Raw genomic sequence first — 133049 nt, forward strand, 5'->3', positions numbered from 1 at the left:
AAAGATCTGGACTGCTCCAATTAGATAATATTGCCATTCTGCTAGAGCCAGCATGATAGTCAGGGGCTCTTTGTTATAGATCTCATAGTTCCACTCTATGATGATTAGGGCCTTTGAGAGAAAGGTTACTGGTCTCCATCTTTCTTTCTGCTTTTGTGAGAGTACTGCACTGATCACTCCTTCATTGGAGTCAGCTTCCACCCTAAACTTCCCACTCTGTGTCAGTATTACAAGGACAACATCCTTAGTAAGCTATTGTTTAAGATTGTCAAATGCAGTTTGTTGTGCATGTCTCCAGTTCTAGAGAGCATTGCCAGTCAATTGCATTATTGGTCAGATGATCTTGCTATAGTCCCATATGAACCACCAGTAGAAGTTGATAAATCTCAAAAAGGATTATAGCTCCTTCTTCTTCATTGGTGTTAGCCATTCCATTACTCCTGCCACTTTTATCAGATCCATGCAAATACTTTCTTCACTGATAATGACCCTTAGATACTCTGTTTCCAAGACCTCAAATTCACACTTCTCTACTTTGAGAAACAGCTTGTGTTTCCTCATAAGTGCAAGTACCTGTCAGACTAATCAGTGGTGTTCCTCATGATCCTTGGACATAATAAGGATATTATCCAAATAGATGGTGACTTTTTCAGTGGTGATGAGATCCTTAAAGATATTGTTCATCATCCACTGAAAGATTGCTGATGAATTGGTTAGTCTGAAGAATATTACTATAGGCTTGAACAGCTCTCAGTTTGTTTGAAAAGCAGCCTTCTATTCATCACCCTCTTTGATCTGGACATTGTTATATTCTCATCTGACATCCAGTTTAGTATAGTATCTGGCCTCATGCAGCTTGTCCATGAGTTCTGAAATGAGAGGAAGGAGATAACAGTTTTTAATTGTTATCTCATTCAACCTTCAATAATCCTGTATTGGCTAAAGTTTTCCATTCTTCTTTTTAATAAAGAAGAAGAGAGAGGCCATGGGAGATTTGAAAGGTCTGATCCTTCTACTGGAGAGGTTTTCATCAAAGAACTGGTCTAGTTCCTGTTGTTCATAGTTGCTGAGAGAGTATATCTTGCAGTCCAGGTTCACATTTGCATTTGATATTAGTTCAATAGCATGGTTCCATAGTTTCAGTTTCAGTAGCTCATCAAAACTTTTTTTATTGAATAGATTCTGATAATCTCAGGCCCATTCTGGAACTATTTTCTCAAATATTTTTTCTTTCTTCTCTGTGTTGGCTTTCATGGCCAAGTCATTAGTATGGCATATTGCTTGAATGTGTAATGCCTGTTGGAGGTCTATGGTGAAAATAGTCTCTCTGTCCTCTATCTCCTCATCCTATCAATCCTCAGGATCTTCATCAGGTAATTCAAAGGAGATTTTTCAGCACTGGCAGCAAGCAAAAGTGATTCAGCCAGTCTTTCAATTGATGAATGGGTTGTATTAGATTAGTCAGTCATGATCAAGAAATATTTCTTTGATTCTTAGCTTGATTACTGCCAGGTCAATCCACTCTGAATGGTCACTGATAGTCAAGCATAATTTGATGAATTCAGTGATTGAACTAGTCTGATTCTTAGTTCCATCCACATTATAGACTGGTATGAGAGCTGCTGTTGCTCTGGTGAGAAGTCTATGCTTGTCAATGAAAGCTCAGTTGATTGAACTCTCTGTGCAGCCACTGTCAATCAGAGCTGTTACTGCATGTGTAGATCAAGACATAAGAGTCTTGATCTATGCTTCAGTGATTAGGTCTTGTCCTGGAGTCTTTTGTTATCAGATATATTTTTAAGGGTCTTTGAGTTCATCAAGCCATTCCAATGCCCAACATCATTCAGCCCATCTCATTCCTTCAACCATCCCATTGATTACTTCCTCTATTTGGGTCTTATGTATCCAATTCTTGAGTACCACCTTTGCTTCTTCTTCATTTCTCACATCTTTGATAGTATGCCAAGTCTATTTAGTATCAAATGGTTTGAGCTATCTGGTGGAAGTCTCTCCCTCTGTTTGGCCCATAGGCAGTTAAGTGTTAGGTTTTTGCAATTCTTTAAGCATATGTGTGATAGTCAGAGATTGGGATACATTCAAATGCATATATAAGTTAGGCATAGTTGTACCTACAGAGATACTATTAGTCTGTCCTGCAGCTATGTTTAACACACTGTCAAGTCCTTCAGCTGATCCAGTAGAATCACTCACTGGTTGGCTCTGTCTTTTACCTTCTCCACCTTTGTGTCCTTGCTGAGTTCTTCTTCTTTCTGTAGCTTGGCAATCTGCACCCATGTCTTCTCTAGTTCACTTCTTCTTTAGACAATCTCATGATAAATGCCTCTTCTGTCTACAATTGAAGCATTTGCCTTTCTTCTTGAGCCAATCTATATTCATTGGTTTGTCTGCCCTGGTGTATGTGGTTTCTGTTTCTGTCTTCTGTGTTCCATACATAGAGGCATTTGAGGATGAAGTAGTGTTTTTAGCAGTGCTAGTTTGCTGGAGAGATTTTGTGTTAGGGAGTTGGTATAGTTTGCAGCTATTCTGGAGATTGGTCTGCTCAGCCTTCTGTCACTGCCACTCCTTATACATCTTGATGATCCAATCCTTCCATGCATTATATTCTCTCAGAAAATTCATCCTGATATCTGAGATCATTTTGATATAAGATGATGAGGCTCCCTGCTTAAGTGCTTTGACCATTTGTCTATCATTGATGACATCTTCCCATATTCTCATAAGCTTTGCAAGCTGTTCTAGCTCATTGAAGTATTCTGTCACCAGTTTATCATCCATCTTGTACTCTTTCATCTTGCTCTTGTGTACTTCTTGTATGACAGAGTCAATAAACTTATCATTGAGCATTTGTTTAAATATGGACCAGAATGGCAGTCAGTGGTGCTACCTGGTTGTAGAGTAGAAGTTGGGTGAAATGAGGATCCATCAGGTCTTTGCTTTGTTCTCAAGATATGACAAGGCAAAGGTGATCTTGTTCATATCCATCCCAAGATAGGTAATATAAACCTTGAAATATTATTCACAGTTGATTAAGAATTGATCAATGTTGTCTGATGCACTCTTGAAAGGGTAGGATTTTCAGAGGAGATCAGGCCTACACTGGAGTACAGCAGCATTCTCCAGTAACATCTCTATTGAGTTTGAATACTGATCAAAGAGTGGCTAACACTATTCAGTTGGCAGTCCAGAGAATAAGTGCAAAGAGTTGTCATCAACAACAGGGCTCTTTATAGAGGCTGTTTCTTTTCATACAATTACTCTGTTTTATATGGTGAATCCCAGTCTGAGAGCTTTGGGATCATCCTTCACAGATTCTTTATTACTTCCTTCAGCTTCATCAGATGGTGGCTGTTCTCTAAGAAGCCAACTTTCTTGACTAGTTCAGAGTTTTCAAAATTCAGTGTTCTAAGTGGTCAGTCATAGTCAGCTGTGAGTAAGCTGAGTTGCTGTTGTTCAAACTAATAGCATAGAATATATATTTCAAATGCTGATAGTTCAGATAGATGATACTATATAGATGGCACACTTCAGCATGACCAAGAGGGTTCACAGCATTGGTTTAATTTTATACTTGGACTTGTATGCCAGAAGTGGTCCCAGTTAATCCATGGAGTTATACCTGTTGTAAATAAAAATAGCTCATTCAGTTATAGTGTACTATAAAATATCTCATTTTTCAGTGTCATTCACAATGGTATATTCCTTTTCTAGAGACAATATTAGCCAGCTAATATCTTTCCATAGAACTACTGTTCCTTTTTGATACAGCCTTAAATATTCTTTCTCCTGTTCTCATTGTATTTTGTCAAATAATACTTCTTCATCTGTTTCTTCTGCAGTATATTCTCAGTCTCTCCATTTAAGAGGAATGTTCTCCTCCTCATTCTTGTCCTTATCCTCATCACCTGCCTTGTCCTCACTGTTCTCAATGAGGAAGCTGTTGGGCTGGTCATAGATGAGCAGAGGCTGAGGCTTGATTGTTGCTGGAGAGCTGGTTGTCATTCCTGTTACTGGGTCTGGCATTGTTAGAGGTGGTCTCAGGAGAAGGCTGCTCATTAGGTTGGCCAGTGCCAATCTCAACATCTTCTTAGTAGTCTCTGTATGCTCTTTGCTTCTCCAGTTCTTGGCAATACTGGCAGAAGTTTCTATAGAACCGTGAGTTGAGAAAGAGTGCTGCAACTCTTCCCCCAAGAAATCTTCAGAGGCCATGGTTGGGAATGTGAGCATTGAGAGGGACTTGAAGCCTATAAGCATTGAGTATAGACTCAGAGTGGAAAGGAATGATGTCAGTTTCTGCAATGCTGTCTATTCCAGAGGCAGGGGGATAAGTACTCCTCTTAGCAGCTTTGCTGAGAGTGATGGCCTCTGCAGATCCTGCTCATGGATCAATTTCTGCAGGAGTGCTGGGCTCTCAGAAGAGAGAGTCTGAGATTCCTGTTTAGAGACTATACTGACTTGAGGAACCAGATCCCCAAGTGGCTGCCTCAAGCTCATGCTGGTGGTGTCAGAACTGGCAGTTGTATCTGGCCTCCTCATACTTGTTCTGAGCCTGGGCCACTGTGTACTTAGCAACATCCTGAGCTCTTTCTTCTGCATCTTGCTGCTCCAACTCTGCTCAATTGGCTGCAGAATAATCTTCTCTTGCAATGTGCTCAATGTTCCTTCAGGCATTGATTTCAAAGCTGAATAAAAAGAAATCACTGAGAGTTAATGGGAGAGAGCTGAGGGTCTGGGGGATTGGACTGTCATATGAGGTTGCATAAAGTGAGTTGTGTCCAGAGTTTGGAGATGTGTGCCAGAAGCCTGGAGCTACTCAAGTGGCATCAAGAAAGTCTCTGGCACAGTCTCCAATTCTGTGCTCAGATGGAGCAATAGAAGAGTTAGAGGATGGCTCATTATCAAAGAAGTCCTCAGGAAGATTCTCATTCTCATGGTACAGGACTGAAGGGAAGTGCACCAGAATCCATGGGTTTCTGAATTCAGCAAGCTGATTATTGCCATTTCTGTTGTTTCACTGATGTCAAGGAGAGTATTGATGTTCTTTTTCAGCACTCTATGTATTCAAGCCACTAGACCTGGCTTTGAGTATGGGTCTGAACATAGGCTGGAAGGAAGCTCAAGCAGAGGCAGGAATATCATAGAAGAGAAGATTGGGCATGACATTTCAAAGAATTTGTTGTCCTTGCTGGAAGGCTTGATAGTGCCTGATTATCCAAGCTGTTACTGATTGTTGTCCTCAACAAAGTTGGATGATCATGAGTAAGCTGAGAAGCATTTTAATGATGGAAGCTAAAAGCTTAAAGTAGTCATCAGTAAGGTCAGGAGTTGTAGATGCTGATGGTGGCATTCAGTTTTTTTCATGCTTATTATGTATAAGGAAAGAGAAGCAGAAGCTTTGAGCTAATTGTTAAGCTTAAACAACATATGACCTAAACATATGATAAACAGATGCTGTATCACCTTTATACAGTCATGCCTGAGTTCACTATATGTGTCTATATGGTGTTATATTTCAAGGCCTTTGCAAGTGGCTCAAGATAAAATAGTGAAGTGTAAACTTTAGCTCAAAGCTGAGGATATACAGCAAGAGCTAGCCTACTTATATACTGCTCATCCATCAAGATAAATATACTACTACTAATTGTGTCTGTCCAAGTCCTTATGCTCTTTGTCCTTAAGCATCACTACTATCTACAAAAGAGTTGTTATGCACCATTGAGGGATGTTGTTGCATTGGAAGACAATGATGAACTTGGCTTATTGTGATGACTAAGCCTGTTCCATGGTCTCAAGCACTGGTCTAAGTTTTCTGACTAAGCATAAATAGGGGTTAATCAAATAAAGATGAGAAAAAAGGAGAAATCATAACATAGAAAAGCAGAGGCTCATGCATCATTTTATGATGTTGCAGGAAGCTGGATTCATATGGGACAAGTCACAGAGGAGGAAATTCAGAGAAGATTTTCTCCTCCTGATGACTATCTCCACTATAGAACACATCTCTTGGGTTCACAAAAACATTTCCATTCTCCCAGATCTGTATCATAAAGTCATAGACATAGTCAAAGACAAGATTGCTTCAGGAATATATGAGCCTTTTAGTTCTTTATATCACTCTAAGTGGTTCACAGTATTCAAGAAAGACAGGCATTCACTACAGATCATTCATAATCTACAGTCTCTCAATGCAGTTACCATCCACAACTCAGAGGTACCTCCACTCATCAAACAGCTAGCTGAAATCTTTAGCAGATGAGTGTGTTATGGAGTTTTCAGCCTTTTTATTACCTTTGATCAGCATTTGCTTTCAGTAGATAGCAGAGATCTGATAACCTTCCAAATCTCTTTAGAGACTTTTCAGCTAACCATGCTCCCAATAGGATAAACAAATTTGATGCAGATGCTCTAAGGGAATATAACCTACATCTGCAGAATAAAATATCTGATGTTACAATTCTATTCATTAATGACACAGATGTGAAAGAGCCCATCAGCCACTATAAAACTACAGACAACAGCTACAAGATGATACCTGATAACACATAGATCTGCTGTTTCATATGAGAGTATTTCTAAAACCTCAATTGAATTGTACAGCAGATGAAATATGCTGGCTGCATCTGATCAGAAAAGAAGGATTATCTCTGCATGCTGGAAGCTGTAATAGTCAGACACAAGTGTATATATGAAGACTGAGTGCCAGAGAATGAAAAAGTTAACAAGATCAAGAACTGAGACCCATGCCAGAACTTGACTGATGTCTGCTCATTTTTGGGCACTGCTGGAATCCTAAGGATATATGTCTGCAATTACAGCCTGATTGCAAGACTACTGGTGAATCTCACTCAAAAAGAGATCAAGTTTTTCTGAGAGCCAGATCAGAAAGCAGCCTAAGAGACACTCAAACAGAAAATCATCAACTCTCCCACTCTCTGTCTGACAGACTATAAGTTGGAAGCTCCTGTCATATTAGCCATTGATATCAGCTCATAAGCAGTCAGGTATGCCATATTCCAAGAGGACCCAGCCAACTCAAAGAGAAGATATCTCTTCCATTTTGGTTTGATTTCTCTGAATGCAATAGAGGCAAAATATAGCCAGCCAAAACTCAAACTATATAGTCTGTACAGGGCACTGAAAGAAGCTGCCATATGGATCATTGGAGTAAAGAATCTTGTAGTAGAGGTCAATGCCACCACTATCAAGAGGATAATCAACAATCTGGATATGAATCCAAGCAGTCATCAATCACTGGATGGCAGGCATTCTTCTGCTCAACTTCAAGATAGTACATGTTTCTGAAGTTAGACATAGTGTGGATAGACTGTCCAAAAGGCACCCATGATCTAAGGATGAACCTGCTCAGAGAGATAATTTAGACTAGATCAACAAGATATATAGCTTTATGCATATAATCAATCTACTCATCAGAAAGTGAGCATCTGGCAGGAGGATACTATTCCTGATGTGGATGCTTATCTAGAGCCAGATCCACTCACTGGCAATAGATCTGCTTACTTCTAATAAGAAAGTCAAGATCTCTTGGAGTGCAAAGGCAAAAGCTAATGACATTAGGTTGCAGCTGGTTATAGACTATCTGATGGATTTCAAAATATCCATCTCTTTGAATGAAGATCAGAAAAAGACATTCATCAATTATGCTTCAAATTTCTTCTTTCTTAACAGCTGTCTTTGAAAACATAACACTAGTGGAGAACATAAGCTGATTGTTAGGCCCAAGCATTATGTGAACCAATACACATGATAAACAGGTGTCTCTTCGCACTTCAAGAGATCACCTGAGTTCACTGAGTATGTACTTGTTCAGTGTATCACAAGGTCAGTTGTTGACTTGAGGTAGAATGGTGGTTGCAAACTTTAGCTCGAAGCTGGGTTGTCTCAGTGAGAGCTGTGAGTCTTAAATACAGTGTGGTCTGTGCTAATAATACTGCTACTAATTGTATCATTCTGTGTCCATAGTGCCCATTGTCTTTGAGCATCATTGTTGTACATAAAAGGCTGATTGTGCATCATTGAGCATCATTGTGGATGTTTGAAGAATAAGTCAGTTGTGATGACCAATCTCTTCTCATGATCCCCATTTGGTGCTCTGACTAAGCATAAATAGGGGTAAAAGTCAAAGAAAAGAGAAAAAATCATAACATTACCCCCTCCTTAAGACCATCATTCTGATGGCCTAATTTAGGAATAATTCATATTCATGTATGGCATTATCAGCATTCATATATTTTTTGTTTATCCACTGATTGGATTTTGAGCTATATCTCTTCCAACTGACCAAATAGTCAACTGTAGTTGTAGAACCACTGCCTTTTGTGTTAACTTTTTCCAGTTTATGATTTAAAACCTGGTCGATTTTGTAGTGTTTCTTATCGTCGATCAGGTCTGGGGGCAGTGGCAGAGGTCATTCTTGGTTTGGAAATGCTGGTGCAATGTATGGGGATAGTAGTGTTTCATTGAACATATCATGGATTTTCCAGAACATGGGCAACTTTAGTTTATACACAGCAGATCCCACTTTTGATAGTATGGGGAATAGTTCGGTGTGCTTGTCGGCCAATTTCCATTTAGGTCATGGCAGATGGAGGTTTATCATGTCTAGCCAGACCTTGTCTTTAATATTATATATATGCACCAGACATCGGTGTTTATCATATTGGTGTTTCATGGTTGCCATAGTTTTCTCTAACATGGACTTAGTTTCTTCATGAATTTTGGTCATGGTTGTTGCAAAGGCAGAGGAGGCAGGGGTTGAGACATAGTGTCATATTGTTTGGGTGACATGTGGATGACACCCATGGTTTACAAAGAATGGAGTTTTTCCTGTGGCTGAATGTATTCAGTTATTATATTGGAATGCTGCAAGTGCCAACCATTCAATCCAGTCATTCTGTCAATAGTTAATAAAGAGGCAGAGGTATTTTTCAATTTCCTGATTTGCACATTCTGTCTATCCATCAGTTTGCAGATGGTATACAGTGGATGCATTCCATTTGATGTTGAGGAGGTGGTATAAGTCATCAAGAAATTTGGAGACAAATTGCAGTCCTCTATCTGAGATGACAACTTGAGGCATTCCATACTTTGCATATACCTCATTCCATAAGATTTTAGCCCACTCTTCTGAAGATAATTTGGTGAAGCAGATGATCAGGATGATTGTCTTTAAGAAGCAATCGACAACAACAAGGATGACATTATACTCTTGACAATCCAGCAGTCTGGTGATCATATTGACAGAGATGTGAGTTCACAGTGAAGTTAGGACCTCATTTGGGTATAGGGAGGCTGCATGAGCCTGAGTTGATGACTTTTCTCATTGACAGACCTCACAGACCTTGACATAAGCAGTGATGTCATTACCCATTTTAGGCCACCAGTACTCGCATAAGATGAGTTCTTTGGTTTTGGTGATGCCTGAATGATCAGCAGTAACATGGTCATAGCAGGTGGCGATGATTTCACCACAGAGTCTCTGATCTCAGGGAATATAAATCCATCTATCATAGTGAATCATCCCTCCTTCCTTTGTTAGCCCCCACTTGTGATTCAGAGATGGAGCGACTCTTTGATCTTATTTGTGAGTGTTGTAGATAGCACTTTTGATGTACTCATGAATTTCCTCTTTGGTCAGTATGATCATGGTATAGAAGTGTTCAGGTCGGAGTAGGATCACTCCATCATTGTCAGTTGTGTCTTGGTCATGATCTGCCCTTCGGCTAAGTAGATCAGCCTTCCTGTTGGCCATCTCAGGTTTGTGATGCAAGGTATACTGGTACTGGCTTAACTCTGTTATCCATCATGCTTGTCAACAGTTGAGTTTTTGTGGCTGTCAGAAATATCGAAGATTTTGATGGTCCATCCAAATCTTGAAGACTTCTATTGCCCCAATCAAGTAATGCCACCATTCCTCAAGGGTGAGCATTATTGCAAGCAGTTCTTTGTCATATATTTCATAATTTCGCTCAGTGATGGTCAGTGCCTTAGAAAGGAAGGCCATCGGCTGCCACTTCCCATCCTGCTCCTGGGATAGTACTGCTCTGACTGCCCCTTCACTTGAATCTGCCTCAACTCAGAATCTCCCTTCATGAGACAGAATAGCGAGGATGACATCTTCAGCCAGTCACCTTTTGAGATCCAAGGTGTTCTGTTGGGAGAGGCTCCATGTCCAGGGGGCATTACCAGTTAGCTGTGTCATGGGGCAGACTATTTTGCTATAGTCCCAGATAAACTGTTGGTAAAAGTTTGTGAATCTGAGAAAGGATTGAAGTTTCTTCTTTTTTACCGGTTCAGGCCATTCAGCTACTTCCGCCATCTTGACTGGATCTATTTGGATGTTTTCTTCAGAGATAATTACTCCTAGGTACTCTGTCTCCAGAACTTCAAATTTGCACTTCTCTACTTTGAGGAAAAGTTTATGTTTCCTCATGAGGCTCAGTACTTCCCATACTAGTGTTTGGTGCTCTTTCTTGGTTTTTGATATGATAAAGATGTCATCGAGATAGATAGTGACCTTCCCTGTGGTGATGAGGTCCTTGAAGATGTCATTCATCATCTATTGAAAGGTTGCAGGGGAGTTGGTGAGTCCGAAGAATATCACTGTTGGCTTGAATAGTCTCCTATTGGTTCTGAATGCAGCCTTCCATTTGTCCCTCTCTTTGATGCAAACATTATTGTATCTCCATCAGACATCAAGCTTGGTATAGTATTGAGTGCCTCAGAGTTTATCCATTAGCTCTGAGATTAAAGGCAGGGGGTAGTGATTTTTTATGGTCATCTCGTTAAGTTTTCAATAGTCCTGGACCAGGCAAAGCTTGCCATCCTTTTTTTTGACAAAGAAAAATGGTGATGCCATAGGGGATTTGGAGGGTCTTATCTGCCCACTGGACAGGTTCTCATCAAGGAACTTGTCCAGTTCATGTTGCTCATTATTACTGAGTGGATAAGTTTTACAGTCCAAGTTGGCATTTGCATTTGGGATCAGTTCAATTGCATGGTCTCAGGGTTTCAGCTCTAGGAGTTCATTGAAATTTTCCTTCATGAAGAGGTCCCTGAAATCTCATGCCCATTCAAGTACTATTTCTTCAAACGTTTTCTCTTCCCTTTGCTTGTTGGCTTGAGCAGCCAAATCGTTAGTATGGTGTATCACACAAATGTGCAATTTCTGCTGCAGATCAACCATGAGGATTGTTTCCCCATCCTCCATTTTCTCATCCCATCATTCCTCTGGATCCCTATCCGAGAGCTCAAATAGAATCTTTTGACACCGGCATCTGGCAAATGTGATTCATCAGGTCTTCCAGTTAATCAACAGGTTGTGTCAGATTAACCAGTCATGACCAAGGAAGATTTCCTTGGTTCCAAGATCTGTGACAGCTAAATTGATCCATTCTGCATGATCTCCAATAGTCAACCTGACTTTGATGAATTCAGTGATTGATCCCGCTTGGTTTTTTATTCTGTTGGCATTATATACCAGTATTGGGGCCACTGTGGCTCAGGTCGGGATACCGTGCTTGTTGATGAAAGCATGGTTGATGGAGCTCCCAGTGCATCTACTGTCGATTAGTGCAGATACCTCATACAGGTTTCAGGCTGTTAGGGTTTCAATTTGAGCCTTGGTGATTAGATCTCATCCAGTCGTCTTTGCTCATCAGATGAACCTTCTGGACCTGTGGAGTTCATTGAGCCACTCTAGGGCTTGGCAATGTTCCACCTTCCGCATTCCTTCCACTATTTCATCTATGACTTCTTCGGCTCAGGTTTGATGTACCCAGTTTTTGAGTATGGCTTTGGCCGCAGCCTTGTCTCTGGCATTCCTAATTGCTCTCCAGGTCTATTCAGTATTGAATAGTTTGAGCCATCCAGTGGGGCTCTCTGCCTCTGTTCAGCTCTGGGGCATTTGAGCTTCTTTCTTTTGTAATTCTTCAGTGTGCATGGTGACTTTGGGTATATTTGAATGCATGGGATATGTATGCATAGAAGTAACTACAGAAGTACTATCAGTCTGTCTAGTGGCTGGAATTGGCACACCGTGAAAGTTCTTGGCTGACTCAGTGGAATCGCTCACTGATCAGCCTTGTCTTTTACTTCCTCCATCTTGGTTTCCATGCCAAGTTCTTCCTCTTCTTTTTGTAAGTCAGCAATCTGTGCATGGATGTCCTCTCTTGTTCACTTCTTCTTTAGACAATCTTTAGCTATGTGTCCCTTCAGGCTGCAATTGAAGCATTTCTCTTCTTTCTTCATGCAGTCAATGTCCATCGGCTTCTCTGATCCAGTATATGTAGTCTCAGTTCCCATTTTCTGAGTTTCATAAGAGGTCAAGGCCATTGAGGTTCCCTGTGGTTTCCTGGCAGTTATCCTTGATTTAGTTGGAGTTGGTGGCATTGACTTTTTGGGTCCATCCTGGAATGTTAGGAACTCCACTTTCTGCCTTTGCTATTCCTTATACATCTTGATGATCTATTCCTTTCATTTGTTATATCCAACTGGCATCAAGCCTTTGATGCTAATTGTGGAGATCATCATGATGTATAAAGGTGGTACTCCTCACTTGAAAGCCTTGACCATCCTTCCAGTGTTCCTGGTATCTTCCTGGATTCTGGCAAGCTTGGCTAATCTTTTCAGCTCATCGAAGTAATCTGTTGCCACTTAATCCACCATCTTATACTCCTTTATCTTTTGCTTGTGTACCTCTTACATTGCTGGGTCAATAAACTTATTGTTTAGCATTTGTTTAAAGACCAGCCAAGACAGGTACCGGTAGTGATCATGGGTGGTGGATCAGAAGCTCAGAGATATGAGGATCCACTATATCTTGGCTTTCTCCTTAAGATAAAAGGTGGCAAATACGACTTTGTTCATGTTCATGCCGAGATATCCAGTATATACTTTGAAGTACTGTTTACAGTTGACAAGGAAATAGTCAATGTCATTGGAGGCCCCTTTGAATAAGTGAGGCTTCTGTAGCAAGTCTGAGCGGCACTGTAGGACTGCTGTATCTATGGGCAGTGCCTCCATCAGGTTCAGGTATTCTGCAAAAGGAGGGTGATGCCATTCATCTGGCAGCCCTGGAAAGGAGTGTAGGAAGTGGTCATCAGCAACTGGACTCTCTGGAGGTGGGTCTTCCTTTCTGATGATTACACTATCCTGAATTGTGAAGCCTAGTTGGACTGCCTCTGAGTCATCCTACACCGGCTCTTTCTCTTTTCCACTGGACCCTGCTTCATCAGGTGAGGGCTGTCCACTGAGAAGCCATGATCCCTGGTTAGTCCAGGGATTTCAATATCCAGCTGGCTTTTCTTTTGGCCAAGGTCAGCTTCTTGCTAGCCAAGTCACTGTGATTCTGGTCAACGTGTCAGAGTATGAAAAGTTACTGTGGATAGAGGAGGCAGTATACATGGCTTGCTTTGGGGATATAGGGGGTGTTCTTGGTATGGGGCATATTGGTGTTGGCACTAAATAGGCCAGTGGTGGCTGTACCTGGTCTTTGGGGTGCTGTTCATTGTATTGGATAACAGCATAGTCGGTTGCCACATGCTTTAGGATCTCTGTTCATTCATCAGTATTAGAGTGCAAATATAATTGTCCTAATTGCGATGCTACCCAAGTAGCATCGCACTATAGAAAGTTTACTCCTTGCAGATAGTACTCCTGATACTCCTGCACCCTTGCCCTTATCATTTCTCATTTCAATTCTTTTTTATCTGTTGTTTCTTCTAGTCCATACTCAAAGACCCTGCCCAGACATGGTGAGTCACTACTTTCAGTTTCTTCAGCCTCCTTATCATCCTCTTTCTCCTTGAGGAGAGAATCAGCAGATGGGTCATAGAGTCCCTTGCCCTCTCTCAGTTGTATAGTCATCACGCTGCCTTGACTGGAAGCTTGGTCCAGCGGTTGCAGGATCTGATGTATCAACATAAGTAGTGAGAGGTCAGCTGCCGATCTTGGAGTTGTACCAGTTGCTGCCTGTTGCTCTTGCTGCCTCCACTCACTTGTGATAGAGGTAGACATTTTATCGGTAGTTATCGTTGATAAGCTGACCAATGATCTGACTTCTGAGAAATCCTCAGAGAGTACGAGCAGAGATGTGGGTGTTCTCAGAGACTTGAAGCCCATAGTGTCTGAGGATGAACTCATCACTCCTGATGGCTGAGTCAGCACTGGGAGTTCTTCGGGAAGGGGGATATTCTGGAGTTGGGGGGCATGGATTTCAGTCGGGAGTCCTGCTCCTGGATGAGCTGGGCTCTCTGAAGACTGAGGTTGAGAGAGAGCCATCTGCTTGTACTGGAGTGAGGATGCTGCAGATCTTAGGTCAAAGTCTGTACTAATTGGTGATATTGGCTCTGATGAGCTAGTCCCTTTCCACCTCTCACTGGCAGTCTTGGTTCTGCTCATCATACTGGGTGGCCACTCTCCTTTGGAGCTTCTTCTCCTCATGGCAGTCCTCATGCTCTCTACATACTGGCTGCAGCTTATCTTGCTACCTACACTCTTCTTGTTGGATGGTGTCATCATAGTTAAAGAGGATGGTGAGGTCTCAAGTAGGGAAATACCAGTAGACGGTTTCTTTCTATACTCGCCATCGTTGTTCTTTATTGTTCTGAGGGTTCCTCCCTATCTGCAAGCTGGCTCGAGTGGCAGAGGTGGAGCTGTGAGGCTGGCTGTGAGGAGTCAGAGGTCAGAATCATCGAGCTAACCGAGCAGCATCAAGAGAGTCTCAGACATAGTTGGCAATTCTATGAGTTTAGGAGGCTGAAAAGGGGTCAGGAGAGGAGGACTGTCTAAAGAAGTCCTCCAAGAGATCCTGGTCCTCATCATGGAGGATTGCATCTGATACAAGGATCTCACATCCTCCTGGAATGTGAGGATGCTGGTTTCTGGGTCAGAGAAGGTGTTGTCTTCCTGCTTTTTCTTGATCATCCCTCTGATGCAAGCCACTAGACCTGGCTTCTGGAGGCTGATAGGTTGTTTGTCAGGAGTTGGGAATGTCATGTAGGAGAAGATCCAGGGTTACATTGCATAGGATTTTTTAAATATGTAGAAACTCATTGTAATGTCTAAGGGCTCAGACAGTGATTGAATGGTGTCCTCTGCACAGCTGGATAATCACCAATAATCCTATCAATATTCCAATGATGGATGAGAGGAGCTCAAAGAACTCATGGTCGAAATTTGGGTCAGTAGAGGTTGTAGGAGACATTCAGTTTCTCAGCACAATTGGGCTTGAGAAAGGAAAGTAGAAGCTTCAAGCTAATTGTTAGGCCTAAGCATCATGTGAACCAATACACATGATAAACAGGTGTCTCTCTGTACTTCAAGAGATCACCTGAGTTCACTGAGTATGTACTTGCTCAGTATATTACAAGGTCAGTTGTTGACTTAAGGTAGAATGATGGTTGCAAACTTTAGCTCGAAGCTGGGTTGTCTCAGTGAGAGCTGTGAGTCTTAAATACAGTGTGGTCTGTGCTAATAATACTACTACTAATTGTATCGTTCTGTGTCCATAGTGTCCATTGTTCTTGAGCATCGTTGTTGTACATAAAAGGCTGATTGTGCATCATCGAGTGTTGTTGTGGACGTTCAAAGAATAAGTCAGTTGTGATGACCAATCTCTTCTCACAATCCCTGTTTGGTGCCCTGATTAAGCATAAATAGGGGTAAAAGTCAAAGAAAAGAGGAAAAATCATAACACTGATTATACTATCAGATAGATGGTACAAGCTCTTGCAGATTGCATATAATGAGCTGGGCTATAAGAGGGTCTTTTCTGTCTGAGCCCACCTTCTAAAGAGATACTGGTAGCTTCAGCTGTTGGATGATGTCAAATAGTTCATGAAAATATACCATATGTATCAGATCTGCCAAATGGATAAGTGGCATATTCCATCAGTCATCATATACTCTGCTTCACTCTTCATCAAGGTTTATATAGATATCTTTCATCTTCTGAAGTCAAATAGGTTCAAGCACATTATTCATGCAAGATATTCAATGAGTGCATATCTGGGATTCAAAATGCTTAGGCATGAAAATACAGATAAGGTGGCATGTTTCATCTATAAAGACATCATCTGTAGATGGGGATGTCTCTATGAGATTGTCACAGACAATAGACCAGCCTTTATAGCAGCTCTCAAGATGCTATCTGATCAATATGACATTCACCACATACATATTTCATCTTACAACTCACAAGCACAGAGAGTTATTGAGTGCTGCCATCTTAGTTTTTGAGAATTACTGTTCAAAGCCTGTGGTGATATCCAGAATAAATGGTGCTAAATAGCACATGCTGTGATCTGAGTGGAATGAGTTACACCCTTATAGACAATAGAGAAGAGCTCTTTTGAAGTAGCAACAGATGTGAAGCTCATTCTCTCTTTGAATATAATAGAGGCTTTCTACTTGGTGAAACTACTGACCATGGCAATTTCAACAGCTGAGCTGATAGCAAGATAGGCTATTGCTTTACAAAAGTGACCCACTGACTTAGAACAGTGACACACCCTCTCCATGTTCAGGCATATAAATTGCAAAATTTGAGAATACATGGACTATATTCCAGTCCATTAAGCATATAACAGAAAAATAGGACTAGAGTGCAAAGAAACATAGTTATTATAAGGCTAAACTGAAGTAACAATGAGCAGAGTGCATGGCCTAGTGATAGACTAATACTAGAGGGGTTAGACTGCATGTGAGGTCTCAGTACTTGGCCCTAAATATACCAATATCATCACAATAAGACATGCTAAAAATAAAAAGAATATGATCAAAATATGATCAGCAATCCTGATCACATTGATCAAGAATGCATATTATTGATGCACTGATGGGACATGCCTTAGAACAGAGAACTGAGACCTAAAGAAAGGTATCTGAATAACTGGATGTTGAACAGAGAAATGAAATGATGACAACAAAGTAATAAATAGAGAAATACCACTAAAGAGTGAATAGTACACATAATGCTCAGAGACTTATGCATGTAGTTACAATGCTTTAGTGCACTTAGCACTGTGAAGGACTACACATTATACTAAGATATGACACATACCCATTAGATGGATTAATTGATGTGTGTCAGACTAGAAGTGGCACATATAGTGAGTCAGATGGAATGTCTGAATACTGAGAAAGAGAATATAGTCATTGTGGCTGACTCTAGATATGAGAGATAACCCCAGGGATCTGGAACAGTTCTTTGGTGTCAGAATTCTTCACCAGAGAAATAAGAAAGCAAGCAGACCTGGCTAGGCCAGCTAGCTGATGTCAGCTAGTAAGAGAAGAGCAGGCAGTCCTGATCCAGAATAGAATAAACATTATAACTGCAATATGCACATAAATAATACCCATAGAATTCAGCATGGAGTCTCATGCTTTGAAGATACTATAGTAGGATTATATTAGTAAGTACCATAGTAGAGTATTTAAGTATCACATTGTAAGAGTAGTAGACAAGTTTCTGACCCCCTACAGTTGCAGTGTATTGAGCATGAAGATCTTGTACTCCAGCTCTGGATTTGTGTTTGTAACTTCAGATGAGAGAATAGACCTATTATTGATATCATTGAGAGAGATTTGAGAATTGCATAAGACACAGAAGCTTGCAAGAGACTTGAATTTGATTTGATAAGAGGTTTTGGATTGTGCTTTAGCCTGAGAATAAGAGAGTGGTGTCTGAAGGGCACTATCTTGAATTTTTAAGGCATTTGCAATGTGTGGCACTATAGGTGGCAAAGGTTCAGACCCTTTGGCTTGATTAGTGTGTGCTTTTGGGCATTTCTGCAGATCAGCAGAGGTTCAAGCTCTTTGGATCTGTCAGATGGAGTTTTTCAGTTTATTTCCACAGGTTAGCAGAGATTCAAACTCTTTAGTCTGTCAGATGGTGTTTACTGTGTTTTGTGTCTCTGGATCACATAAGTTTGAAACCTGTGGATCTACAATCAGTTTGGAAACTTGTGTACAGAGATCTGAGCTTTTTGACATTTGTGGACATGTTGGTGATTGGTTTCTGCTTAGAGCACAAAGCTTTAAGTCATGTATTGTGTGTGTTAGAGATTTGAAATTGATCTGAGCTGTGCTTGGAATCTTTTTGAGAGTTGTGAGATTGTTTCAACATATTGTATTGAGCTACAGTACTTTTGCCTTGAGATCTAGCAACATATGTTACTATCTCTTGTTTTGAGTGAAAAGCTTTGAGACTTAGAGAGATCTCAGACTGTTGTACACATGCTATTGCTATTTGCATGCAGTGGATTCATTAGAGAAGACAATTATATTTGCTGTTACTACTTTTATTGCTTTATAATTCCCCCATAAACTAAGAGTATCATGTGTGTATTGATGTGGGTGTGATCAGTGGATAGCACTCTGCTGTATTCATTTTCACCTTGTGCACACACAAGACCTCTTCAACAGATCTGCTCAAAAGTCTATGAATCTAGGGTCAAGACAATCTGATGGTGGGAACAGGACTATGCTAATTGGTGAAGAGGATCTATGAGCATGCAAGATGAAAATAGATACAGCAGAGTGCTATCCACTGATCACACCCACATCAATACACACATGATACTCTTAGTTTATGGGGGAATTATAAAGCAATAAAAGTAGTAACAGCAAATATAATTGTCTTCTCTAATGAATCCACTGCATGCAAATAGCAATAGCATGTGTACAACAGTCTGAGATCTCTCTAAGTCTCAAAGCTTTTCACTCAAAACAAGAGATAGTAACATATGTTGCTAGATCTCAAGGCAAAAGTACTGTAGCTCAATACAATATGTTGAAACAATCTCACAACTCTCAAAAAGATTCCAAGCACAGCTCAGATCAATTTCAAATCTCTAACACACACAATACATGACTTAAAGCTTTGTGCTCTAAGCAGAAACCAATCACCAACATGTCCACAAATGTCAAAAAGCTCAGATCTCTGTACACAAGTTTCCAAACTGATTGTAGATCCACAGGTTTCAAACTTATGTGATCCAGAGACACAAAACACAGTAAACACCATCTGACAGACTAAAGAGTTTGAATCTCTGCTAACCTGTGGAAATAAACTGAAAAACTCCATCTGACAGATCCAAAGAGCTTGAACCTCTGCTGATCTGCAGAAATGCCCAAAAGCACACACTAATCAAGCCAAAGGGTCTGAACCTTTGCCACCTATAGTGCCACACATTGCAAATGCCTTAAAAATTCAAGATAGTGCCCTTCAGACACCACTCTCTTATTCTCAGGCTAAAGCACAATCCAAAACCTCTTATCAAATCAAATTCAAGTCTCTTGCAAGCTTCTGTGTCTTATGCAATTCTCAAATCTCTCTCAATGATATCAATAATAGGTCTATTCTCTCATCTGAAGTTACAAACACAAATCCAGAGCTGGAGTACAAGATCTTCATGCTCAATACACTGCAACTGTAGGGGGTCAGAAACTTGTCTACTACTCTTACAATGTGATACTTAAATACTCTACTATGGTACTTACTAATATAATCCTACTATAGTATCTTCAAAGCATGAGACTCCATGCTGAATTCTATGGGTATTATTTATGTGCATATTGCAGTTATAATGTTTATTCTATTCTGGACCAGGACTGCCTTTTGTTTCTATGCAACCTGACACTGGTTATCTTTATTAGTGGCCTGGCCACTTGTCTCTTTGCTTTCTTATCTCTCCAGAGCAATTAATCCATGCACAGGAGTCATTCTAGACTCCTGAGATCATTTCTAGTCATTTCTTTCACCAAATCTTCTCATTTCTTGGCCAATCTCTTCAATATTTGGGTTTATCTCATTGTGTACCAATGCTCTGTTCTAGAACATGTCCCTTAGCAAATTAATACCTATGCATCATTGATCAATGTGATGCAAAGTTGTGTGCAAAGCCCTGATCATATTTTGATCATGTGCTCTCTATTTTTAGTGGGTCTTTCTGCACTTGTATTAGTGCAATTAGTGTCAAGTGCTGGGACCTCATGCACAGTATGACCCCCTCTAGTATCATCCTACTGCTAGGCCATGCTCTCCACCCATCATCACTCAAGCCAGCTGCTATACAAGTCCCATTTCACTGCACTCTAGCCATGTTCTTTATTGTGTGCATAGTAGACTGTGATACAGTCAATGTATTGTCATAATTCACAAAATTACATGCCTGGACATGCAGCAGGCATGTCAACATGATCTATTTAGGGCAGGCTCAAATGTTTATAACATTTATCTGATTTGTCCTATATTTGTTGTCCCAACAAGCACACCCAAGTTGGATTATCTGGTGAAGAGGATTCCAATTTGTTAAAAAATAGGAGAAAATATGCTGATGATGCAGTGCATCTCTTAATACCTCTGGCATGTATATAGTTCTCCCTCCATCTCATGAATAATTCTTGATCCCTGTCTCTGGACTAGGCATGACCGACCATCCAATAGGCATTTGGAAACGGCATGGCACGTAGCGCTATCGAAGTTATGACTCGTGTCGTGGAATGAAGCTCAAGATGCTAGCTAGTCGATTGGAAAACGTAACACGATTAGTGGATATTGTCCGACTAACTACTGCGATAGAAGCAGCTCTGATAGAAGACGTACTGAAGGATTTCAGTCCGCTACGACTTCCGAAAGACCAGCTTGGTTCCTTCGCTCTGACTAGAAGTGTTATCCGTATCGATTACATCTCGAAGTGACGCGATCGAAGTACGCCGTGGCATTGAACCTGGTCCAATGACATAGGAAGCAGATAGTACCGAGAAATTGAAGGCATATGACCCAGTTATCGAATCCCTCGATCCCATAGTCAATTTTATGTACCAATCGTACATGAGATCGTGACCCATGTCCCAGGTCACTGGTTAGCGATTCTACCGGAGATTTCTTCAGGTGTAGGACCCTTATATATTAAGGAAGCCAATGGGATCTTAGGCGCCGTTACCTACATAATTGTCTGGATGGTACCTGCTCGGACTCAAAAGGTGCGTCAACAAAGTACACTCATCAGAAGGTTGCGTGAGTATCAGGGTTCCTGCTATTGGTGAAGTAGACTAGAACCACCGCACCTTTAAATAAAAAGTGTATAAATATATTTAATCTTCCAATAGCTCAGCTATGTACACCTTTCGAAGCGTTGTCGGTATCGATTATATTTTGAGATGACTATCGAAGTCCAACGTAACTGATATTCCGACAACGAGTCGTAGTCTTTCTGCAGCGGTCGTAGTCTTTCTGCCGCTGCAGAAATACTAGCTCTTGAGTCCAGCCAAGATCTACGAGTCTGTTGTGGACACTTGTTGTCCAATAATTAGCATCGAGGAGGGGGCTTAAAGACACAGAACTCACGTCTGGCCTATCATTTGGTTCTGCTGGTCAATGGTGTAACATTTAGTTCAAACAAAACATTCTCTGCACGCTAGTTTATAACACGATGAACACAACGTTCGCTATCCTTGAACAAATTGGAATACACCTTACTTGTTCTATGTCTCTTGCCATCGCCGACTGTCGCGATTTGAATAATTCTTTCTCTTGCGGATGGTCGATAAACTTGAACTGATTAGCAAGGTCATGAAAATCCTGCTGAAGAATATGTTTGCATCTGATGGCTCTAGTGCAAGACAGCCTAAGTTTCGTGGGGACTATCGGGAGCTTACTTTTGTCGATCTGCACCGGAAGCATACCGGCCAGCATGACGCTCACCAGCATATTCTTCCATTTGTGTGAAGGTGCATCTACATCCATGATTCAACGCGAGATAGTTATGACACTGCGTGGTGGTCAGAAGTTGAGCATCACTACGACCCATTTACGTACTGTTTGTGCGAACATCTGTTACACAAACGCTTTCGAAAGCACCACTCGACAATATAGACTACTCGTGAAAAAAACTGACAGTGAATTAAGCGTTCGAATCATGGAGCAAACGGGGAAGATATACGTGGCATTGTGGATTAAAACCTAGGTTCACCCAAGCCGGTTCGGTCATGCCAGGAAACGGATCCGGCAAATCGAGAACATTGGCGAGGGATGCTCTGCAACAAGAGAGCGATGAAGGGTGCATAAGGAATCTTCTGAAATTCCGGGTTAATCGCGCCAGGCGGAGAATGTCATGGGGAAGAAAATGTCCGAATATCTGGAGAACAGGTTAGCATAAGGGTCCGAATCGAAAAAAGCTCAGTGGCACACCTCCAGTAATTATCTAGTGACATATCCAATCAAGACTTTTAGTGCTCCTTTTTTCCCTCCTCAAACGACCTTCTGGGCGAGCACCGTGGCCGCCGCCCTGGTCTCGCGTCGTTTATACGGGGCAGAACGCGTCGACATCGTAATTAATTCTTACAAGATGCATGTAATCTTTACGAATGGCTTGTGTAGGATGCCAACGTACCACAAGTGAAGACGCACCTCGCGCGTTGAACGTGATGGTAGAGAATAATTTCCGATTACGGCAGGACCCGACACGAAAGCCGACGGACGGCCGAGTAGTAAGTACCGTAAATCACAATAAAACAAAAATAAATCATTCATTTTTCAATATTTGCTCTAAATTGCACCTGGAAGGCCCATGCATGCTGTATATCCTCTAAGTCTGCCTTAAATAAATCTACCTGTAGCTTTATTAACGAAAGACCAAAGGAACTGGAAGGGTTCATGAGATATATTTCGTCCTCAGAAACAGTTAGCAGTCATGATTGCCAACTAGCTCGCATTTGGTAGGAGTCACGAAGAGATGGCAGTGACACAAAAGATGTTTGGAGTAGCTATAAACCGTGCCGATGTTGATCCCGTCGAGACGACGTGTAGATGTCTGGTAAACCAGTAATTCTGCAGAGTTGTGTCAACGACTGAGAACAAGGGATGCAAAAGACTCACTGTGGCAAATACACATTTCCCGGCATATTTCAGCCGTTCTCCCGTGCGCAGAAGGCTCCTTTGCGTTGGAGCGATGATTTCTCCTTCCGCCGTCGACAGAAGGTTAAGCTAAGTCCACGAAATCTCGTCTCAAGAAATCATTGACAAGTTGTCGTTCTTTGACGCTATCAACCAGAATCTGAACGATATACGTGGCATTCTTGTACGAGCTAGGGTTGGCAGCAAGATTAAGACCGTAACTTGAGGATCCACCCTCCTTGCTGGCCTCCCAATTTTTGGTCTGAACGGCACCAATTGTAGTCATGTCAAAATCAGACATGGTACCAGAGCCTGACAACCCGGGTTCTCAACACCAAGAATAGACATACTTAATACATATACTTACCGTTATTGATTGCGACCTGCCGACCTTATGCGAACGCGTTTTTATAAAATTCGGCAATGAATTCAAGGGACCCGTTTAGACCTCTGATGTCACACCACTACACCATACAGTCATTTAGGTAGTGAATAATAGGTACCCCGGTACACATATGATCTCTCCTTCTTGGCGGTGTCAAGAAGTTCGGCAATGAGATATGGTACTGACTGTGACCAGAACAAAGTATTTAGGGTAAAGCCACGAGGTACCGCTATATGACGGTATAATACTTACGGTCCCATTGGATTATTCCCTCTGGGATCAGTCTGGAGGAACCAGCTGGTTTATCTTCCAGCGATGGTAAGGGTTGTAGAGGAACTTGGCTTACCCGTATGATTCTGCATAATTAGATAGTAATTAGATAGAGTAGCCTAACGTTTCAAATTAACATAAACACCGCCACTCCTTGAATGTACTCCTACCAAAGCAGGAGCACTGTGGATATTACAGTGAATGCTACCCACTATTCATTAGCCAATATTTTGAAATGAATGTCGCAGACTCACAAGATAGCATACTTAGCTCAGTTCCACTGCTTTAGGTTCAGTGTCATGTAGCCCTAGATACTCCTCGCCCACGTCGGGGTTTCATGCGTGAACATGTGTATCTGCAGTCCAGTGTTCGACCAACGGTATTGCCGGCCAGCCCGGAGATATACCAATCATACGAGCATGGGAGTCTCTAATGTTAATGTTTCGCGGATCCACCGTCCTGTGCACCCAATATAAAGACGTTCACAGAAACGATCCCTGGGGACCAGTCGATGGACGACACCAGAATAGAGCGTTTTGAGATCAGAACCGCTAACATATATGTAGTGCCTGGCTTTGAGGGATGTCCCTGTGGTCCGCAGAAAAAAAAAGTTGCTCGTCGGATAGATAATGTCAGTTTTACATCCACCACATCAGGAGAAGGAACTACTGATGGAGAGATGGACATAGCGAGCAGATGCAATCTGTATGCTGTGTTAATCGATGGCAGGGTAATACTGATGAGCGTGCTCCGATGAGACCGGGCTTGACCTTTGAAAAAGTGGCTTGAATTTCGGTTCTTTTCTATACCTTTTTGGAAATAATATGGCCTGCCAAAACTGTTTGAGCTCTGGGCCATCGCCAACAATATCGAGCATAGACTGAAGGTTTCAAAAGATACAGCGCGTAAGAATGCATAACATCCGTGCTGTACTTATTGAGTTGTCTGTAAATGTAAGAAAGAAGTTGCGCCCTTGCCCACGAATTCGAGTTCCAGGGAAATATCGCGGGATTGATCAAGGAACTAAGATGATGAGTATTCACCACCCGCGTAAACAAAATGCAGTTCTTATGTGAAAGTCGGTTCTGAAAGATTGATCACTTGATTGTCCGTGATGAGACTGTCATTACTTGAGCCCCAGGAGCCTGGCAGATCATACGAGAAGAGAATGAGTCTCTAGACGTCAGTCGGGGCTCAAAGACCTACAATTTCGCCGTACTGGCCTGGGGGAGGGAGGGGGATTGGTTATCAAAACACGAGCCCCTGCCATCAAACACCGCCAAGGTATCAGAAGAAACGATTTTATTGTTGAACAGCAAACGAAGCTCAACGGGTAGCTCGGAAGAGTCAAAACTTTAGAAAACACAGTACCGAAGAGAAGTAACATCGCGAAGAAGACATAGCATGATGCCAAGCTGGGATAATAGATCCGTTTATAAGGGACAACGCCAGGGAACCTAGCACATTATTCACATCCTTGTGTTTTGAGACGTTCAGGTGAGCTATTGATCATCTTCCTTAGATTCGAAGTCGATGTGACACGGTTCCGTTATGGCTTGGAAGTTGGTGTTGATCCAAGCTAAGTAGAAGGAGAATGGGTATTCATCGTTCCTAGCTGCGAGCCTCAGCTTTTGGATCACTTGCAGCTCCTTGAAGTTCAAATAGCCCATCCAGATATTTTGGGGCGGATAAGAGGAAGCATAAGGAATCGAATCGTCGTTTTCTTGCTGGCATCGTGGGAAAACATTATTCCCCGTGCCCTTCCTTGTTGAGACGCGTTCACGGCCCGAACGTTTGCATCTCTTTCTTTCGACCAGCCTCCAGGACATTGGCAACGAGCAATACGATAACCAAGACCGACGCTAATGCTGTACTTAACCTTAGGCTCCGCTGCGTTTGATGCAACTTTGATTATGTCTCAGCCACGCCCGTATTGCCACACGGACATCGCCTTTCCTAGGTATTGCATTTGGGCAGCATTTGGGTATGAAGACTCCGAAGCACAAAGATGCAAGCGATGTTCTACAAATGTGGAAAACAGATTGGTCCCAAAGATTGAACTGAATGGAAACCAGTGATCATAGAGAGGAACTGAAACATGGGAACGAGGTTAAATGATAAACACCGGGGTTAACCGTAGTCTTGGGACGAACCTGTGCCGTATACAAAACGTATAGTCCAGTGATGAATGCTCCTTTCTTTGCTTTCAAGCTACAGTTGCACTCCATGTGCGTCGTTTCTATCGCATCGTTGGAACATTAATACTTACAGACTAGTTCTTTAAATTCAGAGATTATCAATGCCAACCGTGCGCGTTAGCCCCCGGGAAACTGCAAAATTGGATCTGTCGCTTCCACATGCGACGGGGGTTGCCCTCGTGTGCGGCATACTCGGAGGGGCTGCTGGCCTCTTCTTCCTTGCCTTGACTATTTGCTGTATCATGAAGCGTCGGCGAACACAGAAGCATCGGTACAAACATAAACCGCGTTCCGTTGTACCCTTCCCTTATCAAACTACACCATTCGATATCCCGGAAGCGAATGGCCTCGCGCCCCTTCTTCGCACCGAATCTCATCCTTACTCGCATGACTCTCTTAACTCGATTGTCCACGACTACAGTCGCCCGCCCGTTACACAACAAGCGTGGGACTCACGTCAGTACACCTACATAACTCCAGAAGACCACCTTCCCAAAGTCCCGCCACCCGTACCCTATTCCACTCAGCCTCTGTTCAAGTCCGACCCATTCCTTCCATCTCTCCATACCGCGTCCGACAGCGACTGCTCGCTGCTAGGGCTGCTTCCATCGCCTGGTTATCACCACGACCCCGTCAAGTCGCTACAGTTAAGCCCGAAGCATCTTCCGCGACTCGTGATCCCCAATGCAGCATCCCGGCCGAGATCTTCTCGTGCCATCGAGAATTCAAAATATGATCAAAGGATTCCTTCGGAGCTATCATCTGGGTCCGAATATTCTCAGCCGTCCGCTTCCTCGTCATTTATACAACAATCCTTTCACAGCCAAGACCTTGCTCCCCCGCCTGCCCCACCACGGCCCGACTATATCGTCATGCAAGGGCGGTTTCAAGATGAGCCGGTTGGCCTGGGGAGGACAAACACGATTGAAATAGCTAGCCTGCTGAAGGATTGCACCAAGGGCGATGGAAATCTACTGCGTGCTACGAGTAACATTTCACACATTGAGCGCTGGGATTCCCCAGCTGTTCTCCCTTCACCGGTTGACTGAACATCGAAATCCCTGTCTGTGTCTAAATATTAATTCAGAAGCTTCGTATATCCTGCAGTTCGCAACTCAGAGGATCCTTCCAAGTCAATATTACACACTTGTCTCTGTTGTCCGCATATTGGGTAGTCATCATATTCAGGAACATGTCGTTATCGCTATCGCTCTATCATTATTTGTTACACCCTCGGATAAAAAGATTCTCCAATCACAGATCAATAAGAAGACGGATGCTTCAAGAGCGTCTAGAAAGACTTCTGATCAGCCAGCACCATAGTCATAGGGCGCGAGCCACTTACACCACCATCGATCAATACAGTTTCTCCAGTGACATACCAATTCGCCAGCAAGAAGAGCGCGAGTGATCCAACGTCGCGCGGTTTACCCCATCCTTGTTCGACGGGAACCTCAAAGTTTATTTTAGCATCCGGCGGAACAACCGCGACTCCGGACTCGTCAATTGGAGCTCCGGGAAGAGACATCTAAAGACAATCAGTGGAAGTCCAGCATTCATCGTGAAGTAATAAATCCGTACCGCACTAGGGAAAAGGCCTGGGGAACAGATTTAATATTACAGAACGGGCGATGGGACACAGAGAAACTTGCCTGGTGCAATTCCATTGACTCTGATACCCAGCGGCAGCAGTTCATGAGCGAGAGAGGAAGTAGCGTGCCCAATGGCACTTTTTGAGAACATATATGGATATGAGAGTCCAGCGGTTGACGAGTCCTGTGTATCAAACGATGAGGATGGAATCGGTAGCTGAAACAAAGGAACAACCTTCGTCCATCCATTCATACTACTAGTCATGATGATTTGCGGTCCGAACTTCTTGGTTGCCGGATCATCCGAGAATTTCCATTTTTCAAGCAACGGCAAGAAGGCGAACGTCAGCCAGTATGGTCCGACAGCGTTCGTATTGAGGGTATCATTGAAAGATTCTTGAGTGATATCATCGAAGAAACTCGAGACATACGCAGATGCCGTGGAAGCTGTTGGACGCTTAAAGCTGCCTTTAAGGATGCCAGCATTGTTGAAGAGGGCTGTAACATGGCGTTCTCGCTTCCCAACTTCACTAGCCAGACGTTTGGCTTCTGACTAAGTCAGAGTCAGCAAACGTTTCAATCAAAACTTGCTTGACACACACACATACCTTTAAACGGATGTCTCCCTCAATTCCATACATTGTGCCGGCACCGGGGATGTTAGCAGCAGCGGCATTGAACTTGTCGCAAGTTCTACAAACATTACTTCGGTGCTGAACCATCTGCACAGAGATGACTTACTGGTTGAGATCGGCCTGTGATGGTCCGACGATATACACAGTGGCACCGTTCGCGATCAACGTTGAGCTAATCATTAGCCCAATTCCCTGCAGCACGACAAAGCATGAGCGGATATACTCCAAGATTAACAGAACGACCCACGGAGCCTCCACCAGTGATGACTACGACTGTACTGCGAAGGTCGAAGAGGTTGACTGCACGAAGATTATCTAGAGAGAGAGTCGACATGGTGGGCAGTGGGAACAGAACACAGTAAGGAATCAATCTTTTATATCCACCGTGGGTGTTGACGTCATTTGGCGGCTAGGCTTGCGGGTCGTCAGCCGGTATTGAGAAGCCTTATCAAATGGATGGTCCCGAAGAACCTTCGAACTGCCTGTGGGTCAGATGTAAGGTGTTACCGAAAGTTCTCGTATCATGGGCGCAAAATTGGAACGAAGAGATCCTAGAATATCACCGATAAGAATCCCCACCTCGTCTGAATCACCCGTACAGTGAACGAGCTCAACGTGGACAACGTTGTGGATTAAGGGCAAGGAGTAGAGATAGACGTGACATTGGGGACAGTGCAGCAACGCGTAAGCCACGAATGAGTAGGCCCGCAGAGTAGGGATAGTTTCGTGCCAGGTAACCAAGAATGTATCTGATGGGCTCTTGGGAGAGGTTGCCGCGTCGTATTATCCATTATCGCGTTGTTCTAGCCAAATTTTAAGGATTTTTCTTGGAATGCTAGCATACATTACGCACCAATTACCCTTCAATGACAATCAAAGGTATCAACACCGTTTGCAATGAGAAAGTGAGGATACCAATGAGGAGATGATGGTTAGAGTGAAAACTTCCTTGCCAACAATCGTTCGTTCTTTGATCCCTCACCATGACCGGCATCTGCAACAATATTGACACTCACTTCTGTAGCCGCCACTATAACTGTCGAAACGGCTGGAACAGGCAAGAACCGCGAATTTTCTTTTATACTGTACTCGCCCACGTATTGGCTGTAAAAGAGAAGCGAAACATCATCGCGGCTTGGAGAGTTATCTCTCCATGTTCACCACATAATTATCGACAGATTTCTTGCCAGAAAGGCGGGACATCCCTCTGGACCATCGTTACTGCCAGTAAGAGACCGAGGAGCAACGAAGAACAAGAGACGTGACTTTTCAATGCACGACCTCTCATTGCTCTCGTTCTGGCAGACTCACTACAATGAGATAATGTGAACAGGGCGTGATATTGTAGATGAGATATACACTCGATGAGTCCTTTGCCTAACACCTTTACATATCTGGCTTATTCATGGAGTCCCGCAGACCTTTTCGTGAACGAACACCTTATTCTGACAAAGAACATGCTTGCTGTAGTAATACACACACGAATAGGCATTTACAAGATAACTCAGTCGAAAATGCTTTGTATACAGTAGTGCTCTGAAAAATAAAACGTGAGAATATGCATCGAAGCAGTCGGAATAACAACTGACGTTTAACGACCTCAACCTCCAAAACACCTCTACCTTTCAGCAAATGCATGCTCTCCTCAACTTGACGCTTCCATTGATCCCAGTCGTCCGTTGGGCGCTCAGAGCCATCACATCCGTGACTGTCGCATCGGCCAGGATGGATACGATTATGCAACCTGACATGAACACTTTGCAGTGCAGGCAACGCCAGTTCATCGAGGTGAGCATCAAACTCAGCCCAGGCATAAACAGAGTGGCGGGAGTTGTGGTCCCACTGGTTAAACACGCACTCTACTGTCAACGCCCGCAATGTAGGACTAAGGCACGTTCCAAGTATGAGAGGGTCCAGGGGAGAGGCCAAGATAACGTAATAAGAGGAAAGGCTGCTGTGTCGGCTCAGATCTAAACTGGCTTGATCTTTGAAAGGAAGTTAGTGAAATGATGAAATGAGGACAGCGACTTACCCGCCCAGGGGTCAACTTCCAGAGTGAATGACTCGAGCGTTTCTTGCATCGCATCAAGCAGTTTCTGAATGATCGGTGATGCGCTCTTCGAATCATAGTATAGTTGGAGATGTCGAATATCGCTGATGTCGTACAGAGACTGGTCAAAGAATAGCCATGAAATATTTTCGCATGTTGCGTCCCCGGCCATATACAAAGATTCCAATGCTGGTAGACCATGCGGTGGAGGGCGAATCGGCGGGGAAACGGTATAACCCCAATCTGCTCCGTCATCACAGATAAGCGACAGATGCTTTAGTGCCGGGTTTGCTGCAGCAATGAGTAGGTCTGCGAAATTTCCATGTGTTTCAAACGCGAAGCCATTTAAGATGAGCGTCTTGAGTGGCACAGAGCGGAGAGCTGCGAGGAAGAGTCTGTATGTTGCGACTGGAAAGTGGTCCGAGACTTCATGGATTCCGCGACAGATGAATTCGATATGGAATAGATTGTGGAGGGAAGGAATGATAGAAAGGAGAGAGGTCTCCATGAATACATTCGTCAATAGCACTGTTCTTGAATGAATTCCGAGTCTTGTGACCAGAGGGGCGACATGAGGTGAATTTTCGAGTAATGCGATAAAGTTCTGGCGGTGGTACAGTTGCCCTCCATATTGTTCTCGAAACAAGTCCAATTCAGAGATGTGCACGATAAACACATTTGAATAAATATGATAGCGACTGCGGTCCAAGAAAGCTCGGGATGCAAGTTCGCAAGTTCGCAAGGCGGGGATGTCATCGTGCAGAAAGTCAAGAATGTAATCAAAGAGCTCTTGTCGCATGCAAAGGGCCACGTCGCTGGGCATATTTTTCTTGAATGGCGTCGCCCTCGGTGGCATGTACCTTTGGCACGGATGAGTGCCTCTCCTGAGAGAAAGAAATACAGTGACGCACGAAATTACTAGAAACTGAAGCCGTACAGATATCCCAAGGAAGGTAAGATGTTGGGTCGGTTGGAGAGAACGAAGAGATATGGTGGTCCGGAAGCAAAATTGAGCGCGTCGTTTCCTCGTGATCGCCACTTAGAGTGTGATGATATTTGCAATTCCTTTACTAGCCACATGAGGCATGTCCCCTATTCTGGTCGTTATAGGGGAAAGCATAGTCCAGAGTCGTTCCTGCGACGCACTGCAATGCTGCAAATCAGGCCTGCTATATGTTGAGAAGGTCGAGACAGATACCGGAATAAAAGAGCGTAGGCTCTGAGTGAGTCCCAGTACACTTTTCCGTCGACCTTTGTCTCTTATATATACGCTGTAGAGACAGATCCAGTTCATCATTGTGAAGCACAACATAATGGACAGCGTCTTGGTCCGGCCTTACACATTGCGAGCGTCCGGGACCGATAGAGACCACTGCGAGGACCGCAAACCGACCATGTACAGCACCAACATACCGCGTACGTCTATGTGCAGCCAGATTCTCACAAATGATTTATTTCTGGCAAATTTTTTCAGAAGAAGCACGAGCTATTAAATACGACATGCTATACCGACATGATTTTCTACCTGCACTACAGTCTTCATGCAGGATGGTTTGGAGAATCATCTAGCGTTTTCCCGCTGCGACTGGAAAGAGGCCGAGACTGAACCCATTGCAGAGGAAACGAATGACACCAACACCCTGGTGGCAGACCATTTGATGGTGAACACCTAGAAGAACCCTGCTCCCATGTCAGCGTCCAGTACATTTTTTGCAGGAGCAGGACTAGGGGCAGGAACTTTTCTTCTGCGGGGAAGCGAGCCAGCTCTGTGTGCACTCCAAGACTTCACCGATGTGGCATAACTGGGGGACAAGGCCTTATTTATCCGCATTCTACTTATAGCATCCGTGTTTCTGCTTGCGTTTCAGCTACGAAAGGCTTTCATCATTAGAGTAAAGGGTGAGTGATTATGCAGAGCCGTCTTCATTTGTGGCTTACGTCTTTATCGTCGTAGCTAGAGAATCCTACATTCGGGTCTAATAGTATTCTCACGTCTTGAAAAGACGCTTTCAGATTGGTTTTCCACGGGAAGGAAATCATCCAAGAGGGTCACAGACAGGTACCCATGCTGTCGTCTAAAAACCCACCGTCGGGCTGATCAGCTTGTGCGTAGTACTACGGATCAGCATTCAAGGTCCCTTACTCGACAAGAGGGTGATCGTCATCAGTGAGAATGACATTCGAGAGTCTTCGCTTGAGCATCTGTCTTTCATGGATGCGAGTTCAGATATGAGCGCTAGGTTCTCTCAGATTATACTTGACATAATTCTTATCATACTGTCTGCAGCTTCTGCAGATCGAGCACACAATGGGCCGCAGCATCGTCGACGACCCTTACCATACAGAGGTCTACGAAGTCTTTTGACGCGTAACATCGGTGCATCTTTTGTAGATGTCCCAGATGAGGTCAGAGCGTCCTTGAGTGACAATATACTGTTGACCGAAGGTGCCAGATTTCATGGTCTTCACCATCTCTCGCTTTTTTTCAATTTACTATAGACTGGATCAAGGTTCCCGCATTCAAGACTGTTCTGCAAATCGTATCGGAGTCAGTTAACCGGATGTTCACTGATCTTCCTTTCTGTCAGTATTAAGTCTCTTACCAATAACTGACATTTGGCTAATTTAATTGGCGTCAAGGTCGTAACCAAGATTATCTCAAAATCAATGTCAATTTCATGACCAGTGTTGTCGCTTGTGCCAAAGTTAACAACCTCTTTCCTCCCTTCTTGAAACCGTAAGTCATCTGAGCTTAGGATAACTGACCAAGATCTCATATTGTGATTAGAATCATTGGATCCATCCTCACACCCCGGTGGCGTGCTATATCCAAGATGGAGAAATCTCTTGGTCAGATCATACGGGATTGGCTGTATGCAGAGAACCTCAATGACAAAGATTGGCGGGGAAAGCCGGTAAGGAATTCACAAGTCGTCGTCGATTATGTCTTATACTGCCGCCATAGAATGCTTGGTTCCTCAATGAAACAACAGGTGTTGGAGAAAGGCGCACGGTACTAGATCTAGTACCCAGATGCTTGTTTTGAATATGGCAGCTATACATGCTACGTCCATGGTACGTCTGATGTAGTGCATATGGATCCGGATCCATATGTTGGCTGTTGTCGTAGGCTTTTACTGCGGCTCTGTACGCATTAGAAAGGAACAAACTGTCAGTGCACAACTTCTACACCATCTCAGACACGGTATGCATCCCACATGTTCTGATTAGTGGCGCAACGTTGGGAGAATGTTTCAGCAATGCGTAAAGATCTGCGCATTGATACAATTTCCGGGCATGTCGTTCACGAAACGAGCCAAGTTCAACATCGTACACGATTAAAACGCTTAAATAGATGCGATGACGGCTCCCGGGCAAGAAACAAAGGGAAACAAGGGGTGTCGTCGTGCGGGAAGTCGAGGATATAATTGACCAGTTCCTGAAGCATAACGAGACACGAATCGCTCGGTCTAGGGACCTTGTACGGCATTGTCATTAGTAGGGCGCTCTCTGTCTGCCTACAGCCTGGGTCAGCGATATTCCTTTTAGCGAGGAAATACGACAACGCATGAAATACTGGCACTATCCTGACATCTGTTCCTCTAGAGAACAGCAACGATGTCAGAGACGGGGCGAGATAGTTATGAGTGAAATAATGTACACAATAAACGGGAATGGGATGGTGTGTTGATACTGGTATCGGTACAAGATGGTGGTAAGGTTGATGGTCGCCGGTCTGCCGAGGTTCGTCTTCTGCCTCCCGGAAATTGTACTCATTTTAAGGTGCAACTCAGGTACTGAGATGTAGCAGCAGCGAGATGGCTTTCCTCTCCGCTGAAAAGCAATTACCATCCTTCATACCCGTCAAAGTTGGTCTAGCGCTGAGTCTAACATCTGCCGCAGAGCTGTGGTAAACAAATTACTTAACATGTTGTCGTGCGTGGCAGAATAGGCGTCATTGAATGCCACGCACGCTTTCTGTGTTGCACGCTACTATTTGCTCCATATTTAGCGACAACTTCGGCCAACATCATAAAATACAAGAATACAAATACTACGAAATTGCAAGCGTGTCCTTCCTGGCGCGCTTTATACAAGACCATGGAAGCACTCGAGCCTGCGACATGAAATATACGCATGATCAACCCTTTTAATCGTATATAACTTGAGCAGGACCCCTGTAAGAAATCATCAGTTATCCTGACGAATCAATCAATAGAAGCACAGCGATACCTCTTCTCTTGGCCCTAAAACAAGGGAAATAAAGATCAATAGCGCGCGTGGAGCCGGAGCCCATGTAACTCACATCTTCCATCCACGCAAGTTGTGCTTTCAGCTCCGTCATCCCGAACAACATCACGACATCATAACTCAATTGGTAGTAGTAGGTCCCGTCCGAACAGCGTCGAGGTTTCAGTGACTTTGCCACGACGGAAGTATCAGCTGTAACACGGCAATATTGTGAATAATCGTCTATACCAGCAATTAAAACGGTGTTGCAAGATTCGGAGACAACGAACCTTTATCAACATCCATCCATTTCGGATGCCCCCTTTTCCCGGTATAACGCCAGATTGATGTTGTGATGGCGCCCAAGTCCGACAACGATCGTGCAAGCCTGCAATATGTCTCACGGAATTCGGTCTCTTCAGAGACCAGGACGTCCTGAGGGATATGCAATGTCAGCGGCCAGCTCGTAGACAAATAGAGGCATTACCTTAGCGAGGATGACACTATATTGCCCTCCCAAAGAGAGCGTTCCGGAAGAGTCTACAAACGTCTCGGAGCGACGAAGAACATGTTCTTCGTCTAGACAATCATAGTCAGTATACATTCGTACACCGTAATTGTACTTGGACATGCGCGCGGTAACAGCATGGTCGAGGTGGAATGACACGGCACCATCAGCAACGGCTTTGTTCCTGAGAACGAATTCCATAAGGGCAATCAGTCAGAGCTCATGAAAGAAAAATACTGACACATGGCTGTCAGGTCGAGCGAGGGTCAGGCCAAGCAGATTTGTGTGTTCTTGTATTTTGAGGAAGAGCCAATCACTTGCAGCAAAGCCGCCGACGAGAAAAACGGTCTTCAAATGACGTGATGAGTACCCGATATGAACCTTTTTACAGCATTACACTCACCGAAACAGTCTTCTTCGATGCGGCTCGTTGAGCATCTATAGCTTTAGTAATAGAAGTTATCGATGGTTCAAAGAAGGTCGCAACGTCCGTCCTGTGGAATATCAGGCGTGTCTCTTTTAGCATATTCGTAATTCCCTCACCCTTTTAGCTTGAGCTGACCCGACCGAATGTCGCATGCAGAGTCCCTATCACGGAGGCCCCCAAACTTGACAAACGACGGCTCTGCGGAGTCCCTGAAACGAAGCTTCGTAGACTTGTCGAAGCATTCCGCGATATGACCGATATCGTCGTGAAATTTAGAGCCTTTCAGCTTTCCTATAAATTCATGAATAAAAAGAGGGCCGAGATACGCCAAACGTTACCGTCAATGAAAGTACGAGCGCGCTGCGTGACAAAAATTGATCCAGAAAAGTCACCTGTGCATGACGGTAAGCGTTGTATGGGAAAAGAAAGTCAAGTATCTTACAAAACGGGGTGGCAATCTCTTGGAACGAATATTTCCCAGCGCCTCTAGTTGAAATACTAGTGTAGCTGCTTATATCGACAGTGCCACCTCCGGCGTCGACGATAATTATTCCTTCTCCCTCCTTTAGGCACCATGTGAGGCCCACTGCATTGGCAAGGAGAACGTGGCGCTAACCTTTACAAGCGACGAAAGACCTCGCTGGATACAGAAATGCAAACTAGCTTCTCCTTCGGTAACAAAGTGTACACGCGTGTTCTTGTCGTCATCGCTGATGAGACCACCCTGTACGACGGCCTTGCGCATTTGATCCTGCTGTCCTCCCTCCCATCCGTTCGGATGGCTCAAGATGAACTCAATCGAATCCTCAATCGAGGACCAAAACGTCACACCGCTGGGATGAGTTTCTTGTATGAAGGTCTTGGCGCACTGGAAGAGGTACGCATAGAAATCAGCAAAGAGCATAAGGACATCCTTGCCGGGAGGGAGCGGCGAAATGGCTTGGTTGATGTTATCTGACTTTGCGTCCTTGCCAGGAGGACGGAGGTGTAGTTTGAACCTGAGTAACAGGACGTTCATTACGATGACAACATATTAATGGAAGGAGAGCCTACTTTTCGCATCGGACCCATCCCTCCTCTTCGATCTTATCATTGATGTTTTCGCTCATCGCTTCGGCGCCGGCCGCCCTCACTTTGCCATTCTGATCGTAGCAGATAACAGTCGGGATTTTCGCATTGCCACCAGTACCTTCCAGGGAAGGATACCTGCACAGTATTAGATTTCTGGTAGTCCAAGATTCCAAAGATTGTACCTGGTCACGGGCTGTATTGTTGGAGGGATGTCCGGGTCGAGTACACTAGGAAACAAACCCTCAGAGAAGTTTTGGACGAGCGCGCAACAAGTTTTACCTGTATGAGATCCCGCTGTAAGTCGTTCCGAGGTCGAAAGCCAAGAGCAGCTTCCTGGAATTACCGACGTAGGCTGACCGTATGTTCATGGCGGCGTCAAGGTGGGGTCGTGGTTACGGCAGAAAGGCCCATACGACGGAATATAAGCACACATTCGTACTCTTATCGTTCACACGTCTGGTGATAAGGTAATAGCAATGTGCACTCCCGGAGAAGAACATGTGGATTACATGCTCCCAATGTGACTTGCTGACCTCTGCAGTCACATCGATAGCTTTCTTTCACCAACAGGACCTCCAAACAGTCGTTCAAACATGCTTGTAAAGGCAGGAGCACTGATAAAGCGAATAGTTCGCCCAAAAGCGACAGGCGGTTCAAGCGCTGGTCAAGGGCGGCAGCACACTCTGGATTCAGATCATAGGCCTGCCTCGCAATCGTCGCACCAAGCATTTACAATGAACGCCATTGATCCCAGCAGTCGGAGAGAGGGAAGTCAAGGGGAATGTGTTGGTTCTGCGGTGAGATCTCCGTTTGAACGAGGCCTCATGGTCATTGACAGAACTTAGAGCAATCAAAAGCCACCTGATACGATGCAGAATGAAGGGGTGAAGGAGCTAAGCTTGACTGAAAGAAGGATTGCTTTGCTGGAACAGGAAATAGTGGCCCGGAATAAGGAGTTGGTCCAAGTGCGGGAGGATTTGAAGCGAGAGCAAACGGTACACAGAGATGAACGGCGTCTCTTGGATATACGCACGCAGGAACTGCAAGATGCGCACACTTATTTAACGATAAACGACACACTATCCGGTAACGAGCTCGTCGCGAAAGTTGAATCTTTGAATGCGGAGATATATCAGGTGTCGGCATACATGGCAGATTCCATGTCGTTCAGGGAGAGAGTTGATCCCGACTCCACTCCGGTGGAGGTGGTGCGCTGGCTTGGAAGCTACATCGTTCATCTGCTGTGTTCCCCAATAAATGACGAGACGCGCATTCAGGTCGTCCAAATCGTCACGCAAGCATCGTTGGTTCAATGCTGCGCAGACTTCATCTCTATGTGGCACATCGAAAGACACACAGACATGAATCTCAGCCGTCTATACGCTAAAATCCAAGCAACGAGTGAGTCAGTTGTACAACATTAGAAATTGAACACTGACAACATACCCCAGATACTCAAGTCGTCGCGGGCCGGTGGAGAGCAATGACTCGATCTGGATCCAAGTATGAAACCCTCTCCAACGTCAAGAAGGAATGGACAAACACGATCATCAGGAAATTGGCGATTGTGTTAATCTTCGCCAGATGGACTGGCGTCGGTACAGATCCGACCTGGGACGCATGTACGACCTTTCTGGTAGGAAAATATGGGGCGAGGATAGAAGAGGTCGTCCGTTTAGCCATAGATCTCGACAGAGGGATGGGCGAAGGCATTGTATCAGAGGATATCATGATATTCTCCGTCGGCAGAGGCAGTACGTTCGTGCCCGATACGATGCAAAGTTGCGATGGAGAATCCCCAGTACGCGACCCGGATCACGTTCTCTGCACCTGCGAGCTAGGACTGAAGATTTCGCAGTCGGTGGAAAAGGATGGTCACTCGGCAGAGCGACTGGCCATTCTTGAGAAGCCAAAGGTGGTCCTCTACTCGACAATGTCAGAGATGATATCCAGAATATGAAGTAAAAAAGCGCACTACTGAGCACTTGTAGCTACCACTTTATTGTACCCATTGGTCGATACTTAGCTCAATAACATTCTCCCTGAAAAGAACTGCAAATGATTTTAGAGGAGCCCTAAAGATGCTGGAGCGATACAAAGCAAACGAGCGACGAGTAGAACGTCGAGCAAGCGCATCCTGCGACGACCGAGTAGAGGACTCGGAAGTGAACAATTTGCGATAGACTGACCTGCCAGCCACGGCAACGATCATAATCCGCACATTAAGTCCGACAAAATGCCGCAACATGCCGTTTACCGGCAGCCTGGCATCCGGCTTGTGTACAATAAAAAAAACTTGAAATTACTGATGACGAAAAGACATTTACTAGGCCAGTGTCTACGCCATAATATCATTCAATCCCGACAGGAGGATCACCTTCGCTTTCTTCAAGATTTTTATTTTGTGGCCCTCTCCTTGGCTCTTAATCGATGCAAGGCCCAGTTCTGTGGTAGAACATATCTGTTTCTCGTTATCTGGCTCCTTCGAATCCTTTCCACCCATGGCGTCCTCCATTGCCTCCGCATTAAACGGGGAGCCTTCTGGGACGTACACTGGTTCCATCTCGCAGGACGTGACCCCCTGCCGAGTGGCAAACCGTAATTCCACCACCTTTCGCGCTACCCCTGAGCTCGCCAGCTTTTCCGTTACTGTCTTGTGGCCGGGATCAATACCAGCCACAATGAGGATGTTCACGAGTATTTCCTCAAGGACAGCGTCTATTTGGGATCGCTCGGCCCCATCATACTTGGACAGAGGAGCTATAGCCTTTTGTGTCAGAACCCGCCATCTTCCGGCAATAGCCTGCTTCTCTGCAGAAGAGCTGAGCTTACGTCACTCCTGAAGGAAATGTCCTACCTGACTGCCGTATGCGGTCATATATTTCATTCCAGCCCTTCTCGTCGCTGGGATCTCCCCCTAAGCACCATGACGTAGCCATCCATCCCGCATGCGCACAAATGGCAGCACTAAAAGCAACTTGAAGTACTTCATACTGCGAATTGGACTTGACGAAGCTCGTCATCGTATCCCCCAGGATTTCAACAACGCGTCCATAGGCGACATCTGTTGCCGGGTTACCCACACCCCTCTCTACCTGGTCGTATACATCAGCGAGCGTTGCAGCCATTCCAGAGATCTCCTCGTTCAGTGCCTCCACAGCTTGGATGATCTCGACGCCAGAGAACTGGTCTGCGGTGCTTAGATACACCTGAGCAACCCGCAATTCCTCCGCTCGCGCCCTCGACAGCTTCTCGCTCTCCTGGAGCTTCATCCCAAGCCCATGCAGTTCTTCCTTTCCCGTCTGAATGTCAAGGATCAATGCACGGTTGTGAGCACGGAATTCGTCTAGTTCTTTGTTCAGGTCCGAAATGCGCCGTTTCAATGCTTGCCCTTCAGTTTCATCCTTCCACGAGGATGATGTAGCTGCCTTCGATGCCTTTGGCGTGATGAATCAGTTTCTATTCCCCTTGTACGTTGAATGCCTCTCACCTGTTGGGTTGTTTCCGAAAGCGCCTTCCGCAACGATAAAACCTCTGCATCTTTCTGCGCTAGCGCCGATCTCAACACCGACAACAACTTGTAATTTTCTTCGAGCTCGGATGTGACATGTCTGTGCCGACGCAGTGCCAGGCATGACAAGAGGATCACTCCGCCGATAGGAGCCAGCACTGGCCACAAGGAATATACCACATTATAGGATAGGTCCTCATAACCGAAGGACATCGCGCCTACTCGTAGTGCAAGTGGGCTTCGTCGACTTGGTGGTATATGAAGAAGATGGTTCATGAGGCGAATGCATGTCAAGGGTGGGCCCGATCTCCAACGTGCATTCGGCGCTTCGTGCCTTCTTCAAGAAAGATCATTACCCGCCCTTCCAAACGGGAAATGAATTTTTCCATTTCTTGTCCCTGATGATAATGGTGGGAATGATATATTGGTAGGTGAAGAATCTCAGTGTAAAATCCGTGCAGTAATTAATATCCTCTCTGACTAGCGTTTTCACATCAATGAAGAACGCAATACCACCTTTGGCTTCAGCAAATATGTATCTTTCTCCAAGCCACCATCGTGAGATACCTCCGTTACCTTCAGCCCAAGATCGGACGTGCACATAACACGATCAGATGGCTGCACCTTCTCACCAAGTCCGTCGGCATTCTCCATGGACTCAAGATCGTACTGGCGGCCGCTAGCCACTATGCAGACGATTATGTCTTTCGAGACAACGCTTTCACCTATGACCTTGTCTAGCCTTGTCATCAGCTTTACGATGTCTCGTATCCTCCTCCCGTATTTTTCCATGATGGTGTCAACACATGCATCCCAGGTCGTCGTTCCATCTGAATTCCATCCAGCCAGGAGTAACACCAGGACCGCCCGCCTGACCATCCAAGGTATATACGGCTTCTCAGCCTCCTCCGGAGTCGAGTACTTCGATTTCGATCGAGTCATTACACGCCATCGCGCCGCGACGGGCGCCAAACCTGGAAAAGAGAGTCGAGATCCATTTCGTCATGTGTATCAGTGGACGTACTAGTTTTCCGTATCTTTGCGTACAGCTGACGGAGTCCCTCATCGATCTGTCGATCGGGATGCCACATCACAATGGTCGCCATACAAGATCGAACGAGCGACGCCTGAAGCGCCACTTGAACGGCTTGAACTCGCGCCTCAGCATCATCGTTCCCTGACCGCAAAATCTCGGCCAAGTCAGCGCCAATCCAAGGGGCTATCTCCTCCGTATTCGCGAGTCTGCACTTGGACCCGAACACCGAGGAATCAGCTATATAGGCGGCGGTCTGGAAGATCTCGGCATTCAACGCCTCTGCCATCGACACGACATCTTCTCCAGACACCAAATCAGCGGTATCCAAATATATCCGGGCGTCCTGTAGCTCCCTCGTCCTGACGTCCAGAAGGTACCGCAAACTCTGCAATTCTACATCCTGCGAATTGAGTTTGGCTTCAAGCTGCTTCTGAATGGTCGACAGCTCATTCCTCAATTCCGAGTTTTCGAGACGTAGACGCTCTTCTTCATCCGGGTGGCAATCCTTACTCAGTGTCTTTGTGCTTTCCGTTTCTTCCTTGGGTTCGCCCTATGACCCAGGGTCAAACAAGGATCAAATCAAGCAAAATATGCGATATCTTACCTCGCCATCATTTGAAACCACCACATATCCTTCATCGCACTCAGCTAGATCTTTGTATCCCTCTAAAAACCCGCATTGAATGTACTGCCTCGATATTGGATCCCACCCATCGATATGAAGTGCTTTTTCCCAGTACAAGGACGCCTCGCCTGACACCGTGTCAACCGCGTTGTTTTTCTCAGCGCTTCCTGGAACATCGGGATTGTGACTAGCGAGTTCCACTCGGCCGTCTGACATAGCGATTCGCAAAGTGGGTATCTTGAATTTGGTGTAGTGAGGAAGCTTTCGAGGTATGGAACTTGGGGGGTTGGTGAAAGGAGGACCGATATCCTAGGGGTCTTCCTATGAAATAGTCAACGTGCATCCCTCATGTTTTTATAGGGCATGTCGCATCCTTTGATCGATATGAATACTGCTTCATTGTGAAAACTCGATCAGTGTGCATGCACAAGAATCTTGCACCTGCAGAAAGTATTCAGTTACACGTGTTGCTGAACCTGACAATTCATTATTTCAGATAAGAAAATGAGTTTTACCCATCCCTGACTTTGTAGCTTCTTTCATCCTAGAAAGCGACCACCAAGCCAGAGGTTGTGCTTGGCCAGCAGAACCTACGTGATTTCTGTCAGCATTTTTCTTATGCCTTTGTAGCAAGTAATTTGTATTCCATACAACAATCTGTGATTGGCTGTGAAGAAGATGATGATCATCCTGATGTTGAATTTGTTAATTGTGGAGAGTCTCATGCATCTGGTGAAACTCACTATAGAACCTGTCATTTTTATATCTGAGACAATCCCTACCTAAAAAATTGTGCCCAGCATGACTTTCCTTTCTTTGTACTACAGCTCTCTGAATTAGCCAAGGAGTGTCCTTTAAAACAGCCAATGCCTCTTGCCTGCAACAAGTCTTTCTAAGATCATGCCTGCTATTTCTTTTGAATACCCCTCCACTTCCAGCAGATGGTATGGGTCCCAGCCAGTCTCTGAACAGCTCTGGACCCATCTTTCCCCATATAAACCTGACCTCACCATCCCCACTCTGACAATCATATTACAAGTCACCACATTTGTGGTGCTCATAATCTTCACTCTCTTCCTTGTACTCCTTATTGTCTGCATAGTCCTATGCTCCAGTTCCACTGTGCTCATAATCAGCCATGCCATCCTTCACTGCATCCACAATCATCTCCTTGAGGGCATCCCTTTGTTATGGTCATTCAAAGTTGGGCTAATTGAGAATGCAATCACATTTGTGGGTGTTAGCCTCATTCTGCTGTTGGCAAATGTGGTCTTGCCTCAGTGAGCTGCTCTGATACTTTGGTATCTCTTCATTTGGGCTTTCACCCCTATTGCAAGTGCCATAGATGCTGTAATCTTAGACCCTACAAAGAATTTGGTGGATGGTGCTGTTGTTGCAGGGTGCTTGGGTAGTGCAGTTGTCATGGCTGCAAGGCTAGCTGTCTCTGCACTTGGAATGTAGTACAGTAGCAATGAATGAATCAACAATGTGTGGAATGCACACTACTAAAACACCAACACCAAATCACAATGCAGTTTGAGGGAGAAATAGTAATACCTAGACTCTAAGTGTGTAGAGAATGTAATATAGATAGGGTGCAATAAGATATAATTCAAAGATATATGTTGCAGTTTGCTTGAACAAAGCTGTCTGTGTCACTGAACACAACAAAACTTATCTCAAACAGTCTGCCTGGTGCAGGTTCTGAACTTGTACTGACTGCCTAGTGCAGTTTCTAGACTGATATGATGCATCTGGTTGCAACTTATACACAATACTGGCTGTTCTGAACTGTCTTGGGTCTGTCTGACTGTCTGATATAAACTTTTGGTTGCTTTTTATGGGTTCTTGTACAAAACAAAGTGACTTGGTCACCACAATACTATTCAGGTTGAGTCTACAACTTTGTTGAGATTTGGACTGTATCTAGAGTACATGCTTGTAAGACCTTTAGTCTTTGGGTTACAAACTCCTGAAGAGTTTCCCATTGACTTCTCATATTTATACTAGACTACTCCTTTCCTAGTAGCTTCTACCTAATTCCTTCAATTTCCTTCAGACTCTTTTCTTACTCAGCATGCTGGAATGCTGGATTGCTTGAATTCTCTTGCAGGTTCCAACAGTATGGCATTAATGCCTCCTCACCATATGGTGGCCTTACTATGTGCTCTGGTTCTTCAAGCTTTAAGCTTTGATTTCTGTACTATGTAAACTCTAATAACAGAAGAATATAAGTAATGATCTCAGTCAGACACAGCATAGGTGAAACAACTGTATTAGATGAGTACTATACCTAATAACAGAAGAATATAAATAATGACCTATGAAGGAGTGTGAGTGATATAGTAAAGAGCACAATAATGGTATACATATCTTAGTCAGGCACAGCATAGGTGAAATGACTGAGGTATATGGGTATTTATGACCAGGCTATATAGGTGATCAAGTAATCACAGAGGGCATGTATATATGGTAAGTAAGAATAGGTGATTGAAAGAGTAATAGTATGGGTATACATACAGATATTCTCCAACAAACTCTGGATCCCATTATATCTTCTGCCATTTTAACACCATGATTCATGTGCATTTATTGCCTGTACATGAGAGTTCCACCACCTTTGCATGGCAAGCCAGCTCTTGAACCCCAACCACCACTGACTTTGACTCCACTTCTAACACTTTTGTAATGACAAAAGATACTTTGTAAAAACTATGAAGGGTAAAAGTAAGCAAGTGGCTAATGGTCAGGATAAGTAGACATACCTCAGTTATATGCAGCAAGAGTAGAATGACTGAGGTATCATGTAAACTATGGTGAGGCTTTTATATGAAAAACTGTAAGGACAGGAGTATGTATATAAAAGGTAAGTAATAAGTAGAAAAAATATGGAATGGCAGGAACTCAACATCAAGGTGTGGATAACCTCCAATACTTCAGCACAACATCTTTGCATGTGGGAAAGACTATGACTGGCATCTCTACAGTCATAATTTGTTGTTACAGTTGCACTTGGTCCTTTCCAGTGTTCCACTGCCTAAGCTGGGTAACTATGCATGAGAAAGGGATTCTTGGCTGTGTTCTTTGTTGTTCCTTGATATGTCTGGCTTCTCTGGTATTTAATATGTTCCATAGTGATACCTGTGAACAGAGGGCCAGAAATACAGCTCTTGGATGCTTGCAAAGGAAGCCTTCTGAGTGCTTATGGTCTTGTCTTCTCCATCAAAGTTATTAACAACCACATCAACAGGGCTGGGAATGTCCTCTATTGTTCGGATTGCAATGGCTCGTGAAAATGGACCTCTTGAATCCTATAAAGGCCTCATGCTTCAGCATCATCCCTTAGGCCTGACTCTCATCACTGCTTTCAGACATAGGTTCTCTGTAGACTATTGGGTCCTACAAGTATCCTAATCTCTTTACAGTGCAGTCCAAAGCATGATGGACTACGGATTCTATGCGCAACAATTTGTCCCACTGAAGAACCTGGATCCCGGAACGCAAGGGATTCCCAACCCCAACACGAGTGTCCCAGCGCCATCGATAGCATCACCCCTCGTCCCAGATTCAACGTTCTTTGACATATTATGGAATTTTCGCTCCCTCATTAAACATACAGCAGTGATGTATTCTTGCTCGCCACATTCAATAAAGTGGATCTACTATGGCACTATGCTCCTCAATATTCTCTCGCTTTGGGTCTTGTGCATGTTCTCAGTCGTGACATTTTCTTTATTTGGATACTTCATCACTTCGCCTGTCCCTTCCCCGATGGATTACTCTGACTTCTTCAGAGCTTGCGTGCTGGGTACCTTCGTTTTGAGTCCTGCCTGGCTCCTGCTCATATGGGTAATTCCGCGCGCGTGACTATTCCTGTTGATACTGTCTCGAGTAGAGCTCGAAAAGCGTGCCATGCACTCGTTTTCCAGCTCTTTTTCTTGGCAGCGGTCGTTGCGGCTATGATCGCTAACGTCGTGGTCGGTGTAGTAGTGAAGGGAAGCAACATGAAGTTGGATGGGATCTATGCTGCTCGGGCTGGGGCAGTGGGGGGCGGATTGATGTGTTCCTTTGGCCTTTTCGCCGTATTGTTGGGTTCTTTCATGTTGTGTGCGGCCAAGTGGTGCACAATGCACTGATGTTATCTAGATATCGTAAATGAAATCGATGAATTTAGCTGGAAAAACTTAGCCGAAAAATTTATGATTCCTTGGCGCGCGAAACTGCTGTTTACCGGAAATTCGCCCGTGTCAGAACGTGGTGAGTCGCATCGCACCACACATCAAACCATAAGCGCTGAGCGGTCCAAAAGTCTGCCCAACATAGCGAGGAGAGCAAAGGTCCTTGGTTGTCGAATGATGATCGATATTAAATTGGGGTCTAGGTCACAAGCTTGAACAATAAGCTCATCCGCATGTGGGCTGCTTCCAAGATAAAGAGGACATATACTGCTGCACATAGTGAATATACTTGGATACCAGCCAACATGAGTACAATCAGTAGACTGGGTAAATTTCTGACAGTTCTCATCCAGAGAATCGGAACAATGACCTTCAACTCTTGAGTCAGATGGAACTCCAGGTTTAGCGGGGGTACCGAGATTTGTGCAAGAAAAAAACAGTAACTATGAAACCTATGGCACTGTATGACACTATATGCCAGAATGTTGAGACCGTGAACGGGAATAATGTCTGTGAGAAGGTAGAACAGGCCGGTATGAACATTGAAGACTGGCAGAACCAGAGGCAAGCTACAATTAGAAGTTAAATGGCATGTAGGTAGAGCAATGAGCACTTGCAGCAGGAGGGACTGGCTTCTTGAAGCTCGAAATGGAGGAAGTACGATAACATAGTTATCAGAGACCATTTCTTTCTCTTTGTTCCTCGGATCTAGAAGAGCAGGAAGAGTGCGGGCCGACGGTGCCGGATTCCGTCGGGGAAAAATAGAGCTATGACGTCCGTCTGACATATTGCAGATTGTTGGCAAATTACCTTTTGCCTTCCGCCATCATGTTGTTGATTCGACGTCTTCCTCCGTGGGACGCCTTCTTCATCCTCTCGCAGATGCCTATGTACAGGCTACTCTGATTGAAGACTCGCTTGGAATTAATCCACTGTTTGAATGCCTAGACGACAGGAATCATGCAGTCAAGGTCTTGGCAGAATTTCATTGAAGGCGGCCATTGGGTTCGCTTGACCATTCAGAGACCTTGGATTGGCCGCAATGGTCTTCGAAACACCACGAAGGGCTTATTATCCCGTTGATGACCTTGGGCTTCGCTACATGTGCGGCGTTCAAGTTCCGCCGAAGTTTCGTTCTGTCACTCACCATGCGCTACAGCTACCATCACCGGCCTTATAATGCTTCACGGTAGTCTTTTTTATTCAGAATTCGAATAGTATGCGTGCCCTCGAACATTCACTGGTCTTTCTGACCTTTTTGACTGGGTTGTACGCGTATACATGGCCTTCGAACATCGATTACCTGGAAGGCGTCATGTATCAGCAGGCAGGATACCGTCGATTTGGCGTCATCGACGGAGTGACGCCGTGCAGTTTTTCCAGCGAAGGAGAAGGAAAGCAAGCCGCAGCGGAATGGGTGCGTCTGCCATCTTCTTTCATACCGAAACTCGTTCTTATCTACGTGTAGGTTCGGACTGCGTTCCACGACATGATAACCCACAATGCGGCTGATGGAACTGGTGGAATGGACGCATCAATCATGTTCGAGATGGACCGGCCAGAAAATCCAGGATCAGCATTCAATTCGACTATGAACTTCATGATCAACTTTTACAACATACAGACCTCCATGGCCGACCTTTTTGCGCTCGCGGTGTATGCTGCTGTCAGAGCCTGCGGCGGCCCTCGCCTCTCTATGAGGGGAGGCCGTGTTGATGCTACCGGCCCTGGAGTTGCAGGAGTTCCTGAACCTACCGACGATTTGGAAACCATCGTTGCTCAGTTCGCGACGGCGGGTTTCAACACAACGGAGATGATACAGATGGTAGCCTGTGGACACTGTGAGTCTCCATTCATTCTTTCCTGAGCAACCCCTTACGTTCATTTAGCTTTGGGTGGTGTACACGGCATCGACTTTCCTGATATCACCGGAGACAATAGCTCTACCAATTTCGTCCATTTCGATAGCACCTTCAGCTCTTTTGATTCTGCCATCGTCACCGACTATCTCGGTGGTGCTACCGGGAACCCTCTAGTTGTTGGACCAGAAGGTTCCAATTCCGACCTGCTCGTATTCACGGCGGATGGTAATGCGACGATGCGTTCAATTTCAGATGCTCTCTCATTTTCAAACACTTGCCAAGCTATACTTCAGCGAATGATTGACGTCGTTCCCTCCTCCGTCACGTTATCCGCGATCATCGACTCAATTCCCATCAAGCCCGTAGCGATTCAGTTGACGTTCGACTCCAGCGGAACCCTTGCGTTCACAGGAGAGATTCGTGTCCTGATATCGGACCGAGACGACACAGAACTGACGGTTCAGCTACATTATGCCGATCATGATGGTGACATCCCCTCTAACAACACAATTTCCACCGCAGAAATTCATTCCACTGGATATGGTTACGATGCAGAGTTTAAGGCATGTCTATGTATATTTGTACTTTCTTCGTGGCTAACAGGGCACTAGTTCTACGCCTTTTCAGCGGCAGTGCCGAATGGCATCTCCTCTTTCAATATATCCGTTGCTCCATCCTCTGGCGGAGAGGAAACGTACGATAACGGAGGCTCCGGGTATCCCATACAAGACAATATCATTTTTCTCAGTTCGCATTCTTGTCTTGTTCAAGAAACGGATGCGAATGGCAACTGGAACCTCACGGCTGTTGCAGCAGTAAGTGCCTTTGCTCTATATCTCAACATTTTTCAGGAATGTCGTTGGTACAGGTCCGGAATGATGAGTCATTGACGAATCCTTCCTTTGATGTTGTGGTGAAGACGCCGCGTATTGGTATACCCGTCCCTTCACTGGCTGTTGAGTCTTCTGCGATGGAGGTCTGGAATACGGATGCGTATAAAGGGTTTACCCTGTACACGGGCCATTTCAGTCTTCCGATTTATTCGTGGTCGACAACGTTTGATGTGACCGTGGGAGAGTATTCGGACTCGTTCAAATTCTCAACCGCTTTGTCTGGTACCTGTGTAAGTGACATTTGTGTGCTATTCGATGTGTGATTTGCTGATCAATAATTCTGCAGTCATAGGAAATATTGGCCTGAAATGTATTCCATTCATTTGTCAGTGGTAGGATAAACCAATATGAGATTTCTGTGCTACATTTTGCCATCGTCTAGGCTCTCAGATTCGTGCAGGATGGTGATGTCAATTTTTGTAGATAGTTTGTCGGAACTAGGGTATGGCTTCTTGTCTTGGCAGAATATATCGTTGAAGGTGGCCCTTACGCTCGCTTTATCTTGAGATTGGTTGAAATGTTTTGAGGACATTGCCGCGAACGGGCTTATTCTCCCGTTCATCGTCTTCATGGGATTCTACCATATGTTAGGGCTATCCTCGTCGACTTTTCCCCCCTTGGTACTGTCATCGTTCACTAGCACAGCTTCATGCGTACCATTGAACATTCGGTGTTTTTCCTAGTCTCGTTGATGTGTACACTTGGCCTTCGAACATCGACTACCTGCATCAAGAAACTGGACTTGCTATCATTGAAGAGGTAGTCCCATACCGCTTCAATAGTGAGATGGGAGAAGGGAGGCAGGCAGTAGCAGAATCTGCAGCTTTTTCCATTCTAAAGTCAGAATATTTTCCATGATATAGCACGATGTACCGGCTTGTTCTACCTTCTCGTAGACACGATAGCCATTCATGTCTCGAATTTCTGGCCAAGGGCGTTAGAGACTATCGAAGGACGATCTGCGGAACATGTCGAGGGGCTAGTCAAGCTCGCTATACAAGTGCGCAATGCCATCGGCTCAGGCATCGTATCTCAGGACCTGCGTCTCTCATGGGTCAACATGATTCACCATTCGACTCAACTACGATGATCGATAATGACCGTCCAGACCAAGGTCATGCCTCGGCTTCAGATAACGTGGTGAGCCTGGTGGCAGCGTGCACGAGTTTTGGGTTGACGGTGGACCGCGTGACGGGGGAAGTGAGAAACAATGGGACACATCAGGAGGATCGGGTATTACTGAAGGCTGGAGTTATTCTGTACTCTGCTTTTTCACTTCCGTAACTTCTTCCAAGGGCGAACGGCTTGACATGGTTTACATTTGATTCAAAAGTCCACTGGGTTTGTATCTTTTCTATCAAAGCATGTGATGAGGCTTGTTCAATGTGTTAACATCGTATCGTACCTTGGGTTTCCTACGCTGATTCTCTTATCACATCGATCTGGCACCATAGATTCCAGCTGGTCAGTTCAGCGCAGACGATCATTGATGTGCCCGGTTCCATACTAGATGTACGGGTGGCTTCTCGAGAGCATCTACGCTGAATTAACGGTCATGAATATATATTGCTGGAGAGAATGTACAGCGGGACCCAGAAAATGAAGTAATGAATGCGAAATATATCAGCGAGCGACACAGGAAGCAGGATGAATCAACGGAAGCCCATACACCGCTTAACTCATCCCTTTGACATCATCATACACAATAACAGCAGGGCACCTTCACATATTGTCAGCAAAACATCGTGAATGCCGCACGAGAGAGTAGCCTACCGTTTCGTTTCGCCCTTCAACAGAGAGCGTCGTCAGATGACAGAAACAAGACTTGTTAGACGCGACTCACATTCTCAACCCACTGGAGCTGAGCCTTGAGCTCCGTCAGCCCAAACAGGAGGACGACGTCAAATCTGATGGTATAGAAGGCTTGGCCCTCTCGTCCCATCTCCAGAGCCAAGCTTCGCGTTATACCAGATGTGTCAGCCTGTACCGTGCAAAGAGTGGAAAACATATCTAGTCGCCAAACGATGAGAGCGTTGATATCAGCAACATGATTAAAGCTCACGAGGATTGAGGTCAATCCAATCAGGAGCAGGGGATGGTCCGCGGTAACACAAGAGGTCGACATAAAGGCTTTCCATTGAACGGATGTGTGAGCCTTCTTGCCAATACTTCTGGTGAAACTCTTTCTCTTCCTGCACATGAGTGCCCTATAAGCAGTAGGTTACTTCGGTTCCTGACCCCGATTGAAATGGCACTACCTTCGTCAGAATCGGACTGAACATATGAGGCACCACAGACCGGCCTGAGGGCATAGGAATCACTGTTGATGCTCGCATGAGGTGCTCGGGTTTGGAACGTTGGAAATCTGTGACACATTCGATCCCGTATGTAAAGTTAGCGACTCGAGCGGAAACAAAGTGGTCGAGATAGAATGACAACGCCCCATCAGCCACAGCCTTGTTTCTATATGATGTCTTTAGACATGATAATAACTATCGATAAAGAAATGCTTACACGTGCCCATCGGGGCGACAGATAGATAATCCACGAGATCCAAGTTGTTGTTGCAGCTGAGAGAACAGCCAGTCGCTAGCTGCGAAACCACCCACGAGAACTATGGTCTGTCAAATAATAAGATGGAAGGTCAAGGGAGAAGTATGAATGCCTACCGAAACGCTCCGAGAAGCCTCCTGCATCTGATCCGTCACGGCTTCGATGATTGATGTGACCGAAGGTTCGAAAAACTTGGCAACGACATCGCTGAGTGCTCAGAGTCAGGATAGAGCAAGCCTGTTGTTATACAATGATACGGACCCAGCGAGTTTCATCTGCCCATTTCTGATGCCTACAGCAAGATCCTTGTCCCGAGCGCTGCCGAAGCGTATGAACTGCGGCTCAGATGCATTGCGGAAACCAAGTTTAGTTGTTTTGTCGAAGACGCTAGTGATTTGATTGATATCTTCTTCACCTTTGAATTTCGATTCCGCCAATGCATCTACCAGCACTGTGAGAACATCGATGCAGAAATACTATCCTCTCACCTTCGAGGTAAGACCTTGCGCGTCGACCCACGAAAACGGACCCTTGTAGCCGGCCTGTGAAGAGTAAGACGGAGATGCTACGTGAGCAGTGAACGAACAGACATTGGGTCGCCGCAATTTCCTCAAAGGTGTTGGAATTCGATGTCTTTCCGTAAGCACTGAGGTCAATTGTACCACCTCCAGCGTCGACGATGATAATACCGTCTCCCTGCTAGTATAACGGGTAAGCATTGACAAGAATGTCAGGACAAGGAAATAAACTGACACGCTCATTGCCCAAGATTCCCTTGTTGATACAAAAGTGCAAACTCGCCTCGCCTTCCGTAACGAATTGTAATCGTGCCTGTCCGTGAGGAGCGTCCGGAATGAGGCCAGCGACAACTGCAGCTCTCCTCATAATAGCTTGCTGCGGCCCTTCCCATCCATTCGGGTGAGTCAATATGAACTCAACGTTATCTTTGACAGACTCCCAGAACGCCGGCCCTGATGGATTTGCCTCGATGATGTACGTGCGGGTACACTCGAACAGGTACCTTAAAAAGTCAGAAAGTACATCAATGCCTTTCTTCCCCCTAGGAAGTGGTGGGATGTCAGCATCGGTAATATGTGATGCGGCTAGGGTCTTAGGTCTCAGGTGGAGCTTGAACCTGTCATAGTTTTATTAAAAATTTACATCTAGCGTACGCACGCAGTACTGACCATTCGACCTTGATAAATTCGTTGTCTTCGGCTTCCTCAAGGAAGCCTTCCTGCGTGGCCTCTGCACCAACAGCACGCACTGCGCCATCCTTGTCATAGTAAATGATACTGGGAATCTTAGAGTCGCCACCGACTTTTTGCTGGGCAGGAAACCTAGCAACATGGATAAGCTATTAGACGTCCGACATCGTGGGACTCGGGCACACCTTGTTACACCGCGTACCTCTGGCACGAGGCCAGGGTCAAGGATAGCGTAAGAGGCGCCAGAAAACGTCGTTCCAACGTCAAAGGCGATGACGACTTTGCGGAAGGTGCCTTGGTATCTATTGCGTGCAGTCATGGTGGGGATTTGCATCTAGGAGGAGGTGAGAACGGTGAGGTCGTCCGTTTTGTAGGTTTTCAATGGTCTCCATTCTTCTCTCACGAGACAGAGAGGGAGGTGGTTGACGCTGTGACATGGTGACGTGTGTGAAGACATTTCCGGATATCACCGCATCACATCATCACCGCTCGACACATGAATCGAAAACACCAGAACAGAATGCACAGTGTTGAACATGAAGCTCGACAATGAAGCGGGTAGGTAAACACGTTCATTAACTCTGAGTCATGAAATCCCACCGGAGAAGGGTGCGGCAGCCCAACACGTTCCTGCCTCATGGCAAGCTAATGTGAGTTTTCTTCTCCTCGCCCAACCACCGTAACTTATGATGACCTCTCATGACCATCGCTCCACAACGTCCGTCGTGCTCTGCGGACTCAGCATTGTTGCCATCTCGGCATCCTGCTTCACCGTTATCAGGCGATGCCGACGAACCAAAGCCGAGCTCGAACGATCGAACCGCGCGCTTACGGCAGAAGGAGAAAGAAAAGACGCTATCATTCGAACCTTGCAGAGATCTTTGTCAGACACGACTGCAGAGTTCAAGACAACCAAAGCCCTCGTTTCTAGCCTCACGCGAGGTTCGGATGTGCTCAAGCAGCGATTGACCGATGCCGAAAATGAGCTGCAACAGGCGCGGAATCAGAACCACATGCTGGATCAGCAGTTGAAAGCGCAGACAGTGGCGGCAAAATTGGCTAGCGATGAGATGGAGAGAGTATCGCTGGCACACGAACAGACGAGGGGACTGTTGAAATCACGGACGGAAGAGTTGAGGGCAGCGCAAGTATATCTTGACAGGGCCGACCAATCCTCTGGTGCTGATGTCATCAACATGATCGACGCCTTGAACGCCGAGATTTTCCAGACAGCAGCTACAGTGGCTGAAGCGTTCAAGTTTGGCGAGAAGAAAGTTGAGGAGTCGAGCGAGGCCGTAACTGCATACGACCATGTCATCGAGATACTGGGACCGCGCATGACAGAGCTGCTGAAGTCGACGCTGCATCATGACGACCAGATCCTCATCCAAACTGCATTTCAAGCCGCAATGTGCGCGTACGTGGATTGGATTGTCACATCGTGGTACTTCGAAGGGAGGGAGGAGGAACAAATGCTGAGTAGTTTGTATGCAATCATCCAAGAATCGGGTACGTCGCGTTGACTACTTCTGATAACCACCATTAACGAAAGATGTATGTTCGACAGAAGAACAAGCCGTTGCGGGGCGCTGGCGCGCTCTGACGCGTAAATACGCGCTTCAAGCCTTCAGGGAGGCCCCCGATAGTCAACGGCAACTGCTGAGCGTTGTGATGGAGACCTTGGTCAACATCCTCATCAGCGCCGGCTTGGAATCCGCGACGTCTGAAGTCAGCGAGACCATGGCTGCCCAGTTCGCAGAACACGCATCTGCCGTGGTCGAGCATGCGATGCGGCTGAACCGCGTCATCGGCCAGGGGATCACTTCGTGTGAAATGATGCCGTTATACCTCGTGCCGGAAACGCCGTTCGATGCGAGTGTGATGGAGGATACCTTTGGGAGTGCTTCGAAGGATAGCACTGAGAATATTCTCTGCACGACGGATCTCGGGTTGATGAGAATGGAGAAGAAGGGAGAACAGTGGGAGAAAAGAGTTCTGGTGAAGCCGAAAATCATTCTGAAGTCGAGTTTGGCTGATACGATCCTGGCGGAAGAGGTTCATTGAGCTGATCATGGACATCATTATGTCCCCCCTCATGGTGATATCGGTATCTAATATGTTGTTATAACGCTCCTAAGATCCGTGCGCTGTTGACGATGAAATTTGAGAGAACACGAGTAGCACAAAAGACGCACAAGAGCGAACAATTTTCCTTCATTTTCATATCCCATCGATGGTACATCATGCTCAAGAAACACCTGATGAGCTACAATTTGCTAACATTCCTTGTTTTCTGATGATGGTCCACGGAACAGCGTGTCATCATCACGCAAAACCTTATAGGAATGGAAGCACGCAACGACTAGCGCCTGGATATTTGAATAGCTATCCAGTTAGGAAAATATATCTGCACCAAAGACACTAAATTTGAGCCGAAGGCACAGATAGCGGCAATTACTCACGCACGATCTTCGTGAAATCCACCGTTAGCTTCAAGAAGCCCTCTACCAATACCTGAGACTAGACGGATGAACAATTTCCTTGTTCAGCAAGACTGAAAATCATGACAAGCATATCTGCTCACGCTGGTTGTGATACGTTCAAGGAAGCATGAACTGTTGGCTATGTGGTCCTACGGCCTAAGGTACAGGAAAAATAGAGAACATATCGAGAAGGTTAGAGTTGCAAGGATGCAACGAAAGGCGGCGATGTAAAAACTCCTGCAGTGGTGATTGATGGTGGTGATAAGAGATAGAAAGACGGAAAGCGGGATCAGGATCATTGTTCCAAATTTGGAAAGTGGCGGTGATAGCCGAACTTCGCACACCAGTTGTGTTTTTATTTTCTTAGCCGTCTCCCGAAGGAGCCTATGCCAGAGATACCTGGATAGTATTTTGGAGGCATGGGTAATTAAATATAATAGAATATACAAATCAACGACTTTACGGTGCCAGGTAAGAGTACTGTACCTATCATCCAACGGCGCGCAAGTTCATTTGTGCTCAAGCGCGCTGAAAAGCACAACCTTGGGTTTCAACAAAACTTGACTCTCCACTTCCGTATTGGACCCTGCCCCCTCTCGATCCTTGATAACCTGCATCAATACCAGTCCAAGGTCGCACGTCGACAAGACATAATCTTCTGCAGAAACGCCTGAGCTTTTACCAAAGGCATTTTCCATGATACTAGGATTGAAGGGTGTTCCCCCAGGAATCCACCCAGCCGCCACGTCCTTGGAAATTAATCCTTCTCCCATGGCCCTATCTAGCCGCACTAACTTCTTCGCTACCTCTCCTAGTCTGGTCCCGAATCTCTGGCCCAAGAAGCCTGTCGCATCCCCCATCTGTATGACTGGCGATGGCCTCCACCCAGCGACGACCAAGACAGGAATCATATCTTCCAGCAGAACGCGTGTCAAATACTCCTCTACCTTCAAATCCGATTCTAGATACTTGCACCTAGCGCGTGTCATGGCTCTCCAGCGACCAGCGACTGCTGGTGTACCTAAAGAGAAATCTATCAATCTCCAGGCATGGGTCAAGAACCAATCTACCTACACGTCCGTCGAATGTTCGCATAAAGACGGGTGAAATGGTTGCTCACGTCCGGAGAAAAAGTCCAGGCACGAATTAAGAAAGAAGAAGACTGAGCGAGCGATGCCTGGATCGCAGCTAGCGTTGCAAGATGTCTTGTCTCCTCCTCCGAATCGTCCCGCGGCGCTCCAGCAGACAACGTACTTACCAGGGGCTTCCCAATGCACCTCACCGCTGCAGCTTGTGCCTGTTCATCTCCCGGAAACGTCCCATCAAAATCCAGCGTATCCACCATAAGGGCCGCAACCTGGTAGATTTCGGTATTTAGCGCCTCCGTCATTCCTTTGACTTCCTCTCCAGATATCGCGTCCTCTGTGGTTAGATACGCCCGAGTATCCTGCAGCTCTCGCATTCGAAGTTCCAATAAAGTGTGTTCCTGCCTTCGCAGAGCCCTCTCCTTCTCTAGCTCTGCGTTAACCCTTTCAACTTCTTGTTTCCGTATATCACTCTGCTTTATCACCGATTGAAGCTGCATCTCGAAATTCCTCTTCCCTTCTGTACTCTCCTGCTGTAGCCGCGTGACTTCCTGTTCGAGCCTCAAAACCGTCTTCTGCCCTGTCTCGTTCTTCTCGTTGGCTTGGATAAGCTCTCGTTCGACGATCGTATACTTCTCCTCAGCGTCTGCGACACGACTCCTCAGCTGACTATTTTCAACGTTCGCCTTGTCCAGCCTCTGAAGATCTGATTCCGGTTTCCGCTCTCGTGTTGTTCGGACATTTCTTTCCTCAACTTTCTTGTCCGTCGCCGGCTTTTTCAGAACATCTGAGTAAAGCGGTCCGCGCTAAAAGTTCATGAGGTCAATGTTTATGATCTTTTCTTTAGGTATAAATTATGACCCACCTGGGCTGGCTTTGCCTCCATGGGTCCGGATTCTTTGACCGGTGTTCTTGGTTTTTGAGTCCGACCTTGACCGTTCGAATAGCTCTTCGTCGAAGATGAAGCTATATTATTTTCAAATTTGGTTTCTGCATCTACCGGTGGCTGAAGGTGAGGTTCCTTGGTATCTGGGGCTTGTACGATATTTCCAGACAAATGCTCGCGAGAAGAGCGCATACGAAGCTGGGGTCGGCCTTTCCCTGACTCGTCCGACGTGTTTTCCCCCAAGGGCTTGGTCACGCCACTGACCATCTTGGTGAACCCACGAATTAAGGATCCTAGTTCCTCTATGAACATAGCAAGCCAAAAGACGGAGACGGTACTGAATGGCAAGAGTGCTTCGTAGTATGCCACTAAAATGTTCATTCCACGTGTATGCAGGACTTGACACGCAGCATACACGCCTTTGAATGTTAGCATGGTATCCTTCTTCGCCGGGACCTCGTCAATAGGTTGAAGTTATGAAGAGATCCTTGTGAGAGTTCTGTGACCGGTATGATGTTCAAAGCGATCCATGATCATTTCTTATTGGAACATTAACCGCCCTTCACTGTCACATGAGCAGAAAAGATCCAAGAGGAATGTATTAGAACCGCGAGATAGACTTATAGGTCAAGACTAAAATATACGATGTCTTTTCTGAAAACAAACTCATCCCGAGTCGTTAGCCATAAATGCAGAGTATAGAGTGACGCCAGTCTTCAACAAAATGTTGTTCCCATCGCAGCCTTTAAGCCCAAGTTCACATGTACACGCCACAGCTTCGCCGTCCTCCTTCTGGTTTCCATATGCGTCGACCATCGTGTCAGAGTCAAAATGATCATCGAAGTGTGCAGCATATACAATTAAGTCTTGAGACGTGATGCCCTCACTCACAGCCCGATCCAGTTTCATCGCCGCCTTCACGATCGCACCAACACGTTTGCCAAAGGTCGGCATGAAGGTGCCCCTTACACCTGCAGGCGACCACCCGGCGATAAGACATTCAACACCACTTCAACGATACGAGAATGGAAATTCTCTTTCAGTTTCTGATACATCGTTGTACTTGCTTTCCTCGCGAATCATCGACCTCCATCTGCCTGCTACGGCAGGGCTGTCCGCGTCTGTATTACTAGATTTCAGTGATAGATGGACTGAGAAGCAGGCAAACACTTACACCCCTTTCGAATATTCACGATACAAATCATGAAGATCGTCATCCGTGGAAGAGTGCTTAGACCATACAGAAATGAATTGTCGGCAAAGTCGAGTAATTACGCCCTGTAGTGTGGCCTGGACAACGATGGCATGCGTATCCGGGTCACCTCGAACCTGTAGCAGTTGCTTTATATGACCATTCTTCGCGAGACGTTGCTCCGTCGGCCTCTGATCTCCATCTACCTCCATGGTATTGTCCTCGAACTACAGTATGTCTACCATGTCAGCAGCCAATTGCAGATCTCAGTATTAAGACACTGGACCATCACCTTCATTTCCGCACAAGAGCACAGATCATCTTTCGTCAAGAAGGTTTCCGTGTCATGAAGCTCCTGTGTCCGCGTCGCGAGCAGTCGTTGATCCATTTGGCGCTGTTCCCACTCGTGAAGAAGTTTCGCACCAACGCTTTGAAGTTCCTGTTCCAGGCCTTTGTTCTGCTTGCACAAACGCTCCATCTCCGTCATGTCTTCTGACAAGGTTGTGAAGTGAAGATACCCCTGATGCTTGATGGTCCAGGATGGCCTGAGAACGTGTCAGTTTTCGTAACGCTTCGTCTCTTTCACTCTCCACCTTCATTCTTGCCCGCGTTTCCTGCTTCAACTCATCCCTAACGACATTTCTTCCTTGTTCATCTTCCCCGAAATGCCCCTGTTCATGCCATGGAGCTGCGAGAATCCATCGCGTACGAATCATCTACATCGTTGACGACCGTTTTTATCCTATCTATGGTGGGGTTCTCACCAGCCTCGATTCGTAATTCGTCGTCGTCATCGTTATGCAGTAGCATACTGCTATGCTGGTCGTCCTGAGCTTCAGCAGCTGAGTCACGCGAGCTGGGGCGTCGGATATAATGAATGTTGGTACGTATTGGTGTTGAAGTTCAACCAAGTCATTGAGGTTAGACTAAGGTGGTACGAATCAAAGTACTCGAGTGCCTTGAGCAAGAGTCACGCCTGAAAGAAAAAGAGCAAGTATCGAAGCCCCCCATGCAGAGAAAGTTAACAACTTGGTGTTAGACTACTTTTGTACGAGAATTTTCCTGCAGCAAGACGTTCTAAATAGAAGCTGCAGACATTCGAATATCCGTGCCGGTACCCCAGTTACCTTTGAAAGCATGGCTGGGCCCCTTTCTTTCTTCTATCCACCATCCAAACGCGTCCTCTCCGTATTTTTCATGACTAAGTCTACATCACATGTATCTTATATCTCATGCTCGGTAATTGCAACATCCATGTCTCCTCTTCAGTTTGAGAATATTATCATTTTCTTCGTGTTATATACCCACTGTCGTGCTAAATTAGAGGTGTTGCGTATAAACAATACGAGCGGGACCCCTGCCATGAAGTTAGAATAGATGAAATGAAGTTGCTGTTCATCTTGCCTTTTTTCTTTTCCCTGCACGATTGGAATGAGAGCGGAAACAAGCATTAATGTTAAAGATACACACCTTGTGCATCCAGGACACATACGCCCGCAGCTCCGTCAAACCGAAAAGCAAGACGACATCATAGTCAAGCTTGTAAAAAGTTCTTCCATCTTGACCACGTTGAGGTTTGAGTGTTTTTATCGCCTGATGAGTATTGGCGGTAATTGTACAAAGCACTTTGTACATAGCTGTTGTATCCACTTCAGCTTAATGTCGACATGTATGTCTACGGGTAGATATCTGACGAACCTTCATCGGTGTCCATCCAGCGCGGATCTTTCTTTGAACCTCGATAACAAACCACATCGTCGGATATGGACATCAGGTCCTGCAGAGTCTCTGAGTAGAGATGATAGGTATGCCGGAACTCCGTTGTCTCTGATACTAAAATACCCTGTCCAATTATTAGCATAGAAAGAGTAGCCATCCAGAGCGCAAACTTACCTTTGGAAGAATGACATCGAATTGATCTCCAAGAGATAACTCACCATTGGCGGCTACATATGCCTTGTCTGAACGCCGCCGATGCTCAAGCATTGACCTTTCGTAGGAAGTAAACTCTTTGCTGCCATAGGTATATCTTGACATCCTGGAATTCACCGCATGGTCAATATAGAAAGACACAGCACCATCAGCGACGGCTTTGTTACTAGAGAAGAAGCATCAGCCATTTACGCAGTCGGTAAAAAAGCGAAGGAGACGAACACATGGCTATCGGGCCGAGAAAGATTAATGCCGACAGATTGTAGGTGTGCCCGTAATTTGTCATAGAGGAAGTTGCTAGCAGCAAATCCGCCGACGAGGAAAACGGCCTGGCAGATAGAAAATTCATGTTCTAAGAGCATCAAAGTTGTAGATGACTACTAACCGATATGTCCTTGGGTGATGTCGAACGCTGATGGTTGACAGCTTGGATGATATCACTTATAGAAGGGCCGAAAAATCCGGCGACAGTGCTCCTATGATCCTATCGTCGAAAGAGTGACACGCTGGATCCAATTACAATCACGTACCCGGGCAATGCAAGCGTCCCTCCACGAACACCTAGAGCAGGGTAATTATCTCGAATGGTTCCAAACTGGATGTATGCAGGCTCCTCGGCATTCTTGAATCGCAACTTTGCCGTCTTGTCGAAGCAATCAGCAATGCTATTGGCCATCTCAGCGTAAACTGTTTCTTTTAATTTGTCTGAATGCACAATGATTAGACGTCTTCGATAGTAACCACACCATGAATCACCTCGAAGATATATCTGAGCTCGTCCAGTAACGAACATGGAGCCCGATAATTGACCTGCACAAAAGATGAGGAACTGCTGGAATTCTAACTTACTAACTCACACTGGGGGATAGCAATTTCTTCGAAACACCGGTTGCCTTCGGACACGCCAGCCCTGGAGTACGTACTAATATCAATGGTCCCGCCTCCAGCATCAACAATGACAACACCGTCTTCGTTCTAGTGAAAAATGAAATGAGAGAAAGTAATAACCATCTACGGACAAGCAGATTCATTACCGAGATATATCGTGAGAGACCTCTGTTTAAACAGAAATGAAGACTAGCTTCTCCTTCGGTGACGAAAGACACACGCGAATGATCTTGTTCATCATCGCTGATAAGTCTAGCACTAATCATAGCATCTCTCATTTTGCTCTGATGCTGTCCTTCCCAACCGTTTGGATGCGCGAGTATAAAGTGAATTCCGCCTTCCATACTGGACCATTCAGAAAGCGAGATGTGATGGGTTTCTTGTACAAATGACTTGGCGCAAGCGTATAAGTAGGCATAGAAATCGGAAAAGAGCGTTATGATCTCTTTATGAGGGGAGAGCGGCTGAAGATAAGCCGACGCTGTTTGAGGCCCCAGATGCAATTTGAATCTGCAAGGTTGGGTCAGAATATTGTCGCATTTTTTTTTATCTTTCGTAGACTCGCCCAGAGTATTTCTTCCACCCTTCTGTTTGGGCGGCTTCTTCTATAACTGGGTGCTGCGTCTCTGCGCCTACAGCTTTGAGTTTCCCAAGAGCATCGTAATACATGATCGTTGGTATCTTGGCATCGCTACCAGCGTCTTGGGAAGGGTATCTTGGGAGACAAATGTCAGCTTAAACAGCAAATCTAGGCATCCCGAACACACCGAGTCACTCCATTTATCTCTGGAACGACTCCAGGCTCAAGTATACTTCAAGTAGGCCATTATTAGTCGCGGAATAACTGGCATGTTACTAGAACAGCACCTGTATGAGATGCCACTGAATGTGGTTCCGAGATCAAAGGATATCACCAACTTTCGATGAACCCCGCTATAAGGTTTTCGTTGAGGAAAGGTGGTCGCCATGAATTACTACACCTGGGCAAGGGATGAGTGGGATCGTATCGAAAACGAGGGGATCCGTCCTGTGGAGATCCTTACATAAATAAAAAGAGTGCCATGGAAACATTGAAAAGTCGCGAAGCTGATGTTCGATCGGTTTGCAAGTGATGGTTGGAAGAAAGAAGCACGCCAGCGTTCGCCGAAGGATATGCCATGTCCAGAATTGGCCAAACGTCGGCCTTCGTTCTTAGATTATTATGATAAAGAAGGAGTATTGCCCAACTCTGATATGTTGTGATTCAAAAGAAGATAGGTCCCGCGTGGACATTTGGGAGCCGAAAACGTCGAAGCAAAGCCGCTTTTATCTGCTGACTCAACACCTTACTCACAAACCAACCACGTCCAAAAGTTATCATACACCTCACGGGGTACAAACTAGTAAGTATTATATACCGAGACGCGTTTCGATTTAATTAATGGAAATTTTTACTGTGCAGTTCAGATTGCAAATGGATCTCAGGCCTGCAACTCGGAGCCAGACAAATCCAGATCGTGGAAAGCCCCAGAATACTATCCTGTGCGCGAAGAAACCAAACATTAACAGCAAGAGGAATCTGAAAGCCAGTAGAGTTGAAAGCTCTGCTGTCTCTTCATTTGGCCATCAGAACACTGACCGTGCCCATTCTACCATGCTTTCTTCTGGGAGCAATCAGGACGCTGGCGAAAATACTACTGCCTCCTCCTTATTATCCGAAGTCCCTGAATCAGACGATCCCTTGAATGCACTGAGATCAACGAAACGGGGGCTATCAATACAGGCGGATAACGCGCTGCAAGATAACTATCGAATCCATGTCAAAGCCGACGTGTACTCTTGCATGGAGATAAAGGATATGCTGGAGTCCTTGAATTGTGATGTGATGCAGCTGGCGGCTTTGATGTCGGACAAGTTACGGTTCAAGCATTTATATGCAAAGACATTGGATGAGTTGAGGAAATTACATGATGCGGCGGAGAATGTGCAACGTATTCTGGGTCGACGCGTTACCGAGCTTCTCATGCGTAATATCACCAATGGCATGCAGAGTATCGTTGTCCAGACAGTTATCCATGCTGTCCTGGCCAAGACATGTCATAGGCTCATTCAGCGCTGGTGTATGTCTAACGAGGAACACAATGTTTTTGCCTTATCTTACAAGAAATTTCGAGCAACAAGTATGTACTTACATGGAGATGTTCATATATCATTGACTTACATTCAAATTCTCTCAGATTCTCTCGAGATGGCAGCTCAGTGGCGAGCCAAGACAAGGGAGATGACCAAATATGGTCCCCAGTCTGATTCTACCCGAAAATTTGCTCTTCGAGAGTTCATAGAAAATCTTCTGGATGTTCTCCACATCGCAGGATGGAAAAATTCTGCACCCAAGGAATGCATCGAGAAGCTGTTTGGTGATCGTATCAGAGAGCTTGTCGAGCTCACCATCCGGGTCGATAGAGCAATTATGGAGGGCGCCATGTCTCAGGATTTACACATCTTCATGCCAGCCCATGACAGCATATACGATCCAATCACGATGGTCGACATCCATAAAGATCCAAATGCCATCATGCCATCTGATAGAAACTCAGACTTAGTGGAGACGTGTATCAGTATCGGGCTGAAACTGCAGGAGAAACACTTGGAAAAAGGTCAAGCTAATGACACGGAGACTGCCGTTTCGAGGATAAAGGTCTTATTGAAGGCGAAAGTGGTTCTCAATATGGTTCTGGGTATTTGATGAGGATGTCGGAAAGAGAAGGCCTGTAGTATTCAGTATACAGGATATCCAAGCAATATCTGCTTGCCATTAAATTCTATTCATTTGAGTACAGCCATGGGAAAATGAAGTCAAATATCGATGACTCGGATGGCGAACGAACAGTAACGGTGCACGTGCATCGTGACAAAGGCGCGGAAGGCGTGACTGCGACAAGCAGTCTAGTCAGCTGTCTCTTCCATCTTGAATCGTCGACATCATTCCTTTGTGCTGCTGTTTCATAGCTGCTTCTTGTACCGCGAAAGATTAATATTGCTCAACATGCGACATTGGGACCAACTTCCTGCCTCTAGCGCCGCCGTTTCGACTGTATGACGGCACCCTCTACTGGAGAACCCAGATATAGAATTGCCGGAAGAAATACCGACGCCGGTGGGCGAGGACTCGTTTATGTATAAAAGGATACGGATCAGTATTCCATCTAGTCACCCTTGACCCCCAATTGAGTTCTCGAGTGATACCCTTCCTCTGGATTCCATACCGCTTCTATTACTCCCGGTATGCCGCTTACATTTTTTTTCACGTTGTGCATCCCTTAAATGCTTGAGCAGCAAGCGCTGTATCTTTCGATATGTTTAAGTTCCTGCGTCGCAAAGCGAAGGGGCGCAAAACAAATACAGGAGTCCAAGGATTCAGAGGGCCTGGCGGCCTCATGCCCAACCTTTTTCCAGTTCGTAAAGCCTCATCCAATGGCCTTGGGCTCGACCCCAGAAGCCTTCAGATAGCAACTCCCGGGGCGCCCTCATCCTCTCTTGACGCATCTCCCCAGACAATTCCCCTAGCAGCATTTCCTTCGCCTCTACCAGATTCCCCTACCAAGATCACGTCCATATCGGACATCGTCTTCGACAATGCTGCTTTCGACGCCCTCCTTGATTCGAGGAATGGGGGCAACTAGTAGGCATTACCGTTGAGAGGATATCGGAACCTCTGCCATAGAGAGAAGGAGATTGATCTGATTTTATGTGTAGTTTATGAGCATCGTCGTTCTCATGTTCACGAAATACTAATTTACGATACCAACCCTGTTAGTTCTTATTTTGGAACGCTTTGCATCGAAAAACCGATTTGACTAAATCGGCGATGTTCGGAGAAAATTGCCGTTGGCACTACTGATATTGACTCGAGCCCGTCCTCCTTCCTTCTCATGACCTTGCTGCCGACTTTTTCATTCTTGTACCACAGATGGCTGATATTTTCTGCTCTTTGGAGGCCCTGCGCCTCGTAATCAAGACCTACTGTCATCCATACGACTACACTGGTTTTGCTCCGTGGTCATGAAGTCAAGGAATTCTCATCCGGACGCTACCTGAAGTAAGATTCATGATCACACAACTTGTAATTGCCCCGTATTTACTCTAATGTTTCAGATGGATACGTATCAAAATCAAAACATTTAGATCATGTGCGCTTTGTTGAATCTATCCACCCAATAGAATATCTTGGGAATGACTGGATCACTGTTGTTGACCAACGTTCTGGAAGAAGAGCTGGCGCTGCTGTCGCCTGTGTTGGTGCGCCGAATCGTGTCACATTGACTATACACGTATTGATTGTTCGGGTATGACCTGCCTTGGTCGTGTTCAGCAGCCTGGATATTTGCGCGCTCGGTGGGGATGGCGGCGTACTGATGCTGGAGAGCAGGCTGGATATGTTCCCACTGAGCCATCCCGAACGTTGTATGGTCGAGGATGATGCTGTTGTTGAACGGATCTGTAAGAACGGGTCGGCCTCCATTCGCATTCTCCGAGTACGACCCCCTGTCCGACGGCCTCTGGTCTACAATCGGTCCGTCGTCGGCAAAGGGGTTGAATCTGACTGAGGGTGGCACCTTGTGGGATCCGCCGACTAAGTGGTGCCCGTAATGGTTTGGAATCGCGACATCCTTGGTCTGCGGAGGGAAAGCGGTGCCTTGTGGATTATGGCCGCTGAAGGGATTGAAAGTAGTTGTTGTGTAACCAAGCGCAGCGTGGTCAATAGGGAGATCGTGGAAGGATGTTTCGCTTGCAGGTGGCTTGTTGTCAACGAAATGGAAGGCCCGCATTGGCCCATAGCTAGGAATGGCAAGGTCTTTGCGGTCACCGCCACTCAATACGGGGCGGTCGCTCGACGCGAAGGCGCCACTATTGGTATCGATGGCATGCGGAAGCTTCAGTGGCGGTTGGCATCCGGAGTCGAGTTGAGGGTATAGGATAATTTCGTCCACGTCGGGGTGGTCTTTGGGGATCGGACACCCGTCGGCGAAGTACTCAATGGGCGGGTGGCGCTGCTGGCGTTCCCGCAGCTTGCGCTTCAACCTCCGAAGCATCCTCTGAAAGAGCCTTTCGATCTCGACGGTTGAGATCTATTTCGAATGAGGAGCTGAGCGCGAATGATGGACAAGCTAGCTTACCAATTCCAATGGCTCAGGAGGCTCCTCATCTGTCTCGAATCGCGTTTGTGCCTCCATCGCGGATGCCGAGGGTATCCGGCCATGGCCCGCGATCGCGCGTGCAACCGCCCAAGAATCAGTGGATCGCGTCTCAATATGTTCCGGAATGCGCGTCTTGAAAACGCTCAGCCGTATCGGTGGGAGTGAAGACAATGTCGCTTACCACTGCGCCACCAAAATCCTTCATGATCTTGATTTCCAGCTTCCGGAGATTTTCGTTGAGCATCTGCGACCCACGGTCAGCGCGGGTGGCGGGGCCAACAAGCGCCTACTCACCATCTCTGACGTCGAGCCTTCGAAAAAAAGGTTCAAATTTGCTACCATTGACATGTATGAGAGGGTGAGGCTCAAGACAGACGTGCAGAGGTGGAAAAGAGTGAAGAGAAGACGAGGTACGATGAGCAGCTTATAAATGCACCTTCAATATGCTGATGGATAAGTATAGCGTTATTTGAGTACATTGTTTGTGCAGACTATTTCCTGGTTTGGCTTTACGACGCCTGCCACAACCCACAACAACACGGCCGGTCACTAAGTAATGTCCAATGTCCATTGTGCATCCGGAGGATTGTTTGGTAACGTATATGTTCTAGTCGCTCGCCGTTCGCTTTCTTAGCTCCAGGACGCGTTGAAGGATGGATAACGGAGCACGAGCTGGGACACGTTGCTCTACTGCAGGCTCATACCCACTGCTCAAGCCTCCACCATGGCTGATAAGTGTGTGCACCTGAGTACGCCTTTTATTTCGATGTCTTTACCCATTTCCTTGTTGTTGTTTTTTTCTTTGAATTATTTCAGGACATGCCACTGGCAGGCCGAAGTTTCTTTTCGCACATCCTGTAGCTCTCATATGTCTTCTTTCGACAAGCATATAGTTGTTCGAACGGATTCGTCTTGATTCCCGGGTTTCGTCACCTACCGCCTCTCAGGTTGCAGGTGCAAGTTTTGAGAAGACAATGGCACAACGAGGGCTTTACGAGTGTTCCTTGGTTCTATCAACATTCCTGAACAAATCGGCGATCACTCAGAGCAGTCGGTCTCAATAGCACTTATGATCTGATGACTGCTTTGCGATTTTGGCGCCAAGATGTTAACCGGTGGATCTATCTGTCCTTGTTGTAGGAGGTATGTCATATCTGAGGTACCTTGGAGGGCTTGAGGACTCTTATCATCAACGACTTTCAGGTTTTTTTTGTATCTGCGTACGCCTTGGTTCTCACCAATGGCTTATATCGATCTCGAGCCATTTATCTACGTCGAAGTAACTGGGTGGCGGCCTTATGAAGAATGCTATGGTGACCTCAAAACAACGATCGAACAGCATATAACGCTATTGTTCTTGAAGACCCTGAGAGCGAGTACCGACGGTTGTTTTAAAAGGTGATGATCTGGTCAATTACATATTGTATGATCAAAGCTCACACCGGCTGAGTAGGTTATTCCAGTGACAAAGCAACATGAGCGCTAATTGTCATAGAGGACTGATGCAAGACCGCGCTTCGTGATTGAGGATGCTGATGATGGATGTGAAACCGATGGGGGAGTAGATGCACAGGCAACCGGCGTAACAAGGACCTACTAATGAGATCTCGGAGAGAAGCGCAAGGAAAACGTACCAGCGCTGAACCAGTCCGATGTGCCGTAACTCGGGTTTCAGTCGGCGGCAATCGAGCCCGAAAATAACGACGATGGGTGCCCCAGCACCGATGCTCCCGTTGGGCGCGGGTGCTTGCACAGTTCGAGACCACTTGTGGAGACCGGTCTCTCTTCTAGTGTAACGAAGCCATCAAGTGCTAGAGCGGCGGTCCAGCGCTACCATAGCTGTGACTCGGGAACCGGAACTCTCAGATGGGATCACCTATATTATGGGAACGGGACGGATATGCATTGTTCGGCTGTGTCTGCATATAAAAGGACTAGTGGGACCTGGGTGAGGGATTCACCCGTATATCCTTCCAATCGAGAGGCCTAAGGCTTGAAGCCCTCCCGTTATACCTTTCGTTCTGTAAATCCCACCTCCCTGTCTTATCCATGTATGTTGTTGACACAGGTCTCTATCCTCCTCATGCTGACATCTCAGCCACAGTATGCCTCTCGAATTCTGTCGCCGCAGGCACACAACGCATCACAACGAAGCAGCGAACGTTGACGCCATGCCGCCACATCCCGTGCTCAGTCCTACGCCTGCTAGCCCAACGATATCTGAACTTGCGCTGGACCCAAAGTCATTCCAAAGGATGATCTCGCCGACTTTTTCGTCAGACTCGGCCCAGTCGTCTGCAAAGTCTTTGACAGATCTCGTCCTCGACAACGATATCTATGATGCCATATTGGCATCGAGCATGAAACATGCTAAGCTTTCCATAGAGTCTAATAATTTAATGCCTCCTCCTTCGAGCGCATTGTTGGCGCCGCCGAATACTCCTGCTGTTGCGGAGGAAAGGAAGAATTGATTATGACTCGGACGGTTTCAGGATAGACGAATTGGCTAGTATCATGATACCGTACAATTGACCAAGACTATAATACATCTTTGTAGCTAATCATCGTTTCGACCTTGTCTGTAGAATACCGTTTTGGAAAATTTCTGTATAAATCGTCATGATGAAAAATCTGACGTGATCGGACAAAATGCTTTCAATTCGTCATAATTGCTGGTTGGTGTGACCTTCCGTGATCTCGTCGTCGTCGTCGCCACGCTCCTTTGCCTCTCCTCTTATTGACGGTCAATGCTCTCAAGAATGCTCGCCCTTAGGCTGCCTCAAAGAGTCAAGAAGAGTCGGCAGCAACTGTAGGCTGACGAGAATTGTTGTTGACGTCGGCTATGCTGGACGGCGCTCATTCAAGTATGTGCCAGTGATTGTTGAAATTTAACTATTTAATGCTCATGATGAATACAGGTGTGATATCTACGCGCATCCTTGTCAAGGCCTTGATGTGGCGTCTGTTGCCTGTCACTGCGGATGGGCAGCGGGCCTCTTCGACCTCGACATATGCGCCTCCAACTTGCTCCGAATTGACTATATGTGAATCAAACGGGGCGATAGTGCTCAACGCCCCCCGCTAGTGAACGCACCGTCCTCCAACGTAGCACGCGGCGGCGGGGATAAACAATGACCTCCTCGTCCGAGGGCTGTCCGTAGCTTGTGGCAGGATCGCGAGCCTTGTATTCCTCTCTGAATTCTTTGAAGAGTTTTTCAATCTCTGAAAACGAGATCTGTGAAGGGGTTAGTCACAGAGTACGGGGTCTGGGTTGTCTTCACCATTTGCGGGGGCCAAGATTCTGCGTTCTGTGGCACAAGTGTCGTGGGTTGTGGGCGTAAAGAAGGGGATTCGATGCTTGTATTCGACTTGTCTGATGTCGTCTTCTTTACGCCGTGTCGAAAACGGTGGGGTCGGACTCGCTTGTGGATCACGGATGTTAACATAAGGACGACGGATACTGAGGCCTTCCACGCTGGATGAGTTCGAGCAAGATAGCGATGAGGTTATGATGCCGCTTTGTTCGCGTCGTTCCTTTCTTCAATAATGACACGCTTGGTGCCACTCCTTGAATAAAGCTCCCCTTTTCCCTTGGCGTAATGCGTCTCTTTCTGTTCTGGTCATCCTGTCTCTCTCGTCTCTGTTCTTCAGACACAGAAGCAACATCCCTAATCTACAAATGTCCTTGAAACCTACGAAAGGGTTGCACCATCGCTATTCCATTCAAACTACTTCATGCGCGCCAGTTCCATTATCTTGTCGCATGCCATGACCTGCCCAGAGTACTTTCGAGTGTCCTCAGCCAGAGATTTTGCCGCGGCTCGGAACCGTGCAGCTTCATCACCTTCGCCGACTATCCTAATAAGAGCGCGTACAAGCTCAGAAGCTTCTACTCCTGGCGCAGATTTCTTATTACCATAAACACCGATTCCGAGCCATTCAACGCGCGCTGCATAATCTTTTCTTTCAATTAGATTCCATTTCGAAGCCGATAGCTCACCATAACAATCGTACCACATTGGCAGAAGTACTTGAGGGATACCGGTGCTAAAACATGGTCAGAAGAGTTAGATTATCGATGAACTAAAGAAGACGTACTGAATTCCCTCATAGACACTGTTCGCCCCGCCATGATTGACAGTGCAGACGACATTGGGATGCCTGAGGATGGCTAATGGTTCAACGTCTAGCCAGTCAACAATTCTCACCCTCGCGCTCCCCTTCTCCGTATAATTCCCTAGAATATCATGCAAGGACGCCTTTACGTCGTCCTGTGCTTTGAGCTTCCAGATAACTTGAACGTGGTGGTCGTAATCGAGCAGGATGCGTAGAGCTGTCGCAAGTTGACAGGCATTGTTCTCATCATAGACGGCGTGTGTTCCTAAGTTGACAAGAATAGTCGGTTTACTGTCAAGCCAACTGGCTAGCTCCGGGTCTCTGTCTTTCACTGGGACTGCTGGAATAAGGATAGGACCGCACAACGTCACATTGTCCGGAATGACACAAGGGAAATCGGTTTTGGGGGTGGCAGGACACAGATAATGTGCATCGGCGATGTATGGTTCGAACATAGGGATGGTGTTATTGAGACCAAGCTTCTGACGGTATTGCACGAGTTCCTGGATTTTCGGGGAAGAGAACATGAAGTAGACCATGGCGCAGGTGAGAAAGGTATTCTTCGGGATGTGGTACCACGACATGGGGTACGGGATACCGGATGACATGACCGGATACTTCCAGAATATCGATCCGTACGGCTGGATACGGCCGATGATGTCCTATATATCACAGCCATTTATTAGAGTGCGACTGGTATCAAATGAAGGTGAGCCTTACCTTGGGTGCATTTGGCGTCATGATAATGAATTTCAGATCCAAGAAACGACATGCATCTATAGCTTGACTCAGGAAGTATTCAATCACGATCCCATGTGCGTTGAGATCCTGGATGATCTCGACGCAGCTGTCATACAGTTCCATGTACTCTGGACCAGACCATTCGGCAACATAGTACGGTAGACGCCTAAAACTCCGGAGAGCGCCAGAGATACTGGGTGCATGGGTGGGAGTGTTGGTTCCGATTCTGCGTATCCGAGCCTCTTTTAGAGATATTCCCCTGAGGGGATGGAAGTAGACTCGCGCCGTGCTGCCAGTCGCATGGATACGTTCCTGCAGCTCCTTGATACGGTGTGAAAGCACTTTCAAATCAGTGTCAGCGAATAATGAATATCTAGCGAATGAACTCAAGGTACCGGGAAAAGATGCAATGTGTACTTCAACGTCTGGACGAAGACAGAGCTCGTGAGCGACCGAGAGAATGATGTTGGCTTGTCCGTATTCGCTGTTCGTGAAGAACAAAATTTTTCTGGGAGTCGAGACCGTAATCATGATAAGTACAGGAGGGTGGGGATCCACTGCTGGCTCACCGTTTTCGGTCAACGCAATTTATCGCGGAAATGTCTGATAAATTATATGCAAGTCGGACGCCATATTCAGGAGGCTCGAGCCTGACCTTAACTGCGCAGCACCTGCAAGAGGAGAACGTTCCAAATCAAGACTCGGGCGCTCAACAGTCGCATGATGCCCATGGAGGACGATACGCCTGTCAGAGAAATCATGTCACTTTAAATGCATACTGCTCGCTCTCGGTCTTTTTAGCATTATGTCTGTTTAATAACGGCTCATTTACGGCCGGATGCACAAATGTTTGCGTGACGACGTACCTCCAAGGACTCTTTTTTAAGCCCATTGGCAACACCGCCAAGAAGTGAAGAAGGACGGTAAGTTTATTTATTCTCAGAGCCTAATTGCGGATGCCCACCTCGAGTCTGGGGATCTTCAAGGAAGATGAGATGCCTGCAGTTAGTGCCCTAAAAATGTTTGGTTGTCAAGTGTCGACAGGTCAGGAACTCGCTCGATGGGGAAAGAGGAAGCTAGGCCCAAGGGATGGAGAGAAATGTCGACGACGAATAGACAGAAAATAGAAGCGGGAGGGTGTGTTGCCAGTCGTTTCCGCACCCATCATATATGCTACAAAAAGGAACGTGACACAGATCTGCTCGACTTTCCTAGCCTTGACTTCGCTGCGAAAATTGAAATATTAGTTTGAAAGTAAGGAATTTAAGTATTTCTAAATGCAGAAGCAAGAGGCAAAGAGAATGGAGAAGAAGCAGGCTTTAGTTTGCCGGTCAGTGCTGTGAAGGACTGCACGGCTTAATTAGATTCCGTTCTTTACTCTGTTATTCAATACCGCTTACATGGTGAGGTGGCCGAGCGGTCTAAGGCGCCAGACTAAGGTTGCGCGTTCTACTGGGCCAACTCAGTTTCTGAGTTTGCAAATCTGGTCCGAAAGGGCGTGGGTTCGAATCCCACCCTCATCAGTTGTTTTTTTCATTTGATTCTTTTAGTTAGGCTACTAGCAATTAGCGAATAAGAGGCAAGTCGTAATTCGTTATTGACGATGCCTGACCTATGTGTTGTTGATTTCGAAATTTCTCATTCCTTCTAGTGACTTCTCCCAGCAAAGCTGCTGTTTCATTAATTTATCTGTAAGCAGTCAGACACAAACCTACCTATGCATCAAGACCTACCCGGGCGCGTTTCTCCTTCATTGTTAAACCGGCGCATACAACGACTTCATGATTTTATATTACCAACAGCAGCGTTCATCCCGGTGTAGTGGCAATAGCTTTAAAGAAGGCTGTCGGCATCAGACACGGTGTCTGAAGTAAAAAGCAGCGAAGACTACCTACAATTACTAAGTATACTAGTTGTACATTAAGATAAGGTCATAATGGTCGTGATGTGATAGAGTAATTACCACACGCTGGGTGTGTAGAAAATAATCAAGAAACGAATGGCTATAGTATAAGTAGAAATGTTTCAAAATCAACCCGAAGAAAGTCATCATAAAAGTTCCACCCTGCGATCCCCCAAAGCTCCCTGTTGTGACTGTCCAAAACGACGCAAGCCATTACCCACCGTCGTCGTGCCCACCACGCCTGTCAAAGGCGACACGAGCTCCGCTTGCTTTGCATGAGCCCAATGCGCATAGTACGGATGTCTGGTGACTACCCTGCGCCGAGGACCGGAGCGGTAACGCAAGAAGTAGTCTCGAAATAACTCGAGGTTGAGCTGGTTGGCGAGCTGTTTCCATCCATCATATCGAGAACGTTCTGCGAGAACGTCATCGACGTCCTCGGAAAAAGGGTCGAATTCGAATGGGGGGGCCTCTGTCGCGCCGGGGACGACGGTGAGAACAGTGTCGGACATGGAATCATCGTAGTCCTCCATGTGAAATGCAGTCAGGAGGGGGGATGTGCCAGGACTGTAATACGTGGTATCGTTAGAAGAGATAGAGGAGCGTGCATCGAACAAATCTTCGTTGTCCGTGACGTCGGTCATACTTTCGTCATCGTGAAAAGGAGCGGAGGGCTCTCCGGAGAGCGATAAAGAGTCGGAAGAGGGAGGCGGGGTCATGAGGTGGTCACAGTTGGCATTAAGCTCCTCCATGGTCTTCCTAATACGCCGTAGATTCATTTCCAGAATCTGTCGAGTTCGATATAAGCTAAACGATCAACGTTCACATTCCAGACACTCGCCATTATCTCTCGTACACGGGGAACGCGAGATATTTGTACGTCTTCTGAAAATTGGAAGTGGCTGTAGGTGGAGTTCATGATCACGGTCAACGCGATGAAAAGAAATGAAGGATTAATCAAGCAAGCTCGGGATGCGAGGTGGAAGGAAAGGAAAGATGGATTTTCTGTCACAATCCCCTGTATATGTATCACGAAGAATAAAGGAACCGCATTAAGCACAGTTCCTTTGTACTACTTTCCTTTGTGCTGCTGATTTGGAAATCCGCATCCGCATCAGTCGTAACTAGAATTTGAAATGCGCTTTTCATGCGCGAGCGCATCAAGAATTGCCGAATAATGTGCTGTACAATGCTGTTGTGATACAAAGGCGGCCCGCTACACCCTCTTGATAGTTACAATCTAGCAATATACACATCAATTATACGCAGTAATACGTTCGCATATGGTAAGCGTGTCAAAACCTAAATGAACCTCAAAATTGGTGCCAGTGTACAGGATATTTTTACCTTCTAATAAAACATGCATAAGAAATTAAAAAAAGGTATCAAGAATGTCAAACGTCCATACAAATAGTCCTGAAAGTTTTATGATGATTCCGAGTCCGAAGTCCCAGGAGTAAAATGAGTGACGCAACAATGGTACAGATGGTGACGACGATGAATGAACAGCATAGTGTCGTGGTCGGTAAGTCAGGGAGCGGGTTCTGGGTCGGGGTTAAACGGCATAGCATCATCTTCCTCTTCTTCCTCCAAGATTGGGGAGTCGATTTCCTCGTCATCCGCATCAGCCTCTGCGTCAGGGTCGGCCTCATCAAAAATGGCATGGAACTGGAAAGATATCAAATTATGATCAGTGGCGAAGAGGAGCAGTTGATGGAGGATTATTACATGTGTAATGAGCGCCTTGACGAGTTTATTGGTATGACCCATGTTAGCTAGAAGCATCGTGAAGTCGCTTTTGGGAGGGCGCAGCAGGTTGGGGCTGAAAACGATGGACAGTGCTTCTGCCGTCATTTGGTTGTACTCTTCAAAGTCAGTGACTCTGTATGCGCTAATGAGTAAGAGAGAAACACATAAAAAGAATCGTAATACACACTTGTCGAGGTGCTCTGACACGCGTTTTAGAAGGTCAAAATTTGCTTGTGGCAGGCTCTGAACGATGCGTTGTATCGCTGAGAGTCGAGCGTCCAGATCCTCGAGCTCTGTATGACGGAATTAATCAGATGGCGAAACGAGGGAACGTGGGAAACCGCACTTGTGGCTTCAATAATCTCGAAGTAAGACGCGGCAGGGAAGACAGGCTCTGGAAGCAACCGAAACCATGACTTCACAAGATCACATACAGCATGTATATCCGTCGAACTGGTAATCGGACTTTGTCCTACAAAGGAAACGGTTCAAAGAACGTTCTATCTTCGAAGCAGTTCTTCCTACCTCGATTGTAAGCGTCACGGAGACTGTTGATCTCAGAGGTAGCACCGGCGATGCGATCTAGAGAATACGGTCAGTACGGGACGAGTGCTGCATGCGCCTGATGCTCACAAATGCCAACTTCAGTCAAACCACGGCTTTCGATCTCTGAGAGACACTGCTCTATGACTTTTGGCAGAGCGCCATAGGGAACGTCCCCCCCTTGAGCTTCTCGCTCCAGCAGGATTTGGGGGTCAACGCCAAAGACTGTCATCAGATGTAAGGAAGGGTAGGGTAGTAGCACATGCACGAATATTGGCTTACCAGCATTAGGGTCTCTTGACGGTGCTGAAGATCCTGCCCTGAGATCCGACAATTCGGGCTTGGGTGAACTGCCGATATACGTAAGTCGACGTTTAGCCGCCATTTTCGTCACTCGATTGATAGTCTCCAACCACTTCGCCATATCCCGCTTGTTCATCGCCTGCAGAAGATAATGGCCCCCGTCTTCAGTATCGACCCGGAACATATACGAACGCTCGTTATTGATGAACTGAGCCACACGCGCATCGACCAAGCTGAGCACCAAAGCTGGCTTCCCCGTGGGAGTGAAGTCGAGCTCTGAGACAGTCCGTTTCAAATCGGGACCGTGCGTAGGTTCGTTGCCAAAGGCACTGGATATTGGCCGCATAAAATGCAGAAATGCAGACATGCTTTTCTTGTTACGGTGCTGTTTCGTTGGAGTACCGGGTCGCTTTCGTGGTCGCATGGCTTTATTAAGCATGTCTTCGCGTTTCTCGTTCCTTGACTGCTCGTGAAGTTTCTCCTTTTGAAGCCTACTCCGCCAATTACGATCACGTCTGACCTTGTCCATCTGGATTAGTGCTATGCGCTGAAAGGGACGAGACAGCCTCCTCGTTGACGGCGGACCGTTGGGGTTCCCATGTACACCTTCGCGTTGGCCTTCATCCCTGATCCCTCGATGATCAAATTGCAGGGTCGAAACTTCTCGTTCGATGTTATTCAAACGTTCAAAGCCACGGCGCGCTATATCGCCACGTTCCCGGGAAGAGTGAAGTGGAGGTGTGTTGGCGATCAGCTTGCACAAGTGCCTAGGTGACGAAAAATCAAGCACCTGTCTGGCTGTGGGTAAAATGACTCACCTTCGTTTATCGAAGTTGACTAGGCTCTGACCATCTTGGCTTGGCTCTACTACATCAGGTGTCGATATAACGTCAAGAAGCCGTTCTATGACCCAACCCATATCAACTGTTAACGCATCCTTTGATCCTACAGACTGGCTAGATGACCGTGACAGTAGAGATGACAGAGAATCACAATGCGTGTTGCGGCTGGCTGCCACGTTTTGCCAGGCCCTGTGGTGCATTCGACTCTCAACGCTCAACACTGCAGACGACACCACAGCTTCGACAAATGAACGAACACAGGGTTGGTCAATCAGCCTCGATTTCGTACTCTTTTCTGTATTCCGTATACGGCTGATTTCAATGGTCCGGAGCAGCAACTCCATCCGGGCTTGGCGAGCTTGTAGTCCCAATCGTGGCGCCACAATTTTTGATATCAGCCATTTGCGTAAGATGGCATACGCCCTGATACAACTGCGAATGCCGGGAGGAAGAAGTCGATATAAGGAATCTTGGCCGAGTTCCGATATCAGAAGTGAGGGTTCGACCTCTTGGATGTGAGAATAAATGGTCTGAATTTCAATACTATCCTCAGCCGTGGGGCCTTCTTTAGACGAAAACCAGCCCGTTCGGTCAACGCTTTGAACTTCGAGTAGGTCAGATGTGATGTAAAGATCCTAATTACAGATCTGTTTTCAGCGTCAGAAACTGAAACATCAGGGAGAATATATACCTCTTCCGTAACATTGCTAAACGTCGCACATGCCATGCCGTCAAGGATGTCTACAAGCTCTTCAGCATTTAGTCGATCAATATCAGCGGATTCCCTAGCGCTCATGTTCCGCACACGGACAATGCTTGGTGATGGAAGGATAGTCGACGTTCGTGAAGAAGGGCGCATCGACTGACTTCGGAAGTTACGGTGAAGAGACTGCCTCATCTCACGTAATGACGACATAGACTGCTTCAGACTAGCCTCTCCTTCAAGGTCCGCGGGAACACGAAAAACGTGATCGTCAGGACTGTCCAAAAAAGACTGCAGGCTTTGCAGTAACTGCGGGTCATCCAAAATATCCTGGGCGCCACCTCCCCCGGTTACCCACTCCAGCATCGTCTCAAGCACCTCAGCACGAACATTGGCTTTCGACAAATATTCGGATAATCGTGGTGGTGAACTTCGCGGCTGGGCCTTGATGTACATCTTTCGTAGCAACTTTCAAAAGAAGAAAAGTTAGAGCCAGGGAAGAAAAGGAAGAGAAGTACGCCTTTAGACTCACTTCGAAGAACACCAGGGGCGTAACAAAACTACGAAACACGTTCCACCATACTTTGGAAAACTCCTTTCGATCGACTACAAGTTCTCGAGTACCTTCGCGCAAAGACATCTCGCCGTTATCGTCGGCAACAGAGACACATATATTCTTCAGTCCATGAACCAAAATATCAACAAGATTGTTCAGTGTTCCCGCCTGTACGAGAGCTCGTAATGGTCTGTCTGTTGATGTCTCCGACGTCACATATGTCGGACGGTTGGAGAGGGCTGGAAGTGAGCTTCGTCGTGCCATGCTGCTTTTACGGTCTAGAACCTGTGATGAACCCGGTTTGACTCTTATTGACGGTGTACGTCCTGGAGGCTTCTCAGAGAGGTCTGTGATACTGGAACTCGGCGGTCGCGAGAGTGCGCGAGAAGAGCGACGAGAGCTCGGTACGGAATCATTACTACCTTGGACTACGAGAAGGAGATCCCCGTTGTGGACCGGGATTATTGTACCCCCAAGGCTCAATGATGCAAGCACACCGGCAGTTGGACCATATGGTGGTGCTCGGCGTTCTTCTTGCCGTAGACGACCATCGACAGCACGGACAGCGTGGATATCTGTTGCCGCATCACTGTCTAGTCGTCCGCGTAATGCAAGGCCCCGGTCAACAAGGCATACCGTGGGAAGTGGTTCAGGGAAAACCAGGGGTAATAAGGACACATTGGGGGGATAATTCGAAGGTGGCCGGGACCAAAAGTGCGGCTCGAACAAGCCTTTCCGTCGAGGTTCCGCCGCTAATGAAAGTGACATGAATTGGTCGATTCTGTCATGGGAAACAATAAGTTCGAAATAGGATCGGAGCGAACGTATATAACATACCGAGCAAACTTGACGCCGAGACCACCACCCCCACCTCCCTCCATGAACATCTCGCGCCAGTATGTCACCAGCTTCTTGACATCTTCACTGACTTCGTCGTCTGATAGAACTGTCTTCCTAGGGCATAGGGAAAACACAGTTCTATATGTCTCAAACCACTTGCGAATGGTATCCATAGGCTGAGTCCTCAGCATCTCATCAGGCCCCTCATCCTTCACCTTGTCCATCTGCGTCTTCACCCGACTCCTCAAATCCCCTCCCCATGGTGTCGTTGTTGGTTCTTGCACACCAATAAAAGCACCGTCGTCATCCGGGTACGCCCACGCTTCCACAGCAGCAACAGCCGAGGCTTCCACCCTCTTCCACACCTTCTCTAGCCGTGCGACCGGTGCACAGCAAACGGCAGCCTTGATCGCTTCCCAGGTACACGCATCACCACCCACCCTGCAGATCTCTGCTACGCGAACCCACACGGAAATTAACTCTGAGCGAGAATGTGTACGCGATGTACGCTCTTCTGACTTGCGATGGGGAGAAGAAAGATGAGGAGAGCCCACGTAACCACTAGACGTATCCGCTCCTAGGATCTGCATCAGCAACAGCTTTGTGAGCCAATGAGGGCGGTCGTCGCTGCCGAACAGTGCGCCAAAATATGCGTCTGATGTCTTCGAATCAGAGGATAGCTCAATGTGCCCGAGAATGTAATCTGCAATCAAGTTCTGCGGGGCGCTCTGGAGAGCACTGCGATGAAATAGAGTAAGAGTACGTGCTATAAGGTGGGGGTCAAGAGATAAGAAAACATCTCGTGATAGTCCCTCTCGATCAAGAGCGGTGACCCAAGACGCTTGTGGTGGCGTTTTCGGGGAAAAAGGCGGATGTAAAGTCTGATTTTCCAATGTTCTGATATCAGTCGATATTCCTTTCCATGATGGGACAGGTGACGGAGGAGAGTCATATGTAGTCAGTAGATCCATTAATGAAGGCTTCGATGGTTCTTCAGGCCTCGGAGAGAAGACGCCTAAATTGGGGGAAGCAACGTTCGGCATACTGGGGGAATGAACTGGATTTGGGGATCCGACGGGAGAGGGGACGTAGAGAGCCTGCATTGAGGTCGAAGTGGTAAGAGTACCAGATGTCGGTCTTACTACAGCAGAAGATGCCCCTGGAATGGTATCGGCTCTCCATTCTTCCCAAGAAGAAAAGTCTGCGGGCACTCCGTGGTACCTCAAATACTCACCAGCCAACCATGCGACTCTCGAACGCAAATCTTCCTTCGCAGCATCCTCCGCCCCAGATATAAGGTACTCAGTACACCGCAAGAACTCGGCTTCATACTTCGCCTGACCAGCGAGCACTGGAAGACAGAGAAGATTGGCCGAGGCAAAATCCTTCCATTTTTCCTGCTCGGCGGACGCATCATTGATAAAGAAGGTGGTACCAAAGACGCATTCATGGACTAGCGCCTCGAAGGTTCCCTTCTGAATGGTTCCACTGTCATCCAGCGAGAGGTCAGGATGCGTTCTCCTTCCCCAGTACGCCCTCTTCTTCCGGGGGAGCAGGCCGTCAGCTTTACGCAAACGTTCGTTTCCACCGGTGTCTAACCCGCTCTCCTTGCCTTCGAGTTCCAACTCTTCCATCTCTTCTTGACTTGGAGGTACCAACACTGTCGGAAAGAGATCCTTGATGGCCGCACTTCTGTCACCCGAAGGCTTGTAAAAGTACAGCTTGGAGCCCTTCAACTCGAGCTTGAACGGTTTCCATCCCTTGGACAATGCCACGTGTGAATTCTGGAGGTTGCGCGGTACATCCGCGAGGCGATTTATTAACCCCTTGTGGTATACAATCTGCGAAGCCCGCTTAGTAACCTCAGCTTCGGTCTGGTCGTCAATTTCGGGTTCAACAGTGGTGGTAGGGGATAAGAATGCATTGGCGCGCGATGCGGTGGTAGCAGGTACCGAGGAAGGGCCAGGTTCAGGCTGTATTGGTCTTGAGTGAGCCCCAAAACCAAAAGGAAATGCACCTTTGCCATCGAGTTCGCCCGAACCTTTACGTTTTGGGCTGGGAGGGAATCTAGGGGAAGCCAATTTAGACGATAATTTAGGTGTGAAAGAATGAGAGCGCGTATGAACGTGCACAGGAGGGGGTTGCCTGGAAGGAATGGTAGATTCTTCACCGCTGGGCGAGGAAACGGAAATGGTTACGGGCGTCAGAATGGGGGCACTGGAAGGTGATTGTTCCGGAGGAACGCTGGTGACGATAGTAGGAAAAGGCTGACGTCCTGTCTGACTGCTTGCGACATGCTGCTGCGGCTGTTGTTGCTCAGTCTTTCCGCCGCTGCTTCTGTTGCGATATTGGGCGACCTTGTCCTGGAATACAGCACTGACAGGAGACTCAGCGACGGCAGACATGCTCCCCAAGTCGTCAGCAGAGCGCGACCATGCTTTTCGGGAGATACTTCGCAGGTCACCGAGACCAGTCGAGGAGACGATGGGGGTAGACGGCGAGCTTGGAGGGTGAAAGGGGGATATGTCAAGTGAATTCGGCGGTCGTACCGAGAGATCTAGCACAGACCTAAGGCGGCAAAAAAGCGTCAACGGCGACCAAATGAATAATGATAAGCGACTCACCTGGCGTTAGAACCAGCATACCCGTCCAATATTGGTCTCGGATCAGTGGGGTGGGAAATTTTGTGCTTTCTAGCCGACGAATTGCTCGCCCTAGGCTCTGTTGAGCTACCAGAGCTTGACTTTGGAGAGGAAACGCTGCGTCCGAACCATTTCGAAGGCTTGGAAAGGAACTGGGTGATGCCTGCGGTAGGCGAATTGGAACGAAGGGATGCAGGACCGTTCGATGAGGACGAATCCTGGGGACTCAATGTATTGGAAGACGGAGCACCGCGTCGTGGCATTCGGCCGGAAAGAATGAAATTTTTGTGTGTCTGTAGGCGTCGTTTCTAGTCGTCGTGGTCGTCCTGTAGCAGGGGAATCAATAGTCAGGCCACGACATCATGCAATAGCAAAAGTCGCGCACCAGCAGCAGTTGTCCGTACTTAGTATCGCTATTTCCTGACTGCCGCGCTGTGGTCGAACGAAATGTGCATGAAAGTAATAAAGCAAGACGCGTACGACGTTGTCGACGGTGGAAGAGTTGGGTTTGTTTGCGTCCCCTTTGATGCCAAATTGAAATTATGCCATTCTTGGCCTTCTACTCCCGTGATAAGTAATGGTTACTTATCTGATCTCAGGACGCCGTGAAGGCTCGGATATAAAAATTCCAGGGGAATTCTAGTGAAAACGGGGAAATCTAATGGAAGGCACACGTCCGGATACTTTTGGGGGCGGCCAAACCTGTTGGGTGCATTCCCTGAGGTTTGCGCCTAGCCTTCAGTAAGATTTAAGTTTTTCTGCACAAATCTGCGCATCTGGATTCCAGACGGTAGAAGCCATTCTCTGTCTTCTGTGTCAGTTGATGATGATTTTAGATTTAAGAGCATATGCAAATCGTATTCGGCGGCCTATTATCCCCTTGGTTGATTCACCCCGGAATGTTCTTGCTCGGACTAAATAACTTCCAAAGATATACGTATATTGTACCCTTGAAACGTCTCTATCAATGAGGAAAAAGATACTTCCTCAGCTTGATCAGCGGAAATAGGCCTCTTCGCAATATAATTTAGTCAAGAAAGCAATACAAAAAGGCCAACAATTCTTTTATTTATACTGACAAATGGAAACGAATATACATGGATTCAACACAGGAAGTTATTTAGTAGTAAACATTGGTCCAAGTTCTCCCAATGATTAACGATTTGAAGAAACACCAACCACACCACAGGGAACGGAGAGTTCAAAGGGCGGAGCATCGGATGCCGCAGCCAAGTAGGAGCATAGAAACGTAAAAAAAAAGCCATCGTGAGCACATGCTTTACGAAGAGAACCGATAATACTCCTGGTATCGGATTTGAAACAATCAAGAAATGAATCGTAGGAAGGAGTTTTTATTGGGCCGGATATTCCAAACCCGCAAGAGACTTTGTTCGGTTTATATTCGCGGAAGCCTGGGATCATAGCTTAATAGCCGGGAAGGCACCGTTCGACATGCCTGAACTAACGTCGGTCCCGAATCGAAGCTGCCACTGTTCCTGGAGCTGCGACCCATCAATCGTCACAGCCAGGGCCTAGCACTGATAATATAAATTATAAGTTACAATATGTCAATGAGAACAAGGACGTATTAGCTTGTATGCTGAGCCAGTTGGGGTTAAGATTGGCCCACTAAGCTCGAAAGTGGTCGTGATTAGGCGTGAAAGACTGAAAGCTTTACCGCCAGGATGAAGGGAGAAGGAGAGTCAGTATATCTGATGCTATCAGCGAAGCCTTTCTTAGTACTTGTACAGAACAGAAACCGAGGCACACTGGCAGTGGTATTGTTCTTGAAGTGGTCCAGTGGTGATGTCGGAATCGCAATTTAAAATCACTGCCATCACGTGCCGTTATGGGTCCATATGGGTGTAATGCTCTGTAGGCGTCTTTCTACGGACACAGATTACAACATCGAACTGTCTGTATTTTCCAGTAAACACATCAAAAGGAACACAAGTCCCCAGAATTGACAGACAGACAATGACGGACTGAAGTCGGCAAAGTGTCATTATGAACCGATGCAGAACTTGAAACTTGAAGCTTGAAGGATAAGTGACAATATACAAGACAGTTACACTCAGTGTATCAGCATACCACTAGCTCGGTGCCTAAGCTATGTCAGCGAAATGCCCGCTGCGGGCACAATGACACGAGCTGATAGTCCACTGCAAGTTGTATACACTGACAAAAGCAACTATATTGTCAATAGGACATAAGTTTTGCTTTGCGGTATTGAGCAAAATTTCGATACAATGTATCTTCTTATAAGCAGAGGCCCAGAACCAGGTGACATCGTGAAAGGTCAAAGCCTACAGCGGTTATGTTAGTGCTCTGCTATAAACTATTAATAGAATATTATATCGCAGATCTACTAATACGCCGATGGTGAAACGGTTATCATGCTTGCCTTCCAAGCAAGCGGTAGGGGTTCGACTCCCCTTCGGCGTATGGGCCAGAGAGTGTTTATTCAGTTGTTTTTTGCTCTCAGCAGACCAGTCCAGGGACCAGCGTGAGTCTTAGGGTTGCGCATGAAACCTCCAGGGTGGGTAAGTTACAGTTGATACGGTAATTTACTATTACTTTATCACGTGGAAACTCACAGGACTAGCATCTGGTAGTGGCAGATTTCTTTTGAGACTCTTTGTCTTTCGTGTTTTTATACACCTCGTTGATCTCTCACGCCGCAATTTAATGGAAAGTGCAAAAAATATCTATGCTTTTGTTTTATGTATATGATAGTACTGAATATAATGGCCAACCCATGCATAGTCACATGACAGATTACCTCGATGAAAACCCTGTTCCAAGCGAGGGGGGGTGAGTTACCGGTAATTAACTTCGGTGTATCAAAACCTCAGTTTCGTGCACTACTGTAGTCCAGGAACCAGTATGCCACATCCCATTCGTCAATGGTCATGCATTGTGCAACGAGGTAGAAAGCCAGCATTTAGTTCACCTGAGCTTTCAAGCAGTATTCAGTTTCGTAATAATCGGCCTAAGAATCAAGATAATGTCGCTGGGACTTTCAAAACCCACACTATTTTAACTTACTTAATAGTATCATAAACGGGTATCAGAAAGTACCAGACCAAAAAAAAAAGAGCACATGAATCCAACTCCTTCAGTTAGCGTATTTCTTTCGGCCGGACCAAAAAAATTCACCACTGCAGATAACTCCAGACAAGGCCCATGAATGATCCCATACTGTGAAAGTTGGTCCACACAAGACATGTCTGCAATGACACATCATCACTCCGAAAGGATCGACGTACGCAAACACAAACCGAACTATGAAAGCTGTGAAAAGAGTTAGAGAGAGTTTCCAACCACCATCACAGGACTGTTTACGAAAACACTATCACCAACAATAAACCAACAAGTTTCCACCTGATATTAATAGCTAGATCTGAATAGATAGACTATTACGTCCACGACCAACAATCCATTCATCTTCGGACTAGATTCTTCAGGTGGCAGCATCAGTACAATGTCCAGAAACAATAGCGGTGTGGCAACATGGAGTAGTTTTGCGACATGACCAAAATAGGTGATATCGCAGAAAGACGGCGCACCAAACTAACGACACATCCACGGCTTTATGAGCCGTCCGGTTCACCTTTCTTCTGTTCACCCTCTTCCGCGAGCCAGCGTCCTCTGAGATCTTCCCTCCGTCCTATCCGTCATTGGCGAATGTCATTGCCATTCGACACCTCTTTCGAAGAATTGATCTTACCTGAGGTTGATACGGTGAGCATGTCCTTTCCGTCTAATCTGTCTGCCACCGGTGTTCAACGGTGCTACAGGTACTGGGAGACCTACTCACACTGGCGAGGCAGTTGATAGACATGAGCGATTCATTGCCGGCCGAAATGGTGAGGTACCCGACTATTATTCTCGCGTTGTCTAAACGTCTTTCAGAGTATCGACAGAGACGCCGTGGGATTCGAAGTCGCGGGTCCGCCTATCAACCCGATAGCAGCCCCAATGAACGGAACAGAACGCGTCCCAACCTCGCCCTACACGTGTACGGAGGCCGATAAGTACACTGACGCGCACGAAGCTTTGGTGAGTTCGCTCCTATATCATTCGCGCGCCAGTATTGATTCACCACAGGATTCGTTTTTCCGAATTAAACGGGTCTACAGCAAATTCGGGAGAGAGGGAGTAAAGAACTCTGACCGAACTCAATCTCAGAAAACTAGACGCTCATTTCCTGCCACCCGTCCTAATGTGGATGGTGCCTCCGTACACCCAAGCCCCAAGGTAGAAGTGCAACGCTCGTTTATACCAGGGCCACCGATTTATGCCGACGCGACAATCCCATTCGCTTACTCCCGGACTCATACCCAGCCTATCTCTCCATATGATTCTTGCAGTCGTGCCATTCCAGTTAGCGCTCCAGTCCCAAACTTTAATTTCTCCAGCGGCTACGAGCAGTGGAGGTCTCCCGCTCAGAATCCACCAAATAACGCATATATGCACTCAAAGCCTGGCCCGATAGCCCAGCCAAACTTCACAACGGGGTTTAATGCCGTTCAGCGCATCGTCAAGCCCCAGACCAAGTCTCCCCGGGGGCGCCGAGTCTACAACGCCCCACTGGCGCCTCGTTTTACCGCTGCCGCTGCCCCTAGTTTCCCCACGAACTTCGGCATCAATCCACATGATGTCAACGCAGCGGAACGAATCCCTCCTGCGGTTCCTCGGTTCGATCTCGGTGCTCTTGCAGTCAAGCCGCCTGTGAGAGAACCAGAGGCGCAAACGTCGCGCGTCATAAAGGCTAATCAAGAGAGGCCTGTGTTTACCAATCCCTGGGATAATAACAAGATTATCGAGGAGGATACGTGGTCCGATCCTGCTCCGGCCGCAGGTGTGCAGGATGACGCACCAGTCGAGACCTCCAATAGTCAGGTAGATGGTGGATCTCATTGCCTTAAAGAAACGTCCAATCAGAGCAATTATTTCAGGATCAACGTCCAAGCAACCACCTCTCGTACCAAGATCGAAGGACTCGACTACAACGTCCCGTTCGAGCACATCTTCGACCTTGACCTTGCTGACCCAAGAATCGCCTGGTGGACTGATCGTTTCAACGAGATGCGTGCCCTTGGGATGATTTGACTCTGTACCTGTATTCGTGTATCCGACTGTAAACATAGCATGAATACGGACAATCTGAGGATGCAATGTCTCCCACATATATATCACCAACGGCGAGAAGGTAATATCAAACCCAGCTGAGTGCTACATCAAGTAGATTGGAGGCCTGTACTCTTCGTCAGGCGAAACGGAAGGTACAGTGAAGCGATGTCTGAGGCGATGACGACGACCAACGTGGTGGGAGGAAACTGTTGTATCTCCCTACGAAGTGCCCTAGTTTGTTTGTATTTCCTTCTAAAGCCTACACACCCTGCCCAACCTCCCGGCGAATCCTTATCTGCCTCCGTCTACTCCCTATTTTCATTATCACTTGCCTTTACTTTGTACTGTACTTATATGACTTTACCTTGACTCAGAATACTGTGCCTATGATGATTCACTCTATTCATTTCCCTCATCCTCCAATCACCTGTACTTTATTACGGCCCCCAAATATTCTGTACATTAGCATAAAAGACGTAGGGACATCAATACACTTAGAATTCTCTCGTCGCTATTCCCTCCGAACCGGCATCGGACCTAAGAGGATAGGGCAATACCTCACTTGATCAAATGCGGGGCTCACCACTTTCTTTGCAACTTGCAATTGTCAGAGAGCAGGATATACTCTCGCATTCGTACGTCTAGTGGTTTTACCAAGGTTCTCGACACTGATCGGAAAGTTTTACCCAGACAGGTTCTCACAGAAATTGTATATCACTAGGAAGTAGTGCTCTACCCCTCCTACCATATCAGCCCTTGACCAACCAACCAACCCCCTATGCTAATCCCACTGAAATGTCCCACGACCTTTCCCCCTGACGATCCTCTCCTGGCCCAGCTTGCCGCTGCGCTCAGTCCAGACGCATATCATGCCCTGGAACCCATCCTGCAGTCTCTTGCCACCTGCATTATCTCTGCAGAAAGTTGCAGCTAATGCAGCGCAACAGAACTTGATGCAACAGAACCCCTACTCCATTCTCCAACTCCAGGAAGCTCTTCAGACAGCTCTTACTGGCGCAAATTTCACTGTCCAAACTGCAGCTACTAATGCAGGAGGACGTCCCAGCACCCTTCGCATTGACCTGCCAATCTTCAAGGGCACCCACAGTGAGAATGTCCGTGCTTGGTTGAGCATCCTCGATGACCAGCTCAGCACCAGTCACATAGCAGTTGCAGACCGTACTGTCTCTGCATCTGGACTCCTTCGCGACAATGCTCAGACATGGTACTTGGCACTCAAACGTGCCAATAACGACTGTCCACTAAGCTGGGATGACTTTCGTGCAGCACTCCTCTGAGAGTTTGACTCTCCTACTCGGATTGATGAATTACGCTCGGAGATGGACAGGGTTCCATACTCGGGGGATGTCTCCAACTACTGCTTAAAGTTTTCAGAGGGTAGAAATGCAGATTAGCGAGGATGAAATGACGTTCGGAGATCGCAAATACCTCTTCAACAAAGCCTGGAGGCTTGGTCTCGAGAGGAGGAGAAGGGGCATAGCTCGTCACCAAAACGGTTTGACCTCAAGGAGGAGAACCTACGAACCATTGCTTTCGAGTCTCGCTGCTTGTCCCCCACTGAACAGCGGTACTCTGCCCAGGAACGAGAAATGTTAGCCATTGTTCATGCTCTTCAGAAATTCCGTGCTTACATTGAGGGATCCCCTGTCGTTGTTCGCAGTGATCACGAATCCTTGAAGCACGTCCTCACTCAGCGTAACCTTGGCCGCCGCCTCACCCGCTTCGTTGATGACATCTCCCATTTTGACCTCCATATCATCTACCATCCTGGACATTCCCAGCTCGCAGCTGATGCCCTCTCCCGTCGAGATGAACTCCCGCCCACTGCTGACACCGCTGGCTACCAGCCTCTCTTCGTACATGCTACAGAGCTCAAGCCTGAAGGGACCGAAGAAGACCGTATCAGACTTCTCACATCGACGGTCGCTTCAGTATACTGGCGCGCTATCACAAAAAGCTTACCGATGGTGCTGATCCCTCAACAATTAGCAAGGGCAATTACTTCACTCAAGAAGGCATTCTATTCAAGAATACTGCCCCTGATGATGAAGAGGGTGGAAACGAGTCTATTATGGTGGTGCCGACATCCCTTTCTGAGGCAGAAAACATCATCCGTGCTCTCCATAACGATCTCGGACACCTAGGCATTACAATTGTCACTGTGGCCCTTCGTCCGCGAGTATGGATGCCGTACCTTGCAGAGCTTGTCGAGCGTACACTCCGCACCTGTAAACTATGCCAATTCACTCGACGTGAACCATCTATCCCTCAGACTCACCGTCCTCTCCCTCGCGTCAACCTTGGTGATATCTGGGCTTTCGACTTTGTTGGTCCTCTGACAAAAACCAAGAACAGAAATCAGTATATCCTTAATTCCATGGATTTAGTGACAGACTTTACTCATGGTAAAGCTCTACCTCGTCGCTCAGGCGAATCCGTGATATCCCTGCTCCAGCTGCTCATATCTCTACTGGGTGCACCGTTAGCTATCCTCACCGATAATGGAGAAGAGTTCATGTCTTACGTTGTTCAAAACTTCCTTCAACGCATGAAGATTCATCACCTCCATACCTCGCCATATCACCCACAGATTAATGGGCGCCTCGAAAAGTTTAATGACACCTGCGTTCAGATGTTAGCTCGCTATACGATACCCAATAGACAGGATGAATGGGACAAATACTTGCCTGACACTTTCCTTGCCCACAATGCCCATATCAACCGTTCCATCAACCACTCCCCACTCTATATGCTCTGTGGCCGTGAACCTCGCCTCCCTCATGACACTGTCTACAATATTGTACGCCTTCCTCCTACTGACAAGGAGATCGAAGCCCTTCAGAAATGTCACCTGAAATGTGTCTATAACTTGGAGAAATTCAGAAAGGAGGCCAATGCAGAAGGGCACGAGCTTCTTGAACGGATTGCGAAGGAACAGGAGCAAGGATACTTAGAACGAGGCCTAGCGATTGGTGACCTAGTCAAGAGACAGAGCGAACGTCAGTCAAAGCTCCATCCTCGCTGGGATGGACCTTTTATTATCCGTGACATTTCAGACAAGAATACTTACCAGTTGATGACTAGAAATGGCTACATTCTCCAGAATCTTTACAATGGAGAACGACTCCGACGATATCACCCCCCTAATGGTGACACCTCACTCTGGTACGCTTCTGCAGACTTGCAACGGCGCGACGCATATCAAAGAATGAGGACAAGGGCTGCGTAACCGTCACTCGTCACAACCAGTTGTTCCATACACACCTCCCCGATTCAGCACTCAACTTCAATTCTGCCCTCGACACCTCAATTCTCGCACTTGACATTTCTCTTTTGCAGGAGCAAAAGTCTTAACGAGAGGGATTCTGACTGCGAATCAGGAGATTGCAGGATAGGTTCCAGGGCATGATATGCATCTGGACTGAGTGCAGCGGCAAGCTGGGCCAGGAGAGGATCGTCAGGGGGAACGTCGTGGGACATTTCAGTGGGATTAGCATAGGGGGTGGTTGGTTGGTCGAGGGCTGATATGGCAGGAGGGGTAGAGCACTACTTCCTAGTGATATACAATTTCTGTGAGAACCCGGCCAGGTAAAACTTTCTGATCAGCATCGAGAACCTTGGTAAAACCACTAGACGTACGAATGCGAGAGTATATCCTGCTCTCTGACAATTGCAAGTCACAAAGAAAGTGGTGAGCCCCGCATTTGATCAAGTGAGGTATCGCCCTATCCTCTTAGGTCCGATGCCGGTTCGGAGGGAATAGCGACGAGAGAATTCTAAGTGTATTGATGTCCCTACATCTTTTATGCTAATGTACAGGTGATTGGAGGATGAGGGAAATGAATAGAGTGAATCATCATAGGCACAGTATTCTGAGTCAAGGTAAAGTCATATAAGTACAGTACAAAGTAAAGGCAAGTGATAATGAAAATAGGGAGTAGACGGAGGCAGATAAGGATTCGCCGGGAGGTTGGGCAGGGTGCGTAGGCTTTAGAAGGAAATACAAACAAACTAGGGTACTTCGTAGGGAGATACAACAAAACAAGGGTTCAGAACGAACCAAATTACCGAAGTTTCCTCGATTTGGGTAAATTTCACTTTGAGTGGGTTTTTGGTGCTTTTCGCTGCGAACTCGTTTCCGTGTGTATAATTATTAGGGATGGGTGTGGCAAAGTACGCTAAATGATAAAGACGGTCCTTGGAACAATAATCAACCCCCCAAAAAACCAGATCAAATCAAATCAACCTTCCCTCGCTGTTCGGGCACTGACACCGCTCACTGGCAATTAATTACTGCCCATTCTTCGACCCGAGGAAAGAATCAAAAATGCCGGTGTCGATGCCCGCGAGACCTGTCAAAGATGCGAGGTTACCAGCTGGGCCGCCGGAAAGAGGCGAAGCAGTGGGCTCCTGCGATGATTCAGACGACGACGGCGGCGGCGACTCGGACGCCTGCTGAGGCACATCGGGAGCGGAGTTGGGAGAAAACGACGAAGGCGCCATGGGGAACGCGGTGAATGCCTTGGGGTCAAGCCCGCCGAGGCCGTTGCCCGCCGATAAGAAGTTGGAAAAACCCCCTGGCGCCCCGAATCCGGATCCTGATCCTCGAGCTCCGCCTGCTCCTGCTCTGCGTCCCTGAGCTCTGCGTTGCATGAGTGAGAACATATCGAAAGACATGATGTGATTGCTGCTCAGGTTCATCATGAGCGAACGATACTGAGAACAGAGATAAGCAGCATACCTGGGTTAAGGAAAGGAAAGGAAAGTGGTATAAAATACAGAGGAGGGTATCACTTGCAAATTGAAGCCCGAGTGGAGGTCAAGAGCGACTTGAAGGATTGGAAGGCTGCTACCAGCCTTTTTATACCATTTCATGGTCTCTGTATCAGCATGGCACGGCACGATAAGAACTGTTTCTTTGCCCACAAGTGTCTCTTGTTCTTCCTGTATTCCCATATTTAGGTTCCTGGGTCAGTGGGCTGCATACAGCCGGGGCAGCGATGCCAGATGGCCACGAGCAGGGTCCGCATACAGGTATACATGTGGACTGTTAGAAAGAGTATCAAAGCCAGAAGAGAGAAGGACGAAGCTAGTAGATAACATTGCGGCAAAGCTAGCCCGACCAAGGAAAGCTTTCTCATTCGGACAAAGTACCAGATAAACGGATATTTCTAAAGTAAACCAGAATATGACTCAAAGCGAATTTTTGCGGCGTGTCAGCTAACGGGAGAAATGGCCAAAATACGACTGCAGCGCCGTGATGGGCGAATCTCAGAATCAGATTGTGACGGCTCTGAACGCATGTCACGACGCACGTGCAGCGTTACCTTTCGTACTACCGAACCCCATGGAAGTACGCTAATGTTCCCGAATGCGGATTCTCTTTCTAATCCTTGGCTCTCAGCGGTCAATATTGTCTTACAGAACTGGAATCTCGTCTATGAGGATTTCATCATACCTTGCAGCCAAGTACAGTCTCCGGCGTCGAGTGGTTGACTCATACACTAGACAGCCAAGGGAGATCATGTCGTTTGTCACCCAGTACACGCCCGTCTTTACGACCATTGCGCAGACTCTCGTATTATTCGAAGACATGGCTCGGGACATGTATGTGATGATTAGGGATGACTCCGCGAGGCGGGAATTACTTTCCCATGTTAAATTAGGATAAATATAGCGTAGCCCAGATAGAATTTTGGCTGAATAGTGAGCTTTATTGGAGAGCGAACTGATGTTACTGTTATTGTTAGCGTTGGTACCAGCACAAGGCCTCAATCATGGAACGGCTGGATCATCGTCTACAAGTTTCATGAGCAAGTAGCCATGCCAATGAAAGGAACACGCACTCGAGTGGCGAGGGAGCCTAGAGATGAGCACCCCTTTCAGAGTCTCAATAAGAACTAGCGGAATGTCCTTCGCACCAAGATCGCGCATGCATAAGCTCGCGTACGGAGAAGAGTTTGCAACATGCCACAAATATTCCCAACAGGACGTTCCGGCACACTAACATGCCTAGGCTAGGCACCTCCTTATGGGCTGGCACCGCTCGTCCTCGGATAAGTCGGGCGTCTGATGAGGCATGGAAATGTTATTGATGAAACGAAGGAAAGATGCAAAGAGTTGCCATCGCTCGACGTCTCAAAGTAACAAACGGTCCCCCAACTTCATTGCCGTCCAAGACCGGGTTAAAACCTTGCTTTAGAACTTCATAAGCGAGGGGGGAACCCCAAGAAACACACCTGTGGACCTTGACACTAAGACTTTAATGCGAGCCAGTCAAGGCGAGTCGCCACTCGATTTTAGCAGGTAAAAATAAATTGATTAAAACCAGACCTACAGGAACGATATTCTCAGCCTACATGCCGCATCCTAGATGTTATATGCAAGACGAGATACCGTTTTCCCCGGCGTTCGAAAACAAAACAAAGAGAGAGGCGTTCAGGGTTCCCAATTTGTCATCAGCTACGGCCACACAAGGTTGAACTCTTTCATAGCTCCAATATGGACATGAACTCGTTTCAGACTCAAGAGGATGAGACGCTCCTCTCTGAGAGAATTTACTCCCTAGTGAGTGCGATTTCACTGGCGATGCTGATAGCCACACCTCACCGGCTTGCAGATCGACACTATAGGGATTGCAGGAGCGATTGAATCCATGCCTAGGACAACCGGTGTTGCAGTGAAGCCCATGGGAGATTTAGACCTCGGCTACATTGAGAGAAGTCTGGTGAGCACATTGGCGAGATGTTAAATAAAGTAAAGATCAACTCATTCTCAGCAGGCGAACTATGCTGCCATGCCACAAAGACTCAAGGCTCCCCATAATGCTCCTCGCAACGTGCCTCCCACTGATCCCGCCGCATTTGATGCCTGGATTGTCTCTCTCTTTCTCCAGGAGAGGGCTGATGACACATACCATCATCCAGAACGGCTATACGAGCGCGAACAGCCCTCACGCCAACCTCCACCCACTGATCCTGTGGAATTCGATGCCTGGATTGTCGCCATGACACGAAGCAAGAAGGCCGACAAGACCCATCATCGCGACGTTGTTCGCGATGAACACCCCAATAACACATTTGTAGATATGTTATCAAGCGGCCCATCGGGGTCAACGACAGCAATGACAGGACCCTCGTACCCTCAGCTTCCATGGTGGATCGTGCCCACTGGGCTCCCTCCACTGCTCCACAACCCATGCCCGGTCGTCGCCACTACAACCCCGAGCTGGCTCACTGGCACCAACGGAGAGTCGTCGGTTATATTCATGCCCCATGCGCATATGTAGCGACGTCCAGTTGTATCTACAAGTCTCATTCAATTTCTTTTCAGAATGAGAATATCTTTCCAAACTCACTTGTTCGAAGTCTGCAAGCCCGTCAGTTCGAAGTACGTTTTGTGTTAGATGTGTCGACGAGCAGAGATAACGGTGCGATTCGCCGACTCGTCTTCCTGTCATTGGCTGCTCTTCGTCAGAGGGAAGTCATAAAACAATGTCACTTATGGCAGCAGCAATGAACAGGCAGAAGGCATTGTTGCCAGTAGCGGGCTCACGTATTTGCTGGCAGTGGTGGTCGAGAGGAAGGATGACGGAGTCACGTCACATTTCTCTTTGCCGTAGACCTCAACGTCTGCAATGACTCGATATCTCCCTTGTTTGTCTTTCTCCCTGCCTATCTTCATACCTCTGACGGGCGCAAGATAGTATTCTACTTTTGAAGAAGGACAAGGCATGCTATCTTAGCTTTTCTGTCGCCTTCTCCTACTGAGCGAAAACATTTTACAGACTTTCTCCTGCGATTTTCTTTGATCTGGCTTAACAGAACTGCCTACGTATGTGTCGAGTCGCTCGCAGAATGAAGGGCGATGCTGGATATGGAGCGGGGCGGTCGTTGCGCTAGTAAAACCGACACGGAGACGTGCTTCTGGTCGCCATCCTCCTCTTTTTCTGGCTAGCATGGGCTTCCTGTACCATGGATCATGCAGGGGGAGAGTAGAATTCGGCAAGGAACAGTATGTTTTCCATTCTTGGTCGTGTTGCCCTTTCATGCAACGTTGTCTAGATCCTCGTTCTTTTCCTTGTCACTAAAATACCCCTTCGTAACGGCGCAAGATATATCTTGAGGGGCGATTAGAGCATGTTCGTGAAGACAGATGCAAAGGCGCGGTCCTCCTACTTTATTACGTTCTCCCAATCCTGACCTCGATATTTAGGCCGAAGAACACCAAATCGGCTCATTATCGAGGCACAGACTTCCCTCTTTTTTTGTCTTCAGCACCGAACAGCGTTCGTTAATCTAGACTACGAGTCTTCGAGGTGGAATACACAACAATTCCGCAACTCAGGCTAGCGACGTTGGGCTGACTACAAGGTCTACCTTGAATTGAAATGTAGAACAAGTATATGCGGCAGCAGGTAGGTGCGATTACAAAGGTCTTGTTTTTGGACGACAGTCTGAGATGTTTGTAGGCCTCTTTAATGGGAACAAAGGTGCGGCAACCGGCAAAACATTCCTCGTTCAGTGGCGTTGCGGCGATCTCAAGCGCATGTCGCCGTCCACGACGATACTTCCCAGGCTACGCCTTATATAAGATGTTATTGGAGACGTGGATTAGTGCTAGTTCCGCTACGCGAAACATCCAAGTATCAACTTTGGAACATGAGTTGCTACGGTCGAGTAATTGAGCACCTGGGAGGGGGCAGTACAGTGTTCCGCTCAATACAATGTAACTCGTTTCCTTTGTGTTCCGTATTTGTTATTGACGATGCTTATAAGAACTGGATTCTGTTGTCAGTTCAGACAATCACCTTCATCAAACATGACTGCTCCTCAGCCAGGTCGGTGTCTGATGTTTTCGCAACATTGGCTTACTTTGCTGACAAATCTTGTACAGTGAACGCATACATACTAGCTCTTCCTAATGAACTCCTCGAGGAAGTACTGTCACCGGAAGTACGGGAGGAGCGTCATTACGACAACACAAAAATTGGGATCGTCACCCTCTGCTCCGTTTCCAAACGTTTCCGCGATGTTTTCCTTCGGCACCTTTACCGCACCATCCGTTATCATGATATACGCAACATGAGACCGTTCCTCGACGTACTTCGCTTCCGGGGCGTCCAATACGTCGTGCACCTCGACCTGGTGCTTCACCCAATCCTCTGTGTACCCGGTTACGATCTCCTTAGCATGCTTGACTTGTTCCTTCTTTCGCTGCCGAAACTTGAGGTTCTCCAGTCTCTCCGCCTGGACATCCGTCCAACGCCAAGAGACCTAGAGGACAGTTACACCACCGTCATATCGGTCGTTGAACGGGCACCCGCAGATGTAGTGCATTTGTCTCCAGAAGTGGTCAATACTCTTAATTCGGTGTTCCAAACCCTTCCTCAATCACTTCGCTCACTTTCTTTGAGTGGGTTCTGTTTTGAAGATGCCACAGCAGGTCTAGCGGCTACCGAATTCCCTTCTCTACGCACCCTGTCGCTCGACCTGAACGGGACAGGCGACCCGTACATCGTCAACCGTCGGCACTTCTTGCGGGGAATGCCTCGCCTTGAAAGCATCGAGCTTCCCGTGCAGTGGTGTCCTCGCAGAACGTTGTTCAGACGAGTGTTTGCCGGTCGCAAATTCAAACACATCAAGATCGGATTTACTGGGCGGATGCGCATGTCCGACACGGACACGCATGAGGATCATGCATGCCCATGGAACCGGTGTATCGTCGGGTTGCTCCGACAATCTTCCTCTATCCTGACGAGTCTCAACATTGGGACGATATCCCTCATTATTCCTCGCAAAGTAGCGTTCCCTGCATTGACCTCGCTCACTCTTCTCGATATCGAATTTGGCTTTAATGCTGGTAAGGAGCTCCAAGCACTCCTGGCGCCCTTTCTTAGCTCTCCGCTCGAAGTACTGGAGATACTGGAGTGTCACAATCTTCCGGCTGTGTTGGTGGGACTCATTGACACCCATTGGCCAAAGTTGAGGAAGCTTAGCGTGTCGGAGCTCACTACCGTCAAGGACGAATACGATCCTCCGGATCTTTATCCTTATTTGCGTTGTTTGGGAGATGATGCTGCTTGGGATGCGGAGACACGGAGAGAGCTTGAAGCGATATGCGAACACCGGGGGGTGGATGCATGGCTGGATTGGGGGTACGCAGACTTACCCTGGAGGGATTAGGACTCTTCATCAGCAAGTAGGATATTATCTCTACTGACTAGTGTTTGATACTGTAACAAAGAAGAAATTATCATCTACTACTGTTCATTCCGTGATATACGGATTCGGAATCGTCTTCACCCAAGGCACGTAGATTGCTGGTATCACTCTCCGTGGTAAAATCACTAGGCTTGGTACTGGTATACTGGCCGGTGCTACTGGAAGCTGTTTGCTCGCAGGTCAGCACGGAGATACCAGTGGTAGATGCATGGAAACAGTCATTTCGTGGGCATAAGCAGGGGGAGCCGAGCCACGAGATTGGTCGTTGACACCCATAGATCTCAGCTGCCATCGACAAGCAAGTCCTTGCTCTAAGACGTTGTCTGGAGCATGTGGATCGAAGAATAATGAGAAGAACGACTCGATCTGGCCACAGGTGGGGCGATCGAGCCTGGGGGTGAGGGAGGGTCCGAGAACGTCGCTGGGTGCAGGTGTCCGATGCCAGAGTACCTTCAGGCAGCGTGATGACGCCTGATGGGCGATACAGCACATTGCAGTGCGAAAGGAGCAGTGGCGCAGCAGCCGTAGACAAAGGATTCGCATCTCCAGAGGTGGATGCGAGCATGGTAGCAGTCACTGGTGGTAACGACGCACACTCAGTTGAGGGCGTGTAGTGGGGCAACTGCTGGAGAACCTCGAAAGTATGTCGAGATTCGGGTCGAATAGAGTATTGCTGCATAGCAACAGAGTTCTCCGAGGCTGAACATTGAGCCATCCAAGATGATAGTGGTCAGTTGTAAAGAGATAGTCCGATCAATATGGAGGCGCAATAGGCGTGGCTAAAGGTACAGGTAAACATTGATACATATTATAACTCAAATCTCTTACAGATAGCGTTCGAAGACCTTGAGTATACTCCATCAGTGATGAGTTGCCAGCGAACGATGGGGTTGACTGCGTTCTAGTAAGATTATAGGTAGGAACGAACATCTGAGTATGATAGATCATAGTGAGAAGACGGCTGCAAGGATAATAAGGAGACCGAAATTAGCTCTTTGTATTACGGTGGTGAACTGAGCTGGTTTTCGAACAGATTGGTAGGACTCAAAAGTAGTGAATTGAAAGAAGCCTCAAGCACAATGCCGGTTTTCGGATCCAACGAGACCACAATTGATGTCTTCTCGATTTGGACATCAACGCTTATTATTTTTCTCACTCATTCCACCGCGTCATCCTGTAGTTTCGAAGCCTTCGAATCCAAGTAACTCCCTCGTCATCTTGTGTAAGTGAATTTGTGTCACTGTAAATTTTCCCAGGCGCATGCTTATCACGGTGCGTCTCTTATGTTGCTCACTGTTGACTGTCTACTTAGTAAGTATAGACACCGTGCTTGCGAGAAATAGCTGCGATCCAGTACTACTAAGGCGAAGGGAGAAACTGATTTAACCTGTCAAAGGGGAATGAGGCATGTTATTTCCACCGATCATTCGGACCTTCGATAGCTAGATAGATTAGAAGTTAAGAGGCTCAGTATCACGTTCGACTAGCGATACCAGTTCAGTATCAAGATTCAACCTTCATAAATGTTATAGCACTCTTCTATGAAATCCTTATTTCTCGCAGGTTGCGGCTATCTTTTCGATTTCATTATGCATTGCATGTGAGGACGGGATGAAGAGGACCTCGTTGTTCTCAACAAGGTGGAACAGTTCGTAACTATCAACGGATTCTTCGAGCGCTCTGATGGGAATGTCTTGGCAGTCGTTAATCTTCATATGTTAGCTTTACAGGCACTCTTTCAAATGAAGATGGGACTACGACTGGGAGGTAAGTCAATGTTGGCACATTGAAGAAGTATCAGTACTTCATCAAATGCGGTTCCGTAGGATCGTTTCAGGATATGATATCTGGTATCAAAATGTGACGAATGTTTTGAAGGATGCTTTGAGGGTGCCAAGGAGGAAGATGCATCAAGTAATAGAGATAGGCGGGAACCAATTCTACTAATCGTCGTCTGACAAAAGTGACGTTGAGAATGATGAGATTGATAGCAGAGACTCCCATCATAGTGGCTCACGGGAAGAGGTGGATGGTAATGTTTTACGGAATTGCGTCACTATTGCAGTCAGGACTAAAAGGCATTTGTGAGAATAGCCAAGCAAAAACCAGTTTTTGACATATGAAAAATGTCCTACAAAAGACTCCAATAATAGTGCATGTCCGAAGTCACAAGCTTCACGTTGCCTGGTCATAGAAGTTCCACCCAGTCGTCGACCCAGTCATCCTCAAAGTCATCCTCCAAAGTCGAAATGTTGACGATGTCCTCGAAGAGGGCACAGATGAACTCTTCCGCAGCCTCCCCGAAGGTATAGACTAGAAACAAAACTCTTTTGTCAATGAACGGTCGAAGAGAACGAGCTTCAGATGTATACCTTGGCAAGAGTTGCATTTCTCGTGAGCAAAGCAAAGGTCCTTGCACTTCGCAGATGGGCCGTTCAAAGCTGATCAGGATCGGAAGGAGAGAAGGAGAGAGAACGTACGTCGCCGAAGCAAGAACAATGTTCTGGGACATTTAATGGACAGTGCTTGTCCGTTCCTGGCAAGGTCCACGACGGTTTTCAAGGAGCGCAAGAACCGTAATATGCCCTTGCTTGGACAGCGGTTTCTGCTTCCGGCTGGCGGTGCTAGAGAGGCCGGGAACTATGAGAGTGGCGAGAGAGAAGCGCATGGTAATAAACGAGTCAAGCGAGAATGAGTGGTTACAGATGTGGATAGACGAGAGTGGAGAGACTGTCAGGATCCCAGAGGTACAATCTCTCTCCACAGATGCAGCTCGAGACGTCTCCACTCCTCAACACGGTCATCACTTCCGATGATGTCACTACAAGAGCCATGGATGTCGAAGCTAAGGGAGCGTCGTGCACATATATTCGGCTATCAGACCCTTCCCTGTATCAAGAGACGAAACCTGCAACAAAATGTATTAGGTTATACGCATACAAGATACTGAGAACATCGAATCACCATCGGCAGGTCCAAGAAAAATGCAAAGAAGAGCAAATTTGAAGAAAAGAGGGTCTGGACAACGTTAGGAAGGCAACGCAACAAGGAACCCAAAACACACCTTTATCTCGTCAATTTATCCGTCAGCTCCTCTCTTCTGCATTACGAAATGGGATTCGGTGCTCATTGCAGCTATGGATTGACGAGCTTGGAGAGCAGAAGCACGGGTTCATATTGATCTTACAAGCATAGAACTGGCACAGTGTAGCTATCATCTGTCGTTGGATAAGTACATACTCGGAGGATTTGCGACATCTGAAAACACGATTTAGTGTTGCACCATGCTATGATTGTGACGAGGACATACAAAAGGATATGTCTCAGCTACGACCACCTTTACAATCCAGAGATTTGGAGGCGAGTCGGTTGCGCTAGGGAACGAAATATAGTCGATAAAGAAGAGCATCTGCATTGTCCTGCCTCAGTACAAAAAGAAGCAAGAAAAGACTGGAAAACGCATGGGTATATAGTTCCCTCTGTCACATTATTCTTCGAGATCAAGCCCGTGCTAGCTGAAAAAAGCGGGCCCCATTAATACTAAGAGAAGAAAAAATATCTTTGTAGACTAGCTCCTGGAGAAATCCTAGTATGAAGTTTTGAGCGTACATCTCTTCCTACGAGCGTTCTCTGGTACGACAATGACCACTGCTTTCGGGAGAACACTTGTTTGCTCTGCACAAATGAAAACCGGGAATTTCTGCATTGTACTGTTCAGATACTTATCGAAAGCACGAAAACAAATTGATTACGGACCTTGACCCTTTGCGGCGTACGTGTGAAGCGAGGTTGATGCCGCGCCACAGGATTTCACGCTAGGTCCGTCCCGGAGCCTCATTTGACCAGCTGGTAGGCAGGTGCGAATGCGAACAAAAGAGAAAACCACAAGCAACTCTTAGCGAAAGAGAAAAGAGGACGGTCCTTTCTGTGTTAGATACACATGTGGCGAGCCAGTCGAGGAGATAACTTGAGGACAGGGAAATCTTGTCATACATGTGCCAGGTAGTGGTATACAACCTAAGAGATAACTCTCAGCCTGAGAATTAACCTCGAATGAAGTAGGACCCACCTTGGCCGTGGTTTGCCAGACGTCTGGGAAGAAAACAATGGCTCGTCTTCAGGGCTGGTCATTTGAAATTAGTACAACGACCACACCAACCTGTCAGTTTCCAATGAACTCACCCCTTGACATGGAGGACTGGGAGGTATCAGTGTTGGAGGTCCGAGATTGGACCTATACCCTTGTGAGTACGATCGCATATATCAAGGAGTTGCCACTGATCGCCACATTGCAGATCAAGGTCTTGGGTTTCAGGAATGTTATAGGTTTGAGGGATAGGGCTTTGGCAACTCCTCTGAGTGAGATGGGTGTCATGCTGCTTACCTGTGAGGGTGAAATTTTGGTGAGTGCATCGTACTGGTACAGAAACTGGGGAACTCAATTGGTGGTAGAACAATCACATCCAGGTCACCGAACAAGTTATGGCCTGGAGGAGCAACATTGACATCGTACCAAGCCATACACCACTTATGCACCCATTCGATTTGCATCGACATATGCTGTCGATCTTAAATGATAGGCCCTTGTTGGAAATCCTCGGTGATGCACAGGGTAGACTCCAGGCTGGTAAGGCCAGAAGGTATGAACTCCTTATTCTACAGCTCCTACAGAGCTTGTATTTGTACTCTCCAGACTTATATCTAGAATCTACTACAACTTTCTCTTTCTCTTGGGCTTACTCATCAACTCTCAGCATGATGCCGGATTGCCCTTTCTAGAACTTTCCAGCAAAATCCCAACAGCCCTATATTCCCCGTGAGGCCCCGGACTATGTGCCTCCACTCGATGCTAGTGTGGGACAGGTGGTTCTTGCTGATGCTCCTCAGCAAGCAATGCTACAACAACAAGAAGGTGGAGGAGGAGCGGGAGCTGTTCTGGTGCATTGTCAACTATGACCCACTTGCTGAGCCCAATGACTGGGAGGACTTCATGTGCAGCAAGAAGGACAACATGACCCAGCATCATCACACCAGTCATGATGAACCATCCAACACCATATACAACAATACAGCATCCATCAGCCTATTGGGGTGGACAACAATGATGCCAAACCACTTGTACCCTCTGCCACCACCTTACCACCAGCACAAGGAATATCCAACAATCCATCCAATGCAGCCTCCATCTCTTGCCTTAGATGCCAGATATCTGGTTTGGTCCTCAAGCTGATAGGCTTGTTTGTTCAGGCTGTGTAATATTGTTGAGAGCAGATTGCATAGTGCAGCAAGGAAAGCCAGGTCTGGAGTTGAAGGTCAAAAGCTGGTAAGCATTGACTTTTGATCTCCAGTATTGGTAGCTATGATTATGTAAGGTAAGAGTGACATGGAGGGTGTGCTACTTCAACACTCTCCCTCAACTGAACATGTCTACAGAGGTATTGAGACAAGTCTGAGTAAGGTAATCATATCCCAGTGGGCTGTGCCAGGGTTTTTGCTGAATTGTGAGAGTATGCTCACAGGATAGGCAACATCAGGCCTGATAGCAATAGCAAGATAGGCCACAGAGCTGAGCACATTCAGATCCATAATGGGATTGTCCACATTGTCTTATATTCCTCTGGTGTTTTGGGAGACTGATCTGCTGTAAGTTTTATATTTGGATCCAAAGGTGTCAGAACAGAGTTGCAGTTGGCCATTCCTGCACATTGCAGAATATCTAAGATGTATTGGCACTGAGAGAGAGTGTGTGTTCAGTTGGCTTGGTCATGCCTGATCTCGACACCAAAAAGGTAAGATATTGGACCCAAGTCTCAAAGCTTGAAGTGCTTCTTGAGATCATTGATGACCTTTGCAACACCATCTGGTGTCTTTGTGGCAATGGTCATGTCATCAACAAAGACTGGAATGATGATATGTTCACTGTCCCTCTTGTAAACTCAGACACTATGCTTGTATTTTATCCATTCAAAACCCATGGCATTAGTCAATGTTGCATGTAGCTTTTTATGCTATTCTCTCCTGGCTTGCTTTAGTCCATATAGAGACTTGAAGAGGTGCCAGACTCATTCCATTCTTTTCTCCTCAAAATCTTCCAGCTGCTCCATATACACCTTTTCTGTCAGCTCACCATTGAGAAATGCTGATGAGATATCAACACTCCATAGCTTTAAATCCTTAAGGGCACTAAGTGCTAGGACAGCTTGTAGGGCAGCCTATTTTGGTGTTAGAGAGAAGGTTTCAGTGTAATCAAAGCCAGGTCATTGTGAGTATCCCTTTGCAACAAGCCTTGCTTTATAGTGCTCAATTGATCCATCAGCATTGCATTTCACTTTGAATATCCAGTGACTCCCAACTGCCTTTTGATTTGGAGGGCATTTTACCAATTCAAAGACATCATTTTCAATGAGTGCCTGTATCTCTTGCATAGCAGCTTCCTTTGGAGAATGTTTCAAAGCTTCACAGAAGGATCTAGGTTCACCATCATGTGTGGATGCCTTGTGAGCTGCTTCTGTCATGCTCTCAAATGTGACTTCCAGTCCTTTCTTCATTGTCAAATGCTCTATTATTTGGCTGGAGAAAGCTATGCCTTCAAGAATAGTTTTATCTTCCATAAAGGCTGTATGTGCTTGATCATCTGCATCTCTCACATGATCATCATTGTTGATATTTCAGCACATTCCATGACCATAACCAGGGCTAGAATCATATAAGCCATCATCATGTATTCTATATTTATGTTTGCTTAGATCTGTTGGAGATGGTGGTGATAGTGATGAAGTTAGGTCTGAGAGAGATCCATCAAATGGTGAGCCAGGAGAGGTCATAACATTATGAGGAAGGGGTGATACTGGAGGTGATAGGCTTAGAGGAGATAAGGGATTTGGTGCTGGAGGATTTTCTGGAGGTGGAAGATCATCATTGTTAAGGTCTCTCCCTTGATCAGGCAGCATAGGAGAATCTGACAGATTTGAGAGTGAAGAAAATAGATCACCAAAGGGGTTAATAAGAGTTTTTGTATTTCCTGGAAACATCTGCTTATCAAAAATGATATGGCTTGATATGATGAACTTCTTGATTACAGGGTTCCAGCACTTCCATGCCTTTGTATCTGATAGATATCCAATGAATATGCATTTGGTGGTATATGGTTGAAGGCCTTATTGCTTGTTCTTTTTGACATGGACATAAGCTAAGCAGCCAAAGACACACAAGTTAGAGATGTCAGGTTTTTTCTTGTGCTAGCCAGTATATGGTGTTGTTTTAGAAAGTGGTGCTGTAGGGCAACAGTTGCACATATATGCAAATGCAAGCACTGCTAGTCCCCAGAAGGAGGGAGAAAGACAAGCTTCATAGAGCATAGTAATAGCCTTTTCTGCAATATCACAATTTGCACATTCTGCAATTCCATTTTAATGAGGCTCATCAGGCTCAGTATGGAACCTTGATATCTCTTCTTCTATGCATAACTGATCAAATTCATGACTCATATACTCTCCTCCACTGTCATCTTGCTTCTCTAAGATCTTAAGACCATGAAAAATTTCAGCATAGACTTTGTAGCATTTAAATTCAGCCAGAGCATCACTTTTGTGCTTTAGCAAGGTGACAGCTCAAAAATGCAGAGCACCACATATAAAAGTGATCCAGTAGCAATAACCTTCTGGTGTAGCAACTGGTATAGATCCCTTAAGATCAGAGAATACAATTGCAAGAGAGCATGTTGGAAGGAGTGAGGGCCCTCAGGGAATATTATATCACCTGTGCTTGTCTATAAAACAGAGTTTGCAAATTAGGTTGGGATTGGATTGCATATTGTTTATCTTCATGTTTAAGACAAGCTGATTCTCATACATGTCCTGGACAATGTTTATGCTTTTGTGACAGGTTTATCAATGCCATAGAGTCAGGTCAAATGGACAGGTGCTTGCAGTATTTGAGGTTATTTGCCTTGTAGTGTGAGTGGTGCCATTAAGATATCTGATGTTGTTATCATTGACAGTGGCTGAGAAATGAAGTGCTTTGTCTTGAAAGAACTGAACAGATGATCCAGCTATATTGATCTCATATTCCTTATAACATGTAAGATAGAAGAGTGAAAGCAAGTTATTGCAAAGATCAGATACATGCAGTACATCCTGAAACTTGACAGTCTCACAGACCTCTCCATTCTTCTCTTTAGGCTCAAACACAACTATTCTCATGCATGCTGAATAGATGATTGAATTGTCTGCTAACTGAATTGGAACCACATGTGGTGTCCAGACATGAAACTAGTCTTGATAATGGCTCATGTGAGATGAAGCATCTGTGTCTGTATTTCAGTTAGATGATGCTGGAGATAAGAGATCAATACTCGCTTGGCTGGCAGTCTCTTCCACAATGTTTGACTTCTCTGTCTTTGCCTCTCTCATCTTCTTGCCCAATTTTGTATTCCAACATTTCTGGACATGCTGTATAGCTCACTCCTTGGCTTTCTTTTTGCTGAAACACTCTTTCTTGGTATGTTCAGAGTTGGTGCACCAGCTGCAGGTGGTATCAGATGATGCCACATAAGTGGCTTAGACTCTAACAGTGCTTGCTTTGAATGATGTTGCTGAAGTGATGTCACAAGAGCAGTGCTGCATCTCTTCAGTGTGGAAGACAGCAACAAGTTTGTCAAGACTGAGAGAATAAAGGAGAAGGACTGATGACACAAAATTGTCATAATTGGATGAGAGAGCATAGATGAGAGTCATGTATTGAAGCTCTTCATCAAGTTGATTGATGGTGAACTTTTTGGAGCAGAGTGCTTTGATGTCTTATATAGCTTGTGAGACATATCCAATGAGAGTAGAGAGAGACTCTTTATCATCCTTCTGAATGCTGAATAAGGCATTATAGGCATTGAAATGGGTGCTCAGTTTTTGCTGTTGGTGAATGTCTTTCAGTTTTGACCATATAGCTGTAGGCTTACCCATGAGAAGACTGATGTGAGCATGCTGTGATTCATTAATGCAAAGCCAGAGATATCCTGCTGCAGATGAATGAGCTTGAAGATAAGCTTTTGTCTCCTTCTTTTCAAGCTTTGTGGATTCACTAGGGTTGACTTGCTCTGGTGGCTTCTCAGTGCCATCAAAGTGGCCAAATAGCCTCTTGATATATATATAGGCCTTGAACAAAGGTGCAAAGTGGTTTCAGTTGTCAGCATGAAGGTTGAGAAAGCCATGTTTGGTGGTGTCAATGATATCTGAGTCATTCATTATAATATGAGAAAAAAAGAGACTGTTGGAGTTAGAGAGTGTGTGGAGGCCCATGATGGGTGGATGCAACTTTCAAATGGACAGTGATGTATCTTAGAAAAGTGAGTGAGACTTCAACATCTAGTGAATAGTTTATGAGAGAGAATAAAAATTTTGCTTGGCTTAATAAGGCACAGAGCCTATAATCTGTTGAGAGCAGGTTGCATAGTGCAGCAGTGGAGAAAGCCAGGTCTGAAGTTGAAGGTCAAAAGCTGATAAGTGTTGACTTTTGATCTCCAGTATTGGTAACTATGATTATATAAGGTAAGAGCAACATGGAAGGTGTGCTACTTCAACAAATATCTGTCTATAGAGCATAGAAAGCTTTGGGCAAGCATTAAAACCTCAATCTGTCTGATTTTAAAAACTAAATATACTTGATCTAAAATACAGGATGCTAGTTGTAGGAGGAGATAACTATACTTTGTTTTCTAACTGTCCAAAAATAAAACAAAGAGAGAGGTGTTCAGAGCTGGTTATTTGTCATCTACCATCACCACTCAACTTGATGTCTTACTTTCCAGGTTCATCAGACTCCAAGGCATGCCAGTAGAAGATATGGAACTTGACTATATAGAAAGATCCTTGGTGAGCACATCATTTTATTGTTGAAAGGAATATGGAACTCAATAAGAGCAGGCAAACTATGCTGTGTATGAGCCACTCTATGTGATGTCTTTTCATAACATCTTCGACCAGTTGCAATCTCTCCCACATCTGAATGATGTTGCTGATCTGATTCATGACACTCCCAACAGTTTCATAGCATGGATGGCCTCACATTTGAGTCAGCATTCTGACAAGTTATATGAGAACATCTCATGCTGCAGTGATCTCATCTGGTTCAATCTCTTTGGTCTGGAAGAGAAGAAGGCTGATAATGTAGAGGCTCACTAGCAGTGATATGGACTCCAGAGCAAAGATCCCACCAGATAAATCCACCAACAATCAGAGCATCAGCCATACAAGCATGAATATGTCCTATGCTACAGTGTCTCCAGAGAGTTCAAGGCTTGGATAATATATCTCTTGGAGCAAAAGAGAGTCAATAGTGCAGAGCATTACTGGAATCCAGTGGTGCTTCCATATGTGGACATATCCAAAGATCTCACCAGGTTTGACTGCTGATTTGACTTCCTTGTGTTGAAGGCCAATAAGACCCACTATCACAGTGTTGTTTATGATGAACCCACTAATAATGCATTCATAGATATGCTATCAGCTGGCCTATCACAGTCAGCAACAGCAATGATAGGCCATTCATATCCTTAGCATAACCTCTCATGGTATGTGCCTCCACCAATACTCTACACTCCTGTTTCTGAAGTCTTTATTATAGTACTCAGCTGGCTTAGTGGATGGTCATCCTTCATACTTGTGGCTCATGTGTATATATCATAGTTGACCATGAGAAGTCTGTAAGGCATATCTACAAAGTTCTGTTTTATTGCTTTTCAGAATGAGAACAGAATTCCAAACTCACTTTTAAGACCAAGAAGAACTGAAGGTACAATTGACAGAGTACTAGGCTCAACAATATTGTTGTTGCTGGCTTCCTTGAAGTTGACAGTTCTTTATTAATGAGCAGAAGAAGAACAGTTTGGTAGGAATGGTGAGATAGTAGAGGATGCCATTGCCAACCATGAATATCTCAATGGTGAAAGAAAGAAAAGATGGAAAGGTACAGGACAGTGTGAAAAGGATAACCATCACAGTCCCATTATGATGTGTTTGCCTTCAACTCCTTCAACTTTGAGCTTGACATCTACAATAGCATAATTCCTTCTATGAGTTGCTTCTTTCTCTCTACACTGTGCCAGTATCACTATGAATGCTTGCTCATAAATTTGAATAAATGCTATTCATAGTGTTAATGAGTGGAGAGGTGACAGTTTCCTAGGACTATAAGGATGATATCTTCTCAGTATCAGATAGGCACTCCAAGAGCAACCTGTGGTCTTTTCCATCAGCAGCAGGAATACAGGATAACAGCATTGTTGACAATGATAATGCCAAACCACTCATACCTGTTACAATTTTTCCATTCCTTTCCTGATTTAACTCCTATTTATGCTTAGTCAGAGTGCCAAAGCAAGCACTTAGAGCTATGGGACAAGGCTTAGTCATCACAACTAGCCAAGTCCATCATTGTCTTTCAATGCAACAACATTATCTGATGATATACAATCAACCTTTTATGTACAGTAGCGATGCTCAAGGACAATGAGCATAACAGACAGAGAAACACACAATAAGTATGTAGTATTATTAGTAGACCTTGTACAGTATTTAAGAGACTCACTCTTGCTGGTAATCTCCAGCTTTGAGCTAAAGTTTATTCTTCACCATCTACTCTCAAGTGATTTGCAATGCCTTGACTACATAACTCTATTGACATATCAGTGAACTCTGTCAGTCTAACTCGAAGTGTGAGGTTCTGAACAGTTTATCATGTGTTGATAGTCACATAGAATTTGGGCTTAACAATTAGCTCAAAGCTTGATCTTCCCTTTTCTCATGCACTATAGTGTGGAGAAAACCAAACTCTCTTTTCTCAACAAACACTGAAGTTCTTAACTTCTCTTCTTGATGCCTATCAAAGTGCAAGGAATGAATGTCTATCATCACAAACTCTGACCTCTCTATCAACTTCCTTAAACTATCCACCCTTCTTCTTGAAACCCTCTCCAGCATGATAGTCAGGCACTATCAGAATCCCAAGCTGACATCATCAAATGATGCCCTCGACCACACTGACACCCTCCTCCAGTCTGGACTAGGACCCAAAGGTGGGCCTAGCAACATGGGTGAGGAGGACCCTTAAGAAGCAGAGGAATTCCAGTCCTCCACCTGTCTCCCAAACCCCTGACCCCTTCACCCTAATCAACACCTTCTCTGACTCCACCAGCAAGTTAGTGGAAGAGGAGGAGAATGAATTCAACCAGCAGCTGGGCAACAGGACAGAGTGGGGATCTCCCCCACTAAGCAGCACCACCCAGACCAGGAGACACTGGAAATAAGCCTCAGACATAGAATAGAATGAAAATCCTGAAGACAATCTCTATGCCTATGACTGATAGGATAATGTCACTGATAGACAGTAGGGAGATGAGCTTGATGAGCAGCATTGGCAGTAGGCTGGGATTGGCTGAATGACAGAATGGGGCTTTTTTCCCAGGATCCAGGAAAACTGAAAGTGGATCTCAGGAACTGAATAGAATGAGGAGCTGGCCAATGACCCCTATTCTTGTGATAGATGGGAGGACCTGAAGGACACCAATGACAGCAGGGATTCTCAACCAGGTGAATATGGGATCCAAACCCAGAGACCCCAGAGATGGGCCTCTGGCACTGAATGGAATGAAAGAGGAGAGGATGACCCAGAAGAGGACAATGCCAAAGAAAGCACAGATAGCTCTGGCTATCTATCCAATGAAAGCTCCTTACCTGAGTATGGAGTTTCACAATCATCCAGAGCCTGAATTAGCAACCAGGCCCTTCAGCAATTCTTACACAGGTGAATCACCACCCTATTCCTTAACTCAGACTTCTACAATGAATTCTGAGATTACTGCAAAAGAATGAATCAGGAGAAGGAATGGTAGCAGAATGCTGAAAACAAAAGGGTCTGAAACTCTCCAACCTGGGAGTTCCTCACTGCTGGTTCCATACCCAAGGATCTATTTCTCCAAGGGAGAAGAAAGAGGCACCCCTATCAAAGATGAGCTCTGAATGGAGCTCAAAGAAGGGGGAAGGCTGAGAGCAGATATAGGGAGGGGGGAGGGACAAGAGGTCTAGCTGCTCCACTGGCCAGCCTTCACACTAGAAGAACTGTCAAGCTAATCTGTGCAGCCACCCAGTGACTGGAGCTTGACATCACCGCTCTGATCAGAGTCTTCCTGGACCCCAACTGACATCCTAAAAGACCCTGAGCCAATACTCTGATACCTCCAAGAGCAGCTAGGCATAAAATATCTGAACTCCTGGACTGGCAAGAGAAGCTGACTACTAGAGGCTCAGCCTCTGCCAGATAAGACAACCAGAAGTGGCAAGGGGAAGGAACTGGTATAGGACGACCTCAAAGCCATTCAGCTAGGATTCACTATCTGAAATGGCATTATTGTTTGAAAAGAAGCCATGCTCCAGAGGAGCCAAGTTATGAATGACAACTCTCTGCATTCCTTCTCTGGACCTCTGCATGAGTGGAGTCGACCTCCATTTTCAGAGTGGCCCAACCCAATGGGTGTCTTGTCTGATAATGCAGCCATCTTACAATGTTGATCTGATCTACTTCAGAAACCTTGCCCCTTCAAGGGCACCTCAGATGATATTGACTGATTCCTGATCAATTGCGAACAATACTTTGAAGTTTATATCAGATATCTTAGAACCGATATGAACAAAATCATCTTTGCCACTTTCTATCTGAAAGAGAAAGCAAAAACTTGGTGGATTCTTATCTCTCTGAACTTCTGATCATCAACTTGGAAGCATTACCGATATCCCTCATGGCTGGTATTCAAACAAATATTGCATGACAAATTTATTGATCTAGCTGTGCAAGAAGTGCACAAGCAGAAGATCAAAGAATATAAGATGGGAGACAAGACAGCCACCAACTACTTCAACAAGCTAGAGCAGCTTGCCAAGCTTGCTGGTATCCAGGATGACATAGCAAATGATGAGCATATGATTGAAGCCCTCAAGAGAGGCATCCCCTCCTTGTATATCACTATGATTTCTGCTATTGATGTCAAAGCATTGATGCCAGTCAGATATGATGAATAGAAGGAGAGAATCATTGAGATGTACAAGGAGCGACAAAGACAGAAAGCAGAATCATCAACCTTGCAAGATTATACCAAGAAGCCAACCCTGTTAACTCTGATCAAGCTGGAGACAACTGCCAGAAAATCATCAGGACTCTTGACAGCCTCCACCTATGAAAGTCAGAAGACTGAAACAGAGATGACCTACACAGGGGCCAGAAAGCCAATAGACATTGATCAGATGAAGAAAAAGAGTAAGTGCTTCAATTGTGGACAAAAAGGCCATATGATGAAGGACTGCCTGAAGAAGAAATGAACACATAAGGACATCTGGGTGCAGATCACTGACCTTCAGAAGGAAGAAGAAGAACTTGGCAAGGAGACCAAAGTGGAGGAGGTAAAAGATGGGGCCAACCAATAAGCGATTCCACTGGGTCAGCCAAGGACTCTTATGATGTGCAATTAACAGCCACTAGCTGGACTGATAAAGTTTCTGTAGTTAATCCTATGCCTGTTCTATCTATGCATTCGAATATACCCCAATCACCCACCTCACACACCAAAGAATCACCAACTAAGACAACTTAAGTGTCAATGAAGGGCTGAAGAGGGGCAGAGAGCCCCAAAGATGCATCATCATCAAAAGTTTGCCAAGCTAAAAATCCAAAACAGACTCAACTGCCTACAGGCTGAACAGAGGTAGAGAACCCCATCAGCTGGCTAAAGCCATTCAATATCGAATAGACTTGGTGGGCCATCAAGGACACAAGGAATGAAGAAGTGGCAAAGGCTATACTCAAGAATTGAGTACACAAGACCCAAGCTGAGAAGGTGATCAACAATATGATCACAGGAATATGAGAAGCAGAGTGATGTTGGGCCCTGGAATGACTTGACAAACTGCATGGACTGCAGAAGTTCATCTGACAATCCAGGACTTTGGGTCAGGACTTATTGACCAAAGCCCAAATCAAGACACTCATGTCTTGAAGCACTCACAAAGTCATTGCACTAGTCAATAGTAGGTGCACTGGGAGTTCCATTAACTGTGCTTTTGTCAACAAGCACAACCTTCTGACTTGAGCCACAGTGGCACCAATCCCAGTCTATAACACAGACAGAACAAAGAACTAAGCCAACTTGATCACCAAATTCATTGAGCTCAGACTCACCATTGGTGATCACTCTGAGTGAATTGACTTAGCTATTGCAGATCTTGGGGCCAAGGAAATCTTCCTTGGTCATGACTAGCTAATACATCATAACCTGCTAATCAGCTGAAAAACCAGATGGATCATATTTGCAAGATGCTGATGCCAGAAAATTCCATTCAAGTTATCTGATGAAGACCCAAAAGATCAGTGAGATGAGGAAATGGAGGATAGGGAGACCATCCTCACTATCAACCTCCAGCAAGAACTACACATCTGTGCTATTCACCATACTAACAACTTGGCTGCCAAGGCCAATGAATATAAGGAGGAGAAAACCTTCAAAGAAATGGTGTCCAAATAAGCATGCAATTTCAAAGACTTGTTCAAAAAGAAGAGTTTCAACAAGTTGCCAGAGCTAAAACTATGAGACCATGTGATTGAGCTGATCTCAAATGTCAATGCCAATTTGGACTGCAAAACCTATCCTCTTGGCAACAATGAGCAGCAGGAACTTGACAAGTTTCTGGATGAGAATCTATCCAGTGGATGAATCTGGCCATCAAAGTCTCCTATGGCATCACTATTCTTCTTTGTCAAAAAGAAGGATGGCAAGCTCTGACCAGTCCAAGACTATTGAAAGCTTAATGAAATGACAATCAAAAACTGATATCCTCTTCTATTGATCTTGGAGTTAATGGACAAGCTCTGAGGTGCTAGATATTACACCAAACTTGATGTTCAGTGAGGCTATAACAATGTCTGTATCAAAGAAGAGAATGAATGGAAGGCTGCATTCAGGACAAATCAAGAATTATTTGAGCCAATAGTCATGTTCTTTGGGCTCACCAATTCCCCAGCAATGTTTCAGTGGATGATGAACAATATATTCAAGGATCTCATCACCACAGGAAAGATTACCATTTACCTTGATGACATCCTGATCATGTCAAAAATGAAGAAGGAACACAGGAAGCTAGTGCAACAAGTACTGGCTCTGATAAGAAAGCACAAGCTGTTCCTCAAGGCAGAGAAGTGTGAGTTTGAGATACTCAAAACCAAGTACCTTGGAGTCATCATTAGCAAAGGAAGTATTAGGATGGACCCCATCAAGGTGGTGGGGGTAATGGAATAGCCAGTGCCAATCAAGAAAAAGGAACTACAGTCCTTCCTTGGATTTACAAACTTCTACTGATGTTTCATCTGAGATTACAGCAAGATTGTCTGACCCATAATGCAACTAACTGGCAATGCCTCCTGGACCTGAGGTTCCTTCCAACAAGCCACCTTCAATGACTTAAAAAGATGACTAGCTGAGGATGTTGTACTTGCCATTCTCACTCAGAAAGGAAGATTCCAAGTTGAGGCTGACTCCAGTAAAGAGGCCATCAGGGCTGTACTTTCACAAGAGCAGGATGAAAAGTGGCACCCTGTTGCATTCCTATCTAAGATGCTCATGATCACCAAACAAAACTACAAAATCTATGACAAGGAACTCCTTGCCATTATGCTTGCCCTCAAAGAATGGTGGCACTATCTAATTGGGGCCATGGAAGTTTTTGAGATCTGGACTGATCATCAAAACCTTTGGTATTTCCAACAACTGCAGAAGTTGAACTACTGACAAGCCAGATGTGTCACTGAGCTCAGTCAATACCAGTACACCCTCTATCACAAGGCAGGAGCAGCCAACAAAAAGGCCAATCTCCTTAGCTGACAGGTAGATTATGATAAGAGGGGGACTGACAATGAGAGAGTGACATTATTGAGGCCTGAACATTTCAGGGCTATAATAATGCTAACAGAGAAAGAAATCTATGAGTGCATCAAGAGTGTGACTCAGGACTATTGCAAATGAGACTAACAAGTGGCTCTATCTCTCAATCATAAATGGAGGATGACAAAAGATGAAGGATTAATCCACTATAATGAGTGAATCTATATTCCCTGGGACCAAGGTCTATATGGCAAAATCATTATCATCTGTCATGACCATGCAACTGCTGGTCACTCTGGCATTGCTAAAACCAAAGAACTCATACTATAAGAATACTGGTGGCCCAAAATAGGCAATGACATCACTGCATATGTTAAAGCATGTGAAGTTTGTCAAAGGGGCAAATCATCAACACAGACCTGGGCTGCACCACTCCATCTGAATGAGATTCTATCATCACCATGAATTCATATTTCTGTTGACATGATCACCAGACTCTCTGACTGCAATGGCTATAATGCCATAATCATCATAGTCAACCAGTTCTTGAAGGCTATTATTCTGATCATCTGCTCAATGGAATTGACCTCTGAGGGATGGGCAAAGATCTTGTATGATGAAGTCTATGCCAAATATGGGATGCCACAAGTGGTCATTTCAGACAGGGGACCTCAATTCATATCTAAATTCCTGAATGATCTCTATCACCTTCTAAACATCAAATATAATGCATCCACCATATATCACCCTCAGACCGACAGGCAGACAGAACATGCAAACCAGAAAGTGGAGAAGTATCTCCACTTATTCATTAACTATTGGCAAGATGACTGGATGGAATAGCTGACACTTGTGGCCTTTCAACATAACCACATCTATTCTGTAACAGGAAAAACACCATTCTTTATCAATCATGGGTGACACTCAAACATTATGCAGACTGAATAACACTGCACCTTAACTCTAGCCTTGACAGACTTTGCCATCACTATGGCAAAGATTCACTCTGAAACCAAAATGGCTCTCGAATAGGCCATGTTATCCATGACACAGCAATATGATAAACATTGCTGTACCACACACATGTATTCCATTGACAATAGGGTTTGGCTCGACACCACCAATCTTCATCTCCCATGTCCAAAATGCAAATTAGCTGACAAGTGCACTGGCCCTTTCCCAATAATCTCAAAGATCAGAACTAGCACCTATAAACTCCAACTACTCTCCACTTGAAAAATCCATGATGTCTTTAATGAGGCATTGTTAACACCATACATCATCTCAGTATTTTCTAACCAGAAACAACCTCTGCCTCTGCTCCCAGACCTTATTGACAATGAGAAACACTACAAAGTCAATCAGATTTTAAACTATAAACTATGAAAAATCAGGGCAAAAGAGGGTGGGATGATGACCACAGTTGACTATCTGATCAGTTGGAAGGGCTATGGGCCAGAATCTAACCAGTGGGTGAACAAGAAGCTAATGAATGCCAATGACACTATACATGACTATGAATTATCCCTAAATTAAGCCATCAGGATGATGGTCTTAAGGAGAGGGTAATGTTACAATTTTTCCATTCTTTTCCTGATTTAACCTCTATTTATGCTTAGTCAGAGTGCTAGAGTGAGCACTTAGGGCTGTGGGACAAGGCTTAGTCATCACAACTAGCCAAGTCCATCATTGTCTTTTGACATAACAATGTTGCCTGATGATGCACAATCAACCTTTTATATACAGTAGTGACACTCAAGAACAATGAGCACAACAGACAGAGAAACACACAATAAGTACATAGTATTATTAGCAGACCTTGTACAGTATTTAAGAGGCTTGCTCTTGCTGGTAATCCCCAGCTTCAAGCTAAATTTTTTTCTTTACCATCTACTCTCGAGTGACTTGTAATGCCTTGACTACACAACTCTATTGACACATCAGTGAACTCTGTCAGTCTAACCCAAAGTGTGAGGTTCTAAACAGTTTATTATATGTTGATAGTCATGTGGAATTTAGGCTTAACAATACCATCCTCCATCATCTCACCACTAGCATTAGTAATGTCTCTGACACTACATTCTCCTTCTTTTATCTTAACTACTGGATACTCTGAGTGGTTCAGTCCTCTATGCTGACTGGTTAGTTCAGCATGATAGTCAATGCATCTGGCTACAGAGTGGAGAAAGTTTGAGAAAGCAAGTGGTGAGACAGAAGATGTCACTCACAACAATGAAAATAGTGTCAAACCAACTGTTGACAGCTTTTTAGGACTATGAGCAAGATATCTTCTCATTGGTAGGTATTGGATAGACTCTAAGAGCAATCTGCAGTCTTTTCCATCTGTAGTAGGAATATGAGATAACACTTGTTGATGTCACTCTTGACAGATAGTAAGAGTCACCAGCAGTGAGTTCTGTTGTTGTGGTGGAAGAAAGGGATGATGGAAGGATGATGGTCTGCTATCACAGTCACAGCCTTCCTTGCTCTCTACATCCATGAATAATCTCTATCTCCAGTCTCTTAATGCTCTGTTCAGGTCTTGGTTTTGATTGAAACAGAATTGGACAGTGTACTATATATAGTTGACACTGTGACCTTTTATCCATGCTCAATCAAATATATCTATCAGGTGGAATCTGTGTGTAAGATGACTGAAGTTGCAAATTGATTTCACTTTTCCATGATTTCCAAGTATTGCATATACTCAATACAATTTTCAAATTCTTTTTTTCATACTTGCTTTTACTTATCTTTCTCTGCTAGGCTGGAATAGGACCACTAGATAATTATCTACTCAAGGCAGTTTCTATATTGTTGAGACATGCTGAGGATGATTTCCATTCATAGGAGATGACTTGGGACCAACAGGTCATTGTCTTAGATGGATATCTCTGATCTCATAGAGAATAACTCCTCCCTCAGAGATAACCTTGCAGCTTTGGACTGGCTTTTGTTAGATATACCTAGAACAAAATCAACTTGAGGAGCCATTTACATCCATTGCATTTCAGGATGCTCTCCTCACATTATTGTCTCCAATGAGCACTGAAGAGCACTACTTTTTACACTGTGTATCATACAATGACATGGACATCAAGCACAGCTCAAACTGAGTCATTAGCTGTGTTTGTCATGCTTGGCAGTCAGTATTGTATCAATGCCAAGTCTCTGGATGACCTTCTCTATTGAAGATGATCCTTTCACCAAAAACAGAGTGACACTTCTTCAGGAGTATCTGACATGTTCCAGCCAGTATTCACTCTGCATCACACTGCTCATCCTCATGTGATTGAGATACTGCTTTATCCACTGCACTGACCTTGACTTTATAACAAGGGTGCTTGGGAATGTTGGCCTGATACAGCCGGTAAGGTGGTTGGTTTGCCTTGGAAGGCCTGGAGCATAGAATGACAACATATCTATATTAAATTATATAGTATTAGTAGCAAATATTAACTCTTGTGGTAGGCTGTAATCAGGCTGGATGAGAGACATGATGGGTAAGTGATTGGCCCATTATTCCTTGTACAGGGACTGACTGTGATTAAGTTCCATCTGTCCTGTTTGGGTAGGAGTCCAGTGCCCAAGAATTGGGTGTGTGATGCCTGCCAAGTTCAGGTTGTAATGAAGCTGCCGGAAAGAGCCATATGGCTTAGTCATGAAATTGACGTCATTGTCTATCACGTGGTTGGGTGGGTACCCCTTCGATACTGAGAATAAAATTTCGACCCCATGTACAAAATTGAATTTGGCGAGCACTCTTGCTGAATAGCAAGCTTTATTTGGAGAGCGAACTGATGTTACTGTTACTGTTAGCGTTGGTACCAGCGCAAGGCCTCAATCATGGAGCGGCTGGGTCCAGTGGCTGATTATCCCGATTTAGTCATCACCGCCCTTCCAGTCGATACTCGTCCGGTAACCCGTCTTCACTTGATTGCAGCGTCAATGATTACTCGATCGCGTCCCATTCGACGTTTCGTTTCCTCGGGTCGGACTGGATGCTGGATGCTTAGTCTACGAAAGACCTGTTTCTCTGTGCTCAAATTCATCGAGGTGAGTTCACGCTGTGTCCTGTCCGATGAGAATTATCACGTAAGGCTGCGCCATAGACAACTTTCACAGTGATATCGGATCAAATGAGTCATCAGGACTATGGACAACTGTTCGAAGGAGGTGATAAAATAGGTCTAGATAATCAGAGAATCCTTTCTTCTCCCTCGTTCCATAGTATTGAGCTCCCATAAGTGAAGCCTTCGATGAATAACGCCTCGCCGCGCACTTTGAGGTTTTTCCAAATTATCGGGATCATGCCTTCTACCTGCCACAAGGTGAGAGCGAAAAGTGAGGCAAGTAGTCACGTATCACCGGCTACAGCTTTCACGAGCGAGTCGCGATGCGAATAAAAGGAACACGCACTCGAGTGGCGAGGGTGCCTGGGGATAAGCACCCTTTCAGAGTCTCAATAAGAACTAGCGGAATATTCTTCGCACCAAGATCGCGCATGCATAAGCTCGCGTACAGAGAAGAGTTTACAACATGCCACAAATATTCCCATCTACGATGCCCAGGCTAGGCGTGTTCCTATGGGCTGGCACCGCTCGTCCTCGGATAATTTGGGCATCTGATGAGGTATGGAGAAGTTATCGATGAAAGGAAGGAAAGACGCAAAGAGTTGCCATGACTTGACATCTCAAAGTTACAAGCGATATCCCAACTTCACTGCGGGTTAAAAACCTTGCCTTGGAACCCAGTAAGCGATTGGGAAACGACAAAGAACACACCTGTGTACCTTGACGCTAACACATCGGTACGAGCCACAGTCAAAGTGTGTTGCCACTTGATTGTGGCCAGGGAAAAATAAATTGATTAAAACCAGACCTACAGGAACGATATTCTCAGCCTACATGCCGCATCCTAGATGTTATATGCAAGACGAGATAGCGTTGCTTCCCAGGCGTTCGAAAACAAAACAAAGAGAGAGGCGTTCAGGGTTCCCAATTTGTCATCAGCTACGGCCACACAAGTTGAACTCTCACTTCCAAAGTTCCAACATGGACATGAACTCGCTTCATACTCAAGAGGATGAGACGCTCCTCTCTGAGAGAATTTACTCCCTTGTGAGTGCGATTTCACTGGCGATGCTGATAGCCACACCTCACCGGCTTGCAGATCGACACTATAGGGATTGCAGGAGCGATTGAATCCATGCCTAGGACAACCGGCGTTCCAGTAATGCCCATGGGAAATTTAGACCTTGGCTACATTGAGAGAAGTCTGGTGAGCACATTGGCGAGATGTTAAATAAAGTAAAGATCAACTCATTCTCAGCAGGCGAACTATGCTGCCATGCCACAAACACTCAAGGCTCCCCATAAGGCTCCTCGAAACATGCCTCCCACTGACCCCGCCGCATTTGATAACTGGATCGTCTCTCTCTTTCTCCGGGAGAGGGTGGATGAAACATACCAGCACCCAGAGCGGCTACATGAGCGCGAACAGCCCCCACACCGGGCTCCACCCACCGACCCCACCGCTTTCGATGCTTGGATTGTCTCTCTCTTTCCCCAGGAGAGGGCTGATCACACACACCATCATCCAGAACGGCTATACGAGCGCGAACAGCCCCCACGCCAACCTCCACCCACTGATCCTGTGGAATTCGATGCCTGGATTGTCACTATGATACGAAGCAAGAAGGCCGACAAGACCCATCATCGCGACGCTGTTCACGATGAACAACCCAATTACACATTTGTAGATATGTCATCGAGCGGCCCATCGGGGTCAACGACAGCAATGACAGGACCCTCGTACCCTCAGCTTCCATGGTGGATCGTGCCCCCTGGACTCCCTCCACTGCTCCACAACCCACGCCCCGTCGTCGCCACTACAACCCCGAGCTGGCTCACTGGCACCAACGGAGGGTCGTCGGTTATGTTCATGTCCCATGCGCATATGTAGCGACGTCCAGTTGTATCTACAAGTCTCATTCAATTTCTTTTCAGAATGAGAATATCTTTCCAAACTCACTTGTTCGAAGTCTGCAAGCCCATCAGTTCGAAGTACGTTTTGTGTCAGATGTGTCGACGAGCAGAGATGACGGTGCCATTCGCCGACTGGTCTTCCTGTCATTGGCTGCTCTTCGTCAGAGAGAAGTCAGCAAACAATGTCACTGGTGGCAGTAATGAACAGGCAGAAGGCGTTGTTCCCAGCAGCGGGCTCACGTATTTGCTGGCAGTGGTGGTCGAGAGGAAGGATGACGGAGTCACGTCACATTTCTCTTTGCCGTAGACCTCAACGTCTGCAATGACTCGATATTTCTCTTGTTTGTCTTTCTCCCTGCCTATCTTCATACCTCTGACGGGCGCAAGATAGTATTCTATTTCTGAAGAAGGAAAAGGCATGCTATCTTAGCTTTTCTGTCGCCTTCTCCTACTGAGCGAAAACATTTTACAGACTTTCTCCTGCGATTTTGTTTACTGTGGCTCAACAGAACCGCCTACGTGTGTGTCGAGTCGCTCGCAGAATGAAGGGCGATACTGGACGGGTGATGCTGGACATGGAGCGGGATCGTCGTTGGACTAGTAAAATCGACACGGAGACGTGCTTCTGTTCGCCATCCTCCTCTTTTTCTGGCTAGCATGGGCTTCCCGTACCATGGATCATGCAGAGGGAGAACAGAACTAGGTGCGTTCCCCCTGCTTTATTACGTTCTCCCAATCCTGACCTCGATATTTAGGCCCAAGAGCGCCAAATCGACTCGTTGTCGAGGATCAGGTTTCCCTCTTTTTCTGTCTTCAGCACCGAACAGCGTTCGTTAATCTAGACTACGAGTCTTCGAGGTGGAATACACAACGATTCCGCAACTCAGGCTAGGACGTTGGGCTGACTACGAGGTCTAGCTTGACAGTCTGAGATGTTTGTAGGCCTCTTCAGTGGGAAGAAAGGTGCGGCAACCGGCAAAACATTTCTCGTTCAGTGGTGTTGCGGCCATCTCAAGTGCATGTTGCCGTCCACGACGATACTTCCTGGGCTACGCCTCATATAAGATGTTATTGGAGACGTGGATCAGCGCCGGTTCCGCTTCGCACAACATCCAAGTATCAACTTTGGAACATGAGTTGCTACGGTCGAGTAATTGAGCACCTGGGAGGGGACAGCACAGTGTTCCGTTCAATACAATGTAACTCGTTCCCTTTGTGTTCTGTATTTGTTACTGACGATGCTTATAAGAACTGGATTCTGTTGTCAGTTCAGATAATCCGCTTCATCAAACATGACTGCTCCTCAGCCAGGTTGGTGTCTGATGTTTTCGCTACATTGGCTTACTTCGCTGACGAGTCTTGTACAGCGAACGCATACATACTAGCTCTTCCTAATGAACTCCTCGAGGAAGTACTGTCACCCATCGAAACATTGACGGGCTGGTATTTATATTTGCCTTTCATTCTGTTTCGACTATGCCTCATCGCCCAGTAAACAAACCCATTGTTTCAATGCGCTCTACATCCCAGCTAGCGATGACATCTTTGTGGCCGCTGTTTGGTTGCTCGACTAAGATTTGCTTTGACCGTATCATGCGGATTTTTCTGTGGATCTGATGTACCTCTGTCTCCTGTCAGTGAACCAACTGGAGAGGGTGTCCATCATGAAAACATGAAAACATTGCTGGCGCTGTCTTCATTATAACTCAGAGTACGATGTCGTACTATCCGTGAGTACCGTATATGATCGCCTTCCTATCTTTGAAAGCCCTAAAAGTTATCTTGGACAGACCACCCACGTGAAAAAATAGGCCTGCTACCTCGGCTAATGCGTTAATCCGTCCTTTCTTCCTAACGGCTACCATCTGGCAATGTCAGGGCGAATATCGTCAAAGGTCTTTATTCCGAGTCCGTAAGCTGGTGAACCTAGTTCAATCGCTGGCGTTCTGGAGCAATCAGAACCCGGAAAATCGACACACGGAAGGAAGCTCGCTCTGGTTCGTGGAAAAGTTCCTTATCAATCCAAATAGTTCTAATCGTGCTTTGTAGATTCTTCATGGCTCTGCCGGGTATGTTGCGCTCCGATGAGTCGGATACGGTATTTATTCAGGCAGACATCAGCCACAAAAACTACCTTTTCTTGAGGAGGCTTGCTACCACTCTACCCGTGGACACTTTTCGCTTCGACTTTCGGTAAGTGATGGTTGGTCATTTTCATCTCTATCACAGCTAACCATATCTTAGAGGGCACTTCGAATCACCTGGTATTTGGCGGCAAACCTCATTAGAACAGGATGTCTTGGATCTCCATGTCGTCACAGAATACCTCACAACCTATTTTGGGTACCATATCGATTTGATTGTCGCCCACTCTCGTGGTACGATAGTCGCCGTCCGCTGGCTATGCACAACTGAGGAAGGGAAAAGTGTTTCGGGATTTGTAAATGTGTCCGGTCGATATCGCATCCGAGTGAGTGTTCCTCCATGCTACAGGCAGGGAAATGTCAAACTGAACGTGTTCTCCGCAGGGCATCTACGGTGAGGGCGCTTTCCTGATTCGCAGAATTTCTTAGCTCACGACGATCGAATATGTAGATGACGATGAAACCAAGGAATGGAATGAAAGCTTCGCTGCTCAAGGATACCATCTCTTGAACCTCAAAGCCTTCAAGATCAAAGTTTACCCCGAAGACATAGACACGTTCGCTAATTTCGATGGGTCGCTGGTGGGATCCAGGTTCGCTCAAAGAACTGATGTTCTAACGATACACGGGGTGCTGGACAGGACAGTGCCAGTGTATGTTGCGTCTCCGCTGAGAAACAGTTTGCTCATCTTTATTGGGTACGACGCCGTGCTATACGTAAAGACCCTCAGCAAGCGCTACCCTGGGATGCACTCCTTACACCTCATGGAGAATACGGATCACAACTGTACCGGACGGTACGATGAAGTGGTACGGACCATTTTTGATTGGTGGGATAGCCAATTGAAGGGGAAGCTCCAGTCAGGTGTCTGGAAAGGGACGGAAGATGTGAAGGGCAAACTGTAAGACCAAATATTGTCTTTAATGTAATGCACGCTCCATTTGTTGATAATAGGAGTGGTCCGATGTCGTAACTGCTGCTTAGTTCAAAAAACCGACAGCCCAGCATACGCCGTGGCGTGACAGTATTACGCACGTGACATATGACATGTCGCGAGTGTAACACTGTAGAAGTGGCAGGCTTTACCAAGAGAAGGCTCGTTTCCGAACACTACCATCGTCTCATCACAAAAGCAGAGTCAGGTATCACTTGATGAAGATGGGGAAAGAGTATGTCGTTGAGCTTATGATGATAGGTTTACTGACCGGTTATTTAGTGCCACAGTGCATCACTCAGTATTGGAACAGCAATGCCTCTCTGCTTGCAGTGTAATAACTGTTGCGGGACGACACAAGTACCTGATGTCAACCTTATATAAGCATAGACAGTTTTGTCCTGAGTCAACAGTCAATTGCCTTTAAGCAATTGACCATCATACTCAGGTAAGTAGTAGTCATATGTACCTCTGCCTTTAAGCAATTGACCATCATACTCAGTCTGGCCTATTATCCACTGTGTAAAAGTAACCTGCCTGCAACAGGTTATGGGCCCTGCACTTTAAGGCCTATTTCGAGTTTTTTTTTCCTTTGCATCTTGCCTGTGCCCTGCTATCTCCATCAGTCACTTCACTACTGAAATGATATCACCACATACATTATGCCATCCTTTGACACAATCAAAAAAGGCTTCGACAATCTAAATGCCTCCAACTATGGCAAGTGGGAAGAAAACATGTCGGCCTTACTCAAAACTCACCACGAGTATCTTATCACCATTGGCTGTGACCCTGAACTGGAGTTTGCAGACTCTAAGAAGCCAACATACCAGGAGAGGAAGGACTGGAAGGACTGAAAGGAAACTCAGGTATTGGCTGCTGACACAATCTACCTCTGCCTTGATGAATCCCAGAAGGCTCATGTCAAGAACTGTCTTGATGATCCAGAGAGGATGTGGGACACATTAAAGGCACACCATCAGCAAAGAAAACCGGTGACTCGATTTGTAGCCTATGACAGCTTCTTCAATCTCAAGAAGGAGACAGAAGAATCACTTTCAGACCTTGCCAGTTGGGGCACTCAAATCATGAGTCATATCTGTGCTCTGCATTCTGCTCATTTTGGCCTTCAGCAGTTAGAAGAAGAGCTTCTCATTATGGCCCTGATTTGTGCACTCTCTCAGCCCAAATTTGAAAACTTCATCAAATCACTATTCCTTCTCTCCAATAAACTCACTCTCAAAAGACTCCACACTGCATTTCACAATAAAGAAAACAATCAGAAGCTGTGTGCTGGTGATCCAGCAGTCTCTGTTGCTCTCAAAGCCACACCTTTCTATTCAGCCACAAATCAGACTACCAATGCCACTGCAAAATGTGGATGGTGCCTTTGCGAGAATCATGCAGAAGAAGAATGTATAATCAAGAAGTTTTCACTTAAATGGGACCATGAACATGCTGCTGACTGTACTGCTGGAAAGCATTGTCACAAGAGGGCTGAAAAGAAGGACTCAGAAGCTGCTAACTCTGCCAAGACAAAGGAGGAGACTGCTAGCCAAGCAAGTACTGATTTATCATCACTTGCTGTGTCTCATTGGAATACTGATACAGATGCTTCTCATCATATGACCCCTCACTGACAATGGTTCTGACTCTATGCTCCACATGTCATTCCCATTCGTCTTGCAGATAATTCAGTCATTTATTCAGCAGAGATTGGGTCAGTAGTATTGGAGCCAGAGATTCAGGGGGAGAAAGGCTTGGTGGTGGAACTTCTTGACATATTACATGTACCAGCATTGAAAAGTAATCTCTTGTCACTCTATCATCTTACATGGGAAAAGGGATTTAGGATCTCAATTGCTGGATCAGATGTCACTTTCAGCCAGGGTGAAAAGATCCAATTCACAGCAACTGTAAACAAGAGCAATATTGGCTATATCAATGCTACCACACATTCATTCTCAAAATCGACCACTATCATTGCAAACTCAAGCTCTACAAGTACCTGCCAGATGGACAACACACTTTGGCACAGACATTGCTGTCATTGAAACATGGACACTATATGGCACATGTATACAAAGCAGCTAGTAACTGGAATAAAGCAAGAGTCAGATCCCCCAACTGATCCTATCTGCATACCATGCCTTGCTGGCAAACAGCATCACCACAATGTTTCTCATGGCCCTTCAGAGCAGAAGAAACACCTTCTTGAGCAAGTATACAGTGATATCAAAGGTCCAATGCCTGTCACAACTCCAGAGGGCTATCGCTACTGGATAATATTCATCTACAGTGCATCTGACACTTGGGCTGTCACACCTCTGAAGTATAAAAGTGATGCCTTTAATGCCTTCAAGCAGTTCAAAGCATATGCAGAGAATACCCACCCAGGACTCAAAATCATTAAGTTTCAGGAAGATAAAGATGGTGAATATATGGGAAAGGAGTTTGTTGACTTCTGTGCTGAGCATGGGATCAAAAGATGACATACTGAACCTGATGAACTATACCAGAATGGCACAGCAGAATGAGCCAACTGCACAATTGCAGAGGCCATCACTGCCATGCTAAATGAGTCACATCTCCCACCATCATTTTGGAACCTCGCTCTCTGAGTGTTCATTCATGTCCAAAATCACATTTCCACAGATTCTCTTCCAAACACCACACCCTTCACAGAATGGGACTCAAATCACCAAAAACCAGATATATCCCACTTTTGTGTGTTTGGATGTCTTGCATATATGCTAGTACAAAAAAAGGGACATCGAGCATTAGAGTCACACACCCAAAAATGTATCTTTGTTGGATATCCAGAGGGAGTAAAAGGCTGACTATTCTGGAACCCATCTACACAGCAGTTTATCACCTCCAGCTATGCTGTATTCAATGAGTATGTATTTCCTGAAAATCACAAAAATATTATAAATCCTCTTGGTGATGATACATCTCTCACAAACAGATATAACAGCACAGATACTGCTATACCTGATGCAGCGATGCCTCATCAAGGGGGAGAGAACATACCTACTGATAAGCTATCTCTGCCATCTGAGCAACTCCCATCATCATCATCATCACCATCCTCGCTAGCTCCATCCACTCTATCAAATATGCAAACACCTTCAGAATCACCTCTTACTCCACTATCAAGTCTTCTGACATCTTCTACACCCTCTTTACCACTTTTACATCCTCAGGCACACTTTGAGCCACAATACAACTTTAAAGATCTTATAATCCCATCTCCAAACACTGGACATGGTTTTTACTGTAAACATTCTGGCACCAATGCAATAAACTCACTAGACTCAAATAAACCTCTTTCTGATCCTATTGAGGAAACCACTGCTGAGCCAGAGCTTACTGAGACAGATGTTGTCACAGGAATGACCTTTGTATTGCATGATGATGACTATATCACATATACAGAAGCTCTTGAGCTTGCATTTCAGACAGCAGTAGAGATGGCAAACCAAGCATCTGCATCTAATGATGAACCAAAGACACTTGCAGAGGCAATGACTTGGTCAGGAGAGGAAAGTGAAAAATGGTATGAGGCAGCTCAGCAGGAATTGAATGCACTGCAGGAGAGTGGCACCTTTGAGCTTGTGAAGCTCCCTCCAGGGTGAAAGGCTATAGGTGAAAAATGGGTCTTCAAAGTGAAGCATAACCCTGATGGATCCATTGAATGCTACAAGGCATGCTATGTCGCAAAAGAGTATTCACAGTGGCCAGGTTTTGACTACACTGAAACCTTCTCTCCTACTCCAAAATGGGCAGCTATCTGAACAGTCCTCACTCTTGCTGCACTTGAGGACCTAGAGCTCTGGAGTGTGGACATCTCATCAGCATTTCTGAATGGTGATCTAAAAGAGGAGGTATACCTTCAACAACTAGAGGGATTCAAGACAAAGGACGAGAGCTGGGTGCTTTGTCTCTTCAAGTCCATCTATGGACTGAAGCAGGCTGGATATAAATGGCACAAAAAGCTCCACAGTGCTATGACCAAGATGGACTTTGACAGAGTATGCTGTGAACACAGTGTATAGGTGTACAAGAGAGATGATGCTTGGATTATTGTTCCAGTGTTTGTCAACGATGTAACAATTGCTGCAAAGTCCATGGAGTCTGCATGACATGTTGTTGATGATCTCAAGAAGCACTTCAAACTTCACGATCTAGGTCCAACTTCATTCCTCCTCAGTGTCAAAATACACAGAGACCATCTAAACCAAACACTCACACTCTCTCAACCACAGTATATCCAAAAAATCCTAGAATGTACCAGAATGTCTGACTGTAACAGTGTCAGTACTCCTCTTGATCCACACACTAAGCTATCCAGCTCAATGTCCCCTGCTACTCCAGAGGAATGGAAAACCATGCAGCATATCCCATATCTTCAAATTCTTGGCTCTGTAGCATATCTGGCCATTGCCACTCATCCTGACATAGCTTTTGCAGTCAGTGTCCTATCACATTTTAGGAAAAACCCTGGATTGAGGCATTGGGAGGCCCTGAAATGCCTCCTCAGATACATAAAGGAAACAATCAACCTAAAATTGACATATTCACCTGATGCTACAAACCCAGACCTGTTCAAAACATACACAGATGCAGATTATGGTGGAAACCCAGACAATGGACACTTGACCTCAGGATATGTTGTCAAGATGGGCACAGATGCAGTCAGCTGGATGAGTCAGCTACAATCTATAGTAACCTTATCGACCACAGAGGCCAAATATGTGGCTGCCATCTCTGCTGGACAGGAAATTCTGTGGCTGCAAAACCTGTTCACAGAATTTGGCTTCCATCATCTGTCACCATCGCCACTGCTGATTGACAACCAGTCTGCTCTCTCTGTTGCTTGCAATTCTGATCATCACAGTCATGTCAAACATCTTGACCTCTGCTTCTACTGGTTATGAGACAAGGTTGAGCAGGGGCACATACATATTGAACATCTTTGCACAGAAGATATGCCTGCTGACATCTTCACAAAGGCCTTAGGGAAGGAGAAGATGACTCACATGATCAGGCTATTGGGTCTTAAACTCTGAGAAGTATTGTGTCAAGGGGAAGTGTTGTGGGATAACATAAGTACCTGATGTCAACCTTATATAAGCATAGACAGTTTTGTCCTGAGTCGACAGTCAATTGCCTTTAAGCAATTGACCATCATACTCAGTCTGGCCTATTATCCACTGTGTAAAAGTAACCTGCCTGCAACAATAACACATTTTTAACATCTGGATATGAGCTTCCACCTCACATCTGAAACAACATCCATGCCCATATCTTGCCTACAACTGCAGAAGCTTGTCAAATTCCTCAGAGAATTCTTGCTGCAGAATATGACCTCGTATGCTACCAAATGGAGCTCTCTCAGCTACATGCCACCCTGCAGAAGCTAGAAAGGCAGGAGGCCCAAGTCAAAAAGTACACATCTGGATATCACTGCTACCTCAATACTCCCAGTCAATTTCCCACTGAAATTCTTCTTTTCATCTTCAAAGAAGTGGCATCCTCAGTAGCTGACCATTATTTTATGATGACCCTCAGCATATCTCTTGTTTGTTCCCAGTGGCAAAACATATATGTGGGAGAGGGATGTTCTTCTGACATCAACACAGCATTAGTGCATCTGTACAGCAAATGCTCTGTTAAAGGGCCATTCTGTGTCTCTGCAAACATGATGGGCGAAGATGAGGGTTATCAATATGACCCTGCTCTATCTTTTCTTTATCATACATACATCGGACTGCTGGAAGGAGGCCAATGTATGACTTCCAGGTCCAGAAATATTCTCTCTCGATGTAAGTGTAACAAACAATGTCCTGATGTTGTTGCATACTCTCAATCTGAAGTTCATGGAGATAGCCCCCACACAACAGTGCATCGCATTCTCCTGTGCTCTCCAATTACAGACTGTCACCCTAAAGGGTGTATGGGTCCAGGAAGTCAAGCTCCCATAGGCACAGATTAAGACACTTGAACTTGGTGGAGGTTGCTCCAACTGTCCATTTGATTGGGCAATAGTGAGCAGTGGCACCGATGCTTCCAGAGATCCAATCTGTATTGACTGCTTCTCTGCTCTTTTTTGCATCTTATGATCAGCAGCAATTTCCAGACCGATATACCTAACATCACTTCACCTAACCCTCTGGCCGACTGATTTGTACATGTTCGAAGAATGTTTTGAGTTGGTCATGTGCCAGAAATCTGTGGTGGTTCCAGGCCAGCTCGTACTTGTTCTTCAAACCATTTCGTCCCTCCAGTCTCTTAAAATCTTCAAGATGACAGTCTTGAAACTGACCAATACTGCGACTCTAACTCTTGGAATATGATGCAGGGCCCAAGGAATTTTCGAAGTAAACCAACTTTCAGCCTTGAATGTGATTTATGATCTCCCCTTTTGCATTTATCCTCAGGCTCATTAATACCAGTTATTTAGATTAACATGTGAGTGCCACCATAGCTGAAGGTGATATTCTAGGAATATATCTATATGTGCATGTATCCTCTCACTGTATAACATGCATATCTAACCTGTATTTCCTCCCAGGATTTGCCATGGAACCCCTGTTAGGACATCTTTCCTCCCCTTTGACCCCATATCTCAATAGCCTTCTCTATAAGCCATGAACTTTATGTCACCTAATAATAGATGTTTGTTTCAGTATGTTATCATAAACTCAATCATCGACCTGTCAGCCTGTGCATGAGCTGAAAAGGCAATCTCTGTTAGAAGAAAAGAAGAAACAGCTTTATAGAAGGAATATCAAGGAGCCATAGATGTTGACAGTTGAAGGCAAAGAGGCTGTGACGTGACAGCTATCCCTCCCACACTTCCCATCTTTCCTTCCTTCCACCATCACACCTGCTGGAGATGACGTCCTTCATCTCATCATGGCAGCTCTCTGCGATATCTTCTGCTCTTAATTACATGGCCAACTATGAGAGAACTGCCAGTGCATCGACCCCATTGCCTCTGCTCATTGGCATCACTGATATGAAATCTACCTTGGAGATTTTCTTGGAGTACTCATGGATTTATGAGTGGTAAGAGTAGGTTGGAAATATGTTCTTATTCTAAAAAGAAATTGAATGAAACTTGTAGATGGAGCTTGATATTACTACCATGACATGAGGGTCGCCCCTCATTTGTTCCTGAGCCAGCTTGGTGGGGTAGTAGCAATGACTGGGCATGGGTTGTGGAATGGTGGAGGGAGCCCAGGAGGCACCATGGGAGCTGAGGAGAGTATGAGGGGCCCATCATTACTGTTGTTGTCCCTGATGGGCCATTCGATGATATATCTACAAATGTGTTATTGTGCTGTTCATTATGAACACTGTCATGATAATGGGTTTTGTGGGCCCTGTTGCTGAGTATAAGGAATATGATCTAAGCATCAAATTCCATGTGATTGGTGGGCGGAATGTGGCATGGGGAGTTTTTGCGCCTGTATAGTCCACTCTGGATGTTGGCCTATATTGTCGACTCTCTCGTAGAAATAGAGAATGTTGAAGGTGTCAAGGTCAGTGGGACACATGTCATAGAGGGCCTCAGTACTGCCAACCACTATAATCAGACAGGAGAAAGGGTCTGTCTCATCAAGAGCATTATGGAGAGATGCTACCTTGAGTGGTTATGACATGGCAGTGTAGTTCCCCTGCTGAGAATAAGTCTATCTGTTTTCTTTAGCATTTGGTCAATGTGCTCATCAGAATTCTCCCAATATAGCAAGGGTCTAAATCTTCTACAGGCATTACTGCAATTCCAGTTGGACCATGCAAGATGTCAATCACGCATGCTACCCCAATAGTCTCTATCTACAGATCGGTGAGCTCTTCATTTTCATATCCATTGAGGTGGACTAGAAACCACTGTTTTCTATAACAAATTTTGTCATTGAGGATCACATTGATCTCATATCCATCTTCATTATCTATGACCACCAGCTTCAGCAGTGATGGTGCTTTCTGGTTCAAGGCATTCTGCTGCTCTGAATGGCTTGAGTAAGTTTTCATTAAAGACAGGATGGATTTTCCATGTGTAACCCCATAATCCTTTGCCACTGATGATTTCAGTGATTTTGACTTTTCAGATGGCAAGGTTCTTGTCATTAAACTGGGAAGCTTCAGGGAGTTGAGTAATGAAGGGACTCATTGTTGACATAGTTAAGGATTACAGTATTTCATGTGGATATTGAGTTGTTTTGTAGATACAATTTACTGTGTTCTTCTTGACTGGTTTAAAGGCAAGGGTGGGGCCACATAACCTAAAGTAAGATGAACAATGTAGTTAGAACTAAGTAAATGAGTGAGTGGGGTACATGTAGTATATGAGTTAAGTAAAGCATATCTCAGTCAGTGCAATAATAGTGAAATGACTGAGATTGTAAATGTAACTATCAGGTATATATACTATAGGATTGAAGTATAGGAGTATGGATAAACAAAAGGGTCTATAAGAAACAGCATACAGTATGAGTGATCAATGTGGGAAAATGTTAGGCTATTATTATAGAAGTGAGATAAGTCACAGCTCTGTCACATGAGGACTTTGGGTGAGCAAAGGATGACCAGGCAAAAGGTACTTTGATTCAGAAAAGTCATCTATCTACTGCATCATAAAGGTTTATATAGTACTTGGGTAATTCAAACAGATAAAAAACAGATGTAGAGTAAGATTATAGAGATAAGAGTAAGCATAATGGGAAACAGTAACCTACTTAGTTGAATAATATTGGTATAGTAATGTAAGGAGTCATGGGAGTAGAGTTTGACATATGTTGAGGTGTTACATATACCCTCTAGCATCTTCTCTGGTGAGCACCAATCAAATAGGAATGTAGTTGGTGTTGGTGTTGATGCCTTTATCAAAAATTGAATAAGTCATCTGCATCCAAGCTCATCCCTGGCAATGCAACAAACTCATCCATATTGACATCTTCTACAGGCTGTGAGACCACTTCTGGAGATGTCACAGATGTTGTCAAGAGAGATGTGACTGTTTCAGGATGTTTGTCAATCAGAGTAGTGCTGAATGTGACTTCTGGACTGGGATCAAGCACAAACACAGCAGCAGTCATGCTGAGAGCAGGTGAGTCTGTGGACATGGTGTTGGAAATTCTTGGTGTTGTGCAGGATAGACTCCAGGCTGGTAAGGCCAGATGGTATGAACTTGTTATTCTACAGCTCCTACAGAGCTTGTATTTATACTCTTCAGGCTTGTATCTAGAATTTACTACAACTTTCTCTTTCTCTCAAGCTTACTCATCAACTCTCAGCATGATGCCAGATTGCCCTTTCTAGAACTTTCCAGCAAGATTCCAACACATAGTAATCAGACTCAGAAGATCCATTAGAATGTCTGGCACAATGATATTTCAGGAGACTATGAGTGCAGCATACATAGATCTGAGATGATCCTCACAAATAATTACTATGCCAGAAGTCTCAGCCCTGAGTGTGTGTTCAAAGTAGCATTTCTGATTGTGATGCTGAGTGGGAGGTGCATGTTCCTGTGAACCAGAGCCACATAAGCTCAAGCCATGTTTCTGAACAATGGCAACTTGATTGAAGATGGCCTCTAACATAATCTCCTCATGGCAGACCAACTTGAAAACCTCAAATAACCCTCACTATTATCAGCACATTTCTTTGATGGTGGTGGTAAGAAACCATTGATTGTAGGGCTAAGATCACTTCAGATGATCATGGTGCCTTCTTTCTTCTCAAAGGCAAAGAACCCTGTAGTTGCCAAATGTGAATTCCAATGAATATGGAATCTCTCATACTCTGTAGGAGGTGCTCAATCAGCCTCTTGTTCACATCTATGGAGATACTTGTCTGTTAGAATTAAGATGCTGGTGGTTCAGAGGGAGGTGTATTGGACTCAAAGGAAAGGTATATTTTGTCATATAGAGTAAGAACAATAGGGGTTCTGAGCCAAGTCAATAGATATAAAAATGTCAAAGTATAAAGTAAGCAGTAAATATATATAAATAGAATATGACATTGAAGCTATAAAAACCAAATCTCAACACTCCCACTATTTCACAGCATCTTGAGAGTCTGAAATGAAAAGGATGAAAGAGGGTATTAAATAGGTGAATATAAAGAAATCAATCTCTCACTGTTACTATAATCTCTGGATATCAGTCTAAAGGACAATTTCCTCATCATAAGACCTGATAGCCCATGCCACCATTGAGGTAGTCAGTATGATGATCTAATTAAAGAGAAATGTCTCACACTCATTCTTGAAGTGACCTCTCTGACCACAACTATGGCAGGTAATCATAGATTGGTCAATTGGCAAATAGAATCAATTAAAGTTAGTGGTAAGTGCAAAATGGTGAAGAGAATCAGTCTTCTCTTGGATTAGTGAGTTTCCTCATTGAGGATGCAAGAAATGATATAGGAGAGGTTGGCATGCTGAGGGTTGTTGTTGAGTGCAACAATGAGATTGTCATATGAATGGAAAAGGGATTTCATGATAAAAGGAATAGCTAATCTATCTGTACATATCTTGCCTAAAGTCTTCAGCTTATCAATGATCATCTAAATATCCCCAATATGGTCTCCTATATGTATCTCCTCTCTAGCTTTCTTCAACCCAATAAGCTGTCTCCATATTGTGATGACACTTTCAAGACCCTCAGTGGTATGATAGAACTTGATGTTGTCTCAGGCCTCCTTTGCTGAAGTCACATTTCAAGTCAGGTGATATTGGAAAGGGAGGATATTGCTGACAGTAGTAGCCAGAGCTTCTTCATCTCATCTAACCCAACTCTTTACTGCATTGGAGTTAAGAGACCCAAGCAGCTTGGGCTTGTTTCTATCAGTGACAGCTCAGAGCTTCTTCTTGGTGAGATCCATGCACTGGGTATAAACCCAATCAAAGTAATTGGTGTTGTTG

At 45.7% G+C, this 133049-nt stretch overlaps 38 protein-coding genes and 2 non-coding genes across 40 annotated transcripts; 18 read left to right on the forward strand and 22 right to left on the reverse strand.

Annotated features, from left to right (window-relative positions):
* Nucleotides 1–21143: 21143 nt before the first annotated feature.
* On the reverse strand, nt 21144–22369 carry BT62DRAFT_1073422 (uncharacterized protein; the record flags this gene model as incomplete). Its single annotated transcript, XM_043178933.1, has 8 exons — nt 21144–21245; nt 21266–21335; nt 21521–21653; nt 21700–21777; nt 21860–21933; nt 21984–22178; nt 22230–22244; nt 22301–22369. The coding sequence occupies 8 exons, from the start codon at nt 22367–22369 to the stop codon at nt 21190–21192; spliced, it is 690 nt and encodes a 229-aa protein (XP_043043542.1). The 3' UTR covers nt 21144–21189.
* A 396-nt stretch (nt 22370–22765) lies between these two features.
* On the reverse strand, nt 22766–23237 carry BT62DRAFT_917575 (uncharacterized protein; the record flags this gene model as incomplete). The annotated part of the gene is made up of 3 exons (XM_043184051.1): nt 22766–22870; nt 22919–23026; nt 23064–23237. The coding sequence occupies 3 exons, from the start codon at nt 23235–23237 to the stop codon at nt 22766–22768; spliced, it is 387 nt and encodes a 128-aa protein (XP_043043543.1).
* Nucleotides 23238–24586: 1349 nt separating this feature from the next.
* Nucleotides 24587–25010, reverse strand: BT62DRAFT_621145 (uncharacterized protein). Its single transcript, XM_043181635.1, has 2 exons — nt 24798–25010; nt 24587–24736 (listed from the first exon to the last, which is right to left on the reverse strand). The coding sequence occupies exons 1-2, from the start codon at nt 24976–24978 to the stop codon at nt 24660–24662; spliced, it is 258 nt and encodes an 85-aa protein (XP_043043544.1). The 5' UTR covers nt 24979–25010; the 3' UTR covers nt 24587–24659.
* Nucleotides 25011–25746: 736 nt separating this feature from the next.
* Nucleotides 25747–26926, reverse strand: BT62DRAFT_928829 (uncharacterized protein). Its single transcript, XM_043185585.1, has 3 exons — nt 26775–26926; nt 25882–26200; nt 25747–25819 (listed from the first exon to the last, which is right to left on the reverse strand). Exons 1-2 carry the CDS (start codon nt 26840–26842, stop codon nt 25888–25890), a joined length of 381 nt encoding a protein of 126 aa, XP_043043545.1. The 5' UTR covers nt 26843–26926; the 3' UTR covers nt 25747–25819; nt 25882–25887.
* An 18-nt stretch (nt 26927–26944) lies between these two features.
* On the reverse strand, nt 26945–28499 carry BT62DRAFT_621137 (NAD(P)-binding protein). The gene is made up of 8 exons (XM_043181634.1): nt 28264–28499; nt 28123–28208; nt 27990–28074; nt 27617–27934; nt 27442–27565; nt 27371–27387; nt 27135–27317; nt 26945–27080 (listed from the first exon to the last, which is right to left on the reverse strand). The coding sequence occupies exons 1-8, from the start codon at nt 28348–28350 to the stop codon at nt 27051–27053; spliced, it is 930 nt and encodes a 309-aa protein (XP_043043546.1). The 5' UTR covers nt 28351–28499; the 3' UTR covers nt 26945–27050.
* A 994-nt stretch (nt 28500–29493) lies between these two features.
* Nucleotides 29494–31059, reverse strand: BT62DRAFT_992060 (uncharacterized protein). Its single transcript, XM_043190320.1, has 4 exons — nt 30978–31059; nt 30049–30926; nt 29606–30001; nt 29494–29552 (listed from the first exon to the last, which is right to left on the reverse strand). The coding sequence occupies exons 2-4, from the start codon at nt 30920–30922 to the stop codon at nt 29521–29523; spliced, it is 1302 nt and encodes a 433-aa protein (XP_043043547.1). The 5' UTR covers nt 30923–30926; nt 30978–31059; the 3' UTR covers nt 29494–29520.
* Nucleotides 31060–31139: 80 nt separating this feature from the next.
* BT62DRAFT_1073425 (uncharacterized protein) lies at nt 31140–33732 on the forward strand. Its single transcript, XM_043178934.1, has 12 exons — nt 31140–31289; nt 31344–31482; nt 31603–31727; nt 32070–32125; nt 32193–32512; nt 32566–32649; nt 32707–32803; nt 32855–32981; nt 33032–33039; nt 33093–33141; nt 33197–33237; nt 33298–33732. Exons 2-12 carry the CDS (start codon nt 31380–31382, stop codon nt 33332–33334), a joined length of 1047 nt encoding a protein of 348 aa, XP_043043548.1. The 5' UTR covers nt 31140–31289; nt 31344–31379; the 3' UTR covers nt 33335–33732.
* Nucleotides 33733–34261: 529 nt separating this feature from the next.
* BT62DRAFT_885747 (uncharacterized protein) lies at nt 34262–36670 on the reverse strand (the record flags this gene model as incomplete). The annotated part of the gene is given in 12 exon segments (XM_043182845.1): nt 34262–34539; nt 34587–34731; nt 34784–34988; nt 35046–35152; nt 35208–35298; nt 35348–35522; nt 35570–35623; nt 35674–35787; nt 35805–36229; nt 36285–36437; nt 36485–36529; nt 36582–36670. 12 exon segments carry the CDS (start codon nt 36668–36670, stop codon nt 34262–34264), a joined length of 1881 nt encoding a protein of 626 aa, XP_043043549.1.
* Nucleotides 36671–37171: 501 nt separating this feature from the next.
* On the forward strand, nt 37172–38262 carry BT62DRAFT_885744 (uncharacterized protein; the record flags this gene model as incomplete). Its single annotated transcript, XM_043182844.1, has 2 exons — nt 37172–37703; nt 37754–38262. The coding sequence occupies 2 exons, from the start codon at nt 37172–37174 to the stop codon at nt 38260–38262; spliced, it is 1041 nt and encodes a 346-aa protein (XP_043043550.1).
* A 755-nt stretch (nt 38263–39017) lies between these two features.
* Nucleotides 39018–40240, reverse strand: BT62DRAFT_621402 (uncharacterized protein). Its single transcript, XM_043181636.1, has 3 exons — nt 40036–40240; nt 39793–39971; nt 39018–39739 (listed from the first exon to the last, which is right to left on the reverse strand). Exons 1-3 carry the CDS (start codon nt 40100–40102, stop codon nt 39131–39133), a joined length of 855 nt encoding a protein of 284 aa, XP_043043551.1. The 5' UTR covers nt 40103–40240; the 3' UTR covers nt 39018–39130.
* A 47-nt stretch (nt 40241–40287) lies between these two features.
* BT62DRAFT_928833 (uncharacterized protein) lies at nt 40288–40762 on the reverse strand (the record flags this gene model as incomplete). The annotated part of the gene is made up of 1 exon (XM_043185586.1): nt 40288–40762. A coding segment is annotated over exon 1 (448 nt), but the record flags the coding sequence as incomplete, so codon positions are not given.
* A 4065-nt stretch (nt 40763–44827) lies between these two features.
* On the forward strand, nt 44828–45514 carry BT62DRAFT_928835 (uncharacterized protein). Its single transcript, XM_043185587.1, has one exon. The coding sequence runs from the start codon at nt 45147–45149 to the stop codon at nt 45339–45341; it is 195 nt and encodes a 64-aa protein (XP_043043553.1). The 5' UTR covers nt 44828–45146; the 3' UTR covers nt 45342–45514.
* On the forward strand, nt 45434–46356 carry BT62DRAFT_928836 (uncharacterized protein; the record flags this gene model as incomplete). Its single annotated transcript, XM_043185588.1, has 2 exons — nt 45434–45579; nt 45649–46356. The coding sequence occupies 2 exons, from the start codon at nt 45434–45436 to the stop codon at nt 45866–45868; spliced, it is 366 nt and encodes a 121-aa protein (XP_043043554.1). The 3' UTR covers nt 45869–46356.
* Nucleotides 46357–46475: 119 nt separating this feature from the next.
* Nucleotides 46476–48900, forward strand: BT62DRAFT_944700 (heme peroxidase). The gene is made up of 6 exons (XM_043187922.1): nt 46476–47069; nt 47121–47493; nt 47542–48077; nt 48126–48329; nt 48383–48637; nt 48694–48900. Exons 1-6 carry the CDS (start codon nt 46872–46874, stop codon nt 48697–48699), a joined length of 1572 nt encoding a protein of 523 aa, XP_043043555.1. The 5' UTR covers nt 46476–46871; the 3' UTR covers nt 48700–48900.
* Nucleotides 48901–49891: 991 nt separating this feature from the next.
* Nucleotides 49892–52816, reverse strand: BT62DRAFT_621465 (uncharacterized protein). Its single transcript, XM_043181637.1, has 13 exons — nt 52354–52816; nt 52148–52300; nt 51714–52095; nt 51551–51659; nt 51449–51502; nt 51222–51402; nt 51077–51167; nt 50922–51028; nt 50666–50870; nt 50470–50614; nt 50251–50417; nt 50181–50194; nt 49892–50127 (listed from the first exon to the last, which is right to left on the reverse strand). Exons 1-13 carry the CDS (start codon nt 52500–52502, stop codon nt 50082–50084), a joined length of 1803 nt encoding a protein of 600 aa, XP_043043556.1. The 5' UTR covers nt 52503–52816; the 3' UTR covers nt 49892–50081.
* Nucleotides 52757–54232, forward strand: BT62DRAFT_917586 (uncharacterized protein; the record flags this gene model as incomplete). The annotated part of the gene is made up of 3 exons (XM_043184052.1): nt 52757–52818; nt 52950–53677; nt 53736–54232. 3 exons carry the CDS (start codon nt 52757–52759, stop codon nt 54230–54232), a joined length of 1287 nt encoding a protein of 428 aa, XP_043043557.1.
* Nucleotides 54233–55108: 876 nt separating this feature from the next.
* On the reverse strand, nt 55109–57137 carry BT62DRAFT_992067 (uncharacterized protein). The gene is made up of 3 exons (XM_043190321.1): nt 56602–57137; nt 55726–56542; nt 55109–55672 (listed from the first exon to the last, which is right to left on the reverse strand). The coding sequence occupies exons 1-3, from the start codon at nt 57055–57057 to the stop codon at nt 55161–55163; spliced, it is 1785 nt and encodes a 594-aa protein (XP_043043558.1). The 5' UTR covers nt 57058–57137; the 3' UTR covers nt 55109–55160.
* A 1927-nt stretch (nt 57138–59064) lies between these two features.
* On the reverse strand, nt 59065–61663 carry BT62DRAFT_928843 (uncharacterized protein). The gene is made up of 14 exons (XM_043185589.1): nt 61502–61663; nt 61402–61446; nt 61200–61349; nt 60781–61144; nt 60604–60721; nt 60503–60556; nt 60277–60451; nt 60132–60222; nt 59969–60075; nt 59708–59912; nt 59513–59657; nt 59285–59451; nt 59219–59232; nt 59065–59171 (listed from the first exon to the last, which is right to left on the reverse strand). Exons 1-14 carry the CDS (start codon nt 61600–61602, stop codon nt 59135–59137), a joined length of 1773 nt encoding a protein of 590 aa, XP_043043559.1. The 5' UTR covers nt 61603–61663; the 3' UTR covers nt 59065–59134.
* Nucleotides 61664–62267: 604 nt separating this feature from the next.
* On the forward strand, nt 62268–63359 carry BT62DRAFT_1002398 (uncharacterized protein; the record flags this gene model as incomplete). The annotated part of the gene is made up of 2 exons (XM_043176844.1): nt 62268–62793; nt 62851–63359. 2 exons carry the CDS (start codon nt 62268–62270, stop codon nt 63357–63359), a joined length of 1035 nt encoding a protein of 344 aa, XP_043043560.1.
* A 221-nt stretch (nt 63360–63580) lies between these two features.
* BT62DRAFT_1073433 (uncharacterized protein) lies at nt 63581–64419 on the forward strand. The gene is made up of 2 exons (XM_043178935.1): nt 63581–63896; nt 63950–64419. Exon 2 carries the CDS (start codon nt 63970–63972, stop codon nt 64294–64296), a length of 327 nt encoding a protein of 108 aa, XP_043043561.1. The 5' UTR covers nt 63581–63896; nt 63950–63969; the 3' UTR covers nt 64297–64419.
* A 309-nt stretch (nt 64420–64728) lies between these two features.
* BT62DRAFT_621805 (uncharacterized protein) lies at nt 64729–65821 on the reverse strand. The gene has a single exon (XM_043181638.1). It carries the CDS (start codon nt 65704–65706, stop codon nt 64795–64797), a length of 912 nt encoding a protein of 303 aa, XP_043043562.1. The 5' UTR covers nt 65707–65821; the 3' UTR covers nt 64729–64794.
* A 1230-nt stretch (nt 65822–67051) lies between these two features.
* BT62DRAFT_1002401 (uncharacterized protein) lies at nt 67052–68282 on the forward strand (the record flags this gene model as incomplete). Its single annotated transcript, XM_043176845.1, has 4 exons — nt 67052–67090; nt 67487–67728; nt 67794–67862; nt 67916–68282. The coding sequence occupies 4 exons, from the start codon at nt 67052–67054 to the stop codon at nt 68280–68282; spliced, it is 717 nt and encodes a 238-aa protein (XP_043043563.1).
* Nucleotides 68283–68942: 660 nt separating this feature from the next.
* BT62DRAFT_621861 (uncharacterized protein) lies at nt 68943–69398 on the reverse strand. The gene has a single exon (XM_043181639.1). It carries the CDS (start codon nt 69255–69257, stop codon nt 69027–69029), a length of 231 nt encoding a protein of 76 aa, XP_043043564.1. The 5' UTR covers nt 69258–69398; the 3' UTR covers nt 68943–69026.
* BT62DRAFT_1050356 (putative UDP-glucoronosyl and UDP-glucosyl transferase) lies at nt 69399–71199 on the reverse strand (the record flags this gene model as incomplete). The annotated part of the gene is made up of 5 exons (XM_043178517.1): nt 69399–69769; nt 69812–69858; nt 69910–70589; nt 70648–71009; nt 71064–71199. 5 exons carry the CDS (start codon nt 71197–71199, stop codon nt 69540–69542), a joined length of 1455 nt encoding a protein of 484 aa, XP_043043565.1. The 3' UTR covers nt 69399–69539.
* Nucleotides 71200–72070: 871 nt separating this feature from the next.
* On the forward strand, nt 72071–72191 carry BT62DRAFT_t43. The gene has a single exon. It is a non-coding gene; the product is annotated as a tRNA-Leu (tRNA).
* A 526-nt stretch (nt 72192–72717) lies between these two features.
* Nucleotides 72718–73490, reverse strand: BT62DRAFT_1002403 (uncharacterized protein; the record flags this gene model as incomplete). Its single annotated transcript, XM_043176846.1, has 2 exons — nt 72718–73359; nt 73428–73490. The coding sequence occupies 2 exons, from the start codon at nt 73488–73490 to the stop codon at nt 72718–72720; spliced, it is 705 nt and encodes a 234-aa protein (XP_043043566.1).
* A 611-nt stretch (nt 73491–74101) lies between these two features.
* On the reverse strand, nt 74102–80512 carry BT62DRAFT_886607 (uncharacterized protein; the record flags this gene model as incomplete). Its single annotated transcript, XM_043182888.1, has 11 exons — nt 74102–74239; nt 74300–74453; nt 74508–74613; nt 74667–74792; nt 74846–74902; nt 74954–75088; nt 75146–75933; nt 75985–76643; nt 76700–77179; nt 77244–78048; nt 78105–80512. The coding sequence occupies 11 exons, from the start codon at nt 80510–80512 to the stop codon at nt 74102–74104; spliced, it is 5856 nt and encodes a 1951-aa protein (XP_043043567.1).
* A 62-nt stretch (nt 80513–80574) lies between these two features.
* Nucleotides 80575–81044, reverse strand: BT62DRAFT_928851 (uncharacterized protein). The gene has a single exon (XM_043185590.1). The coding sequence runs from the start codon at nt 81010–81012 to the stop codon at nt 80728–80730; it is 285 nt and encodes a 94-aa protein (XP_043043568.1). The 5' UTR covers nt 81013–81044; the 3' UTR covers nt 80575–80727.
* Nucleotides 81045–83122: 2078 nt separating this feature from the next.
* On the forward strand, nt 83123–83194 carry BT62DRAFT_t44. Its single transcript has one exon. It is a non-coding gene; the product is annotated as a tRNA-Gly (tRNA).
* Nucleotides 83195–84129: 935 nt separating this feature from the next.
* Nucleotides 84130–85922, forward strand: BT62DRAFT_622293 (uncharacterized protein). The gene is made up of 5 exons (XM_043181640.1): nt 84130–84493; nt 84550–84618; nt 84665–84811; nt 84860–85654; nt 85711–85922. The coding sequence occupies exons 1-5, from the start codon at nt 84281–84283 to the stop codon at nt 85792–85794; spliced, it is 1308 nt and encodes a 435-aa protein (XP_043043569.1). The 5' UTR covers nt 84130–84280; the 3' UTR covers nt 85795–85922.
* A 548-nt stretch (nt 85923–86470) lies between these two features.
* On the forward strand, nt 86471–87303 carry BT62DRAFT_622295 (uncharacterized protein). The gene is made up of 2 exons (XM_043181641.1): nt 86471–86520; nt 86590–87303. Exon 2 carries the CDS (start codon nt 86755–86757, stop codon nt 87181–87183), a length of 429 nt encoding a protein of 142 aa, XP_043043570.1. The 5' UTR covers nt 86471–86520; nt 86590–86754; the 3' UTR covers nt 87184–87303.
* A 2893-nt stretch (nt 87304–90196) lies between these two features.
* Nucleotides 90197–90583, reverse strand: BT62DRAFT_1002406 (uncharacterized protein; the record flags this gene model as incomplete). The annotated part of the gene is made up of 1 exon (XM_043176847.1): nt 90197–90583. One exon carries the CDS (start codon nt 90581–90583, stop codon nt 90197–90199), a length of 387 nt encoding a protein of 128 aa, XP_043043571.1.
* A 2368-nt stretch (nt 90584–92951) lies between these two features.
* BT62DRAFT_928860 (uncharacterized protein) lies at nt 92952–93491 on the forward strand. The gene is made up of 2 exons (XM_043185591.1): nt 92952–93210; nt 93264–93491. Exon 1 carries the CDS (start codon nt 93030–93032, stop codon nt 93192–93194), a length of 165 nt encoding a protein of 54 aa, XP_043043572.1. The 5' UTR covers nt 92952–93029; the 3' UTR covers nt 93195–93210; nt 93264–93491.
* A 1235-nt stretch (nt 93492–94726) lies between these two features.
* BT62DRAFT_1002409 (uncharacterized protein) lies at nt 94727–96090 on the forward strand (the record flags this gene model as incomplete). The annotated part of the gene is made up of 2 exons (XM_043176848.1): nt 94727–94745; nt 94802–96090. The coding sequence occupies 2 exons, from the start codon at nt 94727–94729 to the stop codon at nt 96088–96090; spliced, it is 1308 nt and encodes a 435-aa protein (XP_043043573.1).
* Nucleotides 96091–96123: 33 nt separating this feature from the next.
* BT62DRAFT_1073442 (uncharacterized protein) lies at nt 96124–97172 on the reverse strand. The gene is made up of 2 exons (XM_043178936.1): nt 96958–97172; nt 96124–96908 (listed from the first exon to the last, which is right to left on the reverse strand). The coding sequence occupies exon 2, from the start codon at nt 96842–96844 to the stop codon at nt 96161–96163; it is 684 nt and encodes a 227-aa protein (XP_043043574.1). The 5' UTR covers nt 96845–96908; nt 96958–97172; the 3' UTR covers nt 96124–96160.
* A 1050-nt stretch (nt 97173–98222) lies between these two features.
* On the reverse strand, nt 98223–98768 carry BT62DRAFT_622558 (uncharacterized protein). Its single transcript, XM_043181642.1, has 3 exons — nt 98610–98768; nt 98502–98547; nt 98223–98442 (listed from the first exon to the last, which is right to left on the reverse strand). Exons 1-3 carry the CDS (start codon nt 98639–98641, stop codon nt 98305–98307), a joined length of 216 nt encoding a protein of 71 aa, XP_043043575.1. The 5' UTR covers nt 98642–98768; the 3' UTR covers nt 98223–98304.
* Nucleotides 98769–99944: 1176 nt separating this feature from the next.
* BT62DRAFT_1002412 (uncharacterized protein) lies at nt 99945–100260 on the reverse strand (the record flags this gene model as incomplete). The annotated part of the gene is made up of 2 exons (XM_043176849.1): nt 99945–100146; nt 100199–100260. The coding sequence occupies 2 exons, from the start codon at nt 100258–100260 to the stop codon at nt 99945–99947; spliced, it is 264 nt and encodes an 87-aa protein (XP_043043576.1).
* Nucleotides 100261–116799: 16539 nt separating this feature from the next.
* BT62DRAFT_622596 (uncharacterized protein) lies at nt 116800–117521 on the forward strand. The gene is made up of 2 exons (XM_043181643.1): nt 116800–117100; nt 117157–117521. The coding sequence occupies exons 1-2, from the start codon at nt 116891–116893 to the stop codon at nt 117289–117291; spliced, it is 345 nt and encodes a 114-aa protein (XP_043043577.1). The 5' UTR covers nt 116800–116890; the 3' UTR covers nt 117292–117521.
* Nucleotides 117522–118765: 1244 nt separating this feature from the next.
* Nucleotides 118766–119302, forward strand: BT62DRAFT_928878 (uncharacterized protein). The gene is made up of 2 exons (XM_043185592.1): nt 118766–119024; nt 119078–119302. The coding sequence occupies exon 1, from the start codon at nt 118844–118846 to the stop codon at nt 119006–119008; it is 165 nt and encodes a 54-aa protein (XP_043043578.1). The 5' UTR covers nt 118766–118843; the 3' UTR covers nt 119009–119024; nt 119078–119302.
* Nucleotides 119303–120953: 1651 nt separating this feature from the next.
* BT62DRAFT_885980 (ectomycorrhiza-regulated esterase) lies at nt 120954–122081 on the forward strand (the record flags this gene model as incomplete). Its single annotated transcript, XM_043182859.1, has 5 exons — nt 120954–121028; nt 121081–121100; nt 121153–121224; nt 121276–121505; nt 121627–122081. Coding segments are annotated over 5 exons (852 nt in total), but the record flags the coding sequence as incomplete, so codon positions are not given.
* Between the last annotated feature and the right edge of the window lie 10968 nt (nt 122082–133049).

This window comes from Guyanagaster necrorhizus, assembly GCF_019112545.1.
Source record: "Guyanagaster necrorhizus MCA 3950 unplaced genomic scaffold BT62scaffold_5, whole genome shotgun sequence".
NCBI classification, from domain to species: Eukaryota; Fungi; Basidiomycota; class Agaricomycetes; order Agaricales; family Physalacriaceae; genus Guyanagaster; species Guyanagaster necrorhizus.

What these genes read in the sequence shown, in the direction of transcription:
- BT62DRAFT_621145 (XM_043181635.1), bottom strand. Translation starts at nt 24,978, where the DNA reads ATGTTACTTCTCTTCGGTACTGTGTTTTCTAAAGTTTTGACTCTTCCG. An exon ending in CAGGCCAGTACGGCGAAATT is followed by an intron (nt 24,737 to 24,797) that starts GTAGGTCTTTGA and finishes ATGATCTGCCAG; the next exon opens with GCTCCTGGGGCTCAAGTAAT.
- BT62DRAFT_928829 (XM_043185585.1), bottom strand. Translation starts at nt 26,842, where the DNA reads ATGTTCAGTCAACCGGTGAAGGGAGAACAGCTGGGGAATCCCAGCGCT. An exon ending in CAATGTGTGAAATGTTACTC is followed by an intron (nt 26,201 to 26,774) that starts GTAGCACGCAGT and finishes GACTGTAGTCGT; the next exon opens with GGACAATCGAGTTAAGAGAG.
- BT62DRAFT_621137 (XM_043181634.1), bottom strand. Translation starts at nt 28,350, where the DNA reads ATGTCGACTCTCTCTCTAGATAATCTTCGTGCAGTCAACCTCTTCGAC. An exon ending in TCATCACTGGTGGAGGCTCC is followed by an intron (nt 28,209 to 28,263) that starts GTGGGTCGTTCT and finishes GTCGTGCTGCAG; the next exon opens with GGAATTGGGCTAATGATTAG. An exon ending in CTGTATTGATCGATGGTGGT is followed by an intron (nt 27,081 to 27,134) that starts GTAAGTGGCTCG and finishes AAGTCTTTCTAG; the next exon opens with ACGCTCTTGAAGCATCCGTC.
- BT62DRAFT_992060 (XM_043190320.1), bottom strand. Translation starts at nt 30,922, where the DNA reads ATGCCACCGAGGGCGACGCCATTCAAGAAAAATATGCCCAGCGACGTG. An exon ending in GGAAGTTGACCCCTGGGCGG is followed by an intron (nt 30,002 to 30,048) that starts GTAAGTCGCTGT and finishes TTCCTTTCAAAG; the next exon opens with ATCAAGCCAGTTTAGATCTG. An exon ending in GGAGGTTGAGGTCGTTAAAC is followed by an intron (nt 29,553 to 29,605) that starts GTCAGTTGTTAT and finishes TTTATTTTTCAG; the next exon opens with AGCACTACTGTATACAAAGC.
- BT62DRAFT_1073425 (XM_043178934.1), top strand. Translation starts at nt 31,380, where the DNA reads ATGGACAGCGTCTTGGTCCGGCCTTACACATTGCGAGCGTCCGGGACC. An exon ending in TCCAAGAGGGTCACAGACAG is followed by an intron (nt 32,126 to 32,192) that starts GTACCCATGCTG and finishes ACTACGGATCAG; the next exon opens with CATTCAAGGTCCCTTACTCG. An exon ending in CAATATACTGTTGACCGAAG is followed by an intron (nt 32,513 to 32,565) that starts GTGCCAGATTTC and finishes AATTTACTATAG; the next exon opens with ACTGGATCAAGGTTCCCGCA.
- BT62DRAFT_621402 (XM_043181636.1), bottom strand. Translation starts at nt 40,102, where the DNA reads ATGCATTCGCCTCATGAACCATCTTCTTCATATACCACCAAGTCGACG. An exon ending in GAAGCCCACTTGCACTACGA is followed by an intron (nt 39,972 to 40,035) that starts GTAGGCGCGATG and finishes CCTTGTGGCCAG; the next exon opens with TGCTGGCTCCTATCGGCGGA. An exon ending in TTTCGGAAACAACCCAACAG is followed by an intron (nt 39,740 to 39,792) that starts GTGAGAGGCATT and finishes ATCACGCCAAAG; the next exon opens with GCATCGAAGGCAGCTACATC.
- BT62DRAFT_928835 (XM_043185587.1), top strand. Translation starts at nt 45,147, where the DNA reads ATGCTCCTCAATATTCTCTCGCTTTGGGTCTTGTGCATGTTCTCAGTC.
- BT62DRAFT_944700 (XM_043187922.1), top strand. Translation starts at nt 46,872, where the DNA reads ATGCGTGCCCTCGAACATTCACTGGTCTTTCTGACCTTTTTGACTGGG. An exon ending in AGCAAGCCGCAGCGGAATGG is followed by an intron (nt 47,070 to 47,120) that starts GTGCGTCTGCCA and finishes ATCTACGTGTAG; the next exon opens with GTTCGGACTGCGTTCCACGA. An exon ending in ACCTCACGGCTGTTGCAGCA is followed by an intron (nt 48,330 to 48,382) that starts GTAAGTGCCTTT and finishes TCGTTGGTACAG; the next exon opens with GTCCGGAATGATGAGTCATT.
- BT62DRAFT_621465 (XM_043181637.1), bottom strand. Translation starts at nt 52,502, where the DNA reads ATGCAAATCCCCACCATGACTGCACGCAATAGATACCAAGGCACCTTC. An exon ending in GAGGTACGCGGTGTAACAAG is followed by an intron (nt 52,301 to 52,353) that starts GTGTGCCCGAGT and finishes CCATGTTGCTAG; the next exon opens with GTTTCCTGCCCAGCAAAAAG. An exon ending in CGCAAGGTCTTACCTCGAAG is followed by an intron (nt 51,403 to 51,448) that starts GTGAGAGGATAG and finishes CAGTGCTGGTAG; the next exon opens with ATGCATTGGCGGAATCGAAA.
- BT62DRAFT_992067 (XM_043190321.1), bottom strand. Translation starts at nt 57,057, where the DNA reads ATGCTAACATTCAAAGGCGTGTATGCTGCGTGTCAAGTCCTGCATACA. An exon ending in TGGAGGCAAAGCCAGCCCAG is followed by an intron (nt 56,543 to 56,601) that starts GTGGGTCATAAT and finishes ATGAACTTTTAG; the next exon opens with CGCGGACCGCTTTACTCAGA. An exon ending in TGCGAACATTCGACGGACGT is followed by an intron (nt 55,673 to 55,725) that starts GTAGGTAGATTG and finishes ATTTCTCTTTAG; the next exon opens with GTACACCAGCAGTCGCTGGT.
- BT62DRAFT_928843 (XM_043185589.1), bottom strand. Translation starts at nt 61,602, where the DNA reads ATGGCGACCACCTTTCCTCAACGAAAACCTTATAGCGGGGTTCATCGA. An exon ending in TTCAGTGGCATCTCATACAG is followed by an intron (nt 61,447 to 61,501) that starts GTGCTGTTCTAG and finishes GCCTACTTGAAG; the next exon opens with TATACTTGAGCCTGGAGTCG. An exon ending in AGAAATTGCTATCCCCCAGT is followed by an intron (nt 60,557 to 60,603) that starts GTGAGTTAGTAA and finishes TCTTTTGTGCAG; the next exon opens with GTCAATTATCGGGCTCCATG.
- BT62DRAFT_1073433 (XM_043178935.1), top strand. Translation starts at nt 63,970, where the DNA reads ATGTTTAAGTTCCTGCGTCGCAAAGCGAAGGGGCGCAAAACAAATACA.
- BT62DRAFT_621805 (XM_043181638.1), bottom strand. Translation starts at nt 65,706, where the DNA reads ATGCTTCGGAGGTTGAAGCGCAAGCTGCGGGAACGCCAGCAGCGCCAC.
- BT62DRAFT_621861 (XM_043181639.1), bottom strand. Translation starts at nt 69,257, where the DNA reads ATGTTAACATCCGTGATCCACAAGCGAGTCCGACCCCACCGTTTTCGA.
- BT62DRAFT_928851 (XM_043185590.1), bottom strand. Translation starts at nt 81,012, where the DNA reads ATGCCACGACGCGGTGCTCCGTCTTCCAATACATTGAGTCCCCAGGAT.
- BT62DRAFT_622293 (XM_043181640.1), top strand. Translation starts at nt 84,281, where the DNA reads ATGACCAAAATAGGTGATATCGCAGAAAGACGGCGCACCAAACTAACG. An exon ending in ATTCATTGCCGGCCGAAATG is followed by an intron (nt 84,619 to 84,664) that starts GTGAGGTACCCG and finishes AACGTCTTTCAG; the next exon opens with AGTATCGACAGAGACGCCGT. An exon ending in TCGAGACCTCCAATAGTCAG is followed by an intron (nt 85,655 to 85,710) that starts GTAGATGGTGGA and finishes CAATTATTTCAG; the next exon opens with GATCAACGTCCAAGCAACCA.
- BT62DRAFT_622295 (XM_043181641.1), top strand. Translation starts at nt 86,755, where the DNA reads ATGCCCTGGAACCCATCCTGCAGTCTCTTGCCACCTGCATTATCTCTG.
- BT62DRAFT_928860 (XM_043185591.1), top strand. Translation starts at nt 93,030, where the DNA reads ATGACAGGACCCTCGTACCCTCAGCTTCCATGGTGGATCGTGCCCACT.
- BT62DRAFT_1073442 (XM_043178936.1), bottom strand. Translation starts at nt 96,844, where the DNA reads ATGGCTCAATGTTCAGCCTCGGAGAACTCTGTTGCTATGCAGCAATAC.
- BT62DRAFT_622558 (XM_043181642.1), bottom strand. Translation starts at nt 98,641, where the DNA reads ATGTCCCAGAACATTGTTCTTGCTTCGGCGAC. An exon ending in ATTGTTCTTGCTTCGGCGAC is followed by an intron (nt 98,548 to 98,609) that starts GTACGTTCTCTC and finishes CCATCTGCGAAG; the next exon opens with TGCAAGGACCTTTGCTTTGC. An exon ending in GAAATGCAACTCTTGCCAAG is followed by an intron (nt 98,443 to 98,501) that starts GTATACATCTGA and finishes TTTTGTTTCTAG; the next exon opens with TCTATACCTTCGGGGAGGCT.
- BT62DRAFT_622596 (XM_043181643.1), top strand. Translation starts at nt 116,891, where the DNA reads ATGGAGCGGCTGGGTCCAGTGGCTGATTATCCCGATTTAGTCATCACC. An exon ending in CTGTGCTCAAATTCATCGAG is followed by an intron (nt 117,101 to 117,156) that starts GTGAGTTCACGC and finishes GCTGCGCCATAG; the next exon opens with ACAACTTTCACAGTGATATC.
- BT62DRAFT_928878 (XM_043185592.1), top strand. Translation starts at nt 118,844, where the DNA reads ATGACAGGACCCTCGTACCCTCAGCTTCCATGGTGGATCGTGCCCCCT.